Source organism: Cryptomeria japonica, chromosome 3 (assembly GCF_030272615.1).
Source record: "Cryptomeria japonica chromosome 3, Sugi_1.0, whole genome shotgun sequence".
Taxonomy (NCBI): Eukaryota; Viridiplantae; Streptophyta; class Pinopsida; order Cupressales; family Cupressaceae; genus Cryptomeria; species Cryptomeria japonica.
Genome location: NC_081407.1, coordinates 113,575,089 through 113,719,267, shown reverse-complemented (window position 1 = coordinate 113,719,267; position 144,179 = coordinate 113,575,089). Strand labels below are relative to the sequence as shown.

General features: G+C 35.4%; 1 protein-coding gene across 1 annotated transcript; it reads right to left on the bottom strand.

The window, feature by feature from the left end:
* Positions 1-75,582: 75,582 nt before the first annotated feature.
* On the bottom strand, positions 75,583-139,478 carry LOC131873990 (receptor-like protein 34). The gene is made up of 4 exons (XM_059217186.1): positions 139,436-139,478; positions 133,795-134,005; positions 133,495-133,727; positions 75,583-76,400 (listed from the first exon to the last, which is right to left on the bottom strand). Exons 1-4 carry the CDS (start codon positions 139,476-139,478, stop codon positions 75,595-75,597), a joined length of 1,293 nt encoding a protein of 430 aa, XP_059073169.1. The 3' UTR covers positions 75,583-75,594.
* Positions 139,479-144,179: the final 4,701 nt, after the last annotated feature.

Sequence of the window (144,179 nt, the reverse complement as noted above, 5' to 3'; positions counted from 1 at the left end):
AAGATAGTGGGTGTGTGAAGGAGGAAGGGAGGACTCAAGCATCTAGTTCCATGGATGGTATCCCTTAGTATTTCTTTGAATTGAAGGTATGCTCATAGATGTTGGTAACCATAATTGAGGATATGAAATGGATAATTTGCAAAGGATTGGACTAATGGAATAGGATTGTGAAAAATGGATGGTGGATAATGGATGGGGTTTTGAAAAATTTGTGAAAGATCAACATTGGCACACACCTCGAAGGGTGGTGGAGTAGTGGAGGAGAGTGTTTTGAATAAGCTGGAGGATAAAGTGTGGACTTTTTAGAAATACTGACCCAAAATAGAAGAGGGGGATGATGGAGTTGGGATGATGGATTTTGGGACGTAAGGACCCAAAATGGATTTTGGGACATAAGGACCCAAAATAGATTTTGAAGATGGAGGAGTGTTAGGGTTATGAATGGAAAAATATTTTGGATTAGCAAGTTTGGATGCCAATTTTAATTTTACTTTCAGATGCATTGCTTCTTTGAGTAGTTTGGGAATCCACATAGTTTTTGATTTTTTCTTTTGGGGCCTTTGCAGCCTTTTTGAGTTTTCCTTCTTTCGGATCATATTTTTCTTTTGGGCAATGTCGTTTTGAGGGGACCTGTAGATCCTTCAATTTTTCTGGATTTTGAGCTTTATACTTTTTAGATTGGGCATCCAAATTTCTTCCAATGGCACTAAGACGAGTGTATGAGGATGAAGGGTTGATGGATTTTATGGATGGTGGGATGATGAAAGGAGACTATTGGGAGGCATTCAATGATGTGTTCCTTTATTGATCTTTCTTAGAGATTATTTGAGGTGATGGAGTGGTGGATGGAGGGACGTAAGGACCCAGAATGGATGGAAGAAATAGAGGCTTTAGCTATGGAATATAGGGCACCAAAATGGATGTGGATGATGGGGGATGATAGGATTTTGATTTGTATGAAGGACTTTTGGATTTAGGAGGAATAGAGGATGTACCAACATCTTGAGCATTAGCTTGAGGACCCTTATTATTTCAGAAACAAGATGCGAGTCCATTTTGAGGGGGATGAGATGTGGAAGGAAGATTAGGATATTTAGATGGATTGGAATCATGACATGGAGATGAAGGAATACTTTGATCTTGACTAGGGAGGTTGACTTGATCATGAGATGGAAGAGGATCATGTGATGGAGGGAGAGGGCTGGATAGAGGAATCATATGATCATGAGAGGCTTGTAGAGTTACACCTTTGTTTTGAAGCATAGAAGTGGGAAATCTAACAAAGTTGTTGATGCATTGAGTAGGAGAAGAAATTTTCTGACAGAAATGAGAGTGAAAGTATTAGGTTTTGAATATTTGAAGACCTTGTATGATAAAGATCCGTATTTTGCAAAACCTTGTAAAGCATGTAGAGAACCAGTTATGGTTGATAAGAGAGAATGGTTGGATTGTTTTATTCAGGATGGGATGCTATTCTTGGGAGTTGAGTTATGCATACCTAAGAGTTCCATGAGAGAGAACCTGATAAAACAAAAGCATAGTGGAGGTTTAGATGGACATTTTGGTATTGACCAAACAGTTGCATTGGTGAGTGAGAAGTACTTTTGGCCCTAGATTCATAACTAGATATGTGCACAGTTGTAGAGTTTGTCAAGTTGTAAAAGGTAGTAGTCAGAATATGGGATTGTATAAACCTTTGACAATACCGATAAGACTTTGGGAGGATATAAGCATGGATTTTGTAATTGGATTGCCTAAGACACTGAGAGGGAATTATTCTATATTTGTGGTAGTGGATAGATTTTCAAAGATGGCTCATTTCATACCTTGTAAGAAGATATCAGATGCATTGCATGTAGCGGACCTATTTTTCAAGGAAGTGGTGAGATTGCATCGATTACCTAAGAGCATCATTTTAGAAAGAGACACTAAGTTTGTTGGCTATTTTTGGAGAACACTTTGGAAGAAAATGAAGACAGATTTGAAGTTCAGTTCTACTTTTGATCCATAGACTGATGGACAGATAGAAGTAGTTAACCGGAGTCTGGGAAACTTGTTGAGATGTTTATTGGGAGATAAAATGAGAAGTTGTGATTTGGTCCTTGCACAAGAAGAGTTTTCCTATAACATTTCAGTGAATAGAAGTACACGAAAAACACCTTTTGAGATTGTTACCAGAGTGCATCCTAGAGGAATAGAAGAAGTGAGAGACATTGGGAGTGAAGACCAGAAGAGTTCAAAGGTAGAAGATTTTGTAGATCACATTGCAACACTGCATATTCAGGTCAAACAGCATTTGGAAGACATGAACAACAAATATAAGGAGAAGGAAGATGAGAAGAGGAGACATAAGGAATCTGAAGTTGGCGATGAAGTGATGGTATACTTGAGAAAATAGAGATTCCCAGTTGGAACTTATAGTAAGTTGCAGATGAAGAAGTTTGGACCCTGTAAGATTTTGAGAAAGTTTAGTTCTGGAAATGCATATGAAGTGGACCTACCATATAGTCTAAGTATTTCACTTATATTTAACATTGCAGATCTTCATGAGTCCATGAACTAGAATTCAATAAGGACAATGTTGCAAACTTGCAGAAACAATTTCTAGGAAGGAACCAAATCAGATTGAAGAGATTTTGGACAGTAGGATTGGGTGTAGTACCCGGAGCATTTAGTACAAAGAATATCTTGCGAAGTGGAAGAGCAGAGTAGTTGAAGATTCATCTTGGATTTCTTAGGCAGAGGTAGACCATCTTGGTTTCCCTCTGACCCCAACAAAGTGAGAGGCTCACTTTTTCATTAACCCCAGGGTGAACTCACAATACTGGTTTCCACTTTTTGACCAACTTTGACACTTAGATGAACATTTTGTAAAAAAAAAAATTCACTTTCCAACACATAACTTTTAAACCGTTAAGAATTTGAAGATGATGCAGACTAGTGATTTGTAAAATCTTGTTTTTAGATTCTAAATATATTTTTTTCATTTTTTTTAATAAAATTTTATTGGGTTTTTCATCTCCCTCAAAAACTAGTTTTTTATAGCAAACGACTTTTTTTAAGACTTATGTGCATCTTGAAATGCCTAACTTTTTTTGTATAAATGATAAAAACTTAATTATTTTGAATTTTGGTTTGTAACATCAATAACCAGGGCATGCAGTTTGTTTGATAGTGATATTTTAAATATTTTTCATTTTATTAAGTTTTGGAGTCCGACTAGTTATAATTCAGATATAGGTGTACGTTTGAACACATAACTTGTTCTATATATATCAAAATTCAATTTTATATTTTTTGTTAGAAAGAAGACATTAATACCTAGTGCATAGATATTTTTTAATTTTTTTTTGAATTAGTTTACTATTTTTCCCAATGCATTGAACAAAGTTCATGTTCGGTGAAAAACCTACATTCATAAGAAATAAAATAAAAACATATTAATGAAATTAAATATATTAAAATTTATAATATTTGGAAAGCTTATAATAAGAAATAAATACTTAAAAAAACAAAAAATATAAATGAATTCATTTGACCCACCAAAAGCTAATGTAAAATTAGCTTTTTATCAACATTTGATAGATGCAAAGGAGACTCCATTGCAAGTATGATTTAGAAATAGAGAGGTTCTATCCAAGAAATTTTGATCTAAGAGCCTTTGATCTAACTTTTTTCAATTAATTACTTAAAATGGGACCTCTTAAAGCTTAAATAATTATATTTTATAAAAAAAGTATGATTTCTGCAAAAATCACGATGTACCAAAAAGTGGGAACCATCATTGTGAGTTCACCCCCCAGATGTTTGATGCAGGAGCATCCCCGATTCACAACAATCTTGCATCAACCAAAAAAAATTCCTTTCTATTTTGTTTTTAGATTTAGTTTTCCTTTCTGTGTGTCTCGGTTTTGGCTCACCAGATCTTGTGGAGTTGGATTCTACTTGAAGACTTGATCATCTTTCTTGCTTTCAAACCACATCTCATTTGGATCACTTTCCGACAAGATATTGCTACCAGTTTCCATAACAATTTCTTGTTACCACTTGTTCCTTTGTTACCGGTTGCCTAAGTCTTATTCTGATGATCTATCAGAACCCATTCTAAAGCTTGCGGAGCCTTGAGCATTGATCTCGATGTTTCTTGGCATGTGGCCAACCTTCTACATTTCATCCTTTGAATTTTTTGGAGGAATCTTTTGGCGGAGGCCGACCTTGTTCATTTTGCACATTAGGTCTTGTTCTTCAGGTTTTGATCCTTTTGGGTCGACCGGATCCTTTGGATATATATATATATATATATTTGTAGTCATTCTTTATAATGCAATTAATTAGAATAGATAGAAGATCAATTAGGATCAATCAGAGATAGACTGTACCTAGAAGATAGATCTTTCAATTCAAGATCCCAATGTGACCTATTCTACCAGGCATGTGTGATGGTATGTTGTAATCCAGTTGTTACTGGTTGGATGTAATCAAATTTCATGCAGTAAAACTATATGTTCTACATTGCCTCCATCATATCTGTGTGTTTCCGTTATGTTTGCTCTTGCTAACCAGTTTGGACTGATCTCCTTGAGGTCCTTCCTCACCGGTGACTACTTCAATTGTGGAGATATAATTTACCTTATTCTAGGATTGTAGCCTATGATGATAAGTTTTTTGCAAGATAGAAGATTTGGTAATCATGGTTCTTTGTAAGGACAATGCATATTGGTGGTAATGTGTGGAGATTCTATTTATAGATCTTGTGGATTGATTTTGGTGTTTGTTTTCATATTCAAGGATGATGATCCATCGTGTGGGAAGCGTGTGGACATTTTGTTTTGGTCCACATTGATGAATAATGATGAACAGTTAGTACCAAACTGGTACTAAGAGGGGGGGGTGAATCAGTACAAATAAAAAACTATCTTCCCTAAACCAGTTGGACTGTAGACACTGCACTCAACAAGCAAATAGTAATACCGGTCTGAAATAGAGTACAACTGGTAAAGCTAAGAATGACTAAGACAAGCATTAACCGATTAAACACTTAGCTTTCCACTCAACCTAATACCATACTTCCACTTCACCCTTATGCATGAACAAGTAATCTATCATCAGAAATATAATAATAGCTAGTTCAACATGATTTACCTTTAGACACAAAACACTAAACCATCACATGAAAAACACTACACATGACACATGGATTTTTCACGTGGAAACCCAATTGGGAAAAACCATGGTGGGGATGAATACCCACAAGCTATTCTTTGAACTCTTTTGAAGTCCACTCTATTAGGAGCCTTGTTCGGTTAAAGACATTACAATAGGTTCTGCTAGGAATTGATCCTGCTAGGGATCACCTAGTTAAGGGATGGCTAAATACCTGGTTAAGGGTTAAACCCTGTTAAAGGTTACCTTGTTAGAGGATTTTAAGAACTCAATGGTTTTGAGTCACCCTGTTAAAGGATTTGCAGCAAGCCGGTTAAGGCTACCCTGTTAAGGGATTTCCAACTGTTGAAGTGGTTCAAGATCAACAGGTATTACAACGATCTGGTAACAATACTCAATGCCAAAGCAGATCCACTTTAGTTCCTTTTCTCCTTCTGCACTCACACTATGCAGGTATCACTTCACTCCTCTGGTCTAGAAAGAATCACGTATCTCTGCTCTTAGATACACACACAACATTTGCCAACAACCTCAAAATGAAACACAACATCAACCTTATAGGAAACAGATAGGTCAGTAGCATAAACCCTAAATCCTAAACATTTAGGTTAAGCAATTCAATTGGTTCAATCCTGACCATTGAACATACTGCATTGAATACACTCATCTTTGAACATATCTCAAGACGTTCTCTATTGTTCATCCTTCACCACTTCCATGGCGGCTGATAACCCATCACACATTCTCCACCATTTACAGAGACTTCGCACATTCCCAAGGTAGATAGGATCAATATCCTTCATGCAAGATCCTTCAAATGCTCAAGCTAATGTGGCAACACAATTTGATATTCATTACAATGATAACTCATCACACAATGTCATCGATTGAGTCACACAGGCTTGAAACACTTGAACCGAAAACTATGAGGTTGAGACTACCAACTGGTAGTCATGTCAGGCTTCCATAAACCAGTTCTCATACCAACATGTCGGTTCACCTTGAATGAACATACCACTTCACCTTTTCACATATATCGGTTCACATTGTTATACCAGTCTTCACATATACCAGTTCTTAGTATCATACTAGTTCTCTTGCCAGTTGCTTACTTCCATATACCTGTTCACTTTTTCAGCATATTGACATCAATGACAACATACAATATCATCATGTCATTATATCGGTTCACATATGCCAACACACATATGCATTGGAAATAGATTTGAGCTAACTTATTTACATGTTTCATCATTTCTTTATTGTTCTTGAAGCCGACATGATGGAGACCTAATTTGGTGATGCGGATATATAAGTCAATTATTTTGATGATTTGGTAGATTGGTGGTTATTGATGAATACTAAGAGATGGGGGGTGAATTAGTATGCCAAAAATCACTGCACTAAAACACTTACACAGTCTAAAGATAAACTCGTAAAGCAGTCTAACAGTCAAACCAGTTACCACACATGCAAACCAAAATGCAAATAAAGCATTCACCCCAAAAAGAAATACAACCATAACATGAGATATTTGACGTGGAAACCCAACTGGGAAAAAACCACGGTGAGATGAAACTCACAAGTCACTATCTATAGAATAGAAACCAAACCGGTTAAGGTTAGACTGGTTAAGGTCTTACAATGTTCTTCACCAGAACAAATCCTATTAGGAATCTCAATCTCTGTTAGGAGATAAGTCCAATTAAAGACTACCTTGTTAGAGGATTTTAGATTCACATGTGTGAACCACCTTGTTAGAGGATTTTACAAAGGCTTTGAGGCCTACCCAGTTAAGGGCTATAGACTTGTCAAAGATGTGAGTAATCAACAATTGTTTGATCTATCTAATAGCACAAATTGCTTGGTTAGATCCAGTATTGCTCATAGCTAATGCATTCCAGCATTACTTCAGTCTTCTCTATATCTCTCACAGTTACAACTTGATCTTCTCAAATAAGATCGTTCTCACAACAACTCAACTTCCACCTTAAACCCTAGCATGACATTAACCCTTTCAGCAACAACTTAAAACCCTAGACATGTTGTCCTTTTAAAGGAATCTGATTTCATGTCGGTCCAATAGAATTACATTACAATTTCCTAGGTTCAATGAATCTAGACATACTCAATAACACAACACAAGAAGCACCGTCAATGAGTCGGCACCGTCAAACAATCGGTGGATTGGTAACTCATCACAAAATGCTAGTTGGTAACTCATCACAGAGTCTTACCAGTTCATACAAAATACCGGTTGCCGGTTTTACAAAAATGAAGACTGGTAAGAATGTGGTGTTCCGCTTTGCTCCCTCGTACCGCTTGTGATCTATGAACCGCTTGGGGTCAACATGCCGCTTCAGACTGGGAAACACATTCTGCAAAATCACCACTAGTCTAAAGACTAGTATACAACATACCGGTTGGAAAAAATACTGGTTGAGCACAAGCTCATACATATAAAGGGGATCTCAATACAAGTGTGTGTCCATCAATGACAATCACAACATAAACAACAAAAATGCCAACAGTTATGTTCTAAGTGTGTATGAGTGATTATTCATAATTTCATGTGTGCATGATGAAGATTAGTGCTCTGGTATAGTGTTGATTATCATAATAGAGTAGAGGTGCAAAATTGAGTAAGATATGTGTTTTGTACTTAACTGGAACTATACTCAGGTATTTGTTGATGCTATCTCATATGTTAAAATCTCATTGTAATCTCTTGCAAACATTTGTAAGGTTGTGAGCCTTCTAGGGTTGTAGCCCTTATTTATAATTTGAGCAGTGAGCTTTAGGCAGTGTGCCTGACTGCATGTGCATTCCTCTTATGTAATGTTTTTATACTTCTAAAAGAGTATAATAATATTGTGGGTTTGAATCCCACCATGGTTTTTCCCTTAATCGGGTTTCCATGCAAAAATCTTGTTGTTATGATGTTGCTGATATTTGATTTGAGTTTTTGCACTTTAGTTTTCTTCTTATGCATTAAGTGGTTTAAGGATCAAGCTAACAAAGATAAAAATTGTAGAACACTTATTCACCCCCCCTCTTAGTGTTCATTGATTCCAACAGTTAGCTTCCAAGGTGGTGTTACTACTGGCTATCCATGAGATTTAAACAATCATAAGAACTCATGTTGTAGATGTACTTGCTAGTTGTTGAGGAGAGAACTGAAATCCTGAAGTTTCTTATTTTTGTCTACTAATTACAACAAAATAGTTTATGACTAGCGCCAAGATCCTACACCGAATTTGGGTGGTTATAGTTGGTGCCATCTTCTGCTATTGTTTTGACCCTATTGCCAGTTCAACACTATCTTTTTAGTGTGGATCTATGATAATAGATTTATCTTGTGAAAAAAAAATATATTCACGTCTGCAATTATAACAATACTATTTTTAACTTGTGATTTGCAGTCAAGGCTTCACGTAAGCCTCTAAAATTGTAGGCTGTTGGCCACAGGCCAAAACAAACTTAGTCTATTTAATTCTTCTTGTTATTATTTGTTATGGTCTGACCTCTATATATATAGTCAGTTAAAAGCAGTGAAGGCAGAATATTGTACGCAGACTTTTGTGCCAAAATTTTGCATTGTTGGTAGATTACTTTCTGATAAAATAAAATAAATGTTTGCATGTTCATTCTCATGTAGAAAATCTTGTGTTTCATCGTCCAATGAACTAAGGAGGTAGGGCCCACTTCTTGGGACGTTTGGTGACTCTATAGTTTAGTAGTGTGTTTATTTTTAATTGATGTTATTTGCAAGTGTGGTTTTTATTTGTTTAAATTGTGAAATCATCATTAGTTGTTGTACTCATCATATATTGTTGGAGATCTTGTCGCTGGGAAGTGATAGTTCTTGTCACTAGAGTTAATTTTCTTTGTTGTAATTTTATCTTCATAGATGCATTCATAACAGCTCATCTCATGACTTTCACTCCTTTGTGGCATACAACATCGACACCTTTCATAAATTTATCTCTGGATTGACAAGTAGACCAAGTTGAATTTAGTGATTAATTGCTTTTATTTATTTAACCCAGTGTTGGCCTATCAGTCTGAGTTATGTTTATTTGTATTTATACTATTCAAATATTTTCCAAAATTTAATTAATCTAAGCTTTAGACCATGTAAACATGTAATATTTTACAAATTAATTTTAAAGACGCTTGAGAGTGGAGCACAATTGTTAATTCTAAAACTATATGGATATCATTATTGAGTGATATCTAAATTATTAAATGAATGGACATGAAAAAATAAATACTTTATTTTTAATTAAGAGATTTTTTTTTTTTAATAATTTTACACAAATTAATAAAAAATATTTAATTAGATTATTTTTTATAGTAATTGATGCTCTGCAAAAAGGATTAGAAAATCTGTTTGATGGCAACACACACAAGAGCACAAGAAACAAATGTTAGTGTTAGCAACAAAAGATTATCCTAAACAAGCATATCAAGAGAGATATTAAGCATGAAATAGAAAGCATATAAACATAGAATAAAATAGCTAATCAAGATGCTCATAGTTGCTCCTCCCTTGTTCCTCTCCTCTCCAAGTCCCAAATGAGTGTAGCTCTCAGCAGCTTTTTGCACTATGGATGCTTATGGAGGATTGAGATTTAATATTAAGCTTCAAATATGAAATGAAAAGCTAAATACTATGCTATTGATGCTAAAATGATTGATTTTACCAAAAAGACAAGATTTTAGTTATGCTATGCTAAATGCTCTCTAAAAATGTCTATAGCCTAAATGCATACAAGTTTTCAGGATCTGGATTATGAAGGAATGGGCTCTATTTATAGGAAAAATGGAGCAATGGATGGCCAGGATTGAAAGGTTTAATCAAGGGTCAAGCTTGAAAGTTGGGGATCCATGTGCACAATTTGCACCAATGAAATGGTGACAAGTGTCAACATAAGATTGGGTTGAGAGAAGAGGTTGGAGGCATTAAATGCCTGAGGAGACCTCATGGTTATCTAGAAGGTAAGGGTCAAGCCTAAATTAGGATTACCCACTGGATTAGGAGTTAATGCAAGGATAAACCTTTGTGCAAATGATTAAGAGATAATCATGGTCAAAGCATTAAAGGCTTGATGAGACCCTTGGGTTGGGTAGAGGTTGAGTCAAAACAAATGTTGTAACCATGTAGGAGGGTTTGGGTTAACCATTAATGGTTTTTGAAGACTTTGTGGATTAAGTGGTTGAAGGTTGGAAGCTTTCAAAGGTTATCCAAGACTTTGAGACATTTAGTGGTTGAAGATTGGAAGCCTTTAATGGTTATCAAAGACTTTTAGGCTTTGAGAAGTGACTCCATTTTGCTTAGGAATGTGACAATAATTAGGGGATGGATTAGGCTAATTAGGAAGGGGTTAAAAGAATCTAGAAGGGGATTAGATTTTGCAAGTGGATTTGGTGGGTGAGGGAAAATAGGATTTTATTTAAAATAAAAATTCATTTATTTCAATAAATGTGTGCAAGTTGTATTTGGATAAATATTCAAATAAATATTAATTTATTTAAATGAAAAAAAGGAAGATAAAGCATTAAAATGCTTGAAGACTTTGAGGGGAACCATTAAAGGCTTGAAGACTTTAAGGAAAACCATTAAAGTCTTAAGAAGACTATAGAAGGAAGCCATCAAGTTTGAAGACTTTAAAGCCATCAAGTTTGAATACTTTAAGGGAAACCATTAAAGGCTTCAAGTGGGTGAGGATAAATAGGATTTTAAATAAATAATTTATTTAAAATAGTTGTGCAACTTGCTTTTGTAGGAAAATACAAGTGGGTGGAGGATAAAGGTGATTTAAATAAATGATTTATTTATTTAAATGTGAGAGGTGGGATTTTGGGGGATTTAAATAAATATTAATTTATTTAAATGTGAGAGGTGGGATTTTGGGGGATTTAAAAAAATATTAATTTATTTAAATGTGAGAGAAGATTTAATTAAACAAATATGATTTATTTATTTAATTAATGGTATGAATTTGGTTAAGTGAATTAAATCAAATAAATTGAATAATTTATTTAATTAATAGGAGAAGAGGGTTTAAGATGAATTAATTAAATATTAATTTAATTAATTATTAATTGAAGGTTAAATAATCAAATAAATACTAAGTATTCATTTAATTAAGTGGACAGATTTATGTGACTACAGTAATAAAATAAATAATATAATGCATATAAATAATTACAAAATAGTCTAATTGATACATTTCATTTTACTTGTAAATTGATTTATAGTTAATAATAAATGTACTACTAAACAATGTGAATTAGATATAAAAACATTTAAAAAAATTAAATTATTAATTATTGAAATAGATTTAAACAATTTTATAATGGCTATGAAAAATTTTCATTAATAATTGTGCATGTGTCTTATTATTTAATTAATATTTGTGAAAAGGTTAGATTTATTAATGTGGCTTTGAATATTATAGTCTCCACTAAAAGAATTCAAAGGGCTGTTAAAAATCTCAATCAATAATTCAAAAAGATTTTTCAAAGAAGCATTGTCAAAAATTTATGTTGAAAATTCAAAAATACTTTTCAAAGGAGGTGTATAAATCAAAATTAATTATTTGAAAAGATTTTGAGAGAAGCATTGTTAAAAGTTTGCTGAAAATTCAAAAACACTTTTCAAAAAAGTATATTAATCTAAATTGATAATTCAAAAAGATTTTTCAATGACAAGGTGTTAGTATAAGACAAAAGTCTACGTTGAAACTTCAAAAATACTTTTCAAAGGAGGTATATCAATCAAAATTGATAACTTAAAAAGATTTTTCAATGACAAGGTGTTAGTATAAGACAAAAGTCTACGTAGAAAATTCAAAAATACTTTTCAAAGGAGGTATATCAATCAAAATGGATAACTTAAAAAGATTTTTCAATGACAAGCTGTTAGTATAAGACAAAAGCCTACGTTGAAAATTCAAAAATACTTTTCAAAGGAGGTATATCAATCAAAATTGATAACTTAATAAGATTTTCAAAGAAACATTGTTAAAAGTCTATGTTGAAAATTCAAAAACACTTTTCAAAAAAATATATCATTCTGAATTGGTAGTTCAACAACCTACTATTGATTGATGTACATCAAAATTTTCCACACATTTTGAAGAATTTGAACATTACACCTAACAAGACACATCAAATAAGAGCTTCTCGATCCATATTACACATGCACACTGGCCACGTGGAAGGGCTCATACTAATGCATGTGGAGGATTAATTGGCACGTGGTTCACGTGATCTTTACAGCGAGTCTTCTTATTTGACGACATTAGGTGGGAATTCCAACAACCAAATATTCCCTTCTTTATTTCAACCACTTTAGTTGTGAATGTGTGAGTAATGATTCCAAATTCTATTGGAAATAATATGGTGGTAATAATAATATTTAAGGTAGTCTTCCAGATTCTATGGGGAATATGTCCTGTTGACTAAGTTATAAAATAGGAATAAAGCATCTCCGCGTAGAGTATATTCAACAAAAAACTAGATGTTACTCTTTCAGATTTTAGTTTCATAACCGTAACTTCATCAACCACGTATAAAAAGATTTTAGTTCCAGTGCACTACATTGGCAAAGATTTTATTTTGGATCATCTCCATAATGAGTGTGAGGAAGTGATAGAGCGAAAAGAAAGAATAGGTCAAATAAAAGGTTTAGAAACTTCAAGAAAACGTATTTGGTAGGTGAAAGTTCAAATTCCACAGTCTTAGCTACTGTGAACATAAGTTTTGGGGGGTCTTCCCTCATGGAACATACCACTAGGCTGGAAATTGACCTATTATTTGGCACTGCCTCCATCCATGCAATGCATGGAAGTATTCCTCCCAACACCTCCCTCTCATTCCTACTATATGGAAGTATTCCTCCCAACAAATCAAAAGAATTATTCTTGAAAGCATTTATGAAAATAATAAAGAATCATATTTCGCGATTCAATAAATATACAATTAATTTAATTATTAAACAATATTTATGAAAATAATAAGGGTCGTGACAACCTTACACCTTTTGTCACACTCAATCTCTCATGTAATCAATTTGGATAAAGGACATTGTCATTGAAGTTCAATAAATTAGTGTTGATAATGTAGACTTACCCATATATAAGTTACAAGGGAATTTTTTTGTACCTTATCCGGATGTGATATTCTTGGACATGTCTAAGAATCATTTGATGCTATTATTTCAGTGGACATGGACAACTATTGCTAGAGTCAACTCTATTATTTATCACTTACAAATAATAATCTTAGTGGTGCCTATCCACTTGTGAAGGAAATAGCTTGGATTGGATGTGTCAAATAACAAGCTCAGAAGTAATATTTTTGCAAGTTTTGGGAATTGCTCATCAACATTGAGGGTGTTAGATATAGAAAACAATAATTTGGAAGGAGAAATTCAGACCATAGTTTGTCTTCAAACATTGAAATTAGGAGGTAACAAACTAAAAGGATCAATTCCATCACCACTTGAAAATAATACCTCTTTAGAGATTCTATATTTGGGGTAAAATAGTATGAAGAGACACATATCAAAGTAGATAGGAAAGATGACTAGTCTCCATATTTTCGTATTGAGATCTAATAAGTTCAAAGGTGCAATACCACTAGAGATAACATAATTAGAAAATATTCAAGTTTTGATATTGTCAAATAACAATTTCTCTGGAGCTATCCTGAGTAGCTTAAGAAACTCGAGAGAAATGAAAAATCACACACAAAGTGGAAAAGTCCTACAATACTAAAATTCAAGCTTAGTACCTGATTTGGATTGAATAGAAATAACCAACAAAGGGAAAAATTCAGAATATAAAAGATCTTTGAAATTGGTTCGATGTCTTGATCTCTCAAATAAAAAATTCTCTCACGATGTTCCTAAAGATATTGAATTTCTCATTGGTCTAATGACTATTTTTATTGACTAAAGGATATATATCAAATAGCATTGTTGATCCACCTAAAGAATATACTTCAATAGCTATGATTTGGACTAAAATAATGAATGGAATTGAAACCTCATTTGGATAGGACCTTAAAATATATGCAAGTTTTGATCATATTATAATTTTATTTGTTCATACTATCAAACAAATCACCAAATATCAAATTATATATTTTATGGATATTTAAATATAAGCTCTTATATATGTAATTTAATAAATACTAAAAAAAAATATTCTCTAAGATACATCTCATTGATGTTAATTTTCATCTAGAACATAATAATCAATGTTAAAGCATTCCAAAAAAATAAGAATTGTCAAAATTGAGTCTCAATTATTATATTCAAGCCCAAAGTGCTATAAATTAACCAATTTAAACAATGACTAAGCTAGAAAATAAAAAATAGTTTAAAGTTTGTGAATTACAATCACATTTAAACATACAAGGATAGACTATATGCCCCTAAGGAAGTGGCTAAATGCTATGTTTCTTATTACATTTTGGCTTCTCTAGTATCTAGGTAATTTAATAATGTGGTAAAATTTAATTGGATATTTTCTTCTTATTGGCCATTTGGAGGAAATGATTATGTGTTGCATTGATGTCAACATTAGTTGTTTTGGTTGCTTTACCGGTATCCTTCTGGTCCTGGTAGGTTGTTTGGTTTCTGGTTGGATTAGATCATGATGATCCGGTATGCTACGATATGTTTTGGATTATGGAATTGGCTTAGATCTGCTACTCAGATTCATGTTTAGTCAGTTGGTTTTGATTTGGTGATCGGATGCTATCTTGTATGCTGGCAAGCTTGGTTTGTTGATCCGGTGAGGGTTTCATCGACAGAGATTTATTGAAGATCTTTGATGTTATGCATTAGTGGTGGTGGTGCGGCTTCTAGTAGAGATTCAAGATGATGATGGTGATCGTGTTTGAGACTTAGTTGATTGAAATCATTGCATTTGGTACCAGATCCATTTGGTTTATCTAGGTTATGGATAAGCCTAATGTAACATGTTGTTTGATCTTCTCGATGTGTTTCCAAGATATCTTATGGGTTCGATATTATTTGTTTGGTCTCAGGCCGACATGTTTTGTAATTGTGTAATTGCTTAATTGTCTGGTGGCCGACCTTATTGTTTGTGTTCAATGGTTTGTATATATATGATGTAAGATCTCATTGTAGATCATATGTAAGGATAAGGAAAGGATGTAAGGAGTGAATAATGTAATAACCATTCATGTAGAGGATTTGGTCAATCATTGGTGATCGAGTTGGGTTTATGTAAGAGGATTAAGTCCTTAGGTATTGAGCTTAACTGAAACTGTACTCAGACATAGGAGATGCTATCATTCCAGTTCATTCCTTCTTCCGGGTTGTAGTCTGGATTTTTGTGTAGTCAGTGAAACTCCTTTTGTAATGAGAAGTGTGTTCTAGGTTGTTGGCCTTCTTCCAAGTGTAGGCCCCTCTTATTGTAATCACATACTTACTGTAGAAGTATTATCTGACTGTGGGTAGGCTTCCCACCGTGGTTTTTCCCTTTATTGGGTTTTCAACATACAAATCTTGGTGTCATGTGGATGGTATTTATTCTCTAATTGTTGCTTATGCTTAATTGGTTTATCTGCTATTTCAGTAATTGGTTTATGCATTCCAGTATTGATCTTTTAGGTTCCAGTATTAAAGTTTTAATTCCTTAAGGTTTCGGTAATTTGGTGACAACTGATTCACCCACACCTCCCTCTTAGTTGTCTTCCATTTATTTGAACTGTCTAACAATTGGTATCAGATCTCTGGTCCTCTCTGTAGAAGCTTAACCACTCGAGGAAGATCCTATGGCAACTAATAGTTCAAGTTCATCTACTACTATCTTTCAGAGAGAATTTCCTAGGCTTGATGGAACAAATTATAGAGTATGGAAGATTCGGATGGAGACTCATCTGAGATGTCTCGATAAGGAAATTTGGGAAATCAAAGAGAATGGAGTTACGCCTTTTAATCCGACATCTAGAAATCCTCCTCTGGCAAACCTGGATAAGGATCTTGAGAATGATTGTAGAGCTAGAGAAGCCTTCTTGTATGCACTTTTTGATCAACAAATAATGGGATTAACTGACAAATCAACAACAAAGGCTATATGGGATAAGCTGGAGACTCTTAATGAAGGTGACCCTACTATTAAGATTGCTAAACTTGATGGTTACTATTGATGGTTATCAGGTGACTCTTAATGAAGATGAAAAGATTCCTACATTCTTGGAAAGGGTAAATGAAATTGTTATGGGAATTCAAAGTTGTGGTGGATCTCTGATTGAAGATGAAATAGTTTCTAAAGTTTTGAGAGCTTTTCCACTAGCTTATAAAATGAAGGCTACTCCAATTAATGAATCGATAACAATGGATAATACTTCTGCCAATAGAGATACCTTGGTTGGGAAATTATCTGCTTTTGAGCTTGAAGAATTTGGACCTTCTAGAGCTGTGAAGTTTGAACCTTCTTTTCATGCATCTACATCATCAATCAGCAAGCAAGATTGGAAAGCTTTGTATGCAAAGGAATTGGATGATATTAAAAGAGAAGATGAAGAATTTGAGCAACTTGAAGCCCTATTTGCTAGAAGAGTACCTAAAGAATTGATAGGAAGTAAGTATGAAGAAAAATCACTTTTTAAATGTTTTGCATGTAATAAGATAGGTCATTTTGCATCTAGATGTCCTGAAAGGAATTCAAGATTTTAATAAAGAGCTAGAAGATCTTTTAAGCCTAACCTTGGATATCTAAACAAGTATAAGTATAGGAAAATAGAGATAAATCATGCTACATTGTGAATGAGAAAGGCGTGACTGATTCTAATGATGAACTGACACAAGACTTTGCTAGTGGTTTCAACTACTAGTACATTGGGGCCTAATTTCCGATGACTAATTGTCGGAAGTCCGACGACACCACGTCAGACTTCTGACCAATTTAACCGTCGAAAACTCATCATTGGTCTTCCCGACGATGCCATTTGTGTTGATAGTGCGACAACTTTATGAACTCTTCCGATGGTGGCTATATTTGCTCCCCCAGCCAAAAATTTCAATGAACTATGGTCAAAATTCTAATAGCTGCTATATTTTCTCCTCGACGACTATCCGACAAGGAAGTGATATCAGATATACAACATCCTTGTTGGATTTTTCTTTAGTTATCATCGGAATTCCGACGGTATCAAATGTTGTGGGTCAGATGGTTTCATCGTCGGTGCATGAAAGCATTGAACGAGTTCTACTTTTAAAAATTGCATAAATTTTTTTTAATTTATTTGATTCAGGGTTATTTGCAAAAAAAGGTTTTCAATGATTTTTCCTTTCTACAAGAATTGTCTAGGATCTTTCCATTAGATAATATGTAACATCCAATGACTAAATCTTTCCTTTACAAATGCTTATTTTATTTAATTATCATTTGAGTGTGAATTATAATTTATATATGTGTGGAAGAAAAAGATACAAGCTGAAGACTTGTGTGCAAGTAAATTTTGTAAAAGAAAGCAAGAAGGCATTATCTTGAATGACATGGAAACAAGCTCATTGGTTGCCTAGAAGAGAGCAATTGGAGAAAAGAAGAGGAAAGTGTTAAAGGGTGATAAATACATAGAGAGTATGCAATACAAACAAACAATGTTTGGAGTGTGTGATGTGACATCTCTAATTTATGTCCGGAGGGACTAACTAGTTTTGGAGTTTTTGGGAAACCTATTGGGCTAGGCTTGGAGGAAATCAATGTGTTCATGCAAGGACCACCTTTTTTCTATTATGAGAATGATTCTTTTGCACCGAAGGATATTTGGAAGGAAATATCCAAAAAATTCTATAGTCTGGAACTAGAGTTGGTGGACTTGAACTACTTTTCAACTTCCAGAAGACCAAGAGGTTATGTACACAATCTCCTAATAGAAGGGCGATTTCAAGCAATACCTCTCCCCCCCATGACTATTCAGGAAGCACTTCCTCAGAAAAAGGACAATTGGCCTCCATGGGATCAAATAAAAAAGTTGAAGCATAGACTCTAGACGATGTGGTGGTGTCCTTCATGAAGAACTCTGTACTATAATTAAAAATTCATGAGGGAAACTGCAAGATAGTGAACATAAATACATTCTTGAAAAGTGTGAAAAATGGATCTTGGTTTGGGTGGGGCCAAGTCAGGTGGCTCCTCTAGAGGTTGATGAGATAGAAATCATATTAGGATTTGAAAAAGATCACACTTGTGGAACTTTGTGTGCGACTGATCAATTGCGCTATTTGGGTAATGCATTCCAAATAGATACAATTGCATACCATTTATCTGTCTTGAAAGCCTTTTATCCTGATGGCGTTAAATTAAAGTTCTTTCTCTATTTTCTGGTGATCTCTGAAGTAGAGGTCGCTTTGCATTGACCTAGAATAAATTTAACTTGTGTTGTATCTACGGAAATATGTATCCTAGGTCGATGCAATGCAACCTCTGCTCTACCAATACCAGATAGTAGAGAAAGTACTTTAATTTAATGTCATCAAGATAAAATGATTTCAAGACATATAAATGGTATGCAACTGTAGCTATTTGGAATGCATTACCCAAACAATGCAATCGATCAGTCGCACACGAAGTTCCACGAGTGTGATCTTTTTCAAATCCTAATATAATTTCTATCTCGTCAACCTCTAGAGGAGCCACCTGACCTGGCCCCACCCAAACCAAGTTCCATTCTTTGCACTTTTCAAGAATGTATTTATGTTCACTATCTTGTAGTTTCCCTCGTGAATTTTCAATTATAGTGCAGAGTTCTTCACGAAGGACACCACCACATCATCTAGAGTCTATGCAATTCAATTTTTTTCTTTGATCCCATGGAGGCCATCCTTTGTCTGAGGAAGTGCTTCCTCAATATTCATGGGAGGGAGAGGCAATGCTTGAAATCACCCTTCTATTGGGAGATTGTGCCTCTTGGTCTTCTGGAAGCCGAAAAGTACTTCGAATCCACCAACTCTAGTTCTACACTATAGAAATTTTTGGATATTGTCTTTCAAATATCCTTCGGTGCAAAAGCATCATTCTCATAATAGAAAAAAGGTGGCCCTTGCATTAACACATTGATTTCCTCCAAGCATGGCCCAATAGGTCTCCTAGGAATTCCAAAACCAATTAGTCCCTCTGGACATAAATTAGAGACATCACATCACACACTCCAGACATTGTTTGTTTGTATTGCATACTCTCTATGTTTTTATCACCCTTTAACAAATTCCTCTTCTTTTCTCCAATTGCTCTCTTCTAGGCAGCTAATGAGCTTGTTTCCATGTCATTCAAGATAATGTCTGCTTGGTTTCTTTTACGAAATTTACTTGCACATGAGTCTTCAACTTGTATCTTCTGCTTCCACACAGATATAAATTATAATTCACACTTAGATGATAATTAAATAAAATAAGAATTTGTAAAGAAAATATTTAGTCATTGGATGCTACATATTATCTAATGGAAAGATCCTAGATCCAATTCTTGGAGAAAGGAAACATCATTGATAATATTTTTTTCAAATAACACTAAATCAAATAAATTAAAAATGTTTCATGTAATTTTTAAAAGTAGAACTCATGCAATGCTTTCATGCACTGACGGCCAAGTTGTCTGACCCAAAACATTATCCATAATAGAACAAATCACCATAATAGGCTATTATAAAGTATCTATACAAAAATATGAAAGAACATTAAATTACCATTACAAACCCATAAACCATTAAATATTGAAAATAGATATAAATTTGTAAATTTCTCCCTACAAACACCACAACCATAACCAAAACAAAAAAAATTATTACCCACAAAAACTAAGTAGCTTGCATGGCAGGGGGCATGATGCCCTTTCAAACGAACTTTAGTTGATACCAAGAGGTCTTCCATTCTTCTTACGTAGAAGCCAAAATATTGTATTGACTTTAAATATTCAAAAGAATATCCTCTGCCTCCCTAAAGTTATCTAAAACCTTCACCACTAAATCAAGCTTCTAAGAGTCCTCAAATAGTCTCACCATGCTGGTGAGTTGCAAGTCTACAACATCTCTCAGATGATCGAACCATTTCTTAATTTTGTTCTTCTGATTAGTCAATGGATTTAGTTGCATGTACAAGTTTTCTATTTGAAGCCTTCCATTTCCTTCTGCATCATTCTTCATATCTATAGTATTGGATAGTTGTACAATTTGTGATGCTATAATATCTATGTAACCCTTAATATCCTTAGTATATTTAGGCCATTGCCTTTAAAACATGTATGCCGCCACTACATCCATTACACTTTTCTAAAAAAAAATTATGCTTTCTTGTAGTTGGATATGTGTTGTTGCACATGTAATCACCAAAACTTCTAGTGTTTTGTCTTCCACCTTCTTCTCTACATCCTTCAAAACTTTGGCTTCCAATTTGAAAGAGCGTTCCTTAAATCCATTAAGAATCAATTGTATTTTCTCTGCACTTGACAAAGACTCATCCAAAAATACTTCTAGAAGTCCTTCATGAAGGACTCTCACTACATCATTAATAAGTTATGAGCCCTATATTTGAGACTTAATAAAATTCTTGTGAGTAGAATGGTGAAGTTTATCACCCAAACAAATTATATGCAAGGGAGACAATCACTTAAGGTCCATCTGATATTGAGACATTGATGCCCACTTTAGCATGTCCCATCCTAAATATCCCCTAGGCAAGTTTTTTCTTTGTTCCCACTTTGATTCTACTCACATCGTCTTGAAATATTCATTTTCAACTCCTTCCTCAACCTCTGTTCAATTTTAAGTCCTCATTGACAAGACTAGGATGCCTTAGGTGCCCTGGTACTCGTGATTGGGACCCAAAATATGACCCCTCATTTCTTGCCTCATGTGTGAGAAAAATTCAAACACTTTATGTATGATTAGGTGTAAAAGGAAGCCTACCCTATCATTTGAAGGGGTCTACCTACAATTCAAGTGATCTGTTAATTGTAAAATAAATTCAATTCCAAGTGAACAAGAAATCAAGCATTCATCAAGCATTGAAGGAGAATTCAAGTTAAAGCACAACATTCATGATCAAAAGTTTGCATGACATCCTAAAACCTTGTGTGAGGATTCAAGAAAGATTCATCAACATATCATGTTCAATTTTAAGCATTTTTATATTAGATCTATCCTTTCCCTCAAAAGGAAAACATTATACTTCAAGGTTAATTCACAACCCGAGGTTTGACCTAGGAAAGCCCCCATCAACAAACCTATTTTTGTCATTTTGTGTGTAGGAAATTGATTCAGGAGTTACGTGGGAAGAATTTGGAAAAGTAAATGATGACAATCAAACTCAAATTTTGATGGCATGAAAAGAAGAAGAGTAGGCCAGTTCACACCTCCTAGTCCAAAGAATTTTTGACAACCTTTTGATAGTAGATTTTGTTTACCATCCTAATCCAAAAAGCATTCATTTTGCCTACATCTGACAGGTAAAGGATCTGGTCGATCTACACCTCCTAGTCCCAACAATTCTACTTGAACACTCTGTCACAGGAGAAGAGATATGACTTCTAGGTCTACTAAGGAGATGCTAAATATTAGTCATATGATAAGAGAAAAGAGAAGAAATGTGAATACTACTAGCTAACAAGTTGTGTAATGTTGGGTGATGCATGCTACATCATGGATTTTATTAGCTAGCAAGTTTTTTTATGCTAGGTGATCCATGATAGAGAAGATTAACAAACCAAACCATTTGTTCGCAAGGCAATCCAAAAACTCTACTACAAAATGGTTGTTGTAGTGACACAAAATGCAAACAACAATAATAACCAACACTTTCAAAGGTTTAAACAACAACAATGATCACACTAGCATTAATTCATTCTATTCCAAGTAACGAATCTCAAAAAAATAATAACCATGCCTTAGGGGGCACTATATAACACAACACTTCTAGTTTGAGGATATAACATAAATGAATTAACATGAGAAAAAAGGAGAGCTCATATGCCTCCCCTTAAGATGTCAACATACCTCTAGGTTGATATCTTAAGGTAGATAGCGATCAAGGATAAGAACCTTTAACACCAAGAAGATACCCTTAATAAACAAACATGCATTCCAAGCTAGGAAGAAAGATCCTTGTACATTCCTCATTGCTATAAGAAAGGAAGAGATAGTTGTAAAATAGATATTTTTCAACAAGTGTAAAGGGACCATTTTAAAGAGGGAGGAAGAGATCTTTTCCTAAAGATGTCTACCTCCAAAAATAGAGGAGATATTTAATAAAGATATCATCTTTTAAATTAAGAAATGGGTAGGAGATTAAGAATACAAACCTTCCATATTGCTACGAAATGGTATCCTTGATGAAGGATTGCACACTTTCTATCACTAAGGAGAGATCGTTCATAAAATACACACCATTTCAAGAAAGAAAGAGGTCCTAATCAAGGAACACACACATCCAAGAAAGGAGAGAATTTGGATTGAGGAAAATTCTATGCAAGAAAGGATATCAAGTTATCAAAGATAAAAATCAATCAACAAAGGTAAAGTGGATCCTTAAAAAAGAGGAACAATTGACAACTATTATTATTGCTCCACAATGTAGAGACAAGAAGAACTAGGCTATTATGTTGCCTCCCAAGTATGATTGCACATGAAATCGTAGTACCATGAATGACAATGATCCCCTAATAGGTAATTAAGCTACCAATGTCATATAGCAAGATAAAAACATAATAGGTTACAAATGTCGTTTAGAAGGGATATGATGAGTGTATAACTCATTGTCACCTATTATTTAAATGTTACTAGAACTACAATAAGTTGTTGGATTTTAATCTCCAAATCATGACATTCATTAGTGGAATAGTTGATGATGCTTGAAAAAAGGATTGTCCTAATTTTGTTTATGGTTTTTTCTTCAATTTTTCAAGGGGAGAGTAATAAAGTTGGCTTTAAGAAACTCATACAAAATTATCTCTTGTTGTGATTAAAATTTGTTGGAAAAGTCATAGATATATTAGACAATGGGGGAGGGGATGTCAACAAAGGAGGAGGATAGAAACCTAAATCTTCTTTAGAAAAATGTAATGTATATTTCTCATGAACCTCCACACTTCATTGCACACATCCTAAATCATGTCCATTACATCCATGTGTATAATTAAATGTTGTATTTAAATCATGTATAGACGAGTGTGTTCATTCATATTTTCAAAGTTTAAAGATCCTCAACCATCATCAAGACATGTGTTGGAAGAAGAGGTTGGAATAGATTTAGAAGAAGCTTGAATAATTGACACATACAACTCCCTTGAGACTTCATATTTGGATAGAGGGATCTTATATAAAATTAAGGAAGGCATGAGAGTGATATATGTATTAGTGTAATTATTATACTTTTTGAATATTTATCCTTAGTATAATATTAGAAATAGTAACTTATACTATTTAGGGAGTCATAATTAGGATATTATTTTCCCATTTTTAGTTGTTGATCTCATTATTTAAGACACAAATGATTTTCATCATTTCTTTTCTTTATGTGGAATATATATCTAATGTAATTATTTATATTTTTAATAAGAAAATAAATTTATTGTAGTAATCATGTGGTTTTTTAATTTTATCTCTTGTCTAAGAGAAAGTATTCAAGATCATAACTCTAACATGGCTTTATTTTGGATGAGTAATGTTGGTGTTTACATCGCCAGACTTGGGCATAGCTTAATTAGGTTCTTCAGACCTCTTCTTTCATTGTAATTTTGAGATATATGCTTTAGTTAGTGACTGTCTAATGTCTTCATAAAATTAGTAGCATATCTCTTGGTAGTCAGCCTATGTAAAGATCCTATGATTGCATTTGAACTGGTTTATAATAAGATTTGAATGGGGTTGTAGCTGTAATATGTTTTCAAAGGTTGCATGACATGTTTGACGAAATGTCAATAATCTTAGAGTGAAGTTTGATTTTGATACATTATTGTGATAGTCCATGTAATTATACATTAGCTGCCTATAACATGTATTTGTGACTGTCAATGAGGCATTTGTTTGATTTAGATATGAACTAAGAGGAATCTGAGGTTGCATCATCATACACCCATTTTTTGAGGACTCTTGCAGATTTTTCAATAAATATTCCTTGTTTTCCAATCATCATTGGACAAGGGATATTACACAATCATACTAAATAGATTTCAAAGCCCATAATTCATATAGAGAACAACAAATTTGGACTCAAGAGCTCCTAGAGTAATTTTTGAGGTTAAGTGAATCTATGAACAATAGTTTAAACATGAATAGTGTTTATTTACACTATGAATATTATTTGATGTTGTGATTAATGTCTTAGGCATGGACAATGTTTTAGGTGTGAATAATTTTTTCAAGTATGAATAGGTTTTTTTCATAATGAAGAGATTTTCTAAGGGCTATGAATAATGGTTTAAGCCTTGTGTAGTTTTTTTAGCCTTTTTTTGCTTGCCTAAAGGAATAGTTTCATGAAAATAGACATCAGTTGGGAATACGATATCCAAATTTTAAAAAATAAATAGCCATTGGAATGTTGATTCTATGATATAAAACATCTTTAAAACATGTACACTAGGAATTGCATCTACAACTTGTGAGAAAATTCCTCTATTATTTATCCTATGATAGATGTTCATACCTTGTTCCAAAACTTCCAATTTCTGTGAGGCAGTCTGTCAAACAGTCGATGTGCCATTTCAAAGCTCCCATTTTTGCACAGGCTGGGGGATGTTGATAGAGCTTTACACCTACGCCTAGGCCAATGGAGAATCAGAAACATCACTATCTGCAGGTTCAAAATAGATGGGTGACTGATACTAATGAATGAAAGAAGGGGAATGAAGCCTATTGGTTTTTAGCCCTCGGGAGCATGCCCTATTCCATGAGCCGACATTGCTCCCATTTTTGCACAGGCTAGGGATGTTGACAGAGCTTTACACCTGCCCTATTCTATGAGCCGACATTGCTCCCATTTTCACAAACCCTATTCCATGAGTTGAGAATGCTTGGAGCTGGCATTAATCGATCAAAATGGTTCACGTGCCTCATCCAAAACCTAGATTACACTTACTTTGGGTAGGAGTATGCTACTGGGGTGGCAACGTGAGAATGGGAAGAGGCGGCGAAAATGATTTGAAATGTCTTGGTCTTTTTTTTTTTTAAAGTAATGTCTGCGGTCGTCGGAATTTTGACGAACACGGGCACTTTTTATAAAAAAAAGCACAAATTTTATTGCCAATTCCTTCTCTGTTGAAAATAGTTTGAATTATCATCGGAATTCCGATGAATATGAGTAATTTTTCAAAAAAAAATCAAATTTGTTCACAATATACCTTCTCCATTAGAAACCTCCATCGAAATTTTAGGCCAAATGTATTAGTGGGCAATGGAAAGGAATGAGTGTTCTTTGCTATCAAGGAAGATGTTCTAGCACTGGAAGAGAATTTACCTAAAGAGAAGGTTTTTCCTGCTAAATTTGAAGATAAGAACGAATGGGTAATTGATAGTGGATGTTCACATCAGATGGCTGGAGACAAAAGGAAGTTTCTATCTTTGCAAGAATTTGATGGTGGTCTGGTTAGATTTGGAGATGACAAAGCATGTATGATCAAAGGAAAAGGAAATATATCATTAGATGGTAAGCAAAATACTGATAATGTTTATTATGTTGAAGGTTTAAGGCATAATCTTTTGAGTGTAGGAAAATTGGTGGATAAGGGATTTCAACTACAATTCAAGGATGGAAAATACAAAATCATTAATAGATCTGGATTGGAGATTGCAACCGGTACTCAGACAAAAGGTAATATATTTCATTTGAATTTTGGTGAGAAGACATGTTTGATTACACAAATTGATGGGAGTTGGCTATGGCATAAAAGGCTATGTCATGTAAATTTTGATTGCATGGTAAAGATCAGTTCAACTAATGCAATTAGAGATATACCTAATATTGTGAAACCCTATAATTCGATATGTAAGGAATGTCAAATGGGAAAATAGGTCAGAACCTCTTTTAAGAGTATACAAGACAAATCTAATGATGTTCTTGATCTTATTCATACTTATTTGTGTGGCCCTGCTAGACTTAAAAGTTTTCAAGGTGATAGATATTTTATGCTAATTATTGATGATTATTCTAGAATGATGTGGGTTACTTTCCTAAGGGAGAAATATGAGGCTTTTGAAAAGTTTAAAATCTTTAAAGATAAAGTTGAAACTGGGAAATGATTGAAGATTAAGTGTTTAAGGTCAGATCTTTTAGGATTGATGATAGTCCCAAAGATACTGAGAGGGGGGGGGTGAATCAATATCTAACTGGTTTACAGATTCTTTAACCTTATTAAATATTTTGCATTCCAAAACAGTGTACTGGTAAACAAGAATTAATGCAGTAAATAAGAACAGTAAAGGCAACATAGAAAGCACACCATAACACCAGATGTTTAATGAGGAAACCCGGTGTGGGAAAAACCTCGGTGGGATTTGTGACCCACAATATTCACTCACTAGCCAATGAATGGATATTATTTACAAGAGGGGCCTGCACATGCAGGAAGGCCAACTTCCTAAAGCTCACTATTTAATTACAAATGGAAGTCTCATTGACTTACAAAATGGATTAAGAAAATCCAATGTAGTTTACTACTACAAAACAACATTTGCTATGCTAGGTTCAGTACCGGTTTAAGATCATACAATAACCATAAACCCTTATACAAAATCCTCCTTAATATTCGCTCATCACTTCTGCTATATTTGCTTCTTCTATAATCCATCCATCATATCACAAAAATGATTTACAAGACCTCATACATATATGAGTCTTACTACAATATGCCTTGTCAGCTTTACAAAAGATATTTATAATTAAATACAAAATACAATAATCAAAATCCTGTCAGCTGGAGTGTCGATATACATTGTTGCCACTGCTGGTAAAGTGTCTACTGGTGTCGGTGCCTGAAGGTTGCCGGTAAGTTGCCATCAATGACAATACCTTCATTTATCACTAGAGTGTAGAATGCCAACAAGATCATGGTGGAGAATTCACATCTAGTGAGTTTAATAACTTTTGTGAGAGGCATGGCACAAGGAGACAATTTTTTGTTCCCCGGACACCTCAATAGAATGGAGTTGTGGAATGAAAGAATAGAACTATCTTGGATGTTGCTAGAACCATGATGATGGAAGCTAATCTACCTCATATCTACTGGAGAGAAGCAGTGAGCACAACAGCCTATACATTTAACAGAGTTCATATCAAAGCAAAAACTGGTAAGAGGCCTTATGAATTATGATTTGATAATACACCTACAGTTAAGTATTTTAGAAGCTTTGGTAGTAAATGTTATATCAAGAGAAATGATTTCATTGGAAAATTTGATCCTAGATGTGATGAACGGATATTTCTTGGTTATTCTAATGAAAGAAAAGCATATAGATGTTATAACAAGAGATTGCAAAGAATTGTGGAGAGCACTAATGTCAAGCTGGATGAGCTGAATAAAAGTCAAATTAGATTTTATGAGAAAAAATCGGCAGTGAAAATGATCATAACTGAACCGGCAACACCTTTATGGGAACAGAATGTTGAGCCAATTACTCTGATAGTATCAAAAAATTCAATAGTAACTGAAGAACAAGAAAGAGGAACAGAGCATTAGAAGACTCCTAGGTATGTAAGGTTGAATCATTTAGAAGATCAGATCGCTGGAGATAAAAACAATGGAGTGATGACAAGAAGGAGATTGGCAGCTAATGAGGTATGTTTAATTTCTCAAGTTGAACCGGTATCAGTAATTGAAGCATGTAAAGATAAATGTTGGATGAAAGCTATGGAAGAAGAATTAGATCTGTAGTCACACAAATCTGTCCAGCTTAATTAAATAAATATTCGCTATTTATTTGATTAAAAATCCACCACCCATCAGTTAATTAAATTAATATTTAATTAATTCATCCCCAAACATTCTTCTATTAATTAAATAAATTATTCAATTTATTTTAAATTAATTCATTAAATCAAATTCAAATCAATTAAATAAATAAAATCTATTTGTATGGTGGAAAAGTGGGCTTATAAAACTTAAAATGTGAAAATATGTTAAATTACTAGTCCACACACACACACAGGACTTCTTGGTGCAAGCTATGGAGTAACGTAATATTACTCAGCTTCCCAAGGAGGGTCCCATGGTTCTCTATCTCACAATGTCCCTCAAACCAACGTTTTTTCTCTTAGATTACCGAGCAAAATGGTTTAGGGATGGCAAATATGAGAACGAGAGATGCTTTTGCTAAATTTAGTATGAAATAGATTTTAAGCTATGTATGATGCTAAAAATGCAATATACTAGATGATAAGATGACGAGATTAGTATGAATACTATCCTAGCATACTATATTTAGTCTATGATTGAGCTAAAATGATAAAGAAATTACTCTAAACATGCATATTTAGTCTAATTCTTGATCTAAAAAAAAAAGAGGCTAAATGATGAGCATAAAGATGATATGAAAGCTTGAAAGAATTTGAGCATAAGTGTAATGCTTCAAATTTAGAGGATGATTGTTGAAAATGGAGGAATGAGAGCTCTATTTATAGCACAAACAGGGCAATGGATGGTCAGGATTGAAAGGTTTAATCAAGGGCCAAGTTTGAAAGTTGGGGATCCATGTGCACGATTTGCACCAATGAAATGGTGACAAGTGTCAACATAAGATTGGGTTGAAAGAAGGGGTTGGAGGCATTAAAGGCCTGAGAAGACCTCATGGTTATCTAAAGGCTAAGGGTCAAGTCTAAGTTAGGATTACCCACTGGATTAGGAGTTAATCCAAGGATAAACCTTTGTGCAAATGATTAAGAGATATTCATGGTCAAAGCATTAAAAGCCTGATGAGACCTTTGGGTTGGGTAGAGGTTGAGTCAAAACAAATGTTTTAACCATGTGGGAGGGTTTGAATTAACCATTAATGGTTATTGGAGACTTTGGGGATTAAGTGGTTGAAGGTTGGAAGCCTTCAATGGTTTTCAAAGACTTTAAGGGTTTTGGTGGTTGAAGGTTGAAAACCTTTAATGGTTATCAAAGACTTTAAGGTTTTTGAGAAGTGACTTCCCTTTGCTTAGGGATGTGACAAAGTTTAGAGGAGGGTTAGGTTAATTAGAAGTGATTAGAAGATTCTAGAAGGGATTAGGAAGGGGTTTGGGATTTTGCAAGTGGATGGGGAGATAATAGGATTTAATTGATTTAAATGATTTAATTCAATTTGGTTGTAATTTGGGGAAATTAAATAAATTAGATTTATTCAATTTAGGATAACTATTTAATTAAATTTGAATTTAATTAAAAGTGGATAGGGGGAATTTAATTGAATAAAATGATTTATTCATTAAATGGTATAGTGAATTTTATTTAAATAAATTGAGTAATTTACTTAATAAAATAGAAGAATGTGGATAATTTAATTAAATTGGATTTAATTAAATAGTGAAATGAACATAAAATATTCATTTAGGAATATGGTCATTTTTATACGTCTACACTATTTATTTAATTAAATCCCCCTATTCCTCTTTTAAATAAATTAAATCAAACATTTATTTAAATCATTTATCCCCCCCCACTTGCATTTTCCTACAAATGCAACTTGCACACATTTATTGAAATAAATGAATTTTTATTTTAATAAAATCCTATTTTCCCTCACCCACCAAATCCACTTGCAAAAATCTAATCCCCTTCTAGATTCTTCTAACCCCTTCCTAATTAGCCTAATCCATCCCCTAATTATTGTCACATTCCTAAGCAAAATGAAGTCACTTCTCAAAGACTCCAAAGTTTTTGAAAAGCATTTAATGCTTTGTGTGTTCAACAAATTAACCCCCAAAGTCTTCCAAGACCACTAATGGCTCTTACATGACCATTTATGGCTCTTACATAACCATTTATGGTTATTTCAAACTTGTCTCCTCAAACATTTATTGTTTTGACCATATTCATGCATTTCACATTTGCACAAGAGTTTATCCATTGGATAAAAGCTTTATTCTTTGAATAAAGAGTTTATTCATTCAACCAACCTTGACTTTAAACTCCTAAGGTCATGTCAAGCATTAAATGCTTATTCCCTCTCCTCTCAACCTATCTCACATTGACACTTGTCATCTTGGGATTGGGTTGAAAGCCCTCACATGGATTTGAAATCATTCAATCCTGACCCTTGTTGAGATTGCTCAATCTCAACCATCCATTGCTCCATTTTTCCTATAAATAGAGCCCATTTCTTCATAATCCAGATCCTGAAAACTTGTATGCATTTAAGCTATAGGCATTTTTAAAGAGCATTTTAGCATAATTATCTCATATCTTGTCTTTTTGATAAAATCAATCATTTTAGCATCAATAGCATAGTATTAGCTTCTTTATTTACATTTAGAGCTATATTACAATCTCAATCCTCCATAAGCATCCATAGTGCAAAAAGCTGCTGAGAGCTACACTATTTTGGAACTTGGAGAGGAGAGGAACAAGGGAGAAGGAGCTAAGGCCATGCTAAGAGGCAGTTGGAGATGTCTCATTATCTTTGTTTCGTTTGTTAGATACATTAGCATGCTTTTTAGTGTCTCTCTCTTGGTATGCCTTTGTAGATTAGTTTTTGATTAACTAACACTAATGGTTTTTGTGTCTTTTGTGTTATTCTATCATTGACTAACCTTGTGCCATTTAGGAGGGCATCATTTGGTGAACCCGATGTGAATCGAAGCACCAAAAACATATCATTTTTTTAAACTAACATGTCTAATTGTTGAATTTGTCACACAGGTCGCGCTTCGGCGCTATTGAACCTATTTTAGCGCTACCGACACTTTTTCTTTTAGCACTATTGTTCTTACAATAGCGCTATTGTAAAATTTTCAGTGCTTTTGACCCTATTTTAGCGCTTTGGTTCTTATTCTGGCGCTATTGCAAATATTTTAGTGCTTTTGACGCTCTGGTTTTACCCTTCTTTCAGCGCTTCTGTGTAACTTAGCGCTTCTGTTTAAACGCGGACTAGCGCTATTGCAACAGAATGTTGTAAAAATCACCTTGTAACCACAAAAATGGAAATTCTTAGGCTTGTGGAAGCCCCCCTTGAACATCAATTTTACTAACATGTTTTTGTTTGTGCAGGTTAAAAACTCACCATAAAAAAATAACAAAATTTTCCTTTTGGTGCATTAAAAACTTGAAACAAAGAAATTTGTCATGCTTTCTAGTTAGGATCATTTGTCCTTTTGGTGCTTAAAATCAACAAACAAATTTTCTGTCTTGCATCAAGCTTAAAAATCACAAGCCACACTTCAATTTTGGGCAAGTAAAAAGAACAATTCACTTGTTTTTTATTTTTGCAAACAAATTTTACTTCAAGCAACAAAACGTGTTTTTCATTAAGTTGACCAGGATTTCCAAATTCTAGATTATAAAACACATTGTTTTTGAAGTTAAAAAGAACAACATGGCTGTTGGAGCAACATCTCCAAATAGTTAGACCACATTTTGAAATGATGGATTAAAAAGAACAAGTGTCTTTCGTACTTGGCACACTTGTGCAAAAAGTTTGTCGAGTGGTCCTACTTCTAACACACACTATCCTCTCCCTTGGCTTTCGTGGTCCTAGGTGCAAGAGAAAAGTGTTAGTAACACTCAAATTTTATCTTTTTAAGAGAGGCCTGCCAAGGGATCGATACTCTTGGGAATGACCTCGAGCGGTAAATCCTTCGAGCCGCTATAGAAATCAGGTGAGAGCGAAAGCTGTAGCCTTGGGTATAGCTGTTCCTATAGTGTAACTGGCCGAAAGGACAAATGGGCCCCACCACTAGTTACAAGGCTCTTAAGTGAGTCACTGTAGAATGAACTTATGTCCAAAAACATCGAACATGACTAAACACCTTTAAGTAGTAGCCCACCCGTTCTATTGATTGAGGATATTTGAGATATAATTTAGTGCAAGAGCATAGATGGTTTTGCTCCCAAGATACTCACCATACATATTTCCTTGAGTAGAAACATAGCTTTTTGAAAAGTCACTTGTGGCTTGATAAAAGTGGTGACTCCCCCATCATAGGGATCATCTATTTTTTATGCTCGTGCAAGACTTAGCATATCACATCCTTACCTGCCACGACAGGATTCATAAGGTATGTAGTACCAAAGTTGAAGAAATATCAAGATGTGGGCTAAATTTATCACAACTGGCCATTTGACCTTAGGGATAAGAAGTGTTTGAAGTGTGTTCATTTTAAAGACCAAGTGCAAATTGAGCCGACTTCAGACTTTGGAAATACACCTTAAAATACATCTAAAGGAAGGGTCATATACAAGTCCAAGGATTGGGTTGATCTAGACCCATACTCATTTGTGCCTTTTTTTAGGCAACATTCTTGTGTTTGTGTGCTTGCTTTGTTTTCTTGTCAAAGAAAAGTCAGAAGATCAATCCCAAAAACAAAGTATTCATCCAACATTTCTCCAAACAACCAAACACATCAAAAACAAAAGTGCAAACAACAAAAGAGTCAAAATTTATGACCATTCTTCACATCTTGCGAAAGAAGAAGCGTCATCAGAATATCAACTTGAAAAGAAGACCATTAAGCTCAAAGGCTTTGATCAAAAGAAGGAAGTTCTTCTATATCAATAGACAAATCTTTGTCTCACATAGAGTCTTTCTATATCGCATGCGTCTATACCTCCAAGGTAAAACAAACGAGTTCGATTTAGAATCATTGAACCACTGAGCTTTTATGCAATATAGAGCTCTGAGTTATCACAAAAATCAAGGAGGAAAGATTAATCCCATCTTCTTCCCAAATGTCTGTATCAACTACAACACAGTTTAGGAAATACCACCAACACCCGAAAGGGAAGAGGTAGAGTTTGTCCCATTTGTAACACAAAGTTTTTATTGAAAGTTGAAAACAAAACATCCATCATCTTACTCATTCATCATCACTTCATCATCAATCCGTCCCAACTCTCAAAACATTAAGAGGTTCTTGTCCCAAGATCCCTTTTTAGATATTGCTTGAATCAAAAACATCACATCACTTTTTAGATTGTTTCTACATCTAGGATAAGCTCATCCTAAGAGACACATCTACACAAGTTAAAACTAGTTCATGAGTGAATCCTCTCATTGCTAGGTAGTCAAAATCTATAACACATCTCAGATTTCTCTACACCTTATCACATCCAAACTTATCAAACAAGCAAGCAATTCAAAGAAGGAATTTTGGTTACATCTACCTTAAAAGTGTTAGAGATCCACATACAACACGAATCACCAAACATCAATCTTTCATTTCATCAACAACTCATCATCATCTTCAATCAACTTCAACACAAACTTGCAAACAACATGGCTCAAACCCGATCCCAATCAAGGCAACGTGAAATAGAAAGAGAAGTAGAAGAAGAGGAAAATCTCAATGAATTTCAAGAAGCACTTGGAGGAAATGCAGATGATGAAAACCCAAGTACTCCCACTCCTGCAACAATCAAAAGAGCTCAGCATAACCCTCTCTTTAACAAATTGTTTGATGAAATACTCAGGAGCAATGCAGATGCTCACTTCTTAAGACTCGCTCAAGAAGGAGCAAAACTCCCCTCTGGCTTTGATCTTGCCCAATTAAGACAAGCATCAGAAAGACAAAGTCGCCATGAAGAGGAAAGAGGTAGAGATCCCATCAGATATAACATTCCTCAAGGTAACCCTCCGCCTCCTCCTCCAAATGAAATGGAGATGTTGCGGCAACAAGTCGAGAATCTTGCCCAACAACTTCATAGTGGTGTTAAGACCAATCAATTCTCACTTAATGACATCTGTCCTTATCCTTTTGATAAGAATCTTTACATGCCACCCTTTCCATGCGGGTTCGAAACACCAAAATTCGAAAAATATAGAGGAAAGGGAGATCCTTGTGATCATGTCCGAGAATTTCATTCCGCTTGCCTCGAAGTGGCATATGAAGACACATACCTCATGCGCCTTTTTCCCCAAAGCTTGGGAGGAGCAACCACATCATGGTTTTCTCGACTATCAGGTGGCATTAGAACATTTGAGGAACTCATCCAGAAATTCCTCGCTCATTACTCTATAACATTGAACTCGACATCACTATGGCTGATCTGTGCAACACTAAACAAAAACCAGGTGAACTATTCTCAGTATTCCTGCAAAGATGGCGCCAGATGTCTAGCAGACGTTCTCTTCAGTTACCTGAACGAGAACTAGTGGAAATATTCATTTCCAACTTAAACGAAGAAATGGAATTTCACCTAGATGTCAAAGACACGGACTCTTTTAATGATATGATCACCAAGGGTTTGAAATGTGAAAGGGCACTCATCAAAAAAGGACTCATCAAAATCTTTAATGAACCAAAAGATGGTCCTCGCCCGTGCTTCAATAGTGATAAACCAAGCTTCTGGAACAAGAACAAGAATATTGTCAACGATGGGGTTGTGGATGCCCGGACTATCCAAAATGCACAACCTGTGGTTCGATTTGCAAGACAAAATCCTCCACCTCAGAATAACATGAATGTTCCTTCCAATGAAGATCGCATCACATCTCATGATGAACCTAGACCTCGTCAGCAAAAACAGAAACACACATACACTCCCTTAGGGGAACCCATTGAAACTGTCTTGCGACAACTCATTTCCCAGAATTTGGTCACTCTACCTAAACTATCAAACTATGAGCCTTAGGTCAAACCGGCATGGTGGAGAGATACTGAACACTGTGAATTCCACCAAGGAAGAGGACACAAGACAAGTAATTATCACCTCATTCAAGATCTTATTGATCGAGGAGAAATTGAAATTGAAGGACATGACCCAAAAACAACCAATAATGATCATCTGATGTTCAAAAATCCACTTCCATCACAAGATCAAAGGGGTCCTTCCACTTCCAGGTGAGGCACTGATACCACTGATTATACGCAAGCTGCATATAATTACACTGTAAATCACCTATATGATGCCAATGACCAAGTTGCAACTATAACCTTCAAAAATCCCAACTCAAATTGCAATGTTGTTACACGTCATGGCAAGGTCACCATCAAGGCAGCTCCACAAGGTACCACCTCCATCCCAAAGTAGTACAATCTTGTGGAACAATTAGACAAAACGCCTACGCTTATATCCATTTTAGAGCTATTGCGCCTATTGCCCTCTCATAAAACTATCTTGGATCAAGCACTCCAAGAGGCATCAATCCCTGCAAATTTGAATACAGACCAATTTCAAGCCATGGTTGGAAGTCTAAAGTCATCACCTTGTCTCACTTTTTCTGAAAGTGACAACTATTCTTTCCAGCAACCTCATAATGCCTCACTACACATTGAAGGCTTTATCAATCAGCATAGAATCAAGCGAGTCTTGATAGATAATGGAGCAGGCTTGAAAATTTGTACACTACAGTTGGTCACAACATTGGGCTATGTAGTAGAATCAGTGGATCCTTGCAAAAAGATCACAATCAAAGCCTATGATGATGCAGAGCGTTCATCCAAAGGAGCTGTGGTACTACCAATTCGAGTAGGCCCCGTGGTAAAGCACATCATCTGTCAGGGTCTGGACCTTCCTCTGCCATACAATCTATTGTTAGGAAGACCTTGGATACATGCCATGCAAGCCGTTCCATCTCCCTACCATCAATGTATCAAGTTCCCACATAACGGTGTAGAGATCACAATCCTGGGCGATGCAAATCCTTTTGCATATTGCCATAATATCAACCATCAACCAGAGATTACCGTTCCTAATAATAGAGAAGCCATTTCCTCTACGTCATCTATAAGCCCAACCTCTCTTGCCAGTTCGAACACCACTATACCCAAGCAAGAAAAGCTTACGATGAAAGTCGTAGAGGAAAGTCCTAGAGAATACAACTTGAGTCAACTCTTTTGTGTAGGACAAATGCCCATTTCTCCTAGAACACATGGTAAACCATAGTAGTTACTCTAGCAACCATTGATCACGCCAGTGTGTGCTTTGACGCCTTTCATCCTTGGAAAGAGTCAAGAGGAAGAGACACAAGATGAGGACCTAGCGGAATGGATCTATAAAGATCCCATCACCACTGATATACCATGAGTTACACTTCCTACGGATCAGTATGGTAAAGGCCTCCTCATTATGCAAAGAATGGGGTATGATGGTCAGAGTGCTTTGGGATATTGCAAACAAGGACGACATGAACCTTTGCTGCCGGAATTCAAACCCAAAGGTAATACAGGCCTAGGCTTTGAGAAAGAAATATTTCCTAAACTCAAATTCAAAGGACAACCTAGCAAACCATTATGTCAGCCTACGGCAAAGAGGACACCTTTTATTATCAAAGCAGCATCAAGCACTATCCCCACTACCCCATCGAGGCTCACAACCCCAATGCAACCATCTACAATACCAAACATCCCACCAATCGAACCAGTAATCCCATCCGCAGCACCCATCATATCAATAACACCAGTAACAACAACAACTATATCAAAACCCGCAACAGCATCTATGGCACCAGCAGTATCAGCAAAAGCAACTGAGTCAATATTAGCACTACTCCTTGTACAAGATTCCTTGATCCCCATCAAACTTCCTGCAGCACCGATCACTACAAAGGTCCATAACTCGATCACACCTGCGGTATTTAACTCAAACAACATCCCAGTATGGTATAGCAATTGGATGTTGGAAAGTGACTCAGAGACTGACTCACATGAGTGGGAATTTGATTCGGTATAGCTTAATACTTCAGATGAGGAAGACACATCACCACCTCCGCCATGCAAAGACATCCTTGTTTACGGAGAAGCACAGATCAAGACCACTTGGGCTCCTAAACTGGAAACATCTTCCATAGACCATACATCTCATCCTACGCCTGATTCTGACAGGAAGAGTACCATCAATGACCTTCACTACACTGTCTTAACCCTCACTGATACCTCTAACAAACTTAACCTAATCGATGAAGTAATGCCCATTATCCATCCTGAACTCATCGAATGGAACCAATCAAATCCTCCATGTCTTGACCTCTTCCAAAATGATGAGGCTATCATTGACTTTTTGGAATTAAGGGATAACCTACCAAGCAGGGATCACAAAGCTGGATTCACCATTGAACTTAATAGCACAACATACTTCGGGGCGGATGCCAAACCTTTCAGCTGCAAAAATATAACAATAAAACATGGATCTTCCAATGAAAACCACACTGTGGCACTGTTTGATCCAACAAAAGTAAAAAGAAAGAGCGTATCCAATGGTGAAAACCTCTCTGAGGTGCCTGAGGATGAAAGGGTTGACATTCTCCCTGCTAATGTACAACAGGAACGATCAACAATTCTCATCGAGGAGACCAAAGAATACAATGTGGGGACTCCTGAAAATCCTCGTATCATACATCTGGCATCTCTTCTCACTCCCGAGGAACAACCTAAATTTATAGAGTTCTTTCAACAGCATCAGATCAACTTTGCATGGTCATATGCAGATATGCCTGGGCTTGATCCTGATTTAGTCATGCATCACCTCACCATAGCAGAAGGAGCCAAACCTGTCAAGCAGAAGCTTTGTAAGATGCATCCCCAGATTGCAGTGCTAGTCAAAACAGAACTCAAGAAACTCCTAGATGTGGGTTTCATTAGACCAATTGATTATGCAGAATGGATCTCCGATATTGTGCCTGTTGGCAAACCAAAAGGGGGCATCCGCATTTGTACTGACTTCAGAGATCTGAATAAGGCATGTCCTAAGGATGACTTCCCCCTACCAAATATCGACATCATAGTGGATCTGACAGTAGGACATGCCATGCTTTCACTCATGGATGGCTTTTTCGGATACAATCAAATAAAGATCGCACCAGAGGATCAACATAAGATGGCCTTCACATGTCCATGGGGCACGTATTGCTGGAATGTAATGCCTTTCGGTCTAAAGAATGCAGGAGCAACCTATAAAAGAGCAATGACCAACATCTTCCATGACATGATGCATACTATGATGGAAGATTATGTCGATGACTTACTAGCAAAATCACTCACTAGAGAAGGGCATCTCCACATCTTAGATAAAATCTTTGATAGACTGGAACAATACCATGTCCGACTCAACCCAAAGAAATGTGTCTTTGGAGTAACTTCCGGGAAGCTTCTAGGATACATTGTCTCAAGCAAAGGCATTGAGGTTGACCCAGCAAAGGTAAGAGCCATCATGGACATGCCACCTCCAAAGAATATCAGTCAGCTAAGGACATTACAAGGATGGCTTCAATCCATCCGAAGATTCATTGCACAATTGGCTGATAAGTGTCACCCATTCACACACCTGCTACACAAGAACATCCGCTTTCAGTGGGATGCCAAATGCCAGCAAGCATTCCAGGCGCTTAAAGACTATCTCATGAATCCACCATTGTTGATGCCACCAGATCCAAGTAGACCATTTTTACTCTATATCTCAGCGACAAGTATAGCATTGGGTGTGCTACTGGCACAACATAATATAGAAGGAAAAGAGTGTGCTATTTACTACATCTCTCGCACACTGGTGGGCTATGAACTCAATTATACGCCTATTGAGTGAGCTTGCCTAGCAGTAATCCTAGCAGCCACTAAGCTGAGGCACTATCTGTTAACACATAAAGTGCAACTCATTGCAAAGATTGATCCACTCAAGTATTTACTCAGCAAAGCAGCACTGACCGGTCGCTTGGCCAAATGGGTAATGATTCTAAGTGAATTTGACATTGAATATATAGATCGTAAAGCTATCAAAGGTCAAGTTATTGCAGATCAGTTGGCCGATGCACCACTCATAGGTGCTCATCCTCTCATTTCCAATTTTCCAGATGAAGAGATATTCATAATCACAACAACACAACCATGGAAATTATATTTTGATGGTTCGTACACTAAGCATGGCTCGGGGGCAGGCATTTTGTTTATCACACCTCAAGGTGATAGCATCCCGAAGTGTTACAAGCTCACATTTCCATGCACAAACAACATAGCAGAGTATGAGGCCTTGATCACAGGACTCAGGCTAGCCATACAATGGAAATTACAAGAACTGCAAGTATATGGCGATTCCCAACTAGTCATTCGACAAGCAACAGATGAATATCAGACCAAAGATGATAAACTCATGCCATATAAGAAAATGGTGGACACTCTAAAGACATCATTTATTACTATCACTTTTGAGAAGATACCAAGAGATCAGAATCGAGTTGCTGACGCTATGGCTACCATCGCATCTCTCCTAGATCTTCCATAGAATTCAACACGCTACGAGTTCTTGGTAGAACAGCTTTGGATCCCCACTTATGATATCCCCGAATCTGAAATGATATGTCACCTTGTCGGTTCTTAATCCCCATGGTATGGTGAATTCTACACCTATCTCCGTGATCACACCCTTCCTCCCAACCAATTGAATAACCAACGTAAAACCTTTATTCGCCAAACTGCTCGATATACCATTATTGCCGAAACCCTATACCGACGCAGTCTTGGTGGTACTCTCCTTCGATGTCTGGAACAAGGTGAGATAAAAAAGGTTTTTGAAGAGGTACTTGAAGGAATTTGCGAGACTCACTCAAGTGGTCTGTCACTAGCCAAGAAACTCATGCGAGCTGGATATTATTGGCCATCTACGGAAAAAGACTCCTACTACTTTGTCAAGAAGTGCAAGAAATGTCAAGTTCATGGTGACCTAATACATGCACCAGCCCAGGAACTACAACCATTCACAACACCATGGCCTTTTTGTCAATGGGGCCTTGACCTTGTGGGTAAAATCCATCCATCTTCATCCAACGGCCATAAATTTATTATTACCGCCACCGAATATTTCACAAAGTGGATCGAAGTTGTTCCACTTATCCAAGTCACCGGTAAGCAGATCGCCTCATTCATCCTCAACTACATCATCTGCTGGTATGGTGTGCCCATGTCCATCATCACAGATAACGGTCTTCCTTTCAAAAATCAGGATGTCCACGAACTTTGTGAGAAATTTCATATCCAACATCGCTTTTCCACCCCCTATTACCCACAAGGCAATGGTCAGGCCGAAGCATCCAATAAAAACATATTAAGAATCCTCAAGAAGACAGTCAATGATGCCGCCCGTGATTGGCATGTTCAATTGAATCCAGCGCTATGGGCATATCGAACTAGCATTCGAACCCCTACAAGTGCAACTCCTTATTCATTGGTCTATGGTGCTGAAGCTATCTTACCTATTGAGGTCGAGATACCATCACTATGGGTTTCCTTGAATAATCTAATAGATGATGAAGCCTATAGAGTATCTCGTCTTCAGGACTTAGAGTTACTAGATGAGAAATGACAAGCTGCATACAACCATCTCACAGCTTATCAGTAGCGCATGAGTAGAAGATACAATCACCGAGTTAGATCTCATACATTTGAGGTAGGTGATCTTGTTCTATGAGAGAATCCTCACAATCAACCAAATAGAGAACATCAGGGCAAGTTTGAATCAAACTGGCTAGGCCCATATGTTGTCACTGTTGTATTCGGGTCCGGGGCATGTCAGTTGGCTACATCAGAAGGAGAACCACTTGCAGATCCAATCAATAGCATGCACCTCAAATGGTTTTATACCTAAGTTGTCTAGAGCATCAGGCTCCCCTACATACCAGAAAATACCAAAAACATCCAGAAAAATGTCTTGAAGAAAATACAAAAAAACATTCAAAAAAAAAAAAGGTAAAGAAAAATCATGCATCCAAACGGTGAGCAACCACTCCGGTGGCACCTTAGGTAAGTGCGATGGTAAAAACCTGGCACATAGGCGCCATCCGTAAAGACCATGGCTCCTGTATCTTTTAGGCTCGTTGCAATCACATTCATACACACATCCATCCATCCATCCAACCATGGCTTGTTATTTGATCTGCAATTAAGAAAGTACTCCATGCGTCTTGCATCCCGCTTTTTCATAGTCAGGACTAAAATTAGGGGCAATGCCCTTAACCTATTGATGGAAGTGGATTCTACATTGTCTTATTCGTCATTACGTTCTTCATTCAAGCAATCATCAAAATACCAAAAACATTCAAAAATGACTCTCAAAATACCAAAAACATTCAAAAATGTTTCACAAAATCCAAAAACAATGAACAACCATCAAAAATCACAAACACATGGCAACACCTTGTACATATTCATCCGAGTAGATACAAAACAAACATTGACATGATTCTCACACGATGACCACTTATCAATCGACCAAAACAATCAACATCAACAATCCAAAACTGTCTTAAACAAGGATGCATCCTTCCTTATCAAAACAAAGACAAAAGTGACATTTTCTTTGACAAGAAAATTATGTTAAGCTATCAAATGCTTGGTTGATTTGTGAGTACAATCATTTGTTTATCTATATCGATATCTTTCAGCATTGTGTTGTGTCATTTGCACATTATTTCCGATGAAGTTCTGGGGCATGTACTAATGGTGTCTACGTGGGAAGTTCATCAGGCTATGTGATCTTATGCCAAATGCAGTCATAGATCACTACGGCTTGCTGACTATAGCGTATACCTCGACCATATGAGCATGAACCATTACCAAGGATCCTTATTCTTTATTCTTTATGTATATACTTTTTGTTTGCAGGTACAATGCTCATTCTTTGGTTCCTCCCCATCCAAATTGGATAAAGGTTTTATTTCTTAGTACGGTATGCACTTGTCTCAGGATCTGATTAGCCTAAGATCAAGGAGGACGATCCAAGTCATGCATGAAAGGAGATAATCCTTGTCTATTCCGCAAGCAATACTCTGGTCCACTTGACCCTTATATCAAGTCGTCTGTATTAGCTTGCTATATAAAATCCATGAAAGGAATACTCACGTCATCCTGAATCATTATGTCAAGATGCTTGTATTCTCTTCCAACAGTTTAAAGCTCAATGATGAAAATAGAGCACTATGGATTGTCATTTCATCTCATCTGTTTATATCTTGCATTTCGTTGCATATCACCCATCCATTCACTCATTCATATGTAAGATTTTTATGCTAAAAGTGACCATTAAAACTGGTCTTGGATACAATCATGATCGAGTACTCTGATACATCATCAATGCATCATGCAAAGTCTCAAAAACCTTGCATTCCTCATAGTCATATCATCATCGCATTTAGTTGCATCTTGCATTAAGTACGTTCATGTCATTTTTAAACTTTAAAAAAAAAAAAAAAATTGCATATAGTTGATTGTTGACATTAGTTTTCATTGAATCATTTACATCATTGCATCAATCATAAATAATTAGATTCATTCATGGGATCAAATTGTCTTTGATTATATTAAATCCTTTACTAGGAATTCATACAGTGTAGATTATCCATTATCATTTTATCATCTTTTCATCATTTATTATTTGCATACATTCCTTTATAGTTAAAAGGTGCACTCGTTCATTACTAAGTATCTTATTATGTTCATTTTAGGATTCATTTCACATTGCATTCATTATCCTCTTTTTAATTGCATTAAGGTGCAGTTATTAACAAACCATAAGTTATAGTATCATCATCTTATCATTTGTACTTAAATCATTTAGAATCATAAATCCACTTGTTTATTAAACATTGGTTCATACCATTTTTATAAATATCCATTTTACATACACATTCATTTAGGCATTATCATATAAAAGCATTTGTACTTTACATTTTGTTTATCCATATTACATTCATCTACACACATCTGGATGCATATTCATACATAAAATCAATCATTCAACCATTGCATCATCGCATAGATCATCTCATCATTATATCATTGCAAAAGGAAACACCACAATCCTGTTCATAAATCATAAACATATATCATCATCATGGCATTACATACATAAAGCATTACATCAAAAATCAAAAACATCATACACATATAAACCTACATTCATATGTCAGTATCCCACATCATAAATCATCATAAAAACATGCATAAAAGAAACATCTCATCAAAATGCATACATATACACATATCCATCTAAGCAATAAACTCATCATCCTGCATCAACATCCATACATAATCAACTGCATATCATCAAAATATGAGATCTCCTCATATATCTCATCTCATATATCAGAGTACAATGAAGTCTACAAAATCGGCTACTAAGAGCCATCCAAGATACAGTCCAAAAAATAAACAATGATACAAATACATGTATGCATGAATGCTCTCTCAAATGCCACTCTGGCCCGATGCTATCCCAACACCTCTACCTGCTCCACCACTGGTGCCTGCACCACCTGATCCATCTCTCCGTGGAGGCCTCATCGAACCCCCACTCCCTCCTGCATCTCTTGATCTCTCCTACCTCAAAGGACCCATCACACCCCCACTGCTCTGCGCCCTCTGTGATCGCTCTGATCTAGCCTGCCGCATCTGCGAATAGCTAAGAGCTCGCTGGCTAACTGGCACAACCTGCTCATATAAACCTCGCTAGTAGTCTATCTCTGCCTGTGCTCATCGCATCTCCCTCATCACCTCCCCTGTAGGCCCCTATGCTCCTACTCCAACCCGGACTCTCTCCTGCAGCTCCGCCAATCTCTCCACTGCAGTATCTCTCTCCCGTAGCACCACCGTCAGCTCTGACTCTCGTGCAAATAGCTGCACATCCCTAGCTACCACCTTCGCCTCCAAATCCTCTATCCGCGTCTGCAAGCGTACTATGATGTGATCCCACAGATCTCCAGTGGCTCCCTCCCCAGTGTCCATCGCTGCCTCCCCTGCACCACCCTCTCCAGTAGTCCCCTCTCCCTTATCCATCGGGATCTCTCTCTCCATCTCTCTCCCACTCAGCTGAACTCCCCTCTGTACCAATGGTCCCTGTGATATCTATAGAGGTAGTCCACCTCTCCCTCTCCGCTGCCTCTGCAACCCCAACCCACCTCCTCCTCCACCTCCTCCATCTCCTCCTCCTCCTCCATCTCCTCGACCTCCTGCCCTCTTCCATCCCCGTCCCCGTCCCCTCTCATCCTCAAACGCTGGGATCGGCTCTACTGGATCTGATATCTATGGGATCGGGTACGTCGCTCGGTACTGTGTGTACTCATCTGTCACACCTGCATCAATGATCCTCGGTCGTAGGTCCCATGGCCTCACCTGCAATGTCCGAAACTCTACCAGTGCCTAATCATAAGGTAGCACTGGACCCCATGCATACCTCTGCCGAATCACCCATGCATACTCCCTTGATCTGCTAGGCAGTCCCTGCTGCCGTCCGAACTGCCTCATCACTCGTCCAGGCACCTGTCTCTCCACATCATATGCAGTCCTCCCAATGAGGAATCATGTCATAAACACATAAGGTAGTGCCTCTGCGTCATCATCCCATGGCTCACACTCCAAGTATGGCCACCATATCACTGCATCCAGGTAATCCAATGCCCGCCGCCACCACTCTAACTTCCCCAAGTGGGGCTGACTCATCATACCACTGTACATAAACATGTACGGCTGGTCCACTGCCCAGAATCTAAGACTCACTGGTCGAGTTACTGGTAGATGCTCCCAAGCCCAAATATGTAGCAGCGTCATGCCCACTGCTAAGGAACCCCTCCCCCGGTACACTACCTCATGGAGCTTCTGATACATGTGCGCTAGCACGCACAGCCCCCATGCAAATCGGGTCCCCTCGGTCATCATCATCTCGATAACCTGTCCCCATCCCACCACCAATCCATGTGACCGCTTGTCTGGACACAGAAGTCCTCCCACAATCCTTGACAAAACTGCTGGCAGAGGCTCATATAGTGCCGCTATATCCTCCCATGCGATCGAGCCATCATCAATGAACACGTCCTCATCAAAAATCCTTTGCACCGAAAGAGTCCCCTAGGATCTATCATATGTGACCAGCTCCCCTCGAATTGAAATCCGAAGGATGTGCCACACGTCCTCCAAGGTCACGGTCATCTCCCCCTATGCCAAATGAAAGGTGCACGTCTCACTGTGCCACCTCTCCACCAATGCTGTGATCAATCCGTGATTCATATGAATCACGGGCATGTGCATCACCTCATACAACCCAGTCGTGGCAATACAGTCTATCTCCGTCTGCGTCAATCGATCCCACAACCCCTGTGTCGCAGGATGGCACTCACGTAACTGCAACACGTACAGATCCTCCAGCACATAGACATCAATCAATCACCATCAGTTGTTTTGTTTTCAAACTTTCTTAAGTTTAAACCTAGACTATCATCAGATACTTTAATCAAGTATTTTCAGGTCTCAACAGGTAAGCAATCATGGCCACCTAGACTTCATCAGACATTTATCCTAACAAATGACCTAAGTCTCAACAAGCTGCTATGGTTCAAAATAACTCCCACTTCACCTCACCCTCCATCAATCATAGGCATCGGGAGATTTTCTTCATCAAAACTGGGGCATCTTTTTATCTTAAGACAAAAGCACTATTTAACCAAGAAAAGCGCTAGTTTTCAACAATAGCGCTACAACCCCAACAAAAATGCTCAATAAGCTATACAAAAGCACTACAACTGCAAACACGCTAAAAAAGTTATACAATAGCGCTACTTGAAATCAATAGCACTCAATTAAGGCCTCCATAGTGCTAAAAGTGCAAAAGCGCTAAAACTTGCATACAAAAGTGCTAATTAAAAACAACAGTGCTCAAACAAGGGGACAATAGCGCTATTGTGGCACAATAGCGCTAGTTTATAGAGCAAAAGCGCCAAAACCAGAGTTCCAACACTTTTGCTCCGACTTGACTTGGATTCAGCTAAAAACCTAGTAAAAATGCCTAAAAGTTAGGTTTTCGAATTTGTGTACCGCTGGTCCGTAGTCATCTGAGCGCTGGAATCGACGGACTCGCTCGAATCTATGCTCGGTGATCGGAATCGGCATCCTGGCTGCTACTCGCTCCTCCAAATGTCCCTATCAGAGCTCTGGTTTTCCAATGGTCGCGGTCACAAATGATCCTGTTTTCACCCATTTCACCTCATTTATACCCTTCGCCGTCACCATAAATTCTCCCTACTCATCGCCGTGGTCCTCGTGAACTTCCTGAGCCCCCCCATTTCTCCCTTCTTCCCCTGTTTTCTTCTATTTTTCACCAGTATAACAAACTCCTTCTCTTCTACCACCCTGCCAATTTTCATTCTTTTTGAGAGATCGCCCGATTTTTAAAAAATTTTGGCCCATCTCTCGAGGGGGCATACCACCCATTAAATTTACATTTTATGGGGCATTTTTTCACACCAATTTTTTTTTCTTTGAAACGACGCGATAAACCGCACCGTCTCAAAGAGGGGCAAATGTAGTCACACAAATCTATCCTGCTTAATTAAATAAATATTCGCTATTTATTTGATTAAAAATCCACCACCCATCAATTAATTAAATTAATATTTAATTAATTCATCCCCAAACATTCTTTTATTAATTAAATAAATTATTCAATTTATTTTAAATTAATTCATTAAATCAAATTCAAATCAATTAAATAAATAAAATCTATTTATTTAATTAAATCCCCCTATTCCTCTTTTAAATAAATTAAATCAAATATTTATTTAAATCATTTATCCCCCCCCCCACTTGCATTTTCCTACAAATGCAACTTGCACACATTTATTGAAATAAATAAATTTTTATTTTAATAAAATCCTATTTTCCCTCACCCACCAAATCCACTTGCAAAAATCTAATCCCCTTTGTAGATTCTTCTAACCCCTTCCTAATTAGCCTAATCCATCCCCTAATTATTGTCACATTCTTAAGCAAAATGAAGTCACTTCTCAAAGACTCCAAAGTCTTTGAAAAATATTTAATGCTGTGTTCAACAAATTAACCCCCAAAGTCTTCCAAGACCACTAATGGCTCTTACATGACCATTTATGGCTCTTACATAACCATTTATGGTTATTTCAAACTTGTCTCCCCAAACATTTATTGTTTTGACCATATTCATCCATTTCACATTTGTGCAAGAGTTTATCCATTGGATAAAAGCTTTATTCTTTGAATAAAGAGTTTATTCATTCAACCAACCTTGACTTTAAACTCCTAAGGTCATGTCAAGCATTAAATGCTTATTCCCTCTCCTCTCAACCTATCTCACATTGACACTTGTCATCCTGGGATTGGGTTGAAAGCCCTCACATGGATTTGAAATCATTCAATCCTGACCCTTGTTGAGATTGCTCAATCTCAACTATCCATTGCTCCATTTTTCCTATAAATAGAGCCCATTTCTTCATAATCCAGATCCTGAAAACTTGTATGCATTTAAGCTATAGGCATTTTTAAAGAGCATTTTAGCATAATTATCTCATATCTTGTCTTTTTGATAAAATCAATCATTTTAGCATCAATAGCATAGTATTAGCTTCTTTATTTACATTTAGAGCTATACTACAATCTCAATCCTCCATAAGCATCCATAGTGCAAAAAGCTGCTGAGAGCTACACTATTTTGGAACTTGGAGAGGAGAGGAACAAGGGAGAAGGAGCTAAGGCCATGCTAAGAGGCAGTTGGAGATGTCTCATTATCTTTGTTTCGTTTGTTAGATACATTAGCATGCTTTTTAGTGTCTCTCTCTTGGTATGTCTTTGTAGATTAGTTTTTGATTAACTAACACTAATGGTTTTTGTGTCTTTTGTGTTATTCTATCATTGACTAACCTTGTGCCATTTAAGAGGGCATCAAGATCAAATAGAGAAGAATAACACATGGACTTTAGTTCCCCGACCTAAAAATAAGAATGTTATTGGAATTAAATGGGTTTTGAGGAATAAATTAAATAAAGATGGACAAGTTGTAAAGAATAAAAATAGATTGTTTTGTAAGGGATATTCTCAAAATGAAGGAATTGTTTATGGTGAAACTTTTGCACCTCTAGCTAGGATTGAAGCTGTAAGATTATTTCTTGCCTATGTTGCACATAGAAACTACAAGGTTTATCAAATGGATGTTAAGTGTGCTTTTCTGAATGGGGATCTTGATGAGGAAGTTTATATTGAGCAACCTGGTGGTTTTTCACTTTCAGATGATAAAGACATGGTTTGCAGGTTAAGGAAAGATTTATATGGATTGAAACAGGCACCTAGAGCTTGGTATGCAAGGTCAAATAAATATCTTTTGAAGCTTGGTTTCACTAAGGTAATGCTGACAGTAATCTATATTATAAAGTCATTGATTATTGAGGTCTTTGTTGATGACATTATTTTTGGAGGTGAAGATAAGTTGTGCCTAGAATTTTCTTAAAATATGGAGAATGAATTTGAAATGTCTATGATTGGGGAAATGAAATTTTTCTTAGGTTTGCAGATTACTCAGACTGATAAAGGTATTTTCATCTGTCAAAATAAGTATGCTAGGGAGTTGTTGAAGAAATTCGGTATGGAAGACTCTAAACCGGTAAGGACTCCTATGGTTACCAGTGAGAAATTGATAAGGAAAGATGAATCTGCGTTAGTAAATCTTACCAGATACAAGTCTATGATTGGAGGTCTTCTATATTTGACTCAGAATGGGCTTGATATAATGAATGTTGTTTGCATTGCATTAAGATATCAAAGTGATCCTAGAGAAAATCATGAGAGTTCAGTGAAGAGAATTTTTAGATACTTGCAAGGTACATCTGAATATGGTTTGTGGTACCCTAAGGATGATGACTTTACTTTATGTGCATCTACAGATGCAGATTAGGCAGGTGATGTTGACGATCGAAAAATTACTTCAGGTGGAGCTTTATTTCTTGGAAAGAAACTTATTTCATGGATCAACAAGAAACAATCATGTACTTCTTTATCTACTACTGAAGTTGATTATGTTGTTGCTACTACTAACTGTACACAAGTTCTATGGATGAATAAAATGTTGAAGGACATAAAAGTGCATTGCAATGGATCGGTAGTTATTCTCTATGATAACTCTACTGCTATAGACATATCAAAGAATCTGGTATTTCACTCTAGAATAAAGCATATCTATCAAGTATAACTTTTTCAAGGAGAGGGTGGAAGAAAATGAAGTTAAATTGGTTTATGTGAACACTAAAGAGCATATTGCAAATATTTTCACTAAACCTTTGCCTATAGAATTATTTGAGTACCTTAGAGATAGGTTAGGGGTTTCTGTCCCTCTGATAGGAAACTAATTGATGTTATTTAGCATCAATCCGGTATGCACTATCAAAGATATTATTCATTTTGGATTGATGTGGTGATGCTACTACTCACAGGGAGTAGCTAGCCTTGTGTTTCAGTGATTTTTAATTTTTTCTTTGATATTTATGCTAGATCTTTGGCATTAATGTCAAAGGAGGAGAGATATTCATGTGAAAAACTTAAGGGATATATGCATTAGGGGGAGAAATTTGCAGAACATAACTATGATATCATTTACAAAGAGTATGGATTAGAACTTCATTGCTATATTCTTGTGCAAGAGATTTGTTTGGCATTTCTTGGCATTTGGATGTTTTTCACGTCTAGTGTTGTCATCAATGCCAAAGGGGGAGATTGTTGGCCATTTGGAGGAATTGATTATGTGTTGAATTGATGTTTTTCCATTGGTGTCAACACTAGTTGTTTTGGTTGCTTTATCAACATCCTTCTAGTCCCGATAGGTTGTTTGGTTTCTGGTTGGAGTAGATCATGATGATTCGGTATGCTCTGGTTTATTTTGGCTTAGATCTACTACTTAGATTCATGCTCAGACAATTGGTTTTGATTTGGTAATCAGATGCTATCTTGTATGCTGGCAAGTTTGGATTTTTTATTCGATGAGGGTTTCACCGACAGAGCTTTATTGAAGATCTTTGATGTTATGCATAAGTGGTGTTGGTGTGACTTCTAGTAGAGATTCAAGATGCTGATGGTGATTATATTTGAGACTTGCTTGATTGGAATCATTGCATTTGTTACTCAACCCATTTGATTTATCTAGTTTATGGACATGCATAATGTAGCGTGTTGTTTGATCTTCTCAATGTGTTTCTGGGATATCTTATGGGTTGGATATTATTTTTTTGGTCTTAGGCCAACATGTTTTGTAACTATGGAATTGCTTTATTGTCTAGTGGCTGACCTTATTATTTTTGGTCGATGGTTTGTATATATATGATGCACGATCTCATTGTAGATCATATGTAGGGATAAGGAAAGGATGTAAGGAGCGAATAATGTAATAATCATTCATGCAGAGGATTATGTCGATCAATGGTGATCAAGTTGGGTTTATGTAAGAGGATTAAGTCCTCTGGTATTGAGCTTAACCAGAACTGTACTCAGGCATAGGAGATGCTATCATTGCAGTTCATTCCTTCTTTTGAATTGCAGTCTAGATTTTTATGTAGTCAGTGAGACTCCTTTATAATGAGAAATGTGCTTTAGGTTGTTGACCTTCCTGCAAGTGCAAGCCCCTCTTATTGTAATCACATACTTACTGCAGAAGTATTATCTGACTGTGGGTAGGCTTCCCACTATGGTTTTTCCCTTTACTGAGTTTTCCACGTACAAATCTTGGTGTCATGTGAATGGTATTTATTTTCTAATTGTTTCTTATATTTAATTGGTTTATCTACTATTTCAGTAATTGGTTTATGCATTCTGGTATTGATATTTTTACTTTCAGTATTAAAGTTTTAATTGCTTAAGGTTTTGGTAATCTGGTGATAATTGATTCACCCCTCCCCCTCTGAGTTGTCTTCCGATTATTTGAACTGTCTAACATTTCTTTGGTTTCTTTTATATGAGGGTTTTCTTTTTTCAATTGAACATTGAACCACTCTTTGCAATTAGCAAACATCTAAGTATGTGTGAAAAAATATCATATCTATAAAAAAGAACTAATCACATTACAATTAATAATGTGGTAAAATTTAATTGGATATTTTCTTCTTTGGTTTCTTTTATATTGGCATTTTTTTTTTCAATTGAATGTTGAACCACTCTTTGCAATTAGTAAACATCTAAGTATGTGTGAAAAATTACAATATCTATAAAAAAGACTTAGTCACGTTACATTTTTAATGTGAAGTAATTTTCTTTGCTACATTTGAATCAAATAAAGAAAAAAATTCAAAATAGACAATTGAATTTAAGTTTTGATACCTATTATATTCCATTTTATTGATGAAGATAACTATAATATGATATTAAAATTATTCCTTTCTACAAAAAAGAAAGAAAAATTAATAGCAAGAAAATACATATACAACCCCTATATAAGCTTCATAGAGGATAGGATTGGAGGAAAATTTTGAGGGAAAGTCGAAGGGGAAGGAGTGCAAAAATAGTTTATTAAAAGATATTTTATCAAATCTGAATTGCGAGTGATGTCAAGAAATTTCAAACTAGACATGTTGCCAATATCAATTGGAATTGGGCAGCCAAGAGTAGAATTCTTGGAGATGTCTAGAAATTTTAAGCTAGACATGTTCCCAAGCTCATATGGAATTGGGCCACTAAGCTCACAATTATTCAAACTCAAATACCTCAATCTATTGAGTCTTGAAAGATGTGAAGGGAAAGAGGGGACAAGTCAATGCCATTGAGATCAAGGTACTCCAAATGGTGCTGTTGGAATAAAGTAGAGAATATTTGGCTCCTTGAATTCCTCACAAGTGACAATATATGGAAGGACATAAATGAAACTATAGGAACGGTGCTTTAAAACATATTAAGATCCATACAAATCCCATGACCAATGTACCTGTGGTAGGTGATCCCGCTCCAAGAGCAACAATATCCTTTAACCAATATCATCACACCATTCATCCTTTAACCATTATCATCCTTAATCCTCATCCTTCATCATCATCATCTTACTCCAATACCCTGTTGGTTCCCAAATTGGGTTTTACGCTTATGCAACAACCAAGTTGATCTCTCCACTTCCTATGAGGTTGCCAACCTCAATTATAAAAGATTTCAAGGACTTGGACCAACTTAACAAGGATACAAGATCCTTCTACACTTTGGGGTCTGCAAGACCTAGGAGGGTGGTCCCTTAATGCATTTACAATCTCTAGACCTAACTTGTAAATAACATTAAATAAAGGAGATAATCTCACCAAAATGCTCAACAACAATTTAAGGAGATGCTAAATGATGGCTATACATCAATTGATCTACAACTTAAAGTGGAGCAATGAGAATGAACAACTCTTCAATATATTAGAATTAATGTTTCTCATATGGGCTCAATAGAAAAGAAGAATGTTCCTCAACTTCCTGGAGCCATGAAACATTTCAGCTCATAAACACACATACAAAAAATAAAAATATTTTGATTCAAACAAAGCTTGTAGAAAGAGCTAATTATTTTGACAACAACACTGACTGTAAGCATAATTGCTAGCTATGATCAGTGCCTCATTCCATTGGGCAACTTGAAACTATGGAAATATAAAACAACATATGGCAAGACTTTATCCAGCAACTATTACATCCAAGATAAAATTGCCTTACATTGTATCTCATCAGTGATATACATCTAGAAATACTTACCTAAATACTTGCATAAACTCTATCATTCTGCAACTCTATTTAAGCAATTTAGCTAAACCCTTGGGCCAAAGCATAAACAAAAAGCCACATACATCACAACAATGCATTGAATAAATAAACCCTTGGTTGATTTCACTCAAAAACTGATAGAATAATACAATGGAGAGAAGCTAGATCTGAACCATATTTTCATTTATTCCAAATGCTACTTCTTCCACATAACACTTTACATTCCATTATTCAAATGCCTGCAAAAATTGAACAATGGACTCAATATAAAATTTTCTCTGCAAAATGCATTACATGGTGCTCAAAATAGCCAGTCTACTACTTGGATCTAGAACCTTTGAACAAGAGCTACCTACAGACCCTATACAAGAGAAAAGTTTCAGAACCTTTTACAATGAGAAAAGAAGAGAAGATATAGGAGGGAAAGAAATTCTAGATTCCTTCTACTTCAGCCACCTATCTTCTTCAAATCTATCTTGTTGATACCATGTGTCCTTCTTCAACTTTAATCTACATTTAACACCTGTCCTTTCTCCCCTCTCTTTGCAACTGAAAAAAATTCCCTGCATTCTGTGTTGATCTGCGGTTTTCAAAATATCTTTCAACTGAAAAATATTCCTTTTTGGTCATCCTCGTGAATGCATTTCTTCTTTTATGAAAAATATCACCCTTTGCTTTATTTGTAGCTGAAAAAGCCTTTCCCATGAATGCATTCCTTATGAAAACAAAATGATTTATGTTTCGCATTCATTTCATATTTTTGAAAATGCCCTATATGAAATATAATTTATGCTTGAAAAGTAATTTTGCAACTATATTTCACTTTTACCCATCCCTTTTCAAATTATATCCTGCGAAATGCTTTACTTTATTTTTTCCTTTTTTAAAACATCATTTTCACATTTGAGTGAAAATGTTTTACTACACAATCAATATACTAACCTTTTACTCATTATTAAAGCATTTTCACTTTCATCAATCTAATGCCCTTTGACTAAAAATTATTTCCTTGGTGAGAAAAGAAATATTCACCCTTCATAATAAGACCACTATAGACAATACTCAGTGAAAAATACTCCCCTGTGGCATACAAGAAATAATCTTTGGTAGAAAGTCACTTGTTTATTTGAGCTGGAGTATCTCATATATTCCCCTTATCTTATTTCCATGTGAAATAATATTTCACACTGTAAACAAATTTCATGCTACATTTTCCCCCCTGGGTTAAATTAACTTACCCCTTCATGTCATATTACCAATGCATCTTTATATAAGTGAAATCAAACTTCACTTTTAAAATCATAATTAATCATAGATCCATGTTCTTTAAAATGACTTCTCACCTTTACACTTAAGTAAATGAATTTATACAGAATCATATTTCTTGTTTTCACTTCATTCTTATCATACGTAATAGTATGATCTTATAATTAAACCCTACCTCTACATTATTTCACACTAATGCATCAGAAACACGAAAATGCCTTTGCCCACAAAATTCATCCTTTCAAAATCTTCTCTGTTTGTTTACCATAAGATCATTGGATCTTTATTATCTCTCTACATGCTTTGTAATGCCTTTGTAAATTTTTAATTCAACCATCTCTGGTAATTAATATTTCACCTACAACATTGCATTGTTTTGCAATTTCATCTCCAATTAATCCATTTGTCTATACATATTATGAAATCATGGCTTCTTTGAGGTATTGATAAAGTCAAATAATTCAAAATTGTGCGTCATACTTCAACATTTTGCACATATGCCTGCAAGGCATTGGATCTGCAAACCCTCTGTTCTTTAATGACTACTCACGCCACTCTCCATAATCCCTATTTTGAAACTCATGTATTGACACAGGTAAAGGGCATGGCATTTGGCTTAATGCCATCACATTTTCTCATAATTTTCAAAAGCCTTTGAATCAAATCCATTTTGTGCAAACATTTCTATTATCAGTGCTTTCATATTTTGCATCAAGGCCAACCAAGGCACTTGCTATTCCAACATCCAACAAAATGCCTCTATACTTTAATGGGTGACTACATCATGCTCCAAGGTTCATGCTATAGCAAGGGTAGGAGAATATTGTGAAGGTTGAGGAATTGGGTGGCACACAATCTACATACATGCTTTCCATGGCACATTTGTTGTCTTGTGTGCTTCAATGGGTGTCCATACCTTACCCAAATCTCTCTATTCATCACACTTTGTATTGTTGGAAGAAATGTGTGGGAGATGATATGTTTGTAGTTACATTTGCTTGGATGTTTCTAAGGCCTTTTCCACATATACGCTTCGTACATATCCAATGATCATGGCATCTTCTTGAAAATTTAGACGGAATTCTTTGCGTAAAAAAAAAATTGATGCAAATACTGCAATCACCTCCTGAAAAGCTTACACAGCATCACGTGCCTCATTTGAGCTTCCACATTTTGTATTCATGTCTCTGCCATTAACAATTTCCACTACACATTCAACCAAATATTTTCATCATTGGATGTGCTTCAATGGATGCATATATCACCTTCAACCAATGTGATCATTCAATTTCTGTTACTACCCCAGAGTGGCCTCTCATATTGTGCACAGCCTGCAAAAACATGGTGATCAAGGCGGCTCCATGAGAGGACAAAACCCTAAAATCTTCCCATCACACATTTGGGAAAATCATCCTTCTCTTCGCAATGTCGCGATGCCTATTTGCCTCTCATCTTCTCATCACGTGATCACAAGATGGCAAGGATTAAACAAAAGTTGCAAGAAAAATGATCTCAACAATACGTGGCAAATCTTTAATTTTCCCTTAAAATTATATTATCTCTTGCATCTTATGTCTTTTGGTTTTGATTTTTTTTTTTAAATCATTTAGGGCCCACCAAATATCATATATTTTTCATTTAGAATCATAATAAAATGATTGAAATGATACTTTGGCTCAAAATGATACGTTTAATAATGTTAATTCAAAAAATTATTAAAAGGAATTTCTTGAAACAAGCCTATTGTTCTCCCATTTTCCTCATAGGTATTATTGTTTAAAATCAAAATAATGACTTAAATAATAAATACTACCACCAACCTTGCAATCATAACTTCATTGTTTGATGCAGCACATCGGGTCCCTCCTGGCCCGACTAAAAAATGTTTTGTTCTCAAACAACTGGCCTGAAAACTAATCTGGAACCATTAGAACAGCCATTCGGATCAATCAACAGCAAAATTTAGTAATTGAAACTTAATTTTTACTATTTTGCAAAAATGACAAAAACCAACTCTGGACCCCTGAAAACCGCCTTCAAAAACAACTCAAATGGCCGCTTGAGATCATGCCATCTGACAAGCATATAGACTGATATACTGACAATAACCCTCCGAAACGGATTTCCTTGACACTTACTGAGTTGCCAAATATTAATCTCCAAATTTTTCTACTTAGTTGTTACTGCACTGAAACCTAGCAGAACCCCTTCCAAACCCTATTTCAAAATAATTTTGAAAATATAGCAGATGAAAACATGAAGAGATGCAAACTAGCACACACACTCATATCATTACATAGAATCACAAGAACCAATTGGTTTGAGAAGATAATCATTCAGGTGAAAGATATTAATGCTCAAAATGACCCACTTGGTCATCCTGAAAAGTTGTACTAGTGAAAACAAATTGAAGCACCTCCAATCACTGATTAGGTAATATGTCAAATCACTATCTCAGGGGCTGCCATCAGGCACACTAGTACATTTAGGTACCCTAAGTATGTACACAAGAGGGCTTGCTCCAATTTGATCACATGTGAAAATTATTCACCCTCAAAGTTGCCTACTCTGCAACTTCTGAACATGTTCTTTCTGAAACACTAAAAAAGTCCATATGGAATGAGCCTTGAAAATTGACCAAATGATGAGCTGGGGGGCTACAAATTGGGTAGATGGTAGAAAAACCTATAGAGAGTCATGGTGTACTACCACTTTTGATTGTAGGTCAACAAGGTGTAAAATACAAAATTATGAAAAGGGTAATGAACTGTTGTTTGACACTGTTTGATTTGCAGAAAACAACAAATTGCAAATGATTTGGCTTTGGCAATCGGGTCAAATGAAATCATGGGAATCTGAAAATGAGCAGGGTATTACATAATTTTGTAGGGAACCCAAAGGGACAATACCTTCCCCATGACAATTAACAGGGTGCAAGTTATAAGTCTCCAAAGTAGGCTAGTCAGAATTTCTTGGAAATGTGAACCATGTAGATTTGTGCAATCCCCTAGAAGTAGGTGAATCAAAAACATGTTAAAACTGATTGTAGGAGCTTGTAGATGGATATATGGACTTAATGAAATATGTCCAACATATTCTCCAAGTGATTTCTCATGAAGTTTACCAGGATCCCAAGCTATTAGCTCTCAAAAGGGCCTTCTCTAATAGGTTTTTCAGTGGTGTACCTCTTCATGCCTTAGAAAATTCATATATGGCAACCTCAAAATTTCTTCAAAAATTAGAAGGCACCAACAGTGGCTCTGACTGGGGATGTTTGCCTCTTGCAGGCATAACAAGATTCTAGATCTTTGGGGAAGTAGACAATTGCAGAGAATACCAAAAGAAAATTACATGGATAGGACAACTTAAATAGAAAATAAACTCTTCATTGGGCATTGAGTCAAAAAGGTCTACTCTACCCCAAGTTGCTTGTGGATTGAGGGTCAAACCACATGTGATGGCCCGCGACCATCTAAAAAGGTCAGATAATGCTTTCCTCTGTCATAAACATGGTTTTCCTTTGACTGCATTGAAAACAATTTGATAACATAGCTGGAATGTCATTGGTCAAACATGCTGGCATTTTTTATCCAACTACTATGCTTAAAATTATCATTGCACTCACTGTTGAACTTTTGAAACTTGTGCAATGATTGAAAATTTAAAACACTCTGTGACCAAAACAAGTCATGCTCACTGAGAAACATACTTCCATGTTGAACATAACATGCATCATGGCTCAAATCACTATCACACTCTATAAAAAAATCACTCAGTTGAGAAAACAAAGATTCATGACCTAACACACAACTGAGAATATAGGTTTCATTCAAATTATTAGTTTTCTCATCAAAAGAATCCACCCTCACATTGTACACACTAAGCAAACTATTATCAAGAGAAGGAAAAGGATCACAACTAATCCTCTCATATGCATGTATTTTATCTTTCCACACACATAAAAATTCATTATCCTAAGGTTCAACACACTGGGCTAGGGGTTTGCATCTACTCGGTAAATTGGATTCATTATCACACTCTCCCATCCCATCACCATTTTGATCATAGCCACCAAGAGCCACTTCCCCCTCATGTGCACTAGCATTCTCACAAAGAGTGCCATCATTAGCATCTATACACATGTTGCTAAAAGAAACAACTGAGTGTTTATTAGCATGTAAATCCTTATTATCAGCACACATGTCAAAATTGAAATCAAATAATCCCATGCATTCAAGCTCTTTGTCTTCTTGCATATCAGCTAGTTCCATCATGTGTAGGATATTGACAGTAGATGAACTATTTAATGCATCATAAGAGACAACCTCACTGTCAAAAACCAAATCAGCAGGGTGCATAAGTTCATCACTCTTTCCATGTGCATATCTCAAGTACTCTGCTACTAGCAAGTCTGAGATTCCTTCACTGTTGATAGAACATGTGTCCTCTTTCTCACTAACATGTCCCATACTGCTATCTTCTTCAACTGAAAACCTACTGGATTCATGAGAGGATGTGTTTATCATGTTATGGGAACTTGCATCTCTAACAACCTTCTCAAAATCATAGTTATCATCCAGAAAAGAATGTTGTCCTTGAAGATATTTATATCCATCTTCATTTAGGCTATCATGGGATTCATTTCCAGGTTCATTCTCTTGAACCATCTATTGTTCACACATATTGTCTCCTTCATGTTGATCATGTGACTAATTTTCAACAACATAGGGAGCATCATTATTAACCCGTGCAACATCATCACCCTCTTGCTCAACCTTGTCATTATTAGCATGCAAAATTTTACCATCTTGATGCATCTTAGACTTGACATCTTCAACTATATCAATCCATACAATCATCTGATCCATATTAGCCAGTTTTGTTCTCTTTGGCCAATGAACAATATCAGGTTCATAGACTTGCAAAAATAAGTCTACCCACTTAGAATCTTAAAGCATATAACTCATAGGAATATTTTGCAATGTCTTCAAAAATCTGGACAGCAGTGCATAAGGTTGCTCACACACTTGTTGTTTTATGTCTAGCTGAGCACTGACATACACCATTGGGTTCTCCACACAGAAACTTTGTTCTTGAGCTATTTGGGGCTGATAAACTTGCTCATACTACTGAAAAGTATAAGCTGGGACAACAGGGTTACACATTCTTTGAGATGCACATTCAGTACTTGACACATGTTACTCTTGTGCATACATTGTATCCTCACATGTTGGAAAACTCTGAGAACTAGGAGGCTGCTCATAACTGACTATATCAAAGTTGAATCTCTCCAAAAGCAACCTCCTGAAGAAATCCCATGAAGACACACTTTATGCTGCTAAACATTCATACTAGTCTTTTGCACTATCTTTCTATAATCTCACAAAGAACTTCATGACTATATATTCATTGCAAAGATGGTAGTCTTCAACAAACTCTTTGAGTATCTTGACATGGTGGAGTGTTGATTCAGATTCTTGTGGATGAAACAAAGGTACGTGATCCTTAATCTCAACGGGGAGGGGATGTGGGTACCCTTCAATGTTGCTAAAACTTAAAGGTCTGTATTGTTTAGGGATGAAAAACCTTCTAGGCTGACCTCCCTCAAGTTGTTGATCAATTATTATACTAGGGACAACATTACGAACATACATCTTGCTTATCTTTACAAGCTTCTCATTTAGACTTCATAGTTACACATTTCTTGACTCTCTTTTTCAACAAAGTCTTAAGTAAGATCAGAACATACATAAGACTGAAATATCAGACTTAAGACTTTTGAATGAACCTATTACAAAGATTGCATACTTCTCCTAATATAAGCATGTAACTAGAAGATGAAAGTAAGAAGTATGCAAATCTGAAAACTAAAACTTTCCCTTTTAGTTAGTGCTACAACACTGGGTAGGGAAACATTTTCTACAAATGACTTTCATAGAAATACATTTGATTCATGAAAGACAAAATACCTGGAAATGTTGTAGTGGCTGCAAATCAGCTTTCTAGTTGGAAATATTGGTAGATCTGGAGCTACCCCCACATCTTCATTAGGTTCTTTGGTATATTTTCCACCTCTTTGCAGAGGACAAATATTTGAAAAGATGGAATTTCTTCACTAGTCAAATTTGTTCAAAAACCAACACTACAACACCTCCTTATCATGATATGGCATTCATATGGTTTCCATCCTTAACTTGTCAGGGTACTTCATCATAAGAGCTCAAATCTGCTTCATCTCTGCTGCAAATTATTTGGTTCTTCTTCAAATAATGCACACTACTATAGAGATCTCAGAGTGGCCACTCACTACTTGTGAGGTATTGAAATAATCATGAAATAGGGACAAATCTAGACAAACTTGCTTTGAAAGATGAAATAGAACAGATTCTCTGGCAACATTTATGAGAATTGACTCGACTGACAAGGGATAGATTAAGAAGCTCTTAACTCTATGAGGCAAAAGATTTGGGTCCTATGACACAAGAGAAAAGCTCAACCATCAAACCACTGAAAAATCCAAAAAAAATTATGCAATATTTTCCCCAACAGAGTCACCATTTTTGTCGGTGACTCGGATGGGTCACTGTAGAAATTAATTCCAGCTCAATTCTTTTCCAGAGATTCGAGACAACTATTTCCCAAGTAGAGTTACCATTTTTGTTGGTTCCCAAATTGGATTTTACACTTATGCAGCAACCAAATTGATCTCTCCACTTCCTATGATGTTGCCAACCTCAATTATCAAAAATTTCAAGGACTTGGACCAAATTAACAAGGATACAAGATCCTTCTACACTTCAGGCTTTGCAAGTCCTGGGAGGGTGGTCCCTTAATGCATTTACAATCTCTGCACCACACTTGTAAATAATATTAAATAAAGCAGATAATCTCACCAAAAGGCTCAACAATAATTTAACGAGATGTTAAATGACCCCTAATCATCCATTGATCTACAACTTAAAGTGGAGCAATGAGAATGAACAACTCTTCAAGCTATTAGAATTAATATTTCTCATATGGGATCAACAGAAAAGGAGAATGTTCGTCAACTTCCTGGAGCCATGAGACATTTCAGTTCATAAACACACATACATAAAATAAAAGATATTCTGATTTAAACAAAGCTTGTAGCAAGAGATAATGATTTTGACAAGAACACTGACTGTAAGCACAATTACTAGTTGTGATAAGTGCCTCATTCCATTGGGAAACTTGAAACTATGGAAATATAAAATAACATATGACAAGACTTTTATCCAACAACTATTACATCCAAGATAACACTGCCTTACATTGTATCTCATCAGTGATTTACATCTAGAACTACTTACCTAAATACTTGCATAAGCTCTATCATTCTGCAACTCTATTTAAGCAATTTATCTGACCCCTTGGGCCAAAGCATAAACAAAAAGCCACATACATCACAACAATGCACTGAATAAAATAAACCCTTGCTTGATTTCACTAAAAAACTGATAGAATCATACAATGGAGAGAAACTAGATCTAAACTATATTTTCATTTATTCCAAATTCTACTTCTGTCACATAACACTTTACATTCCATTATTCAAATGCCTGCAAAAAACTTGAACACTGGACTCAATATAAAATTTGCTTTGCAAAATGCATTACATGCTGCTCAAAATAACCAGTCTACAACATGGATCTAAAACCTCTGGACAAGAGCTACCTATAGACCCTGTACAAGTGAAAAATTCCATAACCTTTTACAATGAGAAAAGAAGAGAAGATATAGGAGGGAAAGACATTCTAGATTCCTTCTACTGCAACCACCTATCTTCTTCAAATCTGCCTTGTTGATGCCATGTGTCCTTGTTCAACTTTAATTTGCATTTAACACCTGTCCTTTCTCCCCTCTCTCTGCAACTGAAAAACATTCCCTGCATTCTGTGTTGATCTTCACTTTTCAAAATATTTTTCAACTGAAAATATTCCTCTTTTTGGTCATCCTCACGAATGCATTTCTTCTTTTATGAAAAATATCACCCTTTGCTTTATTTGTAGCCGAAAAACCTTTCCTGTGAATGCATTCCTTATGAAAACAAAATGATTTATCTTTCACATTCATTTCATATTTTTGAAAATTCCCTTTATGAAATATACTTTATGCTTGAAAAGTAATTTTGCAACTGCATTTCACTTTTACCCATCCCTTTTCAAATTATATCCTATGAAATGCTTTACTTTATTTTTTCCTTTGTTAAAAGATCATTTTCACATCTGAGTGAAAATGCTTTACCACACAATCAATATACTAACCTTTTACTCATTATTAAAGCATTTTTACTTTCATCAATCTAATGACCTTTGACTAAAAATTATTACCTTGCCGAGAAAAGAAATATTCACCCTTCATAATAAGACCACTCTATACAATACTCAGTGAAAAATACTCCCTTGTGGTATACATGAAATAATATTGCATAGAAAGTCACTTGTTTATTTGAGATGGATTATCTCATATATTCCCTTTGTCTTATGTCCATGTGAAATAATATTTCACACTATAAACAAATTTCATGCTACATTTTCCCCCTGGGTAAAATAAACTTACCCCTTCATGTCATATTACCAATGCATCTTTATATAAGTGAAATTAAACTTCACTTTTAAAATCATAATTAATCATAAATCCCTATTCTTTTAAATGACTTCTCACCTTTACACTTGAGTAAATGAATTTATACAGAATCATATTTCTTGTTTTCACTTCATTCTTATCATATGTAATAGTATGATCTTATAATTAAATCTCACCTCTACATTATTTCACACTAACACGTCAGAAACATCAAAATGCCTTTGTCCACAAAATTCATCCTTTCAATATCTTCTTTGTCTATTTACCACAAGATCACTAGAACGTTATTATCCCTCTACATACTTTGCAATGCCTTTGTAAATTTTTATTTCAACCATCTCTAGTAATTGAATATTTCACCTACAACATTGCATTGTTTTGCAATTTCATCTCCAATTAATCTATTTGTCTCTACATATTATGCAATCACAACTTCCTTGAGGTATTGATAGAGTAAAATAATTCAAAATAGTGTGCCATACTTCAACATTTTGCACATATGCCTGCAAGGTATTGGATCTATAGACCCTTTGTTCTTTAATGGTTGCTCACGCCACTCTCCATAACCCTATTTTGAAACTCATGTATTGACATAGGTAAAGGGCGTGGCACTTGGCTTAATGCCATCACATTTGCTTGGAAGTTTCAAAAGCCTTTGAATCAAATCCATTTTGTGCAAACATTTATATTATCCCTGCTTTCATATTTTGCATCAAGGCCAACCAAGGTACCTGCTATTCCAGCATCCAACAAAATGTCTCTATACTTTAATGGGTGTCTACCGCATGCTCAAAGGTTCATGCTATAGCAAGCGTAGGAGAATGTCACATGTAAAATTCATCTTATTCAATAATATCAATTAGAATCAAAGGGAAATCACGAATCCCTATCTAATCAAAGAATTCTAACAAACAAGACAATGAAATAATGCAATATCAAACAAATAGGAATTAAAATAATTCAAATCAAACTCCCTATTCCAAGATTGCATATCGCTTCCATTGCTCTTCTCTTCTCTGTGGTATGATGGCTCTCAGATATTGTGCTGGTAACCTGCAAGTGACACAAAGATTCAAAGTTCATGATTCAAAGTAATTTTCCAAGATTGAGGAGGAGCCAGATTAAAAATGGAGATTGAATGCTCAATTTATAGATTTTTGGAGAAGATTGATTGAAAGGTGGAACAAATTGATCAAGAGGTGGAACTCAAGTGAGCTCACATGAAAATTGATAGTTAAACTGCTGATTGTAGGAGTGAAACATAATAGATTGAATAGATTAACTAAGTTAACTAATTGAGAAAAAGCTAACTGAAGAAAGAAAAAGAATGATTGGAGGAAATAAAGAGGATGACAAAGAAAGCTTTATTTAGAAAAAGCTAACTAAAAGATGAAAATATAGATTGGAGAGATAAATGATTTAATTAATTAATTTATTAAATTAATTAATTTAGCATGTGCTTGCATTTAGATTTAGATTTTCAATTTAATCTTTGCATGAGATTTATTCAAATAATTGAATTTACTCAATTTAGCATTTGAATATATTTAGAATTTGACTTTGATTTTCAATTTGGTTTTTGAAATCATGCACATGTATTTGAATTTGGAAGAATTTAGAAGAAATAGAAGAATTAATTAGTTAATTAAATAATTTAAAGAAACTATTTAATTATGTAGAAATGGAATTTAATTAAATAATAAAGATTATTTAAATTAAAGGAATTAAATCACAATTAATTAAATAATAAATATTTAATTAATATTTAGAAGAGGGTTAAATAAAAAGTTGATTAGAGAGATAGAAATTGAATAATTAATTTATTTAAATAATAAAGATTATTTAAATTGGGAAATTAATCAAAATTAATTAAATAATAAATATTTAATTAATATTTAGAAAATGGTTAAAATGATTAAATGATGAAAGAATAGGAAATAGAATAATTAGTAAGATGATGAGGAAATATGAAATTAGAAGAATAAGATTAATTAACTTAATTAAATAATTAAAGAATTATTTAACTAATTAGAGGAATAATTAGTACATGATCAATGAGACATTTTTAGGTGTCTACATTTGCCCCTCTTTGAGACAATGTTGGAACGATGTTGTTTCAAAGAAACAAAAAATTCTACCCCAGTATGCCCCGATAATACTTAGGGTGTAATGCCCCCTCGAGAGATTGTTTGTGCAGTAAATATATGAATGATCTCTCAAAAAAATAAGAATGTGAGACGAAAGATAGAAGAATGGTTAGTTGATTAGAGATAGAGATAGGTGATGTGAAGATGACATTGAGATAGAATATGAGAGAATGAACCTTAGAATGATGTTAGAAGCAATTGAAGATGATGGAAAATGATTTAGAAAGAAGATGGGAAATCAATAGACTATCAAGAAACATAGGAGATGAGAATGAGAATGAAATTGAATGAATCACAAACCTGTGTCACATATTTTATTGTGTCAATATATATTCATCACTAAGCCTTATTATTGAACAATGAAGCTTAGCACATCAGGGTATAAGGAACCAAGATGTAAAGATATCTCATTGAAGAAACAAACACGTAGCAGACAAGAAGCAAACAAAGAAAAATATAATGCCCATCATGGCTCCTCTAGTCACTTGTGGACATCCTTGAGTGGCATAGGAACAATATCTGTCACCAAATGATAAAAGATAAAGACTGACCCAGACAAAATTCCATAGCTATACTGACCTTGTGCCTTCGTTCTCAGTTGCTTGATGTGATGGTTGATAATGTCTGATCTCAAAAAGTTGCGAACCCCATTTAAGACTGACCTGTCTAATTTCTAGTGTATCCTCTTTTGTTTAAGACAAGATAATGATCACTTTGATATGGATATGATATGATTGATAAGATAGTTTGATCAGTTGATTGCAAATGTTTGACTGGATAGTCATATCCTTTGTTAACTTCGTGTGAAGTATTTGTTGGATATTTGCTAGGGTATTTGTTTCTCACAAGACATTTTATTGCAAGTTTTTTCATTGATTGATTTTTGATTGTTTAGTTCTTTTCCAAGAGCTTTTTCGATGTTTTTGGATTATGTAGATCGATATTTGAATGTTTTTGGATGATTTTTTCAGGATCGTTATATGGATGATTTTTCAGGATTGTATTTGAATGTTTTTGGATGGTTTTTGAAGGATTGTTTTGCAGATGTTTTTGGTTGATTTTCTGGACATTATATGGATGTTTTTGGGATTTTAGGTTTTCAATATTTTTGGATTTTGAGTTTTTTCAATGTTTTTGGATTTTAAGTTTTTCAATGTTTTTGAATTTTGAGTTTTCCAATGTTTTTGAATTTTGAGTTTTCCAGTGTTTTTGGATTTTTTTAGGACTTTATATGATTTTTAGGATCTTTTTAGTTATGCCCCTAGTGTGCAGACCTATATGACATGATGATCTGCAGAATGCGTGTGGAGACAATGAATTTTTGACATGATCTATTTGAATGCAATATGCATGATGAAGATGCATTTCCTATTCTAACAAGGTTGATTGTGTTTGTTTTAGCATTTGTGATACACCCATTGAAAAATGGAGGTGTGAAACATTTCAATGATAAGCAGTCAATCGATCCCTAAGGCCCCTAGAACATTCAAATCAACACACTTAGTGACTAGGATTTACAAATGGAGGTGCGGAAAACTTCCCCATTGGTAACCTACAAATGACACAAAGATTCGAAGTTCATGATTGTTGAAAATGGAGATTGAATGCTCAATCTATAGATTTTTGGATGAGATTGATTAAAAGGTGGAACAGATTGATCAAGAGGTGGAACTCAGGTGAGCTCATATGAAAATTGATAGTTGAACTGCTGATTGTAGGAGTGAAATAGAATAGATTGAATAGATTAACTGAGTTAACTGATTGAGAAAAAGCTAACTGAAGGAAGAAAAAGGATGATTGGAGGAAAATTAATTGATGACAAAGAAAGCTTTATTTAGAAAAAGCTAACTAAAAGATGGAAATAGAGATTGGAGAGATAATGATTTAATTAATTAATTTAGCATGTGCTTGCATTTAGATTTAGATTTTCAATTTAATCTTTGCATGATATTTATTCAAATAATTGAATTAAATTTTAATTGAATTTAGTATTTGAATATATTTAGAACTTGCCTTTGATTTTCAATTTGATTTTGAAATCATGCACATGTAATTGAATTTGGAAGAAATTAGAAGAAATAAGAAATTAAATGAAGTTAAAATTTGGGGATTTGGAAATGGAAGAATTAATTAGTTAATTAAATAATTTAAAGAATAATTAGTACATGATCAATGAGACATTTTTAGGTGTCTATAGAGAATACTGTGAAGGTTGAGGAATTTGGTAGCAAACAACTTGCATAAATGCTTGCCATGGCACATTCGATGTCCTCTGTGCTTCAATGGGTGTCCATACCTTACCCGAAGCTCTCTATTCATCACACTTCGTATTGCTGGAAGAATTGTGTGGGAGGTGGTATGTCTGCAGTTACATTTGCTTGGATGTTTCTAAAGCTTTTTCCACATATACTCTTCGTACATACCCAGTGATCATGGCATGTTCTTGCAAATCTAAAAGGAATTCTTTGCATTAAAAAAAATTCGATGCAAATGTTGCAATCACCTCTTGAAAAGCTTATATAGCATTACGTGCCTCATCTGAGCTTCCACATTTTTTATTCATGTCTCTTCCATTAACAATTTCCACTACACATTTGACAAAATATTTTCATCATTGGATATGCTTTGATGGATGCATATATCGCATTCAACCAATGTGATCATTCAATTTTTGCGACTACCCTAGAGTGGCCTCTCATTTTCTACACAACCTGCAAAAACTTGGTGATCAAGGTAGCTCCAAGAGAGGACAAAATCGTAAACTCCTCCCATCACACATTAGGGAAAATAACCCTTCTCTTCGCAATGTTGTGATGCCAATTTTCCTCGCATCTTCTCATCACACGATCACGAGATGGCAAGGATTAAACAAAAGTTGCAAGAAAAATAATCTCAACAATATGTTGCAAATCTTTAATTTGCCCTTAAAATTATATTATCAATTGAATCTTATGTCTTTTGGTATTGATTTTTTTTAAAAATCATTTGGGGCCCACCAAATGTCATATATTTTCCATTTAGAATCATAATAAAATGATTGAAATGATACTTTGGCTCAAAATAATATGTTTAATAATGTTAACTCAAAACATTATTAAAAAGAACTTCTTGTAACCAGCCTATTGTTCTCCCATTTGTCTCATAGGTATTATTATTTAAAATCAAAATAATGACATAAATTATAAATACTACCACCAACCTTGCAATCATAACTTCATTGTTTGATGCAGCAAGTCGAGTCCCTCGTGGCCCAACTAAAAAAATAGTTGTTCTCAAACAATTGGCCTGAAAACTAATCTGGAACCATTAGAATAGCCATTCCGATCAATCATCTGCAAAATTTAGTCATTGAAACTTAATTTTTACCGTTTTGCAAAAATGACCAAAACCACCTCTAGACCCCTAAAACCCCCTTCAAAAACAACTCAAATGGCCACTTGAGACCATGCCATCTGATAGGCATATAGACTGATATATTGACAATCACCCCCCAAAATGGATTCCCTTGACACTCACTGAATTGCAAGATTTTAATTCCCAAAGTTCTCTACTTAGTTGTTACTGCATTGAAACCTAGCAGAACCCCTTCCAAACCCTAATTCAAAATAATTTTGAAAATATAGCAGATGAAAACATGAAGAGCTACAAACTAGCACACACACTCATTTCATTACATAGAGTCACAAGAACCAATTGGTCTAAGAAAATAATCATCCGGGTGAAATATATTAATGGTCAAAGTGGCCCACATGGTCATCCTGAAAAGTTACACTGGTGAAAACAAATTGAAGCACCTCCAATCACTGATTAGGAAAAATATCAAATCACCATCTCAGGGGCCGCCATCCAGCACACTAGTACATTTAGGTACCCCGAGTATGCATGCAAGAGGGCTTGATCAAATTTGATCACATGTGAAAATTATTCACCCTCAAAGTTGCCTACTCTGCAACTTCTGAACGTGTTCTTTTTGAAACATTGAAAAAGTCCATATGGAATAGCCTTGAAAACTAACCAAACAAAGAGATGGGGGGCTACAAATTGGGTAGATGGTAGAAAAACCTATAGAGATTCATGATGTACTACCACTTTTGATTGTAGATGAACTGGATATGAAATACAAAATTCTGAAAAAGGGTACTGAACTATTGTTTGACACTGTCTAATTTGAAGAAAACAACAAATTGCAAATAATTTTGCTTTGGCAAACAAGTCAAATGAAATCTTGGGAATCTGGAAATGAGAAGGGTAGTACATAATTTTTTAAGGAACCTAAAGGGACAAGAAATTCCTCATGACAATTAACAGGGTACAAGTTATAAGCCTCAAAAGTAGGGTACTCGGAATTTCTTGGAAATGTGAACCATGCAGATTTGTGCAATCCCCTAAAAGTAGGTGCATCAAAAACATGTTAAAACTTATTGTAGGAGCTTGCAAATGGATATATGGACTTAATTAAATATGTCCAACACATTCTCCAAGTGATTTCTCATGAAGTTTACTAGGATCCTAACCTATTAGCTCTCAAAAGGGCCTTCTCTAATAGCTTTTCAGTGTTGTACCTCTTCATGCCTTAGAAAATTCATATATGGCAACCTCAAAATTTCTTCAAAAATTAGAAGGTGCCAACATACCCTTTCCAACCTTATACCATACCAACCACATTCTAATCTAATCCATTTACTCCTTCATCAAAAATCATTCACCCATTAGCCATTTATTTATTTCAATCAAGCCTCCAATCCATAATGCTTAACCCAAATATTATAATTTGGAAATCATGTCCAAATATCTAGCATCCTTCATCTTCCAAATCAAAATCCAATTCTCTCAACCAATATTTCCTTCATTATCACATTATTTTAATCTAAACACCCATCTAAAATCATCCCAAAACCTCACCTTTTAAATCTCATCCTCTTTTAATTTCAATCACCATCCAAATCCTTATTTAATCCTAATCCAAAGCCCATATTTAAATATCATGAAATTTTTGAAAAATTAGATATAGAAGTGCAAGAATCTATGTTAAACCATATACCTCAAACCACTCCTCCACTCTAATCAGCATATCAATCATACATATCCAACTCATTCATACATCAAAGTTATCCAACCTTCAGCTATTCATGTATCTCACCCCAACCCACTTACCAAATCAATCCTATAACCTCATATTCATCTGTCATATCTACATCCATTTCACCTCAACAAATTATGTCTATTTCCAACCCATCTCCCATTTACTATCCTTCCTCTACCTTTAGTTTGATCTAAAGGTACATAATTTGTTTGAAATAAAAATAATCTCTCTCTCTCTCTCTCTCTCTCTCTCTCTCTCTCTCTCTCTCTCTCTCTCTCTCTCTCTCTCTCTCTCTCTCTCTCTCTCTCTCTCTCTCTCTCTCTCTCTCTCTCTCTCTCTCTCTCTCTCTCTCTCTCTCTCTCTCTCTCTCTCACTCACACACACACACACACACACACACACACACACACACAGTGTAGACTCATACTCCCAAAATGGTGGCTAAATTTAGTGTCATAAAATGTAATTGTGGACTTATAAATGTGACCATCTAATTAAATAAATATTTAATGTTTATTTAATCTTTTTTTTTTTTATAGGTAATTGGCCAAAGCCTTGAATAGATTTTGACTGGAGCTATGAACCAGTGAGGCCACAATAGGGGGGCCCATCGCCATTACATATCTTTAAATTATTATTATTATTATTATTATTATTATTATTATTATTATTATTATGTTTGATTAGATTGACCCCAAGACCTTCCCCATCCTTTGGAAGGCCAAGAGTCACAACTTAGAATTTCACTTTAGATGTCCCTATTGGGAATTGAACTTGGGTCTCCACAATGAGAACCCAGTGTTTTAACCAGTTAAGCTCAACCCCTTGGACATGTTTATTTAATCTATTAAAACAATTCTTGTATTAATTAAATCCCCCTTTCCTCTACTAATTAAATAAATTATTTGATTTATTTGATTTAATTCATTTGGCCACATTCTAGCCTTTAATTAAATAAATTATATTTGTTTAATTAAGCCACCCTTTTCCTATTTAATTAAATTTACATTTAATTAAAAATCCAGTTGCATTTAAATAAATCAATATTTATTTAAATATCCTTCCAATGCAAGTTGTAACCCACCTTTTGAAATAAATCAATTTATTTCAATTAAATTAAAAAATCCTCCCACCTGGATTCTCCTAAAAAATCCACTTGCATGCCTAAACCTCTTCTAGAATATTATAACCTCTTCTAATTAAGCATAATTACCTCTTAAACATTTGCACAATCCTTAAGAAAAAGGTCACTTCTCAAAAACCCTTAGAATCTTCAATAACCATTAAAGGCTTTATGTCTTCAAATGGTTAACCTCTAAAGTCTTCCAAACCATTAAAAGCTCTTATATAACCATTTATGGTTAACTCAAACTCAACCCTGGGTTAGAGACTTTCTCTATAACTTAACCATTCTTTAACTCATGGGTCTCTTCAATAATTCATTTCTTTGACAATAGTTATCCATTAACTTTTGTCTCTTCTCTCTCCTCTCAAGCCATCTCATGTTAAAAATTGTCACCATTTCATTGGTGAAAATTGTAAACATGGATTGAGTTTCATTCAATCCTAACCCTTGTTAAGAATATTCAATCTTAAGCATCCAATTGCCCATCTTTTCTATAAATAGGGCTCATTTCCTTCATTATCACAATCCAAGTTTTCATGCATCCAGATTATAGTCTACTTCATCAAGCATTGCCTCTCTTTATTAATCATCATCTTAATCAATTAGATGTGTATTAGTATTTTATCATGTTTAGCATATATCATGTTAGCATAGCTTGTTAGTTTCTTTATCACAGCAAAATCTTCATCATAGCTAGCTTTGTTATAATCTTATAGATCTTAGGTGCATCTTGAATATAGATCATTTTCATCCATTATCACTCATTCTTGGAGTTGTCATTCTAAAGTCAATTTCTCAATGATCTAAGAGAAACCATTGACTTGAGGAATCCAATGAGATAGAGAACACAGAGACACACTTTGAAAGATTAGCTTGTTTAGCTAGTTTAGCTTAGTTAGTCTTTATAGCTAAAAGTTTCATTGGTATGCTAGTTGCTTGTTCTTTTGATTAATCAACTGACACCACTATTCTGGCATACATTTTTGGTGCCCACCATGGGGCTCGTCCCCAAATTTATAATCATTTTGCATGTAGGTTGAAGACAAAATTCAAGGAAGAAACTCATAATAGTGCATCTACAGGACAATTTAGTGCATCCACGATATCTTCTAGTGCATTTGTGTTACATTACAACACATATAGAGGATAAGTTAGTACATAGCAGTCTCAGCCCTACGCATATTTTTATCTCTCTTTAGTGCATACAAGTATCAGAACAACACATTTGAGACTTAGTGTAGCGCGTAGGATTTTTAAAATAGTGCTTTTGTTTCATTATTTAGCACATGTCTTAATTTTTAGCGCATGACAAACAGATGGTTTTTGTTTGTAAGATAGAGAGAATGAATAGTTAGGCTTGTGAGCCCACAATATTGACTAACAATTTGCAGGTTTTGCAAGACCTAACCTTTATTGTAGGTGCTAAAGGACTTATAATAAATTTTTTACTTTGGTTTTTAAAGGTTGGTAAAAATAATTCATGTTTCCTTTCTCGCAAAAGCTAAAAAAAACTCCACATTTAGTTTAGTGCAATTAAAAATATTCATATTCTATTGGTCCTTTTTAGTTTCTTGCAAAATTAAAAAGAACAACAAATCAAACATTTATTTTGAAAGTTAGTTCACATTTGTCTTTTGGTGCTAGTTAAAAGAACAAGACAAATTTTCTTTGTTTCCAAAGGATAAAAAGAACAAGCCATCTTTTGATTTTGCAAAGGTAACAAAGAACAATCCATATCAAGTTGGGAGTTTTCTCAAAAGTTCATCATAGTAATTTATCATTGGCAATTTCTTTTGTTGACCAAGTTTTCTTTCCACAAAAAATTCAAAAATTGTGATCTTCTCATTTTTGCTATCTTGGGTAAAATAAACACCATGTTAGTTGGAACAAAATTTCCAAATAGCATTTAGATCATTTTGCAACATTAAGGTAAAAAGAACAAGTGTTCATTGTGACTCGAAAGTGAGGCATATGTTCTCCCCTTAACTGGGTGATCAAAAAGACAAACTCACTATTTACTTGCTTTATTTCATTTCTTGCAATAAGATAAAACCTTTAGCAGGCCTGCCCTCCCAAGAAGCCCATAAGGTCGGTGAGAGGGTAACGACCTAAGTTGGGAATTTCTAACACCAAGTATTCTAACCCACTATAATCATCTGTGGATATGATGAAAATCATGTTCAATAGTTTTTCTCAGTGATTAGTCTTCCCCCATTATCCTTGAGATACATAAAGAATTTGTTCTGAAGGTTGGGAAGCCTCCCTAGGGAGTTTATCATTGAAGACCAAACAAAATCCTTATAAAGAGCTTTAAGAGTAGAGGCTTGGCCAAGTCAGTTATCCAAACATTTCTAATATCATAGTGCAAGGGTGGGGAAGAATCCACCCCCAATACACTCACCATACATTTCCCAAGAAAATGATCCAATTGAGAACCAATTCTCTTTGCTTCAACCTCTAGAAAAAGGAAAAAAAATAGGTACACCTTAGGGTGTGATAGAGCTATTTGAGTTGAAGGAGTATCAAGTGTGAGCTATGGTATTATTGATGACCCTTGAGATTAGAGAGTCGGCTTCATGTTTTTTTCTTGTTCAAACCAGTGGAAACAAACAGAGATTTGAAAATATCCTATTGAACATACACTTATTATTTAGACTAGATAAATTGTCTTATTACTTGCTACTATGTTTTCAAATCATCTTCAAAAGATCATCCATTGGGAAAACAATTTTTTTACAAAAACACAAGTCAAGTGTCAAAATATTTTAAAACTCAAAGTATCTTAGCGCATCACTTTGAAACAACCCTGTACCACATGTTATTCATTTAATAGAGCTTAAGAAGTAAACATTAGCGCATTCAGTGCATCCAATAGCAAGTAGTCCTAAAAAAAAATTCAAAATATCAATAGTCAAAAAATATGAGGTAGCACATAAGCGAAAAAAATTTAGCACATTTTCCAAACAACTTATCACATGAGAAGATCAGAGTAGCACATTTGACAAATATTTTAGCGCATACTCCATTTGTTTTAGCGCATCCTTAAAAAAATTGTCTCAGACAAAGAGCAGGTTATCAACTTTTTCAGAAAATTGAAACCATCTTTGGATACCATGTTAGGTCTTCTCTCAGATTCAATGGTCATAGATAGGGTTTCTTTAAACAAAATTAGAGGATACCAACTAGTGATCTAATTTTCACAACTTCAACCAATATCAACATCAAATACTTAGCTGGTTATCCAAGTTAGTCTAATCAATCTAGTTTCCAATATCAGGACAAATCATCCTTCATCAGGGAACTTCATTACATCATTTGACGCACTTAGTCATATCAATAGGGGAATATTAAACCCTCTATTCGACTTAGTAAGCTTGGGTGTGAAAACAAGGTATATTGTTCTCAAATCAACCTATTCAAAAATGAAACTTTGATCACTTGTATGACCACTCCTCGAAACTTAAAGAAGAAGAATCTTCGTCAAAAAACTAATTTAAAGAGGAAAGAGCGTAGTCAAAAGAAGAACTTAAGGAAAAGGATGTTTCTCCACATAAACCGCAAACTTTTGTTGAAACATCGCACATTCCAACACCAATTCCAAAATTATTCATGCGGTCGTGGAACTGAGTTTGACAAAAAGTCTCTAAAAACTCGTGCTTTTGAATAGAGATTTGCATTATCACAACTTCTCAATAAAGGAGGAAAGATCAACTTGGCTTATTTTCCTCAACAAATAATCACTTATTGAGCTGCAAACTAATTCTTCACATGCCTCAAAATTTAAATATCAACTAATATATTTTTCCCCTATTTATGAACTTTTTACCTATCTATTTTAATATTAAATTTATTATATTTATTTACATTTATAATTTTTTTATTTTACTTTTAAACTAAGAATGACTTATTTAAATAAAATTTATAAAATAAAACTTTTAATTAAAATATGCTTTAGTAAAAAATACACTTTAATTAAGAATAAATTTTAATAAAAATAAATGATAAAATAAATATGATAAATGTTATTTTAAAATAAATTTGAATTAATATGTAAAAAAAAAATATCATAATTGCATATTCATAAATAACTATTACTCGAATACATATTAATCATATCATTAATGAATTAAATGCATTAAAATGATTTTTTTTAGAAAATTTGAATTTTTCACTTACTCTAGCCAATAAGATAAAAGAAAAATAGGAGAAACAAATTATTTAAAAGAAAAATAAGACTTGCACTATAAGTTTTTTGTTCAAAAATTTTAATTATTTTCTCTGATTGGTTGAACTAACTAAAAAATTAAATTGAATGATGCAATAGTATCCCACCTTGATAGGAACTAATAAACAATTGAATTTAGTTCCAATATTTATTTTAAGTCACCTTACAGATTGAGGTACTACTTAATCTAATATTTAAATTAATGTTTTCCACCAAAAATAACAAAATAAGAAAGTACACATACAACCATTACACAACCATCATAGAGGAAATATTTTGGGTAAAAGAGAAAGGGAAGTGGAAGAGAGAGAGGTATTAAAATAATTATTAAAAGATCTTTTTTTGAATAGATTGATCAAGAATGACAATAATGTCATCCATAACTTTGAAACATCTTTTTCTACAATTTTTGTTGAAACATAATACTCCAATAACAATTGAAAACCCAAATCCAAAGCTCAATCCAATTCCCACCTCCCACCACACATGTTCCTCCCACTCGTGCTCACTCACATCTTCATCATAAATTTTATTTGAAGGAGAAGAAGGTGAACAATTTATGTTGATCTGAAGTCCACAAAGGTTTGCATTGTTTGAAAATGATCTCTCATCAAATGTTAACCATTGAGCTCCTTGTGGTATTCTACTTGAAAAATTATTACAAGATATGTTCAAGTAACTCAAAAATGTGAGAGATTGTAGTTCATTAGGGATATTTCCAATAAGATTGTTATCTGAAAGATCAAGTGACTCCAACTGCACAAGGTTCCCAAAAGAAGTAGGAATTTTTCCATGGAGCTGATTCATTGACAAATTGAGAATCCTTAGACCAATGAGGAATCCAATTTCTTGAGGAATATCACCTGAGAAGTTGTTGTTTGAGAGATCAAGACACCGAACCAATGCCAAAGATTTCACATATTCTAGAACTAGCCCTTTGTTGTTTATTTCAATTTTATCTAAATAAGGCATTGAGCTTGAATTTGAGAACTTGAGGACTTTTGCACTTTCTGTTTGATTTGCCATTGCTCTCAAGTTTCTTAAGCTACTTGGAATAGCTCCAGATAGATTGTTGTTTGACAAAATCAAGACTTGAAGATTTTCTAATTTTGTCAACTCTAAGGGTATTCCATCTTTGAATTTATTAGATCTCAACACCAAAATTCAAAGGCCAATTAAATTCCCTATCCAATTTGGGATTGTTCCCTGCATGTTATTATATCCCAAATCTAGAATCTTTGAAGAAGTACAATTTTGAAGTGATGATGGAATTGTACCTTGTAGCTTGTTGCCTCCTAATTTCAATGTTTGAAGACAAACCATTCTTCTAATCTCGCCTTCCAAATTATTATTTTCTAGATTCAAAACTCTGAGTGTTGTTGAGCAATTCCCAAAACTTGCAAAAATATTCCCTGTGAGACTGTTATTTGACACATCTAGAACCTCCAAGTGATTCCTTCACAAATAGAATGTGGAAAGACACCACTCATATTATTATTTGCAAGTGACAAATAATTGAGTTGACTCTAGCCATATTCATCAATGTTTTCTGAATTGATGCCATCAAATTGATTCTCAAACATGTCCAAGAATTCTACATAAGGATGCGGAACTAAAACATTCCCTTCTAACTTGTTTCTATGCAAGTCAACATATTGAGCACTCAACTTACTGAACTTTGATGACAAAAGCTTTCCTTCAAATTGATTGCATGAGAGATTGAGAGTGTTGAAAGATGTAAGGCCCCACAACCAATCGGGAACATTTCCTCTAAAAGAATTGTTGGACAAGTCGAGTCACTTTATGTTGTATTGAGTGGATAGAAAAGATGGGAAATCATTATCCATATTAAAAGAACTCAAATATAAAGATTGAAGCTGAAATTTTGGGATCCAAAAGTCTTCAACTTTCACCCTCAAGAAATTATCAGAAAGACTCAAGTAACGAATCTTTGTGAAATTTTCTAGTTGAGAGAGTAAGAATGTGCCAGTCAAAGAATTATTTGAGACATCAAGAGAGATAAAAGATAAGAGATTACCAAAAGTAGATGGCAAGCTTCCATTTAATTGGTTTGAACCAAGAAAAAGATATGAAAGCTTTGATATCCCACCTAAAGAGCTCCATGGAATGTTGCCTCTTAGTGAATTTCTGGAAAGATCCAAATCTTCAAGCCATGAGAGATTTCCAATAAAATTTGGAAGACGACCTTCAATATTGTTATCATAAAGATCTAAGGCAGTTAATGAGGACATATTTCCAATGGAATTTGGAATCACTCCTCTCACATCTGAATTTTCAATAGAAAGGCTACTGAGCTGGGAAGCATGTTGCACAATGGAAGAGAGGTTGACTTTGAGACTAGGGTTTCCATACAACACAAGGTTACTGAAGTGTGGAAGGCTTAAAATAGAAGAAGGGATGGAACTAGAGAGATTGTAATCAAAGAGGTAGAGGGAAACCAAAGATGTAAGGTTAGAAATCCAAATGGGAAATGGCTGCAGAGTGAAGTCACTACCGACAAGCTCAAGATGGGAGAGTAAGGTGAGGTTTCCAAGAGGATAGAGAGGTGTACCTGACTTCTCAGACATGGCAAGTGATGTAAGATTGGGAAGAGAAGCAACACTCTGTACCACATCTCTTGTCAGTTTCAGATCTGCTAATCCAAGGTGCTCCAACCCTCGCAAAATTCGTATCCACAAACTCGACTACCTCATCTCCAGAAAATTGAAGGAGATGTCCAAAAATGTAAAGCAAAACATGTTCCCAATCTCACTTGGTATTCAACCAGTAAGCCCACAACCTATGAAACTCAAATGCGTCAAGGTGTGAATGGATGGAAAGAGATGTGAATGGATGGAAAGAGGAGGCTGCAGTTGGAATAAAGCAGGGAATATTTGGCTGCTTGAATTCCTCACCATAGCTGACAACTCCTGATAACCAAACTTTCTAAGATCCACATGAAACACATGGCCAGTGAGGCTGTGGTAGGTGATTCCCTTCCAAGAGTAGCAGTATAACCCCTTCCAAGAGCAGCAGCAGATGTACATCAATGAAAAGTAGGTTGCGTTTAATCACGCCTCTACTTCTCTAGGGAAACCGCTCTAATTTTGAGGTAGAGGGCGTGTCATTAGCATGACATAAATATTTTGTCATTAGATGAGTGCATGAACATGTACATGAATTGTAGGCCCCTTTCTTAATCATTTACTTACCACTTCCTTCATACAATTTTGAATGGCAACCAAAGTCTTGAGAGTGTGGAAGATGGGGAGACACTCTTTGAGTGATTATTTTCAAAGTTATGTTCCTAAGTGGAAAATTTTTACCTTTAGCATAGATTAATTAATTTCATATGGTTAATATATATTATAATTTAGAATTAGAATTTAGTCTTATTTTAGAATATGAAAGGATTTGCATGCAAAAATAATAGAAGTTTCTTTTAAATCTAAATTTAATTTTCAGACTCTTATCTTAGAATATGAAATGATTTGCATGCAAAAAAAAAAAAAAAAAAAGTTTCTTTAGAATTTAGATTTAAAAACATTTTTTTTTTAAATTAGAAGTTTTTTAAAATTTAGATTTAAAAATATATATATATTTTTTACATTTAAGAAATAATAATAATAGGAAGTTGCTTTTTAATTTAAACTTGTTTCTTATATATATATATATATATATATATATATATATATATATATATATATATATATATATATATATATATATATATATATATATATATATATATATATATATATATATATATATATATATATATATATATATATATATATATATATATATATATATATATATATATATATATATATAATGATTAAAAGTTGTTTTTTTAATTTAGTTTTTAGTCTTTAACTTATTTTTAAATTATTCGTTGTGTCAATGGGCCCTTGGTCTACTGGTGAAGTTGAATGGCTCCAAATGAGCCCACTAGGGATCAAGTCTTGCTGAGTGCAACACTCCGACATCATAAGGGATGAGGCTGGGATCGTGCCCCAAGCAAATTTGGCGGAATGGATACCCCTCAGTGCTTGGTAGAAGAGGTTCATCCTATTGGCTTGTGCCCTCGTATCGGATGGGAAAAAATACTTTGTGAAGGCCCTAGCTGGGATGGCAACTTGCGGGCTTCATGCCCTTGCTGGGTTGTCATGCTCCCAGGTCTAGACTTCCATAAAAAAAAATAAAAAATTATCCATTGTCTAGTCATAATATATAATAATAATAGTAAGTTGTTTTTCAATTTACATTTTAGTCTTTAACATATTTTTAAATAAATTATCTATTGTCTACTCATTAAAATTACATGAATAAAAAAACTTAGGTGGGTGCCATTGTAGTGTTACGCCTCTCAACATAACAATTTAATTAAAAGAAAAATGTATTAGAAACAAATAAAACGTAACCTTTGAGACAATTGAAAAATAATTTATTCTTTTAAAAAAAAGAGTTATCAAGAGAAGAGGGAGAAAATTATATGTGTGTGTGTGTGTGTGTGTGTGTGTGTACATACATACATACATGCATACATATGTATAAATGTATATGCATGTATGTATGACATATATACATACATATATACAAAGATATGTTCACCCAAATTTCCTATTGACCCTATATGCGCAATACAATCAGCCACGTGCCAATTCCAAATATTTTTTTAATTACCCACTTTAGTTGTGGTCATGTTAATATCATATTGTATAGGGGAGTAGTCATTTTTGTTTGTGTGACTAATTATTTAGTTTTGATTTTACCCCACGACCAAATTGGTTATTTATTTAGTCATTTATAGCTGTGTTGCAAAAAATGACTAGAATTTGGTCATTCTTACTTGTCGTGACTAAAATTTTTAGTCACCTAGTCATTTATTTTCCATATTACTACTAGTGAATAAAGAGTACACCCACAATACAAATTATGGTCATTGTAATGATGCATACTATCATCCTAGGCCTAGTGCTCCTCAATACAATACCATACCAAGTGGTCCAAACAATAATACTTACATTCCTCCATCACTTGAGCATATTTATGACCAATATCATCCCTAGATGCATTATATCCCTCCTCCTCCACTTGGTGGCTCAAGCATGGGAGTACCTCAAAGAGAAAAGGGACCACCTAGTAATGACTTACAACAGTAGATCAAGGAATTGTAAAAACTAGATAGCAAGTATGAAAATGACTACAAAGGACTACACAATGAATGACATATGTCCTTATCCCTTTGATGGAAGCATACCAATGCCTCCCTTTCCTCCATATTTTGTGACACGAAAGTTTGATAAATATAGAGGCAAGGGAGGTCCCAAGGCAAATATAAGAGAATTTTTCATGGCTTGCATAGAGGTAGAAAGAGAGGAATCATACTTGATGAGATTGTTTCCACAAAGTTAAGGTAGACAAGCCATGGAATGGTTTACACAAATTCCACATTGGATTAGATCATGGGGTGAATTGGCAGAAGATTTCATACAACACTTCTCATACAACATTGAGATGGATGTATCAGAGTCTACTTTATGTAATACCAAGTAGAAAAATGGGAAGACCTTTGCATCATTCTTACAATGTTGGAGAAGTTTGTCTTGTTGTTGCTCTTGTGATATCTGACAAATAAAATGGTTGAATTGTTTACCCATATCGTGAACAATGACTGGGCAGGAGCACCTCCTCAACAAGCCAATCATGGATATGATGATGAATATTAGGATCTTAGGATCATTGTGAATGTATTTTGTTTGTGATCTTTTCATGTATTCAATAAGGACCCCACCATGTAAACCATTGTCACAAATTAGGCAACTTGATAAGCCAATTTGGACAATTTGGTGTATAAGGGGTAGATTGATGTTTGTTTTGATGATTGATGGGATTTTAGGGTGTGTAGGTTATGTTTGGTTGACCCGAGTTGTGTGGTTCCCAAATTGGTGTGAATTGACAACTTTGTCAAAAAGGGCAACTTTTTAAAATGCAACTTTTGCAAGCAAAAGTGCAACTTTTCCAAGCAAAAGTGCAACTTTTCCACTTTTGGTTGTTGTAAACCTCTCAATGGCTCCAAACTCTTCAAAATTTGGTTGGAAACTATTGGGGAAGGATATAAGGCTTCTGGACATGATTCCCAAGGTTAGAGTTACTATGGATTGAAATTTGAAGGCAATAAAACACTAAAAATTGAGTTTTCCCAGAAATTATGAGTTTGCAGAGGTTGTACGTCCTTGTACGAATTGAATTTGACAAAATCACTCATGGAGAAGATGGAGGGTTGAATCACCTTTGTTTTGGTGGTGGTATGAGGATTTGATCTTTTTTGAGTAGGGAGAACCCTTCAATTTGCTGACTGTAACCCAGAATACAAGGGTTTGGCTAGGGTTTTGACCAAAAATGGCCATATCTTGCATTCCTTCCATCTAGAAGTTTCTTCCTTTGATTGAGTGCAGGATTGGTCAATGAATTCTAGGATTTTCATGGGGTTTTGCAGGGAAGGCTTGATTGTGAGGATAATGAGATAAACCTAGGTAGGCATCTCCATGTGACTACCTTAAGAAAAATTAGGATAGTCACCCTAAAATCTAGTGGCGGTAGATTCCAAGTGTGCAACCCTGGAACTAGAGATTATTTACCATCCCCCACATCCTCATGAAGTTGGTTTTGCAGTTGGGACTCTAGAGATGGGTGTTTCTTTGTAAATTTGGCCTAATCACCCTAATTAGGTCTCTGGGCTCCTAAGGGGTTCAAACCCTTAGAGTGCAGATCTTGCCAAACCATTTTGGGGATGAGTGTAACTCCTTAAAGGGTATCTAAAATGGTAAGTATTTTGCCAGGTTGTGCGTAATATTTTGGAGATAAGGGCAAAATACCCGCTCAATAGGGCTACTAGCCTAGGGGGTAGGTTTCCAAAGGAGGTATAGGGCATTGATGCCTAAGTCTAAAACCAATGCTTGGAAGAGTACTTAGATGTCATGAGTGGACCAAATCCAAGACCTCTAAGAGAAATAATCATGGTGAGGCATGTTGGAAATGTGGAAGCTAATTACTCATCTTGAGTAGGTGCCAGACTAGAGGAGTGTGAGTAGTTCAACCCTTAAGGCATGGAGTCCTTCTTGTAGGATCCTTGTTACCATTTGGAAGGGATCAAATTGAACCTTTTGGACATATCCTTAGGTGTGTGAAGGGCTCTACATCAAGTGGTATCAGAGCTTAGGAGTGTACTTTGGACCAAAGAAGAAGACAAGATGTCAGAGGAAGAGGGATCCCAAGATATCCCATCAAGGATGACCAATGCTGAGTTGGTCATCTTGGTGAAGAAGAAGATGGAAGAGAGCAAAGTAGTCAGGGATGAGAATCGAGCCTTGAGAAATGAAATGGACCAATTGAAGGGAAAAGTGGAGAGGGGTGAGAGAGACTCTGGAGGAGATGAAGAAGGGGATGAAGAGGAGATCCCTAGGCAGGAAGAACTAGAGGTTCCTATAGACTAGAGACCCCTGATGAGTCACCTCAAGTCCATGGAAAGAAGAACAATGGATGTGAAGTTGGATCTGCCAGTGTTTGCAAGCAAGATGGAGCTTGATACAATGATGGAGTGGATAGACTCCTTGGACAATTTCTTTGAGAGTGAAGACATACTAGAGCACCAAAGGGTGAAGATGGCCCACTCCAAAATGAAAGGGGCTGCACTGACTTGGTGGACTTTCATCCAAGATGAGAGGGTGAAAGAGGGAAAGAGAAAAGTGACTACTTGGAAGAAGATGATGGCTTTGGTGAAGGAAGCCTATGTTCTAGTAGACTATAATGTCCAATTGTATAAGAGAAGACATAACTTGAAGCAGAAGGAGATGGGTGTGAGTGCCTACATAGAGGAGTTCATGAAGTTGTGTGTGAAGACCAAGGTAAAGGAGAGTGAAGATGAGAAGGTGGAGAGATATCTCAATGGATTTAGATTTTCCATCCAAGAAGATTTGAACCTCCACATCTCGGAGTCTGTCCAAAAATGTTTTCAGTTAACACTTAAGGTGGGGGAGAAGCTAAAGAGGAGGCAAGAACAAAATAGAAGAGGCAAAGTGAGACATCAAAGAGGGGGAAGATGCCCTTTTAGAGGTAGAGGAAATGGTTTTGGATACCAAGGTGAGTCTAGCCAAGAAGGCACCAGAGGAGAGAGCAATTATAACCAAGGAGGAGGCTACAATCAAAGAGGGAACTTTAGGGGCAGAAGACCATCCTCTAGAGGAAGATCCCAAGGCAAAGGACCTCTTAGATGCTACAACTACAACCAAGAAGGGAACATGGCCAATAGGTGTGCAGAGAAGGATACAAGCTCCATGGGAGAAAGGAGGAGCCATTTGGTGCAAGAATCTGATTTCCAAAGTATGGCAAGTGCAAACACCTATCAAAGTGTCAATGCTCCTAATAGCTATGGCTACCCTGAAAGGGGAGAGGCTCTGATAATTTTCCAATAGTGAAAGTTTTAAGTCGCCTTCATACAATTTTCCACGGCAAACAAAGTCTTCAGTGTGTGGAAGATATAGAGTGCTAAAATGACTGTTCCCAAAGTCTTGTTTATTTTTATTTATAATATGCAAATTTTTTCCTAAGTTTAATTAATTGAAGTTTTTGATCATATTATTGTATACAATGTTTGTAATTTTTTACAAATCAATTTCAAATAGAGGAGCATCTGATATTTAGATAATAGATAAGATAAATATATATCAATTGTAGATTACTTAAAAGTTTTGGCTAACAATTTTTTTTTTTAAACGTCTAAATTTTGTTGTTGTCCCATTCATAATTATAAACTTTTTATTTAAATTGTAGATGAGAGTATTGAGGAGTATTTATAAGAAGCGCAAGTTTTTGATAAAAAAATAGCGAAAACCAGGGGGTTGACTCTGAGTACAAAGCAATCCTCAAAGAGAGCATTAGCAGCACAAACATAGCCAAATGACAAATCATCAGCCAATCCCTATCTTAACTATCAAAAACATAATCCACCTAGTACTATAGAAGATCACAAGATTGATGGCAATCTTGTCCATATAAAGTCTAAAAAACCAGATATCCACAAAGAAACTAACATTAAACCAACTAACCCTAGTAGTAAGCATATTGTGCATACGACAGTATCTAGAAAAAATAAAAAGAGTCTTAGTAAGTCACACAGGGCTAATGATGAAATTAAACATAAGCAGGATCCAGCAGATCCAACAACGAAACCTTAAACAAAAATGGAAAAAAACATCCATTAATCATATTTTCCAATCACCAAGTACTCGGAAAGCAAGGCTGGTCCAATCATCAGCAAGGAACTCAAACATATTGTTCATGGTGTCACCTCCCAAACCTTCATGTGAGCAGTTATAATTTCTAGAGATTTGAGCATGTGGAAGATTTGAAGTTATAATTTTCAGTCTTGAGTGTGTGAAAGATTTGAAATTATAATTTTCAAAGTCATTCCAATTTTTAAAGTCTTGTTAATGGTTAGTAATAATTTTTTCAGTCTTTGGAATTTGTGTAAAATTTTGATGGATTAACCAAGCCTACCTATAAGCTATTACATCGGGAAACCACATTTAATGTTTATAATCAATGAAGTGGGTAAGACAAATAAATCATTTACTCATCATCCAGATCATAGAAATTTTGAAATTTTAATGGCAATCAAGTTTTAGTGGAATTTCTAAAATCAGATTTTTTTAAGTCTTGTTGGTATGTTGAAAATATACAAATACATTATTTTCAAAGGCAATCAAAACTTGAGAGAGTGGAAGTTCATAAATCATACCTTTTCAAGTCTTATTTGTGTGTTGAAAATATGGAAAGACATTATTTTCAATGGCAATCAAGTTTCTGAGAAGGTGGAAATTCTTAAATCATACTTTTTCATTTCTTGTTTGTATGCCAAACTATGACAAGTTATTTTCAATGACAATCAAATCTTGAGAATATAAAAATTCTTAAATCACAATTTTTCCAAGTTTTTTTTATAAGTAGAAAATATGAAAACACATTAATTTCAATTTTACTTTGACAACCAAATCTTAAAAATGTAGAAATACTTTTTCAAATTATTTTGGTGATGCTATGCAGAATCTAAAACTCACTTTATAGAAAAGAAAAAAGATAAATATAGGGGAAAAGCATCTGCAGTTGAGCATGTACCAATTGTTGTGAGGGTTGTTGATACCTTTTGTTCCAAAAATTGAACAAATAAAACCTATTGTTTCAAACATAAACTATCAATTTTTGTTAGGAAATGTACCAATAGTTGTTAGGAAATGTAATAATATTGTAAAAAGTAACCAATCAGGGGATGCCATATCAGTTACACAACTATTGGGGCCTCTTTTGCATGCCTATTGGTCTCACTTTTTTTTTGGGTTGTTTTGGACACCTTGACATAAAGCATGCTGATGTGGCACCATACTTGATGATGTGGTGTTGAAAGCTTAGTTATAAGCAGGGGACTTGCCAAGTAAGCTACTTAAAAAAATTAGGAATGATTTGAAATTTCCCCGTAAGATTTTGAGAAGCGTGAAATTAGGGTGCTCAACTACTGATGCTCTTCCCCTATACCGCTAACACTCAAACACGCCTCTACTTCTTCCGAGAATGGTATTGATTTTTATGTAGAGGGCGTGACATTTGCGTGACGTAAATATACATGAATTGTAGACTACTTAATCATTTACTCACTGCTTCCGTTCGTACAATTTTGAATGGCAGCCAAAGTCTTGAAAATTTGGAATACGCAGTGAAACTCTTAAAACAATTAATTAAGTCTTGTTCGTATATAGAAAAATTATGGATAAAATTTTCTCTCTTTGGAAATTGTGAAAAATTTAGATAATCATAATTTAATTTTACACATCGTCAATTTAGTCACCCTTCCGTGTGAATTTTGTTTGGCGAAACCCCACTGGTTTTCAAAGGTTTGATAATGAAATAAGAAATGTCCTTCCGTTGTCCTACATTCGTGGAAAATTTACTACGGCTTTGGTAATCTATTCTACCATCCTCACTTTGGGCTCATTTTCCACTACTAAGTTATAGTTGGTGTGATGAAAAAAAATATATAATACTCACAATCAAATCCCCTTTTTTTTTTCACATTGATTTTTATATACCATAATGATTAAAAAAATTATTGATGATAATTTTTATTTAATTTTATATTTTTAAGGAATGTTGTAATGTAATTACATGTTGTGATAAAATAATAATAAGTCAGTTTTCAGCATGAAAAGATACTAATAAATAAACAATAAATATTGATAATGAACAATTTAGATGTTAACAATTCTTATTATAATCATGCTTTTGTGATGGGTTGTTTGAGCTTGGAGGCTCCCATTCAGTTTTCAGAAATTGACACTTGGAGAATTCCTTCCTTCTCCTTTCAGTTAGACATGGCATGGCTTCTTCATCATTTGATGGACTTGTTTCTTCTTAAGGGAAGATGTGTTTCTTGTAGACATTAGGTCATCTTTTGTTTCAAAGCACACTTCATCGACATTGGAGCTTCTTCATTATGGGGGAACATTTTGTCTCTTTTCTTCCTTCCTATGGGGGGATACTTGATTGTATATACATGATGTATGTAGTCCTTGGGGGTATTGAGTCCTTCATGCATCATGGTTTGCTTATTTGTTTTCTCTCTTTTGGAGAGGATTTTTTTCCCATGTGGTTTTCTCCTTTTCTCCGCTTTGTGAGAGATTCATTGCATTTGCATTGTACATGGGTACCTGGCATGGCCTTGTAGCCAAGACCCATATTGCACCTTTCTCTTTTTGCATAATAATCTTCTCTCTAATTTGCACTTAAGGGGGGGTGTTGGAGTAAATTATATTTGCTCACATGCTTAAGTTTACTTAGGAAAATTTATCATTCCCTAGGTGTTAGGTAAGATTTATTACAAATTACTATCTACCTACATCTAGTATTTTGTGTCGGGTGGTTTTACCTACCTTTGAACCCCATTGGTGTTTGCATCCTTGCTCTTACCTATATAAGGAGAGCTTATTGTACATTTTATTTATCTCAATCTCAATTATTCGTCTATTGGTGAATTATATTTTTCTTATGAAGGTTTATAGCTATCTGCAAGTCTTTAAGATATGTGATTGCGACACAAAATAGCTATAGAGGTAAATGAATATACCTATATAATTATCATTTATCTATATAAATTATCACCCAAAATATAGTTCCTATAGCCTACGAGACTATCCTCCCTAGCTGTAACAATAATAGGAACTCTGGAGCAATGTATGGATATCCTAAAGAAGGAAATATATTCTTGAATTTGTAATCTCTTTTGTATTATCTTCTCACCACAACTACTAAGTACTTACCACCAAAATTAATGTACCTCTCTCCCCTAATTGATCACATTAACAAGGAGTCATATTGTAAATTGGAAAAAAATTGTAAGTGTTTTCAGTTTCAAGCACACACTAATTCCTTAGATTAAAATTTTGATTCATAGGAGATGTGTAGCTTATTAAAATAATCATCACTGATCCTAGGGTGAAAGGAAAAATTATTTGTCCAAAAATGCAAATTCTCCATGTAGACCATTCATTTGAGAATAGCTTTTTCATCTCTATAGGCTTTCATGTTGTAAAATAAAAATCCAAGGTTTTTCCATTTTGACTTCAATAAACATAATCCATGTAATTTGATCCCCATGATTCAAGTATAAAGAGAATATAAAGGTTAATGATATGGGATTTCCACAATCTATAAAATAGATAGAAAGTTGTTTGTGGATTAAATTGTTTACAAGATTTCTGAATCAACATTTCATATCACACGATCCATCATCAGGATAAAGAGAGCCAAAAAAATGATTTTTTTTGGCTCTTTTATCTTTACCATGGATCATGTAGTGTGCTCCGAAACATTGATTCGAAAACCTTGTACACAACTTTCTACCTAATATTAAGGTTACCATGGATTAAAAGTATCTCATGAGATATCAATAGTCACAAAGTAGAAATCTTTTCTCTTTAAGGAAACCAATAGATATTGTAATATAGATCATATATTTGGTAATTAATATTTGATAGAATATAATTTTTTTGATAAATAGATCTTCTCACATTTAAACAAATATCAATAGAAAAAAATAGATATGCTACCTTCTTATCAAATTTCAATTTTAAAATAATTCACAATAATAGACATACCTTGCTTTTCTAGATGATACTTTCATGAAGACCAGGAGCCACTTTACTCAATATCACTATACTTCACTAACCATGTTAATGATTCCAACCATGAAGCTCTAATACAATTGTAGGATCTAAAATAAAAGACACAAAAAAAATAATAAAAAGGTATATTTGTAAGTGACACAAATGAGCATATATTAATATATTATATTCAAGTTAATTTACTATGTCAAATATAGACTTAAAAGGCCATCTTCTTTAAGCACTTGATTAATTATCAAATACTCATAGAATAACTATATAAAAATTACCCAACCACATGTAACAATTAGTTAACATTTAGCATTACTAAATATGAAACATATAAAATATTTTGAATAATAACTTCCAGTAGTCTAGACTACTCATTGAAAGATATAAATGCCTTCAAGGGTCTTCAATTATCCTATTGATATTGGCACCATTTACTCCAATTTATTTCTAACAATGTTTAGTCATTGCAATCTCTAAAAACAACTATCAATATTGTCAAGGATAGGCCCTAAGAGCTTATTAGCTAAGCTATATATGGTATAAATACGTTGCATTCAACCTAACAAAGGCGATCATCCAAAGAGTTTTTAATACAATTTATTGGGAAGATTATCAATAATCATAATCCTATTGGATTCAAATAATAAAGATTCTTTCTAATCTTGATTGAGATCCCCATACATATATAGGTACTTAGTGTTATCTAAAACTTTTCTACTTAAAAAGAAAATTGAATTCTCATTTCTCCAAACATCTAGTTTTGTGTTTCATTGTTACTCTAGGCATTTGAGTAACTAGTTATTCAATAAACTTGTTATTAATATTGTATCATTTCCATTGTATTTATGTATTTTAAGTTGTGACTAAATGCCTTATAATATTTTCACTTTTTCTAGGACAACATCATGATCATGTGCTTCCAATACTATGTTACTTTTCAAGTCAATTTATCAGCACAAGTTCTAAGAGCCTTTTCCCTTTCCCTACACCTTTTGAGAAATGATCATTTTAGACAAAAGTGTTTATAGCATGCACATAAATTGATCTTTAAATATGGAAAAAATGTACATAACCTACATTTTTTTTTGGGGGGGGGTTCATTATTTATTTATTTCTTTTAGAAAAATTCTATTTTTTCAATAATTTAAACGTTTTAATATATAATATAACATTTATTAAAAAATCAAATCACTATAACATTGTCCAATTAGCATGATGAACTCATGAAAAAGACCTATTAAAGAAAAGCAATGAACTCTTAAAGAGCATCCAAAATAGAATTGCAAATATTAATATAAATCTAATGACTTTATAAAAAATATTTTTTTAATAAAACTATAATATATTTTGTTTAATAATTAAATGTAACAAATTTCTAAATTAAAAAAATTACAATTTAATAAGAAAACACTTCCAAAATTTTAATTATTTTTCATAATTTATATTTAAAAAACTATTGATAACATAACTTGTTACATAGAGAACCAGAATCCCTATAGTCGGGTCGTGAAGACTATACATCTAGAACTGTTCAATACAAAGAATTGGATGACAAATCCAATCTCCCATAGTTTGCTAAGACCATAGGAATACTACCTATTTGTATTTGAGAACCACACTTACAATCCTATTATTCTAGTCCACTTGCAAATATTGTTTCCGTTTACCCAGTTAGACAAGAAAAGTCTTGGATCCATTTTCACAGATGAGTAAAAGAATGAACTCAGAAATAATCCACCTGCTTATATATTTTGAATAGTTCAAATATGACAATCAATCAATAGAAATTGTAAACTGAAATAAATATAGAGAGTCAAATAGTTCTATGTTTTTTTTAAAATAAATTTTAATAATTTACAAGAACTTAAATATTTGTATTGAAACTTGAACAAATGCATATAGTTAAAGAGGCTCAAGATTTTTGTTGAGCCAAGGGATGCAAATATTAAGACCATGGTGTTAAATGTAGATCTTAAGTTTATTGTGTTTACCAAAAAACTATTTGAAATTTAGTTTATTTTGTTTACCAGCAAACTATTCAAAATTTTAAAGAGCATTTTGTGGAGTTACTAGTCTCGTGATATTTTATCTTTTATGGGTAAATAATGATCTTAGATCACACATTTTATATTAGAATATTGACCAGAACTACACAATTTATTTACATTGGTTATAGGTAGTTCTAAAATGCCCAATTTATCTAATACTATTTAAAAACAAATTGAAACCCCTATTTTGAACAATTCCTTCTACCAACCTAAGTAGTGTTTATAATGTAGATAATAGAAAAACATGCATGTTAAACATATTATCTCATAAAGAAGACCATGGTAAAGTATTGCATTTCTGTCTCATCATCAGAGCTATTGAAAATGAGAGTTTTGAGCCATGAAATACCTTATGTGATGAAAAAAACATTACTATTTAAGAAAGTTCAAATGTCATGATGCCCTCCACTTCTTACAAGGCTTAATTTGTGGAAGTTCAATATGATCAAAAACCTCCACTTTCCACTGACCAGACTATTATTTTCTAGTAAAGTCCCATTCAATGGTGGCATTCTATGATCAATAACCTATGATGAGAATTATATCATCTAATCCTCCTAAAAAATGACTCTTTATTTGAGATTTGAACATCTCCCTAATTATCGCTTTGGCCTCTCTAATGCTAGCTTAAAGGTTATATACCGTGAATTCTTCACCTAACACCCTTTGAATTACATACAAAACTATCCCACTCCTTGTTTAAAAAGTATTTATCAACATCTTCTTAATTATTCTTCCCAAGAAGGCCATCTATCATTGATTTCTTTAGATATCCAAGGTTTTGCATGCCTCAATAAACAAGCCTCGTAATTTCAATAAATTTCATCACTCGATAATAATTTCTTTTGTCCTATCAAATTGGTCATTAATCCAAACATGTATATTTTCATTAACACCGCCCAAGACTTGGTCTATTCATTTTATGGAATATAAATTGACAATTTAAAAATATATATGACACTACCTATAATAATTATTTTTTATTTATTGTCAATAGACAAAAAAAAGCTTAAGATATTGGCTTTCAATTTTCTCAAAGATCTTATATCCATCTTATGCTTAATATTTTTTCATAGATTGGTCATAGCATTGATAATAAATTCTTAAGAACTAAATCAATACACAAATATACATCTTATTTATGACCTATAGGTAACACTTTTTCCAAGATGTTGTCTTTTAATTGTCTCAAGAAACTATCCATCTTATTCTTAATAGCGAAAGAAATTATACAAAACCTAAAATAGGTTATTTCAAAGTATATGCCAATATGATGAAGTATTATATTTTTAAAAATGATTTAGAGGGCCATTTGAATACTCATTTCCTCTTATATTCATCTGAATATTGATCATCTCTTTTCCTCTCTGAGTGTTGGTGCAATAACATGATCAAAAAAATAAATCATGAACATGAAATAATAAATGAATGTAGAATGTTGTAGCTTCCTAATCAATGTGTTCGAATCTACTATTGATGATGATGAATGTTCATTGAATAAATTTGAATTGTAAACTCAAAAGTATTAGACCTTATGGGTGATGAAATATTACTTTATATACATTTCACATGGTATTTTTGAGTTTAACATGAAATAAAATGGTCAAGTAGTGGTTTTAATATCCAATAATTTTTGTAGTACACGTGTAGGGTGGCATTGATGCACCAAATAGGGCCTCCTAAAGGGAGTTAAGGGTGTTAGGATTTGTAATGTTAAATGACATCCTAATTTGATTATTTTATGAGAGTTAAATTGCTTGGTTGGTAATTAAAATATAGTGTATAATAGACCCCAAATAGGCTCAAAATGATCTGGGAAAAGGAACACTAAAGTAGGGGCCCAAATGTGAAATTACAAAGGGATACAATTTATTACACTACAATATGATTTAATCCTTAATAAAATTATGAATTGAATTAGATTGAATGCATAAAAATTAAGGGGTTCCATTGGGATAAATAGATTAGAAAAAAATTTAAATTAAAAAATATTGGAAAAAAGGAAAAGAGTTCAAAAAGGAGAAATATGTACTTCATTATTTTATTTCTAACAATATTTGGTCTCAAAAAACATTCTCCTTGTAAAATTTTAAATTTGAATTCTTGGCTCAATTTGGAATGGGAAAGAGTCAAATTTTATTTGGTTTAGATAGGAAAGGGAAGGAGTGTTCTCACGGGGTTTGAATTTTTTCTAGATCCTTTACTATGCTACAATAGTTCTATGGTATTATGTATCAACAAATTTACGGTATGTTTCTCAATTTCTTTCCCTTTTCTTATGTTTCATTAAATCTAATCAACCTATGACTACATATATAACAATAACTCATTTTTATAATATTTGATGAAACAAAGAAGTAACCCTTGTTCTCTTTTCTCTTATACCTTTATCTCTCATTATTTCATCATCTCCCTTCCTTCCTATTAGGAATTCCTAAGATTATAATCTTATTGAGAAGATCCATGCTACTCAAGCCTAGATCTCACTTTGGGTGTTGATCCAAATTTATACATCTTATCATGGTGTTTTGTATAAAAAATGAAGGTAGGATTAAGGCCAAGATCCACTTTCACACAAACATTGGATTACAAAGCCACAAAGATGTGATTGAATTTGACTAACTCTTTTCAAAGAGAGTCAAATGGTACCTTAAGGATTCTATTCCTTTGTTGCTTGGAAAAGTGTATGGGTTTGAAATGATGCCAAACTAATATCTAGATATGATGTAAATGGAAACCTAAAAGATAGTAACAAACTAATGCACAGATACAAACTTCATAACAGACACAGAAAGGAACACAAAATATAGAGGGGCACTTGTGACTAAAATCTGACGTCAAATTCACTAGACCATGTGACCGAGAGTGTTTTGGACTTCTATCTTTTGCACACAAACTCAACCGAGACCTCAAACCCTATAATTTTCTCTTCTAAAATATGATGCAGACTTGTGAGGACCAGGACACCCAAATCATATTGGTCCTAGACCATGGAACTCAAGTGTCCTATTGCAGGGTTTCTCTATCTTAATTTTGGGTACTTCTCTAAATCTATCTCTTGATGGCATTCATTTCTTCTTGTCTTGGCTAGAAACCTATAGCTACACCTACAAAAAAAAAGAGGATAGGGTAGTTTCTACATAGGGGTTTTCCTTAGTAGTCAACCCCCTATTTTGGTAATTTCCATCTCCACAAACAGCTTATATTTAAATTGGAATAGTGTATCTTCTCTTGAACCTTAAGTGCGTCTAAGATCGCTATGAGCTAAAGTGCATAAATGCAAACTAGAGTCTACTCAAATGTGTTAGAGAAAATATTAAAAGATATGATTTGAATGTAATGACACATGAATCACATAACTAAAATGATGAAATGTAGATATGAAGCTTAATGGAAGAAATATGAAAACAACATGAAATCATACCAAATCCCTTACGAAGAGGTACAAGGCAATCATGAGTCGGTAATTCCCTATTATCCTTTAATATCTCTTGAAGCTTCCATGGTTCATGAATATTCTTTTATTAAGGTTCAAATAGGTTTTGAAGGGACCTAAAACCATTTTTACATTAAGCTACCATATAGATAAAAACTAATAAATTGATAGAAAAGCATCAACAAAAAGTTTGGCTAAAACATACAAAACAACAACAAAAAATAGAAAAGCTTATTTTAAGTTCTTGAGAGCCTTCGCTGCCTTGGCTTCTAGTTGGTCCATACTGAAGGCAATTTTCTTTAGGTCTTGGATGCCTTGAGAGGATTGTTCTGTAGTTCTTTTCAAATTTTCTCGTGTATGCTTGCATAAGAATTTATCATCCTCATGCCCCTTCATCTTGTCCAACACATCAACATCCACCACAACCCCTTTTCTATTGAGATTTTTCTAATTTCCCAACAATAGTATTGACATTATCAACTAAAATATTTACCACTCTATGGCTAAAAGTAACAAGGGAGATGATGTTGTCACTTATATTTTTAGACTTATTCTCTGAGTATTGAATTCTCCCTTCATAATTGTTTCTCAAAAAATCCACATTTTTCATGATATTTCATAGAGATTCAATAATAGACTTCCCCACTCCAGTGTTCCTCACCGCTTCTTTCTTGTTTTCTATTGATTTATCAAAGATTGAGATTTATGTCCTCTATTTTATGAAAAATCAATTTATTCATTCTAAAATTATCAACCATTGCATTACAGGATATAGCCAACACATTGTTAGGGTTTTCCTAATCAAGGTTAAGGGAAGGAGAATCAACATTGAAATCCCTCAAGAAGGAGGGAACCCCTTCTCCATTGTTTGTAGGTGAAAACTATTCAGAAAGATTATGAACAAAGAGGTCAGTCACTGATTTATTCTAAAAAACAAGGGATTTATTCCTCACAAGCTTGGACACATTAGCCCCTTCTTTTTCACCTGAAACTTCAGCTTAAACACATCTTCCTCAGTTTAAAAATCATCTTCTTCAATAAAATGACTCCCAAAATCCTCTTCCTTAGAGGTAGACTCCTCATTAGATGGAACAAGGGAAATTTTGGAGGGAGATGGGGGCAATTTACAATGTTCTTAAATCAATAGCAACAAACCCTTGAGGAGAACTGAATTTTTCATAGGGGCTTTCCTATGGTCCTTGATACTAGAATTAATTGAAGATAGAAAATAGAAAGGAAAGAAAATTATCAATTTATGCCTAAAATGATTAAGCAACACAAAGTGATGACCAAAAACCCTAGTGTATCGACAATCAATAGAAAAGTATCTCATGAGTACTTTTAGCACAACCCATCATAGAGACTTAGTTTGGTCGATGTTGTAGCCACTCTTGGATGCTTGAAGTATGTTCCTCCTCTCCTTCTCCTCTTAGGGGAATTTATTGATAGTCACCTCTGAAAATTTCCTATCCCTAAACACCTTGGCCCCTTCAGTCATAATCAGGTAACTACCACTATGAAATGCTCATTAACGTCAAAATTTCTCCCAAAGATAAATTTTCCCATCTTTCCAGCCCTTGGAAAACTTAGTTTTGATCTTGGGGTCAAAACCATGAAGCTTCTCAAGGAAGGGGGTAACACCTCCCCATTTAAAAATTCTCCAAATAGTAGCATGGTTCCTCCTTATAGTTAATGGGTTCAATTCTTTTTCCATCTCCACCCATCCTCAAACAATTTGTCAAATTTTCAGTTGAGGAGAGAAGAACCAAAACAAAGGCAAAAAAAACTAAAAGCCAAAGTCACCAAAAAAGTGTAGGAAGGGCAACAAAAATCAAGTCTATAAAATCTCCTTACAACCACCCCAATCCACATAATAATGAAAATTAATGCCAAAACTGACAACCACATCATTAAACAATAGGAAATTGGACACTCCACACATAAGTACTATCACACCTCATCAAGGAGTTAGAGTCCTTTGGCACATTATCTTCAAAGTGCCAACTCATCTTATTATTCACATGAACCCCCTCATTAGAAAAAAAAATTGCCACTCTATTGGCTACTCGGAAGGCATGAGAAATATGAACTTTTTAAAAAAGAGTTTAAAATGTCCAAGGATTAATTAAACCACTTTTTAATGGTCCATGATGTTTTTTGAATTCCTTACGACATTGTATTATATTCTTTGAATCTTCTTCTAACCACACCATCTTGCCATTAAGAAGTTTAGCCATTCTTAAACCATGGTATGCAGCAACATCTTCAGCAAGGTGGTTTGTTTGACATCCCAAGGGGAGTGCCACCATCCATGGTTGATGAATGTTGATGAATAATTTGTAGATCTAAAATTATCCTAAAAGAAACACCTTCACTTCATAAGGGTATCTCCAATTTGCACCTTCAATTGATAATACTAGATCTAAATATCACAAACAAGGAAAGAGTTACTTATATATGAGATTCTAGGTTTAATTTGATGAACATATATTTATTATGTTTTCCCACAGAGATTTTTTTTTTGTATTAAGTATCATAGAACAATTGCAAACTTATTACAAATACTAGCTCCTTTCAAGCACAAATACAAGCTCCTTTCGAGCACCAAACTAGAAACAACAATTGGAAGACCAAGGGTCACAACTTAGAAATCCACTTTAAAGAATGTGACAAATACAACCAATGGAAGACAGAGTCACAACTTAGAATTCCACAAAGATGTCCCTCTTGGGAGTTGAACTTGGGTCTCCACATTGAGAACTCAATGCTTTAACCAACTAAGATCAACCTCCTGGACCACAAAGATATATTTGAATATGATAGGACTGCTTTATTATTGTCTTGAAATTCAAGGAAAAAAACATCAGACTAGGTGGCCATGGGCATCCCGATCCTGACAAGTTTAACAATTTTTTTTAGGAATGTGATATAATAGGTTTCTAATGTAGGAATTAAGTTTGTGTGATAATATAAAAATGTTTAGGTTATGGAAACAAGTATTGAGATTTAAAATAGGATAGGATCTATTATAAATCAGAACAATTAAAAGATAAAGGGTGCACCTAAAATTAAGGGCCCAAATGAGAGTGTGATGAGGTTAACATCAAGAAAGAACTCATATTTTAAATAAATTATTAATTAAGTGAATATGAGAGTCCTATAATGCATAGTATAATGAGACGTACTATAATGAGTGCTCACGGGCCATGGAATTGGACACCTTAATTAAAGGTGTACAATTTATGATTCTACAAATGGTATGCTACAATTGATACGAAAATGACCTTAAAAAAATCCTCTTTTAAGGGAAATGATTAAGGTAATTCGAACAAATAAAATTACAAATTAAGATAGATTTGAATAAAACATTCTATCCAAGTAAAAAGAGACAAGGGGAAACAAGACTTGATAAAAGACATTGCTAACTAGAACTATCTTCAAGGAAATTAATTTAATAATTGAACACAATGATACTAGTTAAATCGAATTGATAACTATAACTTAATTTTCAATATTCACTAAATGAAAATGGTAGACTTAGTAATAACCAATATTAGTGAATATCTAACATTGATAATCATTAATAACTCATTAATGTATTTCCCACTAGTGATTACTTTATGATAAAAAATGAGAATGATATTAATTACTTTACTATAAAGGATATTCAATATGTTTCATGCTATGCATTAAACACTTTACTTTAAACTATAAATTTCCTCAGGCTCATACTTTTCATTATGGAAATACTAGTAGTTAACCTTTAATTGTTTTCGAAGGCTTTCATAGTAGCTTGTGTGATACATCTAATTATAATTCACTATTAGAAAAGAGGAAGGCTATAGCCTCTAACATCTTCGAAAGACAACACATACAAGTAGTCCATACTTAAATCTATAACTTTTTTATCAATTTTTTTAATTCTAAAGTAACACTTTATCTCGACCTTCAATATACTCAAGATGATATGCTCTAGGGCCATAAGATTCTCATATAATTATAGAGAGAAACATTTATGAATAACAAGGAGGCATACCTTTAAGACATTTCTTGTAAAGCCAATATTTAGATCTTATAGGTCTTTCTCTTTTTTGGGGGTTAATAGTACTAAATTTCTTCTAGTTAGCAAGAAAATTGTAGACTTTGTTTTTAATTATTTATATTGTAAATAAATACTACATAGAATTTCTGACAATAAACAACACAACACATCTAAGGTTAAAATATAGAATGTAAATCATTTATAAATGTATTGAATCTCTACTAGCCTAAGTTTCCTTTTCTATTAATAACGCAAGTGGTCAAAGAAATATAATTTTATTTGTGGAACTTGTTGGTATGTTGTTGAATCTACATGTGTGTAGAAGACAAAAGAAAAGGAAAACATTTCATAAATAAAATAAGAAAATACGTAAGAAAACCTTCTAATAGTTCAGTAGTGTATTATATGCTAGTAAATTTTCATTATATTGCCTAAATGTGCAGGTAAGCAATATTTCACTTATATTTCACTTTTGTCCTTGGTGTTCTCACCCATAATTATAAAAATAGCTGAAACAATAGTCCTACATAGTTATGAGTTTATAAAATTGAATTGCAGCCAATTCTTGTGTGATGTCTACACTCTACAAGTTTTCTAAAGTTTGGATACCTTAGAAGTGCCCTTGTGGTTAGATTCAACCAGCACTTATTTTACATCTCAATTTAATTTATTCAACAAATTGAACAGTTCATATGAAGGAATAAAAAAATTAAATAAAAGGATGAAGAAGTAAATAAAAAATAAACAAAATTTTTAAAAAATAAAATAAAAAATTTAACGGAATAAAATTGTTTTATTCCAGAGTAATGTTGTGTCCCATGCCTAGTTAATGGCACGACAACCCTCTTACTTCCTTCATAAGTCTCTTTTTTCTTTTTTCTAACCACTTATACTTGGGTCATTAATATTTAATACTCAATTTGATGTCTATTGTACATGGACACGATCGAATTCGAGAAAAGTATAAATTAAATATTAGTAAGGGGCCTACAATTATGAAAATAGATGTATGATTTCTATCGATAGCCAATTAATACAATTTTACTATAGAAGTACAGTTACTGAATTTCAAGAATATATTTATAATAATTTCTAATTCATAAACCCCATTCAATATGAAACTAATATCGACACGTTTACTTCTTTTAATAGGATAGGAAGCACTTATAATGGTATTGGTACTAATTATTTTACTAATCATGAACCATTATGATGTTAGTTCAATATATTTAGCATATGAAGGAGTAGCATAAAGTTTGATTATTTAATATGCAATCTAATACATGTCTATGATAACAATCTTCAATCTTTTGTAAAGGTGAAAGATGAATGGAATCATTGCATATAAGTAATAAATATGATAATCTTACTCATAATATTAATATCTAGAGTATACTAAATCAATTGTACACTGATTAATACTCCATGGATCGTTATATGACTCTTCTATTGATAAATATTCTTGACCCTTTAATAATATACTCGCTCATTATTAAAGTTGGTAATGAAAACTTTTGGACTATAAAGTCTATCTAGTTTTGTTGCTAACTATTTTAAAATATAGGTATTTATCACACGCATTGGATACGTATAGTTACCTTTCTTCACAATACAGTGTTAGTAAAGTAGTAGATAATTTGTAATGTAATATCATTGTATCTCTAACACATTAATCTACTTCAATATTTGCACAAAATAATGTAAAAACCAAATATAACTGTGTAGGGGAAAAAGCGAGAGTAGGTTAACATGCCCCAATCCTACCCTTTGACACACATTACGGAATACGAAAGAGCCTAGAGGTATCACACAATTGGCTACTTCTTCTTGTGAAAGAGAGAGCCACGGGCTACCCATTAGGATTTCTATTCCTTCGTTGAAATTGAAAGATAAAATGATGCAAGTTCAAGTCCTAATCCCAAAATGCATGTACAAACAAATAACAAGATTGCAGAATTGAGATTAAACAATGAACAGCTGTAAATACAAGGATGAAATAAGAATGCAGATGCGTACCCGGCATCAAAATCTGATTGAAAATGTTCGGGACGGGGGCGCAGGCACCACTGTCCTGATACAGTGCCAGAAACTGCTCTTGAAACTGCTTTCTTGCACTCTGGAAACTGTCGGAAATGTTGTCTGTCAGGAGGACCAGGGCGCCCAGCGCCTCTGTCCCAGGGACCAGGGCACCCAGCGCCCCTGTCCTGGCAGGACCAGGGTGCCCCATGCCCTTGTCCAGGTCTTTTACTCTGCAATTTGGTGTGGAGTGCTGTCTCGACCTGCTTTTCCCGGATCTGTCACCTGCGGCGTCGTCCGAGTCTCGAAACCTGCACTTATATCTGAAAAGGGTATGGGCGGCTATATAGGGTTTTGCCTTAGTCAAACCCCCGCTTCGGTGATTTCCACCTCCACGAATAGCCAAGTTGTATTGTAAAATTTATTGTGTGTGCAGACCTAGTGTGTGTGCAAAGTCCTAAAATGCAAGCAAGCAAACTAGAGCAACCTAGAAAGTAAACCCTAATTGCTTGTAAATGACGATGTAAATGCTCTAAATCAAGATGCAAAATGATCTAAAGCATGAATAAAGGATATATTGAAGCTTATGCAAAGACATGAAAACAACATGAAATCATACCCAACCCCCAAGGGAGGAGTACAAGCCAATCTTCAGTCGGTAATCTCCTATTGTTCTTCAATGTCTTCCAAGCCCTAAATGGATGAATGAAATTGATAAAATGCTTGATAGAGGGATGTTGAATGTTGTTGAAGTCTTCAAAGATCTGCTCTTTCGCTGCATATGAGGTTCCTGAAAACAAAAATCGGATCCCTTCAAATGAAGAAAGAGAGCTTTAATGTATGAAACCCTAGATCGTAATTTTGTCTTTTGGCCGACCTAGAGATTGAATTTCCTGCCAATTTCTTGGGGTTAAGCTTTATTTTATGATTGGATTGTGCTCCTAAAATTTTGGGAAAATGTCCAGGACCATGTGCACTCCGGGCGCCACGGTCCTGACAACTTTTCACCAAATTTTTAGGGCCGTCGGATATGATGATTTTAGAGAGAATCCTGAAGTTACAGGTGATTTCGAGATGTTTTGACCCCCGAAACCAAGCCCCCAAGTTCAAAATAGGACTTAATTAGGGTTTTTGATTGAATAATGTATTGGAGGAATAAAATGAAAAGGGCACGCTTTAACGAAAGGGCCCAACTTTATGATGCAGAGGACGATGAAATAGGACCTTAGACCTAATTAATTTGATTAATTAAGTGCTAAAGGAGAAATGCAATGCAAAATGTAAAATGCACCAAGGCGGGTGCTAAACTAGGTGTGAAATTGTACCACCCTAGCAAGTGCGTACAATTTACAACGCTACATTTAGCCCCCACTTTAGCGGTCATATGAGTACTACGTGCATATGCAAGCTAAAGTATAGAAAAGTAAACATCATTTGAAAAAGGATATATCCATAAGTTGTCGGACGAAGCCCCCAGCGGTATCTGCAGTACACAGTTAGGAACCGCAGCCTACAAAACACACGTTAGATCAAAAAATCACCTAATGCTTGCTAAGGAAAGTGATGAAATTTGTGAGTAGCTATATGCCCCCCCCTGTTTCGACTTGCTTATTAGGGAGGTGAAATAGGGTAGCATGTTTACTTACGACAAATTGTGTAAGAGAGCATTGATGAGGGATGTTCACTGAATAGGCTTCATCAGAGCACTTTTTGGAACATCCTGAGAGTAGGGGAATGAAAATACGATTCCCACGCAACAAACGGCTCGAAAATCGCATCTCCCAAACTCAAGTTATGATGAAATGAGTGATAGAGGAAAATTAGGGTTTCGAAAGTAAAGGTAAAGGAATGAAAGTATATACTTTGAAAGTAAGATTTGCATTTGTCACTTTGTTGATTTCAGAATACTTGTTTTCCCCATTCCGAGTACAGGTAGACATATGGAGGGAGAGAGAGAGAGTCCTATCAGAGGGCCTTCAGCGGGCGCAGCAAGATCTAGCAGCTGCTCAGGCCGAGGCTACCTCCTATCGTGCGATCCTTATGGATAGGGATCGTAGGAGTTCCTCTCGGAGTCACTCACGGTCTATATCGCGCTACACACCTATGGGTCCACCTGCACGGCCGGATCAGGAGGAAGCATCTAGTCGACATTCTCCAGCCACCAGCCCTAGGGATAGGAGATGATTTTATGATGTAGGATAGGTCACATTTTGGATGTACGGTGACCTATATTTGTATATGATCCACATATATATATATATATACATGCTTCTCTTTTGTCTCAAATGTGTTATCTTTAATGCTTAAAACAATATATATTTTGCTTTGATTAAATCTAATACATTTGGTAGATGTACATGTATGTTCAGGATTTAATTTCCATGTGATTGATTTCTCAATGCTCCATGATTAAATTGATACATGCGTGACTTAATTAAAATATTTAATCAAGTACTACATTGATGATAGGGAAGAAATATGCATTAAGTCTGAGAATCATATAACTAATGTGATTTAATTTTGAACTTAAACACAACATGATATGATTCCACTTAACACATAAGACATTGCGGAATATGCTAGCATAATGGAAATGTAAATCTTTTACAATTTACATAAATGAATTCAAGACAAACTATAAAGTAAAGAAACACGCTTGTCAAGAACGAAGCAATATAGATTAAACACCATGACATTTAATATTATTTTGCTATAATTAGGGGATACTAACATATTACCCAATGTTGAAGAACTGAAAAGAAGATAAATAAGGAATGAAGAATTAAGCATAATATCTACGCAAGTGCATAGCATTGATAGGTTCTTTAAGAGGCGTACCATCTACATCTGCTATTTTGTAAGCACTTGATCCATAATCTTCAATAACGATATATGGTCCAAGCCAATTAGGACTAAATTTTCCCTTTTCTGCAGGTAAGGCATTCACATTGCGCTGATTCTCATAGAGGACTAAGTCACCTACTGAGAAGGAACATTGAATAACCTTATCATTATAGCTTCGTTGTAGAGTTTTGTGATACGCTTGAATATGCTCAAGAGCATTTATACGTTGTTCATCAAGCATCTCAAGCTGTTGAAGTCGTTGTTCTCTATAAGAGTCATCATCTACTATACCTTTGAGAGAAACCCTAAGTGATGGAATCTCTAACTCTAAAGGCATAATAGCGTCAGCACCATAAACAAGATTATAAGGAGTAGTTCCTGTGGCAATTCGTACACTCGTTCGGTAGGCCCAAAGAGCATAGATTAGCTGAATACTCCAATCCTTACCATGCTTATTCACGGTTTTGCGAAGAATTTGTTCAATTATCTTATTGGATGATTCGGCTTGACCATTTGATTGAGGATAGTATGGTGTAAAAAATCGATGTTTGATATGATACTTCTCGAGGAATTTCTTCACGTCCTTGTTCTTAAATGATGTCCCATTATCTGAGATTATAGTGGAAGGTATCCCGAATCGAGAAATGATGTTTTCTAGAAGAAATTGACAAATCACTTCAACAGTAGTAGAGCGAAGGGGAATAGCTTCTACCCACTTCATAAAGTAATATGTTGTAGTTATAATGAAGGTGTGTCCTTGAGATGAAGGAGGAGAGATTTTACCAATGAGATCTAAACCCCATGCGGAGAAAGGCCAAGAAGCTACTTGAGAACAAAGTTCTTGGGCAGGAGCATGAATCAGATTATTGTGTTGTTGACATTGATGACATTTCTTAACAAATGAAAAAGAATCCTTCTGCATAGTTTGCCAATAGTATCCCATACAAAGAAATCTTTGAACCAAGGATTTGCCTCCAAAATGCCCCCCACAGGCACCTGAATGTGCCTCTTCAAGAGCAACGGGGATTTCCAATTTGTTAAGACAGTGAAGGAGAAGACCGTCATAACCCCTTCGGTAAAGGACATTAGAAAGAATGATATATCTAGCAGACAGCTTGCGGATTCTAGCCCTAGTGTTCCCATTGGCGGAATCAGGAAAGGTACCATTGGTCAAATATCTTATGATATGCGAATACCATTCGTCTGAATCTACAAAGTCACAACATGTTACCAGGCTAGAATCATCTACAATAGCTAGAGAAATAAGGTTGTGAATAACAAATTTAAGATCAACCACAGGGTCCTCTAAAGATACAAGAGAGGCCACACATGCCATTGTGTCCGCATGTCGATTATCTTTTCGAGGAACCGGTTCTATGGTATAAGAAATGAATTTTTGTAATAAAGAGATAGCAAGGTCTTTATATTGTGATAATTTGTGTTGTTTTGCTTGATACAATCCTGTTACTTGTCTTATAATCAATTGAGAATCTCCATAAATATGTATGTGTTTTATGTTCAGAGCTAAGGCTGCTTTTATTCCCGCTATAAGAGCCTCATACTCAGCAATGTTATTGGTACACAGGAAATTTAGATGATAGGATAAGGGAATAGATTTCCTTGTAGGAGAAATCAAAACAACACTTGCCCCTGATCCCGTACGACACTTAGAACCATCAAAGTATAATTCCCAAGTTTCATCTTTTTCTATAGAAAAAATGAAGTCATCGGGGAAAGACTCAGAATTAGGGAAGGAGAAAGGTGAAGGGGCCTCAACTAAGTGATCGGTCAATGCTTGCCCTTTAATTGCTTTTTGTGAAACCAATTTAAGGTCAAATTCAGTCAACATCATAACCCACTTAGCTAGGCATCCTGATAAATTAGTTTTAGAGAAAAGATGCTTCAAAGGATCAAACTTTACCATGACGTGGACTTCTGAATTTAAAAGATAATGTCTCAATTTCTGAGTCGCAAACACCAAGGCCAAGCATTGTCTTTCTATCGTAGAATATTGGGTCTCATAATCGAGTAAGGTATGACTTATATAATAAACCAGACATTCCTTACCATCTTTATCATGTTGTGCCAACAATGCTGCGAGAGCATGAGAGGAAGCAGCTGTATACAGAAGGAAGGGTTTAGAAGGTTCGGCAGGTTGAAGAATAGGAGGACTGGCCAAATACACTTTTAAATCTTCAAATGCTTGCTGACAATCTTTGTTCCATTGAAAAGTGATATCCTTTTTAAGAAGTTGAGTAAAAGGAAAGGTACGATCCGCAAGTTGAGATACGAACCTACGAATAGCTTGAATCTTTCCTTGTAAGCTTTTAAGTTGAGACACATTTCTAGGAGGTGGCATGTTGACAATAGCATCTATTTTCTTAGTGTCCACCTCGATCCCACGATGCGAAACTATAAATCCTAATTGTTTTCCACTATCCACACCGAAAACACATTTTCAGGGATTCAAGCGCATGTGATATTTACAAATTCTTTCAAAGATTTGACGAAGGATTGTAATATGATCTATGCGAAGAATGGATTTGGCTAAAATATCATCCACATAATCGTCTAAAATCTTATGCATGTAATCATGAAAGATAAGGGTCATTGCTCGTTGATAAGTTGCACCGGCATTTTTAAGTCCAAAAGGCATCATTATCCAACAAAACGTACCCCAAGGAGTAGTGAAAGCGGTTTTGAATTGATCTTGAGGGTTAATGAAAATTTGATTGTATCCTGAAAAACCATCCATGAAGGATAACAAGGCATGTCCTGCTGTAGAATCAACTATCATGTCAATGTTGGGAAGAGGGAAATCATCTTTCAAGGAAGCCTTATTTAAATCTCGAAAATTGATACACATTCTTATTTTGTTATCTTGTTTAGCCACAGCGACAATATTTGAAATCCATGGGGAATAGTCAATAGGGCGGATAAATCCAGCCTCCAATAATTTTTCAATCTCAGCCTTAACAAGCAGAGCCACCTGAGGATTCATTTTTTGAATCTTTTGTTTCATGGGCTTAGCATCGAGGACTAAGACAATGTTATGAGTGACAATCTTAGGATCTATACCAGGCATGTCAGAGTATGTCCAAGCAAAGATCTCAGGGAATTCATGCAATAAATCTTCATATTGTTTTTGTTCCTCTTCATCCAAACATTTTCCAATTTTAATAACTTTCTCTTTATTTCAAGGATCCATCTTAACATCAGTGGTGTCACTTATGAGAAGATTACTTTGTTGAGGAGTATCCTTTAACTGAGGGAATTCTTTCACAATCTCATCATTAGCAATCTCTTTTCCAAAATAGGCTTTAGTCTTCAAACAATAAGGGAGTCCCCTATTGTGATGATAACGAGGAAGAGTGTCATAGGCTCCCAAGAATTCAGCTAAAGCATCGTTGGTAGAGAAGACATCCAAAGTATAGGCACACGAAGGATCCCCATCAATATACTCAGGGTGTTGCATTGATAGAGATGTAGAGATAGCATTAACACTAATGCATGGTCTTTTAGAAGCTTTAGTGCATTTGCGAGGATTATAGCCAAGTCCAAAGGCATAATTGTGAAAATTAGTCTCTAGAGGAACTTTTATCCCTTGTTCATGAGCACCACAACCATTTCCATGATACCCATGCTTAGAAAAAATGCAAAAACCATGACCATAACAATCAACCATTTCAGGAAGAGAAGGTGGTTTTTCATAAGACAAAGAATCAAACTCTTCATAATTAGAGGTGTGAGGAGAAGAAGTTTGAGAAGCGGCCACAAAATTATTACTCATAGGTTCAGGTAAGATTGATGGATTTTTAGCTTCTTCCTTCTTTTCAACTTTAAGCTCTCTAGAAGGAACCTTATATTCACCTACAAAGGTGGGATTGAAATCAAGAGATCCCCAATCGTCTTCTGTGAGAACCTTCTCAGGATCAAAATCTTTCTTATGTGTAGATTCAAGTCGAGAAGAATCTTCTTCAGGAGCTCCAAACTCATCCAAAGAATTTTGATCAGCAGAGAGCGAAGATTCATCGATAGGTATCTTGTTTAAAGAGTCACCACTAGACGAGGACGGCTTAGAAGAACCCCCTTTGGAAGTAGATGTTTGTAGACAAGCTTGGAAATTAGTATCACCTATCAAGGTATATGTCTTATTGTTATAGATAAATTTAACTTGTCTATGCAATGTAGAGGGGACAGCTTGCATACTGTGAATCCAAGGCCTCCCTAATAACAAGTTGTATGTTAAATTTCCCGACATAACATGGATCGGAGTAGGCAAAGTAACAGGTCCTACTATGAGAGGTAAGGTGATAATACCTAATGAAGTCTTAGCCACATTGTCAAAGCCTCGAATGGGATGAGAGTCAGGCTCAATGAGAGATGTATCCACATTCATTTTATGCAATAGATTAATGCTACACACATTAAGGCCAAAGCCATTATCTACTAGTGTTCGTCTTATAGCAGTGTCTTTCATGATAACCACAATCATCAAGGGATCATATTGTTGTTGAATTTCACTAGTAGGCAGCTCATCTTGGGTAAACACAATTTGAGCTTTAGGATTCATCACAGAGTTAACTAAAGATGCTATATTACTAGATGTATTCGGTGGAGGAACATTCAAATCTTTCAAGGCATCTTGTAACATTCCATGATGAGCGGAAGAAGTTTGAATCAAATCCCAAAGGGATATCTTAGCAGGGGTAGCTTTAAGTTGTTCTATGAGATCATATTCCTTACCCATAACTTGTGAAATACAGGGAGCTTGTGGAAGAATTGGTTGAGGATTAGGAAGAGAAACTGGAATAACAGGAGGAAGATTAGGCTGCCTATTATTTCTGGTGTGATAAGTATGGGCAACTGCATGATAACTCTCTCTAGTTAATTGCTTGGCATAACTATAAGGACTTATAGGTTTTCTTCCTTGCACGGTGATGATTGGTTTATTCAGAGTATGAAAGGAATCATGATCATACCCTCCTTGGACAGTAAGGAGAGGTGATTTAGGAACTTGAAAGGTGGGAGAAGGATAAGCACCTTGGACTTCAAAGAGAGGCTTATTATGTTCATTCAGGTTTATCATGTTAACCAATTTAGAAGTCTTGTTCTTATTTAAAGATTTCGATAAAGCCACAAAGTCATCAAGAGCATCATCCAACAAAGCATGATCATATCGATTAAAAGGTCTATCTTTTGATTCAAAAGGAGACATCTCCTCATAGAGGGGATTATTGAACACAACCATGTTACTAGATTCAGTGGAAGAGTTGATAGGAATGTACCCTTGAGAGGAACCATTCGACTTATCTTTCTCATCACATCTAAATGGCATAGTATCAAGGTTTATGAGTTTTTGGTAAAATGAAGGTTTGGCATCTTTAGGGTTCAAAAAATCATCTAAAGCTTCATCTAATTCATCTTGGCTATACTCATAATAATCATCAAAAGCATGAACATTTTGCAAATAAAAATCTGACATTTTGAAATAAAGGTTGCATAAAATTTAAACACACAATGCAAAGAAACACACCTTTTTTTTTTCTTTTTAATGAAAATGAAATGAAACACACTAAATCTAGATCTAGATCTAACAAATGCAATGCAAGAGGAAGAAATGATAGATTCACGTCGGGTTCACCAAAATGTGTAGGGGAAAAAGCGAGACTAGGTTAACATGCCCCAATCCTACCCTTTGACACACATTACAGAATACGAAAGAGCCTAGAGGTATCACAAAATTGGCTACTTCTTCTTGTGAAAGAGAGAGCCATGGGCTACCTATTAGGATTTCTATTCCTTCGTTGAAATTGAAAGATAAAATGATGCAAGTTCAAGTCCTAATCCCAAAATGCATGTACAAACAAATAACAAGATTGCAGAATTGAGATTAAACAATGAACAACTGTAAATACAAGGATGAAATAAGAATGCAGATGTGTACCCGGAGTCAAAATTTGATTGAAAATGTTTGGGACGGGGGCCCGGGCGCCACTGTCCTGATACAGTGCCAGAAACTGCTCCTGAAACTGCTATCTTGCACTCTGGAAACTGTCGGAAATGTTGTTTGTCAGGAGGACCAGGGCGCCCAGCACCTCTGTCCCAGGGACCAGGGCGGCCAGTGTAGCAGCAGAGAATCTAATTGAACAAGGGGGGTATTTTATGCATTGAAGTGTCTATACACACCATCTTGAAGGTGTTTGAACTTTGGTTGAGCCTTGGAAGTGATTGGAAGTGATATTTCTAGAAAGCCCTAGGGAAAAGGGTGATTTAGTGAGGTTTTTGGTGTTTGGGTATCTAGGAGTGCAACCAAGACCTAAGACCTAAAAAATCCTTGGTTTGGGAATATAATAAGAGATTGTACAAAAGGGTTTAATCTGGTGTTAAGTTTTGTTGGTACTTCCTTTGTAAAGTGGGTGGTTTTTAAGGCTAAAAAGGGGCACATTTGAGGACAGCAAAGGGTCCGTCCAAAACAACCTATATTGGTTTCCTGATATGTTGTGTAACATCCAAATGGGTGTCTAAATATGTAATTTTTTTGTCAAGTGTTTTGGGATGATTCGGAGAAAAGTTGAAAATACCCGATTTGGAGGCTACAAGGAATAGAGCCTAGAAGAGCAAGTTTGGTTTATGAGTTTGAGTCTGAGTTATAAATTGGTATCAAAGTGCCTCCAGGTACTCGGTGATATAAGATTAACCGCTTGAGGTAAAAGATCCCATTGTAATGATGAAGAGGGAAGGTCCTAAGTTCAATAGAGATAACTTCAAGATATGGAAGGACAGAATGAAGATTTACATCAAGAGTATGGGTGCTCAACACTGGAGCTATGTTGAGAATGCCTATGTGACTCCCACTAGCACTCTGACTGATGATCAGAAGAGAGAAATCCAAGAAAACGGGCAAGTTATGGAAGCTCTTATCAACAACCTATCAGATATTGATTTTATTGATGTTCAAGACAAGTACACTCCTAAGGAGGTATGGGAAGCATTGGAAACCATTTATGGTGGTGATGAGCATGTAAAGCAAGCTAAGGAAGAGAGCCTTAGAGGAAAATTTGAAGACATGAGGATGGTTGAAGGTGAGACCATTCAACAGTTTGGTATTAAGATTAAGACAGTAGTTGGTAATGCCAAAAGCACTAGTGGAATGATTGAAGATGCCACTATTGTTAGTAAGGTTCCTAGATCATTGTTACCAGTCTATGCAATCAAAGTTGCTACTATCCAGGAACTAAGGTCTATTGATAAAACCAAGGTATTCTTAGATTCTATCATTGCAAAGTTAACTGCATATGAGTTGAATAGCTACGATGGTAGTGTTCAGAAGACCGAGTTAGCCTTTAAAGCATCTACTACACCATCCAGAAAAGGAAAAGAAACTAGTACCAGTTATGAATCCAGACAATGCAGAGATATGGATGATGAAGAGATTCTAATGGAGTTTGAATCTCTTCTTACTAAAAGACTTCTGAAGGGAACTGGAAAGTATAAAGGTAAACTTCCTTTGAAATGTTTTTCCTGCAACAAGATAGGACATATAGTTGTTAATTGCCCTAACAATGAAAACAAGGATAAACCAGAGAGGTTTAGAAAGTATAAAGGAGGAAACAAAAGAAATTGTCTAGTTGTTGTGGATGAAGGTGTCACTAATGAAGAATCAGAGGATGAAGAAAATGAAAACATAGTGTTTGTAGTAGTAAAAGAAGAAGTGTCTGACAAGAAAGATCTTGTCTCTCGCATTGACAACTCCAATGAGTGGATAATTGATAGTGGTTGTTCTCATCATATGACTAGCGACTGGAGAAAGTTTCTATCTCTGGAGGAATATGATGGAGGTGTTGTCAGATTTGGCAATGATGCACCATGCTTGGTGAAAGGTAAAGGATCCATCTCACTGAATGGAAAGAGCAATGCAGATGATGTCTACTGGGTAGAAGGTCTTAAGAATAACCTGTTGAGTGTTGCTGAGCTAAATGACAAAGGATTAATTCTAGAATTCAAAGGTGGAGTCTGCAATATAATTGGGAAAAGTGGTGAACTTATTGCCACTGGTAAGCAGACCAGAGGTAACCTATTTTAGTTGAATGCTAAGATAAGTCGGTGTCTAATGACTAAGTTTGATGACAGTTGGATATGGCATAGGAGACTTTGTCATATGAACTTTGACAATATTGTTAAAGCTAGTAAGATCAAGGCGGTAAGAAGATTACCTTTGCTAAGCAAACCTGAGAATTCTTTGTGCAAAGAATGTCAACTTGGGAATATGTCTTCCTCAACTTTTAAAGGTAAGTCTTTCTCAGCAAAAAATTTACTCGATCTTGTGCATATTGATTTGTGTGGTCCTATGAAAAATAGAAGTATTCAGGGAGATAGGTATTTTATGATTCTTACTGATGACTACTCAAGAATGATGTGGGTCACATTCTTGAAAGACAAGTCTGAAGCATTTGGAAAGTTCAAAGCTTCTAGAGCATTAGTAGAGAAAGAAAGTGGTAAAAAGATAAAATGCTTGAGAACTGATCAAGGAGGAGAATTTAATTCTGATGAATTCAATAAGTATTGTGAAGATAACAATATCAAGAGGCAGTTGTCTGCCCCTAGGACACCACAACAAAATGACATAGTAGAAAGAAATAACAAGACTATAGTTGAAGCAGCTAGAACAATGTTGATCCAAGGAAAGGTTGCTCACACTTTTTGGAGAGAAGTGGTGAGCACTATAGTCTATACTATGAACTGGGTATTCATCAAGAAAGGTAAAGATAAAACCCCTTATGAGTATTGGACCAGGAAAAATCCCACTATGAGTTACTTTAAAGTGTTTGGTAGTAAGTGCTATATCAAGAGAGGTGAGCATTTGAGAAAATTTGATGCAAAATGTGATGAAGGAATATTTTTGGGATATTCCACTAAGAGCAAAGCTCCCAAGTGCTACAACAATAGAACAGAGAAGATTGTTGAAAGTATCAATGTCAAGGTTGATGAATCCCCTGAGGAACCTAAGGAAACATGTAGTGAAGAAGTGGAAGATGAACCAGGTATAGCCTTCTGGGAATCAGTTAAGAAAGAAACTTGTAAAGATCTCATTGTTTCTGTACTGGTAGAAGCTGCAGAAGAAGTTAGTGAAGAAGAAAAGCTAGCAGATCAGGCTAGAATCATTCCTAGATATGTGAAGCTACATCATGATCCAAAGAAAATCATAGGAGATAAAGATGCAGGTATACTCACTAGAAGAAAAGTGAAGGAGAAATCTTGCATGATTTCTAAATTAGAACCCAAGACTTCAAGAGAAGCTCTTATAGATGAAGACTAGATTAAAGAAATGGAAGAGGAGCTAGACCAGATAGAAAAGAATGTAACATGGCCTTTGGTGCCCAGACCGGAACATAAAAATGTCATAGGTACCAAATGGGTCTTCAGGAATAAGCTAAATGAAGAAGGCACTTTTGTAAGGAACAAGGCTAGGCTTGTATGCAAAGGATACGCTTAGGAGGAAGGAGAAGACTATGGAGAAACTTTTGCTCCTATGGCTACACTAGAAGGTGTTTGAATGCTACTTGCATTTGCAGCATTTAAGGGATTTAAGGTTTATCAGATGGATTTGAAGTCTACTTTTCTGAATGGAATCCTTGAAGAAGAAGTATATATAGAGAAACCAGATGGGTTTGCCTTATCAGAAGATAGTGACATGGTGTATAGATTACACAAAGCCCTGTATGGACTAAAACAAGCACCTAGGGCATGGTATGAAAGACATCACTCTCATCTTGTGAAGATTGGATTTCAGAGGACAAGTGAAGATAGCAACATCTACTTGAAATCAGAAGGTGATCAGATTCTATTTTGTGAAGTGTTTGTGGATGACATAATCTTTGGAGGAGATGATAAAATGAGTCATGTGTTTGCAGATGAAATGAAGAAAGAGTTTGAGATGTCTCTGATAGGAGAAGTAAAGTTCTTCATTGGTTTACAGATTTAGCAAATGAAAGAGGGTATCTTTATTACCCAGTCCAAGTATGTCAAAGAGGTATTCAAGACTTTTGGCATGGAGGAAAGCAAACCGGTTGGTACACCGATGGTAACTGGCTGTAGACTAACTAAGGAAGATGATTCAGCACTGGTGAATGAGAAGGAGTACCGGTCAATGATCGGTAAGCTGCACTATGTGGTGCATAGTAGACCAGATATTGCTCATGCAGTGGGCATAGTAGCTCATTTTCAGAAATGTCCAAGAGAATCCCACTTGGTAGTTGTCAAAAGAATTCTTAGATATATGAAAGGAATAGTTGATTATGGATTGTGGTATCCATATAATGGTGACTATAATCTCAAGGTATACACTGATGTCGATTGGGGAGGCAATGTGGATGACTGGAAGAGCACAACTGGTGGAAAGTTATTTCTTGGTGGAAGATTCATATCATGGACGAGTAAGAAGACGAGTTGTATTTTCTAATCTACAGCTGAAGCAGAATATGTGGCAGCATTTATGAACTGCACTCAAGCAATTTGGATGAAGCATGTGTTGGAAGGTTTCAAGGTACCTATATCTGAGCTGGTGAATATATTTTGTGACAACACAAGTGCAATAAATATTGCCAAGAATCTGGTATTGCATGCTAGAACTAAGCAAATTGAGCTTAAATATCATTTCTTAAGAGAGAAAGTTCATAATAAGGAGGTTGTACTACAACACATTTCCAGTAAGGAGCAGCTAGCAGATATATTCACTAAGCCCTTACCGAAGACTACATTTACCTATTTGAGAGGTGAATTAGGGTTTTTGCCCCTTCATGAAGTTAATTATAGTTATGTGCTCCACATCAGTCAATTACTACAATGAAAAATCTTTTAGGATTGATCTGTTGAAGGATGCTACTCCTTAGGGGGAGCAACATAGTAGATTTTGGAAGCTTATGCCTCCACTTTGACATTGTTGTCAAAGGGGGAGAAGATATCTGATGTATAGGGGAGAAGATATCTGATGTATGAGGAGAAGGTATCTGATGATGCATATACATTGGTCTATGATGTTTTCTGTTGCAATGCTACACTGAGTATTGCCATTAATGCCAAAGGGAGTGATTGTTGGATATCATTGGCATATGATGAACTAGTATGTTGATATGATGATAATGTATGTTGTCATTGATGTCAATAAAGTTCATATGAATTGGTATGAAGAGGTATGAGGAGATGCAGTGAACTGGTGGCAGGGTTTCACTAAGTGTGATTACCGGTTGGTAGTCTCAACTCTATGGTAATCGATTTGGTGATCCAACTTGTGTGATGCAACTGATGATACTTTGTGATGAGTTAGCTAAGAGATGTGATCGAGGTGCCACGTCAGCCTTGTGCATGTGAAGGATTGAGGCATGAAAAGATCGACCACGTTTGAAGTCTACCTCGAGAATGATCATTCTTCTTAGTGGTATGCAAAGAGAGCGTGATGCGTTACTGATTCCCATGAGCGGTGAAGAATGAATGATGTAGATTGTCTAATTATCTGTTTGAAATTGTAATGCTCTATACAATATGTTTGGATGGTCAGGATTGGACCACCTGTGTTGTAAACCTAATATGTTTAGGGTTCAAGGTTTATGTTACCGACCTATCTATTGTCTATAAGGTCAACAATGTTTGTTATTGAAAATTTGTTGGAAAATGTTGTGTGTGTGTATTCGAGTGAAAAGATACTTGATACTTGTCAGACCAATAAGAAGGAAACTGCAAAGTGTGATTGCAGAGTAGAGGATACGAAAAGGATCTACCTTGGCATTTAGTATTGTTATTAGATTAGAAGTTTTACCTGTTGTCTTCTAACCATTTCAATAGTCAAAAAATCCCTTTATCGGGTAGCTTTAACAGGCTAATTGTAAAACCTGTAACCAGGTGACTCAAGATCATTGAGTTCTTTAGATCCTCTAGCGAGGTAACCTTTAATAGGGTTTCAACCTTTAATAGGGTATATAGCCATCCCTTAACCGACTGATCTCTAATAGGATCGGTTCCTAATAGAACCTTATTGTAAAGTCTTTAACCGGACTAGGCTCCTAACAGGGCGAGCTTCAAAAGAGTTCAAAACAAGCTTGTGGGTATTCATCCCCACCGTGGTTTTTCCCATTTGGGTTTCCACGTGAAAAATCTGTGTTATGTGTTATGTATGTTTTATGTGATGTTTATGAAGTATTTGGTTGAAAGATTATGCATGCAGAGTTAATAGATTATGGACATGCATATGTTTATGGGTGAAGTTGATGTTGCAACACATAATCAATTCAACTGAATGACCAACAATCTCCCCCTTTGGCATTGATGGCAACACTAAATGTGAAAAACATCTAAGTACCAAGAAATGCCAAACAAGTCTCCCCAAAATGGAAAACAACCAACAATCTCCCACATGTAGCACTGAATGTCAATATTTCTCCCTTTTACTTTTCTTATTCATATATCTCCCCCTTTGAGTTTTTCTTTTTCTTTCTTTGTCTTTTTCACATCCATATCTCTCCCCCTTTGCCATCAATGCTAGAAATCTGACAAAAATATCAAAGCAAAAACATAAACTACTGATTCACAAAGCTGACTACTTCCCCTGAGCAATCGCATCCCACATCAGTGCCAGATGAATAGTATCTATGATAGTGCATGTCAAACTGATGCCAAACGACATCAATCAAGTCTCTACCCGAGGGGTAGAAACTCCCAATCTTTCCCTCAGGTACTCAAATGATTCCTTGGGCAAAGGTTTAGTGAAAATATCTGCAATCTGCCCTTTAGTGTTCATATAAACCAGTCTAACTTCATTTGATTCCACCTTTTCCTTCAAAAAGTTATACTTTATAGATATGTGCTTTGTTTTAGAATGAAATACTAGATACTTTGATATGTCAATAGTAGTAGAGTTATCACAGTGAATAACTACCGGTGCATCACAATCCACCTTTATATCCTTCAACATTTGCTTCATCCATAAAACTTGTGTACAGTCAGTAGCAGCAACAACATACTCAGCTTTAGCAATAGATAAAGAAGTACATGACTATTTCTTGCTGATCCATGAAAGCAACTTATTTCCAAGAAAGAAAGGTCCACTGGAAGTGTTTTTTGGTCATCAACATCTCCAACCCAATTAACATTTGTATATGCACACATAGTAAAGTTATCATCCTTAGGGTACCACAAACCATATTCTGATGTACCTTGAAAGTATCTAAAAATCCTTTTCACCGCCATCTCATGATTTTCTCTTGGATCACTCTAAAATTTTGAAACAATACAAACAACATTCATAATGTCAGGCCTAGTCTAAGTCAAATAAAGAAAATCTCCAATCATAGATTTGTATCTTGTAGGATTTACCTTTGCAGAAACATATTTTCTTGTCAATTTCTCACTTGTAACTATAGGAGTACTTACCTGTTTAGAATCTCCCATACCAAATTTCTTCAATAAATCCTTAGCATATTTAGTTTGACAAATGAAAATACCTTTGTCAGTCTGAGTAATTTGCAAACCTAAGAAAAATTTCATCTCACCAATCATAGACATCTCAAATTGTTTCTCCATATTCTTAGAAAATATATGCATAACTTATCTTCACCTCCAAATATAATGTCATCAACAAATACTTCAATAATCAGTATATCATCATCAGTGATCTTATAATATAAATTATTGTTAGCACCACCCTTAGTAAAACCAAGCTTCAAAAGGTATTTATCCAATCTTGCATACCAAGCTCTAGGTGCTTGTTTCAATCCATATAAAGCTTTCCCTAACCTCCAAACCATATTTGTATCATCTGATAGTGAAAAACCATCAAGTTGCTCAATATAAAATTCCTCATCAAGATCTCCATTAAAAAATGCACATTTAACATTCATCTAATAAACCTTGTAGATTTTATAAGCACCATAGGAAAGAAATAATCTTACAGCTTCAATCCTAGCTACAGGTGCAAAAGTCTCTCCATAATCAATTCCTTCCTTCTAAGAATATCCTTTACAAACCAATCTAGCCTTATTCCTTATAACTTGACCATCCTCATTCAATTTATTCCTAAAAACCCATTTAGTTCCAATAAAATTTTTATTTTTAGGCTGGGGAACCAAGGTCCATGTGTTATTTTCCTCAATCCGTTCTAATTCTTATTCCATAGATTTCAACCAATATTCATCCTTACATGCCTCAATTACTGATACCAGTTCAACTTGTGAAATTAAACATACCTCATTAGTTGCGAGTCTTCTTCTTGTCATCACTCCATTGCTCTTATCCCCAATGATCTGATCTTCTGAATGATTCAATCTCACATACCTAGGAGTCTTTTGACTTTCTATTCCTCTTCCTTGTTCTTCAATTACTGTAGAATTCTTTGATACTGCCAGAGTAACTGGTTCAACTCTTTATTCCGGTAAAGGTGCTACCAGTTCAGATATAATCATTTCCATTGTCAGTTCCTTCTGATAAACTCTGATTTGATTTATGTTCAGCTCATCTACTTTGACATTATCACTCTCCATAATTCTCTGCAATCTCTTGTTATAACATCTATATGCTTTGCTTTCATTAGAATAACCAAGAATCTTCCTTCATCACATCTAGGATCAAATTTCCCAATGATATCATCTCTCCTGATATAAAATTTACTACCAAAAATTCTGAAATACTTAAGTATAGGTGTATTGCCAAACCATAATTCATAAGGTGTCTTATCAATTTCTCCTTTGATATGTACTTTGTTGAATGTATAAACCATTGTGATTACTGCTTCTCTCCAGTAGATATGAGATATATTAGCTTCCATCATCATTGTTCTAGTAGCATCCAAGATAGTTTTGTTCTTCCTTTCCACAACTCCATTTTGCTAAGGTGTCCGGGGAGCAAAAAATTGTCTTCTTATACCATGCTTCTCACAAAAGTTATTAAACTCACTGGATGTGAATTCTCCACCATGATCTCACCTCAAATATTTAATATTCAATTCTGTCTTAGTTTCCAGTTTATGCTTAAAGATTTTAAAATTTTCAAATGCTTCAAATTTTTCTTTTAGAAAAGTAACCCACATCATTCTAGAATAATCATCAATGATTAGCATGAAATATCTATCACCTTGAAAACTTTTGATTTTAGCAGGGCCACACAAATCAGTGTGAATAAGATTAAGAACATTATTTGATTTATCTTGTATGCTCCTAAAAGAGGTTTTGACCTGTTTACCCATTTGACATTCTTTACATACCAGATTATAGGGCTTCATAATCTTAGGTATATCCCTAACTGCCTTAGTTGAACTGATCTTTACAATGCAATCCAAATTCACATGACACCATATTTTATGCCATAGCCAACTCTCATCAATCTATGTAATCAAACATGTCTTCTCTTCGAAGTTCAAATGAAATATATTACCTTTTGTCTATGTACTGGTTGCAATCTCCAATCTAGATCGATTAATGATTTTGCATTTTCCATCCTTGAATTGTAATTGAAATCCCTTATCTACCAGTTGTCTTACAATCAAAAGATTATGCCTTAAACCTTCAACATAATAAACATTTTTAGTATTATTCTTACCATCCAATGATATAGTTCCTTTTCCTTTTATCATACATGCTTTGTCATCTCCAAATCAAACTAGACCGCCATCAAATTCTTGCAAAGAGAAAAAATCCCTTTATCTCTAGTTATATGATGTGAACAACCATTGTCAATTACCCATTCATATTTGTCTTTAATTTTAGGAGCATGTGCCTTCTCTTTAGGTACATTATCTTCCAGTGTCAAATCATCTTCCTTGATAGCTAGAAACACCCATTCCTTCCCATTGCTAGAATCACTAGCAGAGTCTTTTGCCGGTTCATCATTAGAATCAGTGATGCCTTCCTCATCTGCTATGTAGCATGATTTGTCTCTATTTTTAAGATCAAATCAAATGTTTAAGATCAGATCAAGGAGGAGAATTCACATCTAAGGACTTTAATACATTCTATGAAGTGAATGGAATCAGAAGACAACTATCAACACCTCGAACACCACAGCAGAATGGAGTTGTTGAAAGGAAAAATAGAACTATCTTGGATGAAGCAAGAAGTATGTTATCTGAAGAAAATTTACCACATGTGTATTGGAGAGAAGTAGTTAGCACAATAGTCTATACATTCAACAAAGTTCACATCAAAGGTGAAACCGGTAAGACCCCTCATGAACTATGGTTCGGTAATACTCCTACTCTTAAGTATTTCAGAATTTTTGGAAGTAAATGTTATATTAGAAGAGATGAGTATATTGGAAAATTTGATCCTAGAAGTGATGAAGGAATATTTCTTGGTTATTCATCCAAGAGCAAGGCATATAGATGTATTAATAAGAGACTGCAGAAAACTGTTGAGAGTACAAATGTAAAAATTGATGAACAATTCAGAGGAACTTCAAGGTATATAGACTCTGAACTGGAAATAGAAATTGTGACAAATGAACCTACACTAAATCCATCGGTACAAAATGAAGATCCAGTTACCCCGGTACCATCAGAGGATTCCACAGTAATTGAATAACAACAACAAACTAAGACACCCCAGTATGTAGGATTGAATCATTCTAAAGATTAGATAATTGGAAACAAATTTAAAGGAGTAATGACAAGAGGAAGATTGGCAAATGAAGAGGTATGTCTTATTTCTCAAATTGAACCATCATCTATTAATGAGACATGTGAAGATAAATTTTGGATTAAAGCTATGGAAGAAGAATTAGGACAAATTGAGAAAAATAACACTTGGACAATAGTTCCCCGGCCTAAAGATAAAAATGTAATGGGTATTTAGAAACAAACTTAATGAAGATGGTAAGGTTGTCAAAAATAAAGCAAGACTAGTGTGTAAGGGATATTCTCAGAAAGAAGGAGTTGATTACAATGAAACCTTTGCACTGGTAGCTAGAATAGAGGCAGTCAGATTATTCTTGGCCTTTGCAGCTCACAAGAACTACAAATTTTATCAAATGGATATTAAATGTGCATTCTTGAATGGAGATCTTGAAGAGGAAGTCTATATTGAACAACCTAATGGATTTTCTTTGACAGATGACAATGATATGGTTTGCAGGTTAAGAAAAGCTCTGTATGGATTGAAACAAGCCCCAAGAGATTGGTATGAAAGGTTGGATAAGTATCTTTTAAAGATTGGTTTTACTAAAGGAAATGCAGACAATAATTTATATTACAAAATAACTAATGATGATATCTTGATTATAGAAGTATTCGTTGATGATATAATCTTTGGAGGAAAAGATGGATTATGTAAAAAAAATTCTATTAAAATGTAGCAAGAATTTGAAATGTCTATGATTGGAGAAATAAAATTCTTTTTAGGATTGCAGATTTCACAGACTGACAAAGGTATATTTTTGAGTCAATCCAAGTACTAAAAAGAGTTACTAAAGAAATTTGGGATGGAGAACTCTAAACTGGTAAGCACACCTATGACTATAAATGACAAATTATCTCAAAGGAATGAATCTACACCTGTTAATCCAACTAGATACAAATCTATGATAGGAGGTTTACTATATTTGACACAAACCAGACCTGATATTATGAATGCAATATGTATTGTTTCAAGATTTCAAAGTAATCCTAAGGAAAATCATGAATCAGTAGTAAAAAGGATTTTCTGGTACTTACAAGGCACTACAAATCTTGGATTATGGTATCCTAGAAATGAAAATTTTGATCTATGTGCATACACAGATGCAAATTGGGTAGGAGATGTGGATGATAGAAAAAGCACCATCAGCGGAGCATTCTTTCTTGGAAACAGATTAGTTTCCTGGTTGAGTAAGAAACAGAGTTGTACATCTTTATCAACAGCAGAATCAGATTATGTTGCAGCAACAACTAACTGTACACAGGTACTATGGCTTAAACAAATGTTGAAAGACATAAAGGTAAAATGCAAGGAACCTATTACTATATATTGTGATAATACTGCAGCAATTAATATATCTAAGAATCCGGTATTACACTCTGAAACAAAACATGTTTCTATCAAACTGAATTTTCTAAGGGAAAAAGCTGAAGAAAAGGAGATAAAACTGGTTTATGTGAATACTAAAGAACAACTTGCAGATATTTTCGCAAAACCTTTGCCTAACGAGACTTTTGAATATCTCAGAGATCAGCTTGGAGTCATACCACCATCGGTAGAGACTTAGACAGTTGAGGATTGTCATCAACTGGCAGAATTCAAAGACAAATCTTTTACTCCATTCTTTGATGAGGAAGCTACTTCTCAGGGGGAGTAGTTGGTATATTGAATTGATTGGTATTTTTTATATGAACTTGATTTTTGTAACTTTGGCATTGGATGTCAAAGGGGGAGAGATATCTATGGAAAAACACATTATCTTTTAAAGGATAGATTGGTATTGAAAAACTTTGGATAACACATGTTGCTCCTAGGGGGAGAGATTGTTAGTTGTTGGTATTTGTCATTTCTGTTTTGGCACTTTGATGGTTTTTCCATCTTATGTTGCCATCAATGCCAAAGGGGGAGATTGTTGGTATTTTGGTATGGTTTTGTCATTGATGTCAACACCCACTGAAACACTAGCACTTTGGAGATCCAGCAACATTCACTGACAAGCAAGTAACTATTGCACAGTTACTGGTATATGGTTCACCAGCAGGATATAATGATCACCGACACTTGGAATGATATGGAAGACACTTGGTAATGTCGAAGACATCATGTGGACACTTTGTTTTGAATAATTAATCATTGGTATATTCATATTTGCATATTTACTTTTACCGACAAATAGGTCTAGGGTTACCTAGGGTTACACCGATAGGTTTATCTTTTCCAGATCAGCATGGCACGCTATGGAGATGATTTATTATTGTTGTAAATGCATTAAGCTGACATGTTTAATCAGTTATTGCATCAGATATTATATTGTTTGTAAAATGTTTTTATTGTAATATCTTGTAGAGCCGACCTACTTAAATTGGTCTTAGGTTAGATCTTATTTGTAAGATCGAATGTGGAATACGAATAAGGATAGTGTGAAGGTATATGCGAGATTAAGCAGAACTATACATGAAGACATCATTTGAAGGTGAAGCTAGGTTTTTGTGAAAGCATATCAGCATTACACCGATACTGAATCCAGCATATGAAGATGCTATTTTGTGAATTGCAAACCATGTCGGCCTTAGACCAAACAAATTATATCCAACACATAAGACATCCCGGAAATACATCGATAGGTCCAATCCACGTGTTACATTAAAGTCGGTCCATAACCTAGATCAACTGGGACCCAATATAGGTCCACATGCTACAATAATGATCTCCATCCATGAAGTCTCAAACATGATCACCAACAACATCCTAAAACTCCACCAGAGGCTGCACTAACACCATGTATACAGTTCATCAAAGATCTTCATCAAAAGCTCTGTTAGTGAAACCCTCGCCAGAACTAGAAACTAAGCTTCTAAGCAAGAAGGATAGCATTCGATAAATAGACCAAAACCAACTGACCAAATATAAGCATGAGTATCATGAACAAGCCAATTCCATCACCAAACTACACTGGAGCCTACCGGATCATGCCGGATCCAAGTCAACCAGAAACCACCCATCCTACCAAGATCAGAAGGGTGTCGGTAAAGAATCCAAATAGCTAGTGTTGGCATTAATGACAAAACATCGATGCAACACACAATCAGTTCCATCAAATGGCCAACAAAAAGCTAAATACATTGCTGCTGCTAGCAATTGTACTCAATTAATTTGGATGAAGCAGATGTTGAAAGATATAAGGATTATTTATGATGAGCTTATTTCTATATATTATGATAAGTGAAGTACTATCAATATTTCAAAGTATCCATAACTACATTCTAAGACTAAGCGTATATCTATAAAGTTTCATTTCTTGATAGAGAAGGTGAGTAAGAAGGAAGTCGGATTGGAGTATGTATCTACAAAGGAACAAATCGCAAACATATTTATGAAGCCTTTGCCTAAAGATACTTTTGATTTTCTCAAAGACAAGTTAGGGGTTATTGCCCCTCTTGGTAAGAACTAAGATGCATGGATTCACATCAGTCTAGTGAAGTTCACAGAGATATCTTGTGATCCGGATTGATGAGTTGTGGCTCCTACTCAGGGGGAGTAGTCAGTGGTGTGATTCAGATGATTCAGATTGGTAATTGGAAGTTGAACATGATTTATTTTTGTTCTTTTGTCATTGATGTCAAAGGGGGAGAAGAGCATGTGGAAAACCCTGAAGCAATTTGGGGTTGAGCAGAGATTTGAGTATTGATCTAAGGGGGAGTTTATTGTGAGCTGATTATTTATTTGCATTGAGTGTTTTTCACATTCATATGTTGTCATCAATGCTAAAAGGGTAGATTGTTGGATATTATTGACAAATTAATGTGTTGTCATTGATGTCAACATATTCCTCTGTGTTTTTGTGTTGTTGTCAGATTGGTTGAGTTGGTTTAGCTTGTGTATTGCAAATGACCTGATGTGGTTTAATGGGTTTAGAGATACTTATCTCTAGTTGATTCAACAAAATTTTTAGTGGTTTGCATGTTGATTTGATTGAGTTATGAGATTTTGTATGGTGGTTGATTATTCACTTATTCAGTATTGGTAGTTTTGGTGAATCCGTATGTTGTGCTCCAAAATTGCAATATCTTTGGTTGTAGATGTGTGGGATGTGTTCTAGATGTTGATATGTGGTTTTGATTGGAGTGCTTCATGATTTGGAACTCCATAAGTGAATCTTTTAGTTTGTTAGTCAATTTTATGAATGTTCTTGAGATCTAGTATAATATTGATGATGATTCTTGTGATGCGAGTTGTTGCAGTTTTTGCAATGTGATTCATGTTTCTTTTGGATGTTTCCAGATTGTGTGCTATGCGTATTGTTGGTCCGTATTGATCGTTGTGCAAGTTATTCATGGTTATCTTAAGTTTGGTGTTGTTCTTTGTGTTATGCAACATTCATTGTGGTGTAGCATGTTGCAAATGGTCAAGACGTAATTCTAGGAGGTGTTTCATATTTGTGGTAGTTTTTTAGGTCTAGACTATGTCTTAGCCAACATTGTTTTGGTCTGCATGCATTATTGTAGTGTGTGTGATTATACTTTTGTAATATGTAGCATGTGGTGAGCCAACCTATATTTCATGGGTTGATGACTATTATAAATCTATGTAAAAATAATTGTATGAGGTATATGTGTGGTATTTGTGAGTGAATTCGAATGTGTGTGATTGAATTAGTATGCAAACAAGTGTTTTGATCCTTCGGAAGTGTGTTGCAGAGCAGATCTATCAGTGAGATTAACTAAAACTGTATTTAGGCATGCAAAAATGCTATTTAATCATTTCATCATTCTCCAGATGTAATTTGAATCTTTTTGTAATTCAATGAGACTTCCCTAAGGGTTGTAGCCCTTTGGGTTTTTTTAGTTTGAGCTGTGAGCTCTAGGCAATGTTCCTAAATGCATGTGCATTCCCCATTATAATATTTCACTTACCCCTAATAGGTTATTATCTGATTGTGGGTGTGTTTCCACCATAGCTTTTCCCTTAATTGAGTTTTCCATGTCAAAAATCTCATTGTTATGTGCTTTGTTGATGTGGTGATATTTTATGCTTTCATTGTCAAGTCTTAGATCTATTTTGTTGTTTAGTTGCAGAAAGTTTATGAGCAAATTGATTCACCCCCCCTCCCTCTTTGTTTGTTGCATTGTTGCCAACACTCTAATGGTATTCCACCTTTGAATTTATTAGAGCTCAATACCAAAAATCGAAGACCAATTAACTTGCCTATCCAATTTGGGATGGTTCCTTGCGTGTTATTATATCCCAAATCTAGAATCTCCAAAGAAGTACAATTTTCAAGTGATGGTGGAATTGACCCTTGTAGCTTGTTACTTCCCAATTTCAATGTTTGAAGACAAGCCATGCTTCTAATCTCACCTTCCAAATTATTATTTTCTAGATTTAAGACCTTTACTGTCGAGGAGCAATTCCTAAAACTTGCAAAAATATTACCTATGAGCTTGCTATTTGACACATCTAGAACTTCCAAGTGATGCCCTTCACAAAAATTATGTGGAAGGAACCACTAATACACTTATTTTCAAGTGACAAATAGCTGAGTTGATTCTCACCATTTTTATCAATGTCTGCTAGAATGACTCCATCAAGTTTATTCTCAGATATGTCCTAGAATTGCATATAATGATTAGGTATAAAAACTTCCACTTGTAACTTATTTCCATGTAAGTCAACATGAAAAGAACTAAACTTAATGAACTTATATGAAAAAGGCCTTCCTTCAATTGATTATAAGAGAGATTGAGTTTATAGAAGGGTGTAAGATCCGACAACCAATTTGGAATATTTCCAGTCAGAGAATTGTTAGACAAGTCGAGATGATCTATGGAGTATTGGGTGGATATGAAATGTGGGAAATCACCATCCATATTACAAGATCTCAAATACAAAGATTGAAGCTAAAATTTGGAAACCCAAGTGCCTTCAACTTTTACTCTCAATAATTTATTACAAAATCTTAAGAAATGAAGCTTTGTGAAATTTTCTAGTTGAGAGAGGAAAAATGTGCCACTCAAAAGATTGTTTGATAGATCAAGTTTAACCAAAGATGAGAGATTACCAAAATTATATGGTAAGCTTCCATTTAATTGGTTTGAGCTCAAGTCCACCTCTCTAATATTTGATAATCTACTTAAAGTGCTCCATGGATTGTTTCCTCTTAGTGAGTTGTTGGAGAGATCCAATATTTCAAGATGTGAGAAATTTCCAATAAAAATTGAAACATATTGAAGACCTCTCTAATATTTGATAATCTACTTAAAGTGCTCCATGGATTGTTTCCTCTTAGTGAGTTGTTGGAGAGATCCAATATTTCAAGATGTGAGAAATTTCCAATAAAAATTGAAACATTTCCTTCAATATTGTTATAAGAAAGATATAAGATAGTCAACAAGAACATATTCCCCATATAATTTTGAAGATTGTGGTCAATAGTGTTCCAAGAGAGATCTAAGGTGGTCAACAAGGGTATATTCCCCATAGAATCTAGAAGACTACCTTCAATATTATTATCATAAAGATCTAAGACAGTTAGTGAGGACATATTTCCAATAGAATTTGGAATTACTCTTTGAACATTTGAATAGCGAATAGAAAGGACCTTAAGTTGGGAAGCATGTTGCACAATAGAAGAGAGGCTGAGTTTACGATCAGGGTTGTCGGACAAGACAAGGTTCCTCAAATGTGGAAGGCTTAAAACACCAGAAGGGATGGGACCGTGGAGATTACAATTAGTGAGATAGAGGGAAACCAATGATGTAAGGTTTTAAATCCACATGGGAATTGGCTACAGAGTGATGTAACTACCAACAAGATTGAGATGGGAGAGTGACGCAAGGTTTAAAAGAGGAGAGAGAAGTGTACCTGGCAACACAAACATGACAAGTGATTCGAGATTAGGAGGAGAAGCAACACTCTCTATTACACCAATTGGAAATGGGTGAGAATAGAGTACTTATAAGAGCTATAATTTGCCTTCAAGCGTACAAAACCTGCGGAAGCTTGTCGAAGTAATAATATTCAAAGTTTATAAAATTTTGGGTGGTGTTCTTCATAGCATACAAAATTTGTGGAAGCAATAATGTTCAAAGCCTATAGAATTTTGTGTGGTAGTCTTCAGAGCATACAAAACCTGCGAAAGCAATAATGTTCAAAGTCTATATAATTATTATTTATATTTTTAACAATCTTTTGAAAAGTATTTTTTAATGATTTTGTGTTTTTCGGGAAGATTAGTAGGTTCATCTAACATTTGAGAAGGATTGACAATTATTGATTTAAATTTCTACAAACTTCCTTTCATTTTTTAATAATTTTGTATGTTTGATGGGTGACTAATAGACTCATCTAACCTTTTTACAAGTAATAATTGAAAAAAAAAATATGTGAAAAGATGTTGAGAAACCAAAAAGATTGTCAATTATTGAAGTATATTTTTAACAACCTTTTGAAAAAAAATTTCAATGATTCTACATTTGAGGGAAGAATAGTACTCTCATTTTAAAAATTTGCAAGAAGGAACTAAGAAAAAACTATGCATTGTAATCTTGAGTGTGGAAAGATGTTAATAAATAAGATGGATTGAAGACTATTGATTTATATTTTTAACAACACTTAAAAAATATGTTTGATTGATTTAGATTTTTCACAACTCTTCCTTGAAAAATATTTTTGATTGATTTGCACTTTGAATAGTTTAACAAACCTTGGTGAAAGATATCAATTGAGACTGGAATTCTCAAATCCACATTAATAATTGTGTGGATTGAATGGTTACACATTACATCTTTATAATTATTTTTATAGAATAGAAAACAACTAGATTATAATTCAAAAAATATATATCTATATTAGTTTAATATCCTAAAAAATAATATAGTCCTGGTTATCTCCTCCTATTTTGGCAAGTTTCTCAAACTCTTTCATGTTAAACTTAAATATTTCGGCTGCCTCTAATATATATATACCTACAAATTTATAACGTTTAAATTAAGAAAATACATGTATGTATGTATCTATGGGTTAAAATTTAAACCTACTTATATAATTAATATGTTAAGACTTTAGTTGGGAACATAAAGGTCTTTAGCAAGAATAACAACAAGCTCGTCCTTAAAAAGATGGCATGACAAAGAAACAAAGTGATTTTTGTCCCTTGAAGGTCTTGCATTTGAATTTGTTCCATATGGGAATCTTCTCCTATTGCTACATCAATGGAGAATTGAAACGATTGTGTATATCCATATAAAATTTTAAAACATAGAAATTTGAGGAAAACCATACTGCGCATACATCAATTTTAAGCTACTTAATCATTGGCTAGTAATAAGCTACTTAATCATTGATTAGTAATAAGCTGCTTAATCATTGACTTGTAACATGCACCTATCAAATTCCATATCAAAAAGTCTTGAGATTAGGGAAAACTGTTAAAATCACAATTCAAAGTCTTGGAACAGATACTTTTCCAAGAGTATTTATGAGACCAAACAAAGTCTTCATACAAATTTCTACCACAAATAAAGACTTTAGTAGGTGGAATATGTAGAGTCTTAAAATGGCAATGGTGAATTATGAGAGCTATTTCTGTCTCATTTTATGCTACATTTTATGCCACATTTCATCCTATTTTATATTTCATTTTCATACACCTTCATATCCTTTTTTATATTCCATTTTCATACATCATCATGTATTATTACAACCTTTGCTACATTTGATTAAATAAATTAATAAGTAATATTTAATTTAGCTTTGAGGTAAAATAAGGAAATTAATTATTGATTATTTTTACTAATGAGTATTGTTATTAAGGACCTTGGAAATATATTTTGCAACATGCAGATTTCCTGTCATATAGAACCTTCCTATCACTTTGTGGTCAGGAACTTCTGTATATTAATTTTTGACCAACAACTTAAATATGTCATCTTTTCAATAGATGATGTTAGTGTTGGCAAAAGACACTACAGGTATGTTGAGATGTTGTCATTGATGGCAACTCATATTAGATTTGGTATCCATAGTTCATAATTTGTTCATTCTAATAGATTGATTGAAGATTGATCAAGTCTGGTACGGTCTGGTGAGAATAGGGTATCCGATAGTATGTATAGTTTTGGTTGTGTAGTTTTCTTTACGGATTTTGGAGATGTATTGTTGATGCAGGAGCATCCCCAGTTCACAACAATCTTGCATCAACCAAAAACATTTCCTTTATGTTTTGTTTGCAGTTTTAGTTTTCTTTTTTGTGTGTCCTGGTTTTGGCTCTCCAGATCCTATGGAGTTGGATTCTACTTGAAGACTTGATCATCTTTCTTGCTTTCAAACCGCATCTCATTTGGATCACTTTCCGACAAGATATCGCTACCAGTTTCCAAGACAGTTTCTTGTCACCGATTTTTCCATTGTTACCAGTTGCCTAAGTCCTATTCTAGTGATCTACTAGAATCCATTCCAAAGCTTGTGGAGCCTTGAGCATTGATCTCAATGTTTCTTGGCATGTGATCGACCTTCTATGTTTCATCCTTTGGATTTTCTAGAGGAACCTCTTGGTGGAGGCCGACCTTGTTTATTTTGCACGTTAGGTCTTGTTCTTCGGGTTTTGATCCTTTTGGACCAACCAGATCCTTTGGATCAATATTTATATTTGTAATCATGATTTAGAATGTACTCAATTACAATAAATAGAAGATCAATTAGGATCAATCAGAGATAGATTGGGCCTAGAAGATAGATCTTTCGATTCAAGGTCCCGGTGTGACCTATTCGACCAGGCCTGTGTGCCAGTATGTTGTGATCCGGTTGTTACTGGTTGGATGTAATCAAACTTCATGCAATAAAACTATCTATTCTACATTGCCTCCATCATATCTGTGTGTTTCCATTGTGTTTACTCTTGCTGACCATTTTGGACTGATCTCCTTGAGGTCCCTCCTCACCAGTGACTGCTTCAAGTGGTATCAGAGCGAAGTTTCATTTTGGAGGTTGTGTGTCCTAAATTTTGTTGTACGGTGGTGGATTGCAGATCCAACCTACAATTGTAGAGGAATAATACATGACACACAGAGGAACTAGGAATGGTGGAGTGCTTGGGAATGTAGACCCTGTTGTGATGGAGATGTTGCAAGGAATAGCAGCCCGGTTAGAAGTCGTAGAGACAACCCAGAGAAGAGGCCAACATATTGAAGATGTAAGTGAAGATGAAGGAGAAGAAGCGCCAGCGGAATAGGTAAACCTACCGGTAGTTGATCCGGATGAAGAAAGGTTTTTAAGGGTTTTGAGTAGGGCAAACACTAAACCTCATTTTACCCCACCGAAATATGATGGAAAGTTAGATTCGAATGAATTGATGGACTGGATCTCAAAGATGGAGAAGTATTTTGATTTTGAAAATACTGCAGAAGAGAGGAAGGTGAGATATACATGTACCTAGTTAAAAGGTCACACATCTCTTTAGTGGGAAAATTTGCAAGTTGACAGACAAAGAAGAGGTAAAGAGAAGATTAAGACATGGGATCGGATGATTGCTAAGTTAAAATCAAATTTTGTCCTGGCGAATTAATAAGTGGATTTGTTCCGGAAATTGCAGAACTTGAGACATAAGGAATATAGTGTGAAGGAATACACCAAAGCATTTTACAAGTTGAACATCAGATCCAGACATGTTGATGATGAAGTTGAACAAGTTGCAAGATATTTGAATGGATTGCAGATGTCTATACAAGATGAACTCAGTATGATCAAATTGGAGAGTGTTGAAGAGGCTTACCAGTGGCACTAAAGGCTAAAGAGAAATTGAACAAAAGACATGAACAAAGACAGAGAGGTAGAGGTGGAAGGTTTACTAGAGGAAGATTTCAAGGAGGAAGAGGATATACTAGAGGAAGAGGAACCAATATAGATCAGAACAAGGACAAGGAAGTGAGCAAAAAAGGTAATTCATATCAGAAGGATGATAGAAATTTCTACCAGAGGAGAGAACCAGATGGTTACTGGAATGAGAACTTTGGAAGACAAGACAAGAGAACATTTAGAGGAACTTGCTTTAAGTGTGGAGGAGAAGGACATTGTACATTGGAATGCAAGAATATAGAGGCTACCCAAAGGGCAGAAGTGGTGGAAGAAAACCCCACTAGATAAGACAATAAACTAGAAGATGGAGAACTATTGATGATGAGGAGATCTTTGTGTCATACTAGAGGAGATGAAGAACCCTTGCAGAGGAAGAACCTATTCAAGACTAGATTTAAGGTATTTGGTAAGTGTTGTAAAGTTGTTATTGATAGTGGTAGTTCAGATAATCTTGTTTTAGAAGAGATGGTGAATAAATTGAAATTGGAGAGATTGAAACACCCTGAGACTTATCAAATAGCATGGATTCAGGATGAACATAAGTGGTTAGTAAGTGAACAGTGTTTGGTAAAATTAAAAATTTGGAATTATCATGATGAAGTTTTATCTCATATTGTATCTATAAATATTTGTCATCTTTTGTTGGGAGTACCTTGGCAGTTTGATAGACAGGCAATACATGATCGAAGGAAGAATACATACGCTATTGTGGCCAATGGGATGAAGCAAACCTTGTTAACTTTGGAGGAACCTTTGAAGGGTGAAGTGTGTACAAATGCCAGAATTTGTTCAGTAGATGGAAGGAAATTCATGGATGGACTTACACATGAGAATGTGTGTTTTGGCTTAATTCCTAAGAAGACTGAGAGACCAGAATCAGAAGGAGAACACCAGACAGGGTAAATGCACAAAGATGGTGTTCAAAAAGGGGGGTATAAGTGGACACTTTTTTTTTTTTTCTGAAATCAGCTGAACCTGAACTTGGAGGAAAAATTTGAAAGTCATCCACTCAAGATATGAAGATAATCAAAGAACAAATATTGTAGTACTCTTAAGCTAGTTTCCAAAATACTAAACTTTTTCAAAATTGGATAAGATTAAGGCGGTCAAATCCTTCGCGCACAAAAAACAGACCCTGATTTGTTTAGAAAAACATAACATAGTGTTTGACGTGTGCATCAAAAAATTCATAGTTAGATTTAGTATTTTGACAAATCCTTTGGCAGAAAGATAGTTAAGAGTGAGCACTAGAAGATATGTATTGTTTTGTAATTTTTTGTTGAGTATTTTTTTTTTTATGATTTTTCCAATCGAGCACATTCTGAAAATTAGGTACCTGTTCATGCGCGAAGCATAAGTTGCACTAGAAAAATCAAAAAATACAATTTTTTTTTAAATTGTAAAGAGTCAAGTGCACTACAATAATATATAATTTTTTTAAAATTTGGATAGGTATATCAAAAGTTATTAAAAAAATGGTGCATGTATGTTTGTGAGAACTATGGAGACACTGGTAAAAGAAATTCAATAATAATATGTTATTGTTGTTCAAATTTTTTAAAAATTATATGGTTAGAAAGGTCAAAAGATGGGTGAAAATATGGTGGCAATTTTAGAAATACCCACTTGATGAAGTGTAAACCTGATGATGACAAAGTCGAGAAACTAAGTTGATAAAATAGAACACGTCAAAAATGAGGGAAATGGAGGGAAATCAAAATTTCAAATCGTAGCTTTGTCATCCAGGCCTATTTCCAAGCCTAAATAGTCAAAAGCGCGTACTAGGTACCTATGGTATAAAAAGCGCTTATGAGGTACTTATGGTGTAAGAAGCGCGTACGCTCTATCTTAACTATAAAAAGCACGCATGCTCTATTTTTACTATAAAAAGCACTCACGCGCTATTTTTACTATAAAAAACGCGTATGCGCTATTTTTACTATAAAAAGTGCATACGCACTATTTTTACTATAAATAGCGCATACGCGCTTTTTATGTTTAAATTTTGGGAGTGTGTATAGAATGATATTGTATATATAATATGTGTATATACATAGAATATATAATTTATATATAATATAAAAATATATAATATATAATAATATATAATATTTATATATATATATATAATATATTATGTATATATATAAACACATGTGTATGTATGTGTATTGTCACCCTCTCTCCCCCTCTCAAGCGCATGTAAGGTGCCTCTCTCTCTCCCTCTCCCTCTCCCTCTCTCTCTCTCTCTCTCTCCCTCTCACTCCCTCTCCCTCTCTCCCATTCTCCCTTCCTCCATACCCCACCTCTCTCTCTCTTGTTAGAGTAATTGGGTCTTTACTTGATTAATTAAACAATATTTGTTTAATTCTTTAAGTTCCCAATTATCTTTTTACACTTAAGCTAACATTAGGTGCATATTAATTAATTATTTTATTAATTATTATGTGCAAGCCTAGGGTTTTCCCTTTTTAGGGTTTATTGACCTATTAGAGGTTAATTTTGTTTTTAATTGTATTATGATTCACAATACATTTTTGGTGAATTGGAGCTCTCATTTTTTGAGAATATTTTTCTTGTTTTTTGTGAGTTCTTCAGATTATTGCTTCCTTGCTTCTCCTTGTAATAGGTTATTCAACTTGCAGAAGATCTTCAGGCTCCTGTGGTGTTGTATCTCTCAACTCCAGTATGGTATCAGAGCTCAGAATTGCAGCTATCTGTTCCTATTTTTGAGAATTTTGCATTGGAAGCAGATCTAGGGTTTCAGGCATTTTTTTTTTGTGTTCTTAGGGTTAGGCCTTTTTTTTGAGCACTTTGGGCCTAAACAGACCTCACCATCGTGCTCAAAAGGCCTAAAAACCCCTATAGTCATATAAAATTTGTCCATTTTTTACTCCTGAGCATCTGGGTGATTTTTTTTTCTTACAACTAGGTCGTACGGCTCTAGCATGTAAATCGAGAAAAAAATTCAATTTTTTTTTTTTGACTTTTATGGCATGCAGGCCGGATTTTTTTTTTTTTTTTTTAAATCACACAAAAAAAACAAAAAAAATAAAAAAAAAAACCACGGAGAGAGTTTTTATTTGGCTTTTGGGTTTTGAGCTTTCACAGGAATCCATATTGACAGTCCAACCGCCATACGATGACTGGCCTGCCAGTCCAACCCGCCTATAGGCTTGCCGCCGGCCCCTCCGGCCCTCGCTGCCGGCATTGTCCCTACAGCCGGTCTCTCCCTGGCGATCCTCGCCACTGCGCCCGGAGATCTCTGTCGCCGCTGCCCACTCCTCGACGATTCCTACTGCTGCGCCCAGAGATCCCCTCCGGCTACCCTCCGCCTGACTTCTGCTAGCCCTCCGCCCACCTCAGTCGCCACTCCACTATGCTCGGGCTTCCCTCCGCTCAACTCCACCCGGCCCCGCCCAGCTCTGCCCGATCCAACTCCGCCTTACTTTGCCCAGCTCCATTCAGCCACCACCACCACCACCGAAGCACCACTGGTGCACCACCAAAGCACTGCCAGTGCGCCACCAGAGCACCACCGGAGCCTGGCTCCTCCACCGAAGCACCACCCTCTAGCCTTTTCTGAAGAGGGGTTGGTTTTTTGGCTCTATCTTGAGCATCTGGAGTCGGATTTTGGAAAACGAATAGGCATTAGAATGGTGATTCCGAGCCGGACCTTGTGGTGGTATATTTTTTTCTTGAATCTACTATCTGACTATACTTTTTTCCAGTCAAAGTTGGGCTTCTTTTTTGCACTTTTGGGGCCGTAGAATGGGCAAACGGACTCCGTTTCTCGAAAATGAATAGGCGTTGGAAAGCTCTCAGCATTCTCTATTCAGATTTGTGATCTTTTTTCTCATAATTTTTATTAGGTAGATGAGATATCAGTTTGAAGTTATTTTACTTATGCACTACTTCCTTCTCATTACTATGTACTAGGGTTTGGGTTTATCTATTGTGGGGGGTGTTTTTTTTTCGCTTTCTGTCATTTATATCAGAAATCAAGAACACCAAAACTCTCAAAATGAACAAACCCTTCTGCATCTTCTGTCTATTATGAAAGATCACATAATAAAAAAAACCAACAAGTAGGTGCAGGTGCATAGTTTTTTGATCTCATGGCAGATCCTTCAGTTGCGTTGTTGACTTCACACAACTTTCACACCTCGAAGCACCGTATCATGAGGCTTCTCAGGGCATGAGGCTTGTGGTCTTGTTTGGATGAGGTTCAGCCTATATTGTAGTGTCCTTATGAGCTTCTTCAGCACATGAACAAGATGAATGAGGCCATGGGTTTACTCTCCTTGCATGTCTCTGACAGTCTTTTGTTTCACCTTGATGAGTTACTCACTCCTCGGGATATGTGGTTGAAGTTTGAGACTCTCTTCGGGAGGGTTGATGAGATTCAGGCATTGCAGATTGAGCCCGATTTGGTTTCCTTGTCACCTGATTCCTTTCCCACCATTACAGATTTCTTGAACTAGTTCAAGACTACCAGATTTGTTCTTCAAGGATGTGGCAAGGTCAAGACAGACACATAGTGCATTCACTTGATTCTTTCGAAGCTTCAGGGTCCTTTTCAGTTTTTTGCCTCTGCTTTCTACTCCACCATGGATGGATTGGGTGCTCGTTTCCTGATGCCTACCTTTGATGTCTTTTGTGAGTGTTTGTCTCATGAGCAGTCTCATCTTTCTCAGTTGTATATGCTTTCAGGATCCAAGAACAAAGCATTGGTTTCTCAGTCATCTAAGGAGAAACAAAAGCAGAAATCGAAGCCAAAGAAGCCTTCTGCAGGTAGTGAGAATTCCTCCAAGCCTGCTCCTAAGTCTCATTCAAAACCGTTTCCTCCCAAACAAGGAAAATCTTCACAGTCTGGTGAGTCTTCCTCCAAGACTAAGAAGAAATTAGGAGACACTTGCAGTTTTTGTGGCAAGGACGGCCATTTAGTTTCCAGGTGTTGGAAATGATTAGAGGCTTTAGAGGAAGCCATGCAGCAGCATGACATTTCCTCACCTCAGGCGTCTTCTCCTTCCAAAAGGAAAGGTCATGCTCTCACTGCTCAAGCTTGGACCTATGGGTCCACATGGATTCTAGATTTTGATACTTCTCACCATATGACTCACACTCAGCAGATGGTTACCTCTCTTGCCTCTTGTTGTACTTCACAAATTGTAGTGGGTGACTCAGTTCAGCTTTCAGTCTTAGGTTTAGGTTCTCTCTCATTGGATGGGGGTACTCTATAGGATGTTCTGGTTGTCCCTGACATCTCAATGAACCTCCTGTCCATCTATCAAATTTGTCACTCTGGCTCTGGTAAGACAGTTGAGTTCTCACCACATGATGTGGTTATTCGGGACCTCCATGAATCTGATTTAGTTGTTGCTACTGGGAGTGTTGACACTGCATCTCATCTATATAGATTTGATGGATTTAAGCCCTCTGAGGGTGCAGGTTCTTCTCTTATAGCACATGCATATTCCATGAGTAAGCTTTGGCATGAGCGATTGGGCCATGTCAATTACAGATATCTTCAACAGATGAGTACACAGGTACTTGTTCTTGGGCTCCCACAGATTTCCTGCACTGATGGTGTTTGTCATGGTTGTGTGCTTGGAAAGAATCACAGAGATCCCTTTCCAAAGGGAAGATCCTCTCGTGATTTGGCACCCTTGGAGTTGATTCATAGTGATCTCATGTCATTTCCCACTCCTTTTTCAGGGGCCAAGTATGTACTCACTTTTATTGATGACTTCTCCAGAGGTGCATGGGTGTACTTTCTTAAGTACAAGTCTGATGTCTTTGATTCATTTTGAATCTTCAAGACATATGTAGAGAAGTAGTCTAGCTATTCTATTCGGCGGATACGTATAGATAATGGGGGGAGTATGTGAATTAGGCTTTCAGAGATTTTTGCATTGAGCATGGTTTGTAGCATCAGTTTACTGTTCCCTACACCCCTTAGCAGAATAGTGTCCTTGAACGCAAGAACAAATCTTTACGGGAGATGGTGAATTGTATGATTCAGTGCAGGTCCTTGGATTCATCTTTTTGGGCTGAGGCAGTCAATTGTGCCAATTATATTTAGAATCGGATGCCTCACAAGGCTATTTGACATATGACTCTTGAGGAGGCTTGGTCTCATGACAAGCCTGATGTTTCCTTTTTTCAAGTATTTGGTAGTGAGCCATGGGCTTTTATTTCTGATGCTCAGAGGAAAGCCATGGAGCAGAAGAGCCGACCACTCATTTTTGTTGGCTACTGTGAGGATGTTAAGGCATACAAGTTGTTTGATCCTAATTCCAGAGAGGTCCTATTTCGACGGGATGTTCAGTTTAATGAGCACCTTCCCATAGTGGATACCCCGACTCCAATGTCTCCTCCTCTACCTACTCCAACCACTGCACCCCTTCAAGATCTTTTTGAGGATGATTCTGATGATGGTGCTGATGATCCACCATCCCCACCTCCACCTGATCCACTTCATATGCCCAAGTGGGCTCGCCTTACTGTTCAGGCGAGAGGTCCTCTGGCTGGTGACCCTTCAGATACTCGTTGGACCCGATCTAATACATTGGGTTCTAGTCTTTTGAGTCATGCTATACTAGATGATCCTCAGAAGTTTTCAAAGGCTACAGGTCACCCTGAGTGGGATTGTGATATGGAGGAGTATTCTTCTTTGATGAGGAATCATACTTGGGATCTCTGTCCTCTTCCTAAGGGCAGAAAGATGGTTAGGTGCTGCTGGTTGTATCGCACTAAGTATGCTACTGATGGTTCCATTGATAAGTACAAAGCATGTCTTGTTGCGAAGGGGTTTTCACAAGTTGAGGGTATTGATTACTCCGAGACATTTGCCCCTGTTGCCAAAATGAACTCCATTCGCTTTATACTATCTCTTGCAGCTTCTTGGAGTTGGCCTGTTTTTTAGATGGATGTGAAGAGTGCCTTCTTGCATGGGGATCTACAGGAGGAAATCTACATGGAGCAGCCTCAGGTATTTGTGCAGGATAGTTCTTTGGTTTGCAAACTTCAACGTTCATTGTATGGTCTCAAACAAGCCCCTCGGGCTTGGTATGAGAAGATGGATTCTTTCTTGCTCTCCATTGGGTTCTCCCACAGTCATTCTGATCACACAGTGTACATTTAGCTTCTTAAGGGTGACATACTGATTCTTGTGCTATATGTTGATGTGTTAATATTTGATAAGTTGTCATTAGTTTTATGTCTAGAGTCATTCTATATACTCTAGTCAGGTTATACTATCAAAATATTTAGTTGGTAAGTACTAAGGATATCGATTACAGAAGAAAGGCTAGTCACTAAGTTAAGTATACACCGAGCTGTCTACCGAGTAATGCTCTATGTCTACTGAGCAGCAAAAAAGGTATACCGAGTAACCTGAACCAAGTGGAAACGTGTTACCAGATTCAATGAACTTGGACACATATATGGAAACGTGTTACAAGAATCGAGGAATAGGGAACCGTTATCACATAGGAAATTGCACTTAAGATTTTGTATGATTTTGAGGATGTTTATCCAATGAAATATTTTCTATGAATTTGTTGTTCACCAAAAGTGATAACCCAAGTATACCTGCAATCCTTCTATGAAATGGCCAATTTCAATCTATGAAACACATCAGGGCTTGGAAAACATAACATAGGATCCTAATTGACCCTCCTGCACTTCAGGTTCTGCTAGACCTAGGGGGGGACACCCTTTGATTCTTTGAATACAATGATTACAAACACACAACTGCATCAACTATAAGCAGATCTATCATTCCACAAAAACACCAAATCTAGAAACACACTATAGATTGGCTAGATCTGTATAAATCGTAAATGAAAACAGAGCTTGGAATGAGAAGAACACACCCCTAAACATAAAGGGAAATAGATTTATCTTTTAATTTGTATTAATTTGAAACTATCCCCAAAATTGCAAGACCAGTGCCTTGTTCATTGGGCCACAAAGTCATACACAGAACTTTAAATATGCATCCTAGTCACAAATTGATTCTCCTCAATGATATCCCTACATTAACATATTATATTAATGCATTACTCAGTTCCACTCACAAGAAATCATCAAATCTGGGACACATTCCATTATTCATGACTGATTACAAAGTTTAAAATCTTCCTTGAAGGATACCCACAAACAATCACACAACCTCCTTGAAATCGACAAATTTCATCCTCCTTGAGGATTGAATTCATAATAATGAAAAAACATATCATAGAGACAATCTTGTGGGAAATTACTTATGCCTTACACAAGCAAAGTCTGCAACTAGAAGACACATCTTGAATGTTGTACTCAAATCCTTTGTACCTTGAAACCAAACAAAAGCATTTACAAACTTGGGTCAAAACATTTAGAAAATGGAAGCCATCAAATCTAGAGCCTTTCTCCAAATTTCTGGAACCCTTACAAATGAGAAGAGTTGAGAATAAGAAGGAGAGGGAACAAAATCAAATCTCTAACTGAAATTTGCCAAGTATCTCCTCTCTAACTGAATTTCACTCCCATAGAAACTGCTCTTGAAATATCCCACATTTGTCAAAATTAACTGCCTAACCGGATTCCTCATTCCGAGAGCTTTCTGATGATATATAACACTTTATATTTTGCCTGGGCGAATTAATTCCCCATTTGTGCACATCATTTAAATTTTTCATTTATTTGATATAGTTTGCACTATGTAATTTACTAATTTTAATTTTGATTTTTGCTTTGATTGTGCTCTGATGCCTTGCCACATGGTGACCTCTGATTGGTCAATGGCATCCACTGGGCACCACCTGGCATGACACCTCATCTTTTCCCACTTGTCAGCCACGTCATTGCCACTGGGCTACTTGCTTGTCGGCCACCTCAGCGCCACCTCTGTGCCATGTCATCACCATTGGACTGCCACCTCGGATGACCTACGAGTAGTCTTTCCACCTGGACCCGCCACTTGGCTTTCGCCATTTCGTGGCCTCTATCTCACGTGAATCTTTCCTTCGTGAAGCAGCGTGAGCCATTGATCTCGATCTAACATGCGCGTTCTTTAACCTGCTGCATTTTTGCCATTTTTGCCATTTCGCGTTTCGCTGTTTCGTAGGGCTTAACTGGCGTGCATCTTCGGCCCGTGAAATCACACACTTCGTCGGATCATCTTAGACTTGCTCGCTGGTTAAGTCAACCTTTCTCTGCAAAATTTTGCCTGTTTGCCTCAGGAAGCGTGCCTGCATGGGGTCCACCTAGTCGTCGCTCAGTCACCTCCTCCATCATCTCCAGATCCGCACCTGCACGTGGGCCCACCTTGGGTGCCCATAGGCACTGTCTGTCAAAAGCCCAGATGGCTTTGACATTATAGATGTGTGTGGATTTGGTTATAAATACCAAAAAGTTCCTTTGCCCATCGAATGTGGGATAATGGCTTTACCTGGAACAACGATTTTTTGAAACTTTTATGAGACTTTCATGGTGCCTACCACATTTCGCCTGCTAAACTCATTTGCTTGAATGTTTTGAACGAACTTTTCACCATCACGTGCTGGGAGAGGTTTGAAATCTGTTGATGCCTTACACCATTCCAAAATGGATTTGCAGGAACTTCATTACCCTTTTTACCAATAATAGCTCATGGCAGGGAAGAGGATTTGCATTTAATTTTCCAAATCTGCATTGCATATTGCATGAAGGTTTCAGCTGCTATCCATACTTGCATAGGAAATTTTAACCTTCACCAGACGTAGGGATTTGGCAACTAAAAACTGCCAATTTGCATTAACATAAACTTCTGAAATGCTTCCAATCTCCATGGCAGAGGGGAGAATTTGGATCTGCAGCTGCCATTTTGCATTACCACGTAGAGGCTGGAGGGAGATGGGGAATGCTTTGGGAGGCCCATGCCACACTCCAAACACCATGCTTGTAGCCTACTGCATTTCACGTGGAGGAGGAAATGGCATAGAAAACTATTGATTGCATGGGTTTAAAATTTTACCATGGTTTATTCCCAATTCAACTTCATTATGCCACGCATAGCAGGAGGAGGTTCTAAATCTGCTACATTGCATTTTCTTGGGAATTTCATTTTCTTTTTCCTCTATGCTTGCTACCACGTACTATAAATAGGGAGGACTGTTTCATTTGTTTAATGGTTTTAATTGTTGTTGCTACCAGTGCACTTGTTCAAAGATCTAAATGATTCCTTGCCCTCTTCCACTACCACGCAAAGCCTACTGCACATTACTTGTTTCACCATGGTAGCAAGGGGGAATGGCTTCAAACCAGCCAATATGCATTTGATTTGAGCTACTGTTGCCCGTCTCTAGCCATCACGTGGGAGACTAAACTATTGTTTACATTCCATTACCCTTTTCAATGTGCACTTGCTGAATATTTTAAGTTCTACATGCCACGTGACATTTGCAAGAAGGAGCTACCAAGGCATTGGTTGGAGTTTTATTATCTTTTCAACATGCTCTCATGAACTTTGCTTTGTCCAAACCTTCTCTATAGCCCCAAATTCCACTCCACACTGGCATTAATTTGTCTCTGTCTTGGATCACAATCAATTTTGAAATCTGAATGGTTGAATTGATTTCCTTGGGTCTCTTTTATATGTTGGTGAATCAATTTGTGTCCTTTCAAATGATGACTCTTGACATCTCTCCCTCCCAACCGACTTATAGATCAAACATCAAAGGGTGCAATTTGAATCTTTGTAATTATTTGAATGTTTGAAGTATGAGGGCAAAAATTCACACCTCATAGGGACAAACTTGTCCTTTCTTTTTGCTAGTCCTTATTTGACTTCACATCAAATTTGCTTGACAAGCTGCTATCTTGCATTTATTGAAATCTTCAACAATTCACAATTGAATTTTGCATATGATTTCCAATGCCTTAACCAACAACCACATGTGGAGGAGGTCTTGCATGATCTTTTAGTAAACAAAATTGCTAATAAAATCAAAGTACGGGCATGAGCCAGGTTGGGCCCCAAAGTGGGTCCGACTAAAAAATTTTTTGTTTTCAAGAAACTAGCCTTCGAAATGCTTCACGGACCTCAAACATACCTCTGGAAATGATCGGCATCGTTTTTGGATCATCCGACTGAATTTTGCAACCTTCAGGCGATCACGCCACATTTTTGCATTTAATCGCGAAGACGTAATTTTCAAACCTATCAAAACACCTTTCTGGATCTCGCCATCTGACAAGCGTGTACTCTGATATACAAGGATGATTTCTACCAAATGGTTTCTCAAGATGAGTCCCAAGCGAAGAGATATTGTAAAGCAGAAAATCGAACCCTAGGTGTTCCCCCACTCCAAGGAGAGAGAAAGGAGGTCACTAGGATTGACGGTTTTCACTTAGGAGAGACTTTACATTCAAAAGAGGGGTTGAAACTCACAAGATCCAATCCCACACAATGCAAGATTGAATTCTAAATGAGTTTCAAGGATTGAGACAGCAAGGATACCCTCTTTTGTAAAGAATGTAGATAGAAGGATTGAACTAGGAGTGTATGTAAAAGTAGGAAAGATTCGCTTGTAGATGGAGATAGAGACACGGGATGAAGCTACGGACCTAAAATTAGCATTAAAATGTCAAGACGATGCTATCCTGCAAGTTTGAGCGAAAGTTGACGGGACGATGGCGCACGGAGTGCACACGGTCCTCCAAAAAATCCACGAAACGAAGGGGGATCTGTTTGTCTCTGCACAAGGATTCCAGATTTTCAATTATAGCCGCGTACCTGTAACCTACACATAGAAAAGAGAGGATGATTGGGGGGTTAGGGATTAGCAGTTTGCCTTCAGGTCAAACCCTGGTTTTGGAATTAACCAAGAAATGAGAATGTTGTAAATGTAAATGTAAATGTTTGTAATGTAATCAAGTACTGATACCTTGTTGTAAGAATGTTTGTATTCTTACATGCGAAGGTGTAATGATGTAGTATGTTGTAGGTGATCTCCTCTTCAATGGTTGAATCCTTGTCTTGAATGCAACACCTAGCCTTGAATGGAGACCTAGAATGCTCAATTACTTGAAGGAATGCTTGAACGTTTGAATGTTTGAATGTTTTAATGTTTGCCTATCGCTTCCGCCTCTTGCACATATATGTTTTTCCTCCTCCTTTTCTAGGAGGGGAAATGTAGTTTATATTCTTGTCAATTAGGGTTAGGAGACTGATTTTTCCGACCTTAGGTCGACCTAGGAGCATTATTTTCCAAATTGCAAACTTGAAGACCCGATGCCCAACAAGAGACCGGGCCCAAAATAGGGCCAGGGACCAGGGCGCTGGGCACCATGGGCCTGAGGGACTAGGGTGCTAGGTGCCATGGTACTGAAGGACTAGGGTGCTGGGTGCCATGGTCCCACCTCCTGGGACAGCAGGGTGCAAGGAGGACCAGGCCAAGGTGCAGAAAGATGCAGTTTTTGATGTCGTAAACAGGTTTCGGGGTCTCCATTCAGGTTCAATGTTGCACCGCCATCGTGAAGACCCAAATGCAGTCAAAATTAAAAGTGTCACAATTTTACGATGCTAAAGATATTAATCGGTGAAAATGACAGACTGGCTTTGTCGACACTACGGACCTAATGAAGTCAATGTCCTGGCAACACATGATGCCTTTCTCAAAAATACCAAACGACCTCCATAGGCCCTCAAATTTGAAACACAGGTACCTTTAAGTACATATTAAAACTTAGAATTCTCAGTTAGATCACCAGACTGACAGGATGCAAATGGCGCACTCACAAAAATGTCTACATTAACTAATATAACAATGGAAGTGCGGATAACTGAAAATGATAGCTAAATGAATCCTTTTGAAAACCGATCAAACGGATTGACAGAGGCTTGAAATTTGAAACGTAGCTCATCATTTATACAAGTAATAACCCAGAGCAAACATTATGGCATGACGCTTACTGAGGCAACTTTTACACTTATGTGAAACAGGGCTCTGACTAGCTATCGAAACAGGGACTTGCCAAAACATAGAAACTGCAAACGGATTTGGCTATGAACACTGAGCAAATGGATTCTTCAAGACTTGAAATTTTGCAGACTGACTCATATTTATGCATAGAATTGAATCCATTTTGAAATTATCAATGAAAATCAACAAGGCAAAAGATGCAATCGCTCAAAGAAGGCTACTCAATAAAATCTGCATTTGTGCCTAAAATGCACTTTCAGCTCACCCCTCAAAATGGGTACCTGATAAACTTATCCAAATTGAAATCTGAAAGTTCCACATCACTGCATAGGCCAAATGAAAGGTGTAGGACATGATTCAAAGCCTTACCTCTTCATGATTAACTGAGCTCTATTTTGCCCTCTCACAAACTAGGCCATTCAAACTCACTTATTTGGAAATGCAAAGCAAAATTTGAATTGGGCCTCAAAACTTGACTCAATTTTTAATGAGTCCCAATAGTATTTTCATTAAATGAATCATGTTTGTATGATCGATGCATGAACAAATCACTGTCCCAGAGATCTTTATATACTGAATGAATTGAGGATCAAAAGGGAATTATGTGTGGAAGACATGTGTGATAAATGTGTAAAAGGAAAATCATGAGAGAACACATTGAGTTGTGACTGTGAAGATTGACAAAGATATTTAGAGGTCACTAAGAAAGTCTTTAGAGAATAGTTTATGGGATAGAGTAAAGAGAAGGGTTTATCAAGTTGATTTATCAATTACCGAGGTATGCTATGAGCAAGGCAATTTCATATTGAGCACATAGAGTCTGCTATAACATTTCAGATGT

Excerpts from the sequence above, each read along its gene's own strand:
- LOC131873990 (XM_059217186.1), bottom strand. The coding sequence starts at position 139,478 with ATGGCAAAAATGGCAAAAATGCAGCAGGTTAAAGAACGCGCAT. Across the intron at positions 134,006-139,435 it reads GCAGGTTAAAGAACGCGCAT|ATGCTCAAGATAGAGCCAAA; the intron begins GTTAGATCGAGA and ends ATCCGACTCCAG. Across the intron at positions 76,401-133,494 it reads GACTGTCAATATGGATTCCT|ATGGAATACCCTTAGAGTTG; the intron begins GTGAAAGCTCAA and ends ATAAATTCAAAG.